The 144,179-nt window shown below is 43.8% G+C and overlaps 1 protein-coding gene across 2 annotated transcripts; it reads right to left on the bottom strand.

Annotated features, from left to right (window-relative positions):
• Window positions 1-40,386: 40,386 nt before the first annotated feature.
• On the bottom strand, window positions 40,387-135,047 carry LOC128136085 (polycomb group RING finger protein 3-like). 2 transcript variants are annotated; one of them, XM_052775191.1, is made up of 9 exons: window positions 135,004-135,047; window positions 94,873-94,990; window positions 76,047-76,143; window positions 73,374-73,429; window positions 72,247-72,357; window positions 71,382-71,470; window positions 68,888-69,025; window positions 62,793-62,873; window positions 40,387-44,517 (listed from the first exon to the last, which is right to left on the bottom strand). In XM_052775191.1, the coding sequence occupies exons 2-9, from the start codon at window positions 94,979-94,981 to the stop codon at window positions 44,470-44,472; spliced, it is 729 nt and encodes a 242-aa protein (XP_052631151.1). In that variant the 5' UTR covers window positions 94,982-94,990; window positions 135,004-135,047; the 3' UTR covers window positions 40,387-44,469. The 2 variants fall into 2 exon arrangements, with proteins under 2 accessions (XP_052631151.1, XP_052631150.1); XM_052775190.1 differs by lacking the exon at window positions 135,004-135,047 and adding an exon at window positions 103,727-104,001.
• Between the last annotated feature and the right edge of the window lie 9,132 nt (window positions 135,048-144,179).

Raw genomic sequence — 144,179 nt, 5'->3', positions numbered from 1 at the left:
TAGGCCTTGATGTTTGGAGGATGCTTTGTGTGCATTGCCAGCTTGGCAAGAATACTCAAGGTCCATCAGAGAGAAAAGAAACATTAAGGATAATTGGACCCAAGAATTGTAGGATGTGACTGATAAAAAGAAACATTCTGCTCCAGAAGGTGCCAAAGGGTGGATGACTGCCAAAGAAGCATGAACTGGGGGAAAGGTAAAGGTGGCAGGGGGAGATGGTGACCTCCGACTCAGTTCCAGGCTGGAAGAACTTGCCCCCCCCCACTTGTAAGGAGCATGCGTGCTGATCTACATAGCAAGCGAGGCTAATTTAAATATGGCTGGCCAATAGTAGATGGGATGGTGACTATAATTAGTTCTAGGAAATAGAATGAATATGTATAATCATTCCAGGAAATTTAATACATATGTATGTAACCGAGAGATATAAGCTTTGGCTGATGCAACATACGGTGGTGTCATGGTTTAACCCCAGCCAGCAACTAAGCACCACGCAGCCGCTCACTCGCTTCCCCCCCACCCAGTGGGATGGGGGAGAAAATCAGGAAAAAGAAGTAAAACTCATGGGTTGAGATAAGAACAGTTTAATAGAACAGAAAAGAAGAAATTAATAATAATAATGATAACACTAATAAAATGACAACAGTAAAAGGATTGGAATATACAAATGATGCACAGTGCAATTGCTCACCACCTGTCGATCGATGCCCAGTTAGTCCCCGAGTGGTGATCCCCCCAGTTTATATACTAGATGTGACGTCACATGGTATGGAATACCCCTTTGGCCAGTTTGGGTCAGCTGCCCTGGCTCTGTCCCCTCCCAACTTCTTGTGCCCCTCCAGCCTTCTTGCTTGCTGAGCAACAGAAGCTGAAAAATCCTTGACTTTAAACACTACTGAGCAACAACTGAAAACATCAGTGTTATCAACATTCTTCTCATACCTAACTCAAAAACATAGCACTGTGCCAGCTACTAGGAAGACAATTAACTATATCCCAGCCGAAACCAGGACAGGTGGACATGTTAGGTGGAATGACTCCCTGATGTCCCTGGCCGAATAAAATAATGCCTGCTCGTTAATGCTAAACCCAGCGTTAAGGAGTTTTATTTCTGATTTCGGTGACAGAACCAGGGGCTCGGCTGGGGCTCAGCCCCCAGTCCCCGTCAATCAGATGCCTCTGTACCGATCATTAGTAAATTGGCCTCAGGGTTACGGGCAGAAGGGGGAGACCAAGTATGTTTCCCCCTCCTCCCTGTTCCCTTCCATATCCCCGTCCTCTCGGGAAACCCCTTCTCCTGGAGGATGTTTGTGCTTGAGTAAATGCTGCTGCTAAAATAGCAGCCTTTTGCTTCTGATCTTTTAGTTTCTCCTTTTTTTTTTTTCCTAACTCTTCTCTGTTATTATACACCATATAAGCAATCTCAATCAGTTGAGATATTGTCATTCATTAACATGTTTGAATCAAATACTGCCAATTTGCATTTCTTTCTTGTTTCATAATCATTTTTAAAGCAAAGAACATATCCACATATGGGATTTGATTCCACTTATCTTGACTTCTAAAAAACAACATTAGCTGTAAAATGGTATTATAGTTCAAAGTTCCCATTTCTGGCCATTTTTCTTCATCATCTAATTTATACACCAGCCACCACTGAGTACAGTACTCTTTTAATTTCTGCCTTGTTAGGGGATCCCCACCAAACTTGTTCCAATGTTTCAAAATACAACCCAACGGGGAAGCTTTAATTATTCACCCTTCCTCAGAGGAAGATGAGTTTCCCATTTGTAAATATTCACCAATATAACCTAATACAACAATTTAAAACAACCAATAGTACCAAAAATACAAGTACACCAAACCAAACCAAACCCAACTCTCTACCTGCTCTGGTCGTCACCATACTAATGCAGGAGAGATAAAATACCTCCAACCAGCAGCTGCAATTAATTCACCAATTTGTACATTAAACAGATATGCTTTATAATATCAAAATAGCAATGTCTCTACCCCGGTTCCAATCGATCACTTACCACCCACCAGGGAATCGCAAGAGGAGTCCCCAGAAAAATCCTTCAGTGCACGCTGGAGTCTGGCTTGCAATTCCTCCAGCAGTAGCAAGCATTGATAGAAACCCGGTTTTAAAATCCCATCTGAGTCACCAAAACTGTTACCTGATCAGAAAGTAACTCCCAAAACACACAAAGTATGTTTAGAGAGGAGACATTGCTTTATTCTGCGCAGGGTGCAAGGTGGAAGATTTCCACAAATCGAGCACACCTGCTGAGGTTTTTCAGTCCATACTTATACACTACAGTTAAAGTACCATGCCTATCTAATACATATGTTCTGCCTAACTATTGCATATCCATTATGTTGAGCAAGCATGACCGTGTGGTTCTCTTGAGCAATCATCCCAGAGTCTTCTATGCCTGTGCGGGGGTCTCTGGTGGTTGTTTGGGGAAGAACACCCCCTACTCCTTTTGTCCTTTTATGGTCATGCATCATCTGAGGACACCAGGGTCTTTGTTTCTCTTTCCAACCCCTTGGAGGATGTATGGCCTTAACTAGCAAGCCTGTGACTCTTTAAGCATCCTCTACTGTAAGCAGAATCTTAAACTAGTTAAGCTTTACCTTGAGTACACATAATCTAAACAGTCCTTGAATAGCAAGCATACCACACTTCTCTTGTTTTAAGTTTTTTTTTTCTTTAAACTGTCACTGCCTTCTTATTTGTTAATCAGTCTTTTGAAGGCTTGAGGCAGCAGTACCATTCAGAATCTGTCATATCCCCTGATTTTATTTTTCTAATTCTGGCTAATTCATCTACTTGGTTCCAGTTTGTAGCTGGTTTATTGTCTTTGGCGTGAGCTTTCACCCATCCCATGGTGAACGGTGTCTTTATGGCTATGTTTAGTAATAGATGCCAATCCTCGGTTCTCCAAACTGGGGATCTATTTACTTCCCAATTTAGAGCTTCCCATTGGCAAAGCCATTCATTTGATGTGCGGAAACAGACTCCACAATCAGTGAGATTGTAAAGTAGGTATGTTTATTCAGTGCTGGGCAGCACGGGGGGTAGTCTCACCAAAATCATGCACGCCTGACTCGGCAGTTCGCTTCAAATTTATACAGTCAAGTGTTACATATACATGGAGTTTCGCAATACACCTATACATAGGCATGATCTATCCCTACTTCATATTAAAATTAGTTCCAAGAAGTCACAAGGCCGGTCTTGGCTGGTTTTTGGGGTCGACTGCTGCTTCTTATCAGGGACTATCTCCTGCCCCAGCCAGCCTCAACAATGCAAACGTTAAGCACCACTTCTCATCCCCTTGGGCCATGTCTACCTCTATTGAAATTTCTTTAACTTCATTATAAGCTAGATAATTATTAAACAGTTCTTATCTACATCCATATATCTACTATATCTACTAAGGTTCCTTTGGCTCCCCATTTCAGTCCCCCCTTTTCTAGAAAATAGTAAATTCTTTTACTATATCCAACTCTAGTACTTCTAATGCATTGTTTCCCTATCTAGCATTCTCTCAAAATATTTGTTGGACTCGAGTTTTCGTCGCAACTGATTCTTTTTCCATTCGCTGTAGGAATCTCCTGTGCTTTGGAAACACCATAAGCCGCATTGAATTGTTGTACAAAGGATTATGAGCAGAAAAATGATTACTATTGCTGTCACAAACAGTTGTTTTGGCCATGTTAAATTTGGCAACCAGGAAGTTAGTTTTTCCCATACCTCAGAAAATCCCCATGATGTGTCATCCATAGTGATAAGATGTAACTCCTTAGAAATTTCCCAAATCTTTTCAATATCTGTCTCTACTTGCTGTCTTTCATTTAAATAAGCACAACAGCTTTGATTTATAAGTACGCACAACCCCCCCTTCCTTTGCGGTTAACATATCTAATGCAAGGTGATTTTGTATCGTTATCTTTGCCAAGGAATCAATTTCGGCTTGTAATTTTCCTAGAGCGTCAGCAGTAGTATTGGCTAAAATCTCGACCACCACTGATACATTGACTATTGCTTTTTCCAATTCAGATACTCCAAGCATTGGGAAAAGCCATCGTACCACACTGTGGAATGTGGTGCCTCGTTCTATAAGAGGGTTAGAGGTTCTTTTAGTCCTCGTGTGGTGCCATGGGGATCGGAATATTCCCTGTAATTTTCCTAAGATAGGGAGTGTTTGTGGGATTATTATTCCCTCTGTGCATTCTCCCCACCAATCGATAGGTAAACTCTTATGTGCCTTCCTGTTTGCACAAAGGTACCAATGTCCGTCAGGGAGATTACAATTGGACGGCTCCCGAGGAGGAGGAAGATAACAACTCCCTGTTAGATTTCCCCATCCTGTATTAGCTGTCCCTGTAGAGTGTGATTCATTACATCGAAAGCAAGTTCCATTCAGTGTCCCAAGAAAACTAGAAGTGTTGGCATAATGGGGGCACATCATTACGGGGTCTCCCCCTCTGCCTCTTTCCATGTCTTTTAATCTCCAAGACCAATTGTATCGATCATTACATGTGGGGTCTCTGCTATCCAGATCAAGTTTATACTTCACTATAGTTCTGGAACCATTTCCATATAAACAAGTATAGTTGGCAGTTCTATTCAATAGTGTTTTAGTGCTGTTTGTTCTGAGGGGGACACCAATAAACGGGAAGGTTTCTCCTTGTCTGGGTATTAAGGTACACATCCAACAGCTTGATACATTAATATCCTTTGCTAGCTCCTGGTTATATCTGACAAACAGGTTTTCATCCCACGCCTTACACAGAGTCCCCACAACTCCCCATATTACCGCGTAAAAACTAAATGTCCATCGGGTTTTGTGGTGACTTTCCATGGAGTTTTGGGTGTCTTTTTCACTCTGGTGTGATGAATCCAAGCGTCCTGTTCCTTGATTCTGATTGCAGTAAAGGAGGTGAGTAGTACTTGGAATGGTCCTTCCCACTGTGGCTCCAGGGTTTTTTCTGTAAGAGACTTTACATATACATAATCCCCAGGTTGTATATTATGTACAGGTCCATCCAAACCTCTCCCTCGAGTCCCAGCCACATGCTTCCTGATTTTATTGAGCTGCTTACTCAATGCTACCATGTAAGAGGTCACAATCTCGTCCCCAGCTTGCACAGACACCCCTTTCTGTATTTCATAGGGTTGTCCATACAACATTTCAAAGGGGCTCAGTCCTTCCCTCGCCCTTGGTCTTGTTTGTATACGCAGAAGGGCTAAAGGGAGAGACTGAGGCCATGTCAGATTTGCTTCTTGTCCCAATTTCACAATTTGCTGTTTGATTAAAAGTGGTTCATTTTTTCCACTTGACCACTCGACTGGGGGTGATATGGAGTATGAAGCTGCCAATCTATACCCAAATGGCGGCTAATTTGTTGTACTATTTTTGAGACAAAATGTGGTCCTCTGTCAGAGGACATGGCTGCTGGAACCCCAAAACATGGTATTATCTCTTGCACCAGTATTTTAGTTACCTCCCGAGCTTTAGCTGTTGTTCTCGTTGGGAATGCTTCTGGCCAACCTGAGAAGGTATCAGTTAATACCAATAAATATCAATACCCCCCTTTTCTTGGAAGTTCTGTAAAATCAATTTGCCATTGTTGTCCAGGCCCATTGCCTTTTCCAATCTGGCCCATTTCTAGTTTGGGGGTATTTTTAGGATTAGTCTGAAGGCAAAGATCGCATTGTTGAGTCACCTGTCTCACCGTAGTATATAAATTTCTAGCCACAATTTCCATTATCAAATGTTTATACAGAGCCTCTGTCCCCCAATGTCTTTTCCTATGTTCCTCCCGTATCAAATGCCACAGTAAGCAAGAGGGAATGATTAGTTTTCCCTGTGGGGTATGAGCCCATCCATTTTCATTATATGACCCTTCTAAATCTGTAATAAGCTTCTCATCTTCCCTGGTATATTCTGGCTTACCTTTTAGGGAGATTTGTCTATCAGGAATTAAAGGCCCTTCTATTTTTACCTTTGTTTTGGCCACTTGTTTTGCCTCTCTGTCCGCCAGCTCATTCCCTCTTTCCAAATCTGAGCTCACTTTCTGGTGTGCCTTAATATGCATAATTGCTACTTTCTTAGGGAGCTGGACAGCTTCCAGTAACTTCAGAATTTCTTCTGCGTGTTTGATATTTTTCCCCTGGGAATTCAATAGTCCTCTCTCCTTCCAAATTGCTCCATGTGCGTGTACAACTCCAAAGGCATATTTTGAGTCTGTAGAAATGTTCACAACTTTGCCTTGGGCCAATTCCAGGGCGCGGGTTAGAGCAATTATTTCTGCCTTCTGTGTGGAAGTGTTCATGGGCAAAGCCCCTGATTCTATTACTTCTTGGCTGGTGGTGACGGCGTATCCCGCATGTCGATTACCATTTAGGACGTAACTGCTTCCGTCTGTGAACCAAGTTTCCCCGTTTTCCATGGGGCTGTCTTTCAGGTCTGGGCGACTGGCATATGTTGCTTTGATGGTTTCCAAACAGTCATGATGTACCGGTTCTCCTGTGTTCCCGCTGAGAAAAGAAGCTGGGTTGACAATGTTAGTGACTACAATCTCCACATCATCCTGCTCTACCAATATAGCTTGATATCTCAGGAATCTTTGCGGAGAGAGCCAATGTCCACCCTTTGCTTCCAGTACTGCTGATACTGTATGAGACACCAAAACAGTCATTTTCTGGCCCAGAGTAAACTTTCGGGCTTCCTGTATATTCAATATCACAGCCACAACTGCCCGCAGGCATCCAGGCCAACCTTTTGCAGTCGTGTCTAACTGCTTAGAGAGGTAGGCAACTGCCCGTCGATATGGACCCAGGTTTTGTGCTAATATTCCCAGGGCAATGCCCTGCTTCTCGTGGGAGTAAAGAAGAAACGGCTTACTCACATCTGGGAGTCCTAAGGCCGGGGCCAACATCAAAGCCTTTTTCAGTAGCTCAAAGGCTCGTTCGGTCTCCTTGTCCCACTCAAGGTGTTTCTGCTCAGTGGCTGTCAACACATACAGTGGTTTAACAAGCAATCCATAATTATAGATCCACAATCGGCACCACCCCGTCATTCCAAGAAAAGTCCGTAACTCTTTTACTGTCTGAGGTCTCCGAGTTTGGCATATTGCCTCTTTACGGGCCTGTCCCAAAGTTCTTTGTCCCGCACTAATTTCATAGCCCAAATAATTCACTTTGCGTTGCATTACCTGTGCCTTCTTCTTGGATACCCGGTACCCCTGGAGTCCCAGGAAATTCAGCAGACTCACCGTCCATATTATACAATCTTTCTCTGTCTTGGTGGCGATCAGGATATCATCCACATACTGCAACAGCTTCCCCTCCTCAGACGGGGTTTCCCAGGATTCTAAGTCTTTCGCAAGCTGATTGCCGAAAATGGTAGGACTATTCTTAAATCCTTGTGGCAACACCGTCCAAGTGAGCTGGGTCTTTTGACCACTCTTGGGGTTTTCCCATTCAAATGCAAATAATTTTTGGCTGGCTTCATGGAGAGGGAGGCAAAAGAAAGCATCCTTCAAAGCTAAAACAGTAAACCAAGTCAATTCAGGTGTTAATACGGTCAACAGGGTATATGGGTTCGCCACTACCGGGTAAAGATCTTCAGTTATCTTATTCACCACCCGTAAGTCTTGGACCACCCGATATGACCCATCGGGCTTCCGAACAGGTAATATGGGGGTACTGAATTCAGACTCACACTCTTTTAATAACTCCAACTGCAAAAATTTTTCTATCACCGGCCGAATTCCTTCTCTGTCTTCCTTCTTTAGGGGATATTGTTTAATTCTTACTGGCTTTTGGCCTTCCTTGATCCTAACTTCAACAGGTGGAGCACTTTTCGCTCTTCCAGGTGTATCGGTAGCCCATACCCCTGGGTACACTTGGTTTAAGATGTCCTTGTTAATGCTTCCTTCTAGGGGGAGACTGGTTAAGGTTAGGCTCAGTATTTGAATATATTGCTGATCTTTTACCTCCAGAGTAATTTCTCCCTTTTCGAATACAATTTTTGCTCCCAATTGTTCCAACAAGTCCCTTCCCAAAAGTGCCTTTGGGGAGTTGGGCATATATAAAAATTTATGAATGCCCCACTGTTTTCCTAATTTATATTCTAAAGGTTTACAAAAATATGCCTTTTCACTTTGGCCAGTCGCTCCTTTCACCATGACATAATCATCTCCCAGGGGCATCAAAGCTTGGTTCAGAACCGAGTATCTTGCCCCCGTATCTACCAAAAATTCTACCTCTTGTTGTGTTTTCCCTAGCTTAACTATAACTAGTGGATCCGCTAGGGTAGATTCCCCAGGTTCCCGTCAATCTCCCTTCACATGGGCTACCGTTCCTCCTCTTTGAGCCCTCTGATCCTCCTTCTTGTTCTTTGGGCATTCCTTTTTTCAATGACCAAATTTCTTACACAAAGCACATTGATCCTTGCCCAGTTGGGGCAAGTCTCGTCTAGGCCCTCTTCTTCTTTCTTCCTGGATAACAGCCATTAATTTCCTTTGCCCTTGCCTATATCCTTCTTCTCTGTTACTAAATACTCTCCATGCTTCATCCAACAATATTTCTTAATTCCTACACTCTGTAGGGTGCAATTTCTGAAGTTTGCACCTTATATCCCCTGTAGATTGACCCAAAAACAGGGAGACCAATTGTTGTACTCCTACCTCTGACCCAGGATCCAGCTGTGTGCTGCGGCGCATTACATCCCTCAATCGATCCAGGAATTCAGATGGAGACTCAGAAGGACTTTGTTTGACTGCATGTAAAGCTGACCAATTTATAGTTTTGGGGATTGCCCTCTCCATTCCTTTTGTAATCCACTCCTGATACCCCTGCAATCTTTCCATATGTGCAGATCTATTAACATCCCACTTTGGGTCTTGGAGAGGGAAATATTCCTTAATGTCCCCTCCTGTAATCTTATAATGATCTTCAGCTAGGTTCCCTGATGTTTTTAAGATCAGCTGTTTCTCTGTCTCAGTCATATATTCCAATAATAGCTGTATATCCTTCCAATCAGGGTTAAGCTGTTTTACAATAAATTGGAAATGCTTAGTTACACTTACCAGATCACTCCTATAATCTTTTGCAACCTTTTTCCATTCCCCTAGGTCAGCAGTAGAAAAGGGTACTTTGATTAACATCGTCCCACCATCCGGCCTCACCACCTCTCGGAGAGGTGCTTGTAAAGCTGTTGAGGTAGTTTTCTTCCTAGTACGGGAAGATACAGGGCTGTCCGGGGGGGTCGGAGCTCTATCCGAGTCTGCATCCTGTTCCTGTGGTCGAGGGGGAGGCTTATACAAATCAGTTAGATCTTGTTCTGGTACCTGATGAATTTTATTTGTCTTTGTACATCTTTGTCCAATATTATATGCCGAACAGCACCGCCTCAGTTTACCTCTAGGCTCCTTGTTGTTTTCTTGCTCAAGTGCAAGCACCATGGGGTCCTGTGGGGGTACCATTCCACAGTCCCTTTGCCACTCTGGATGGTTTCGGAGGGTGAAAAACATGTCTGCATATGAATCCTCATCCCATTTTCCTTCTCTCCTTAAAAACAGCATTAGTTATAATAGAGTATTATAATCTATTGACCCATTAAGTGGCCACTTAGCATCACCTTCTAACTTATACAACGGCCACCACTGATTGCAATATTTAATAAGGTTCTTTTTATTTTCCATACCTCCAGTCCCAACAATATCTTTCCAGTGGGCAATTACACAACCTAGAGGACTCTTCCTCAATATTCCCCCTTGATTGTTTCCCATTTGATAACTTCTTTTAATAAGCTTCCATGCAAATCGTTTCTTACACCTCTTTATAGTCTTCTCCCAGTTTTCCTCCCACACGTCCCGAATTTCCGGGATTAAATTTTCCTTTCCACACACCAATTTCACTATTTCGGCTACCTTTCCAACCACAAACAATCTCAACTGTGTACGTAGCCCGTCCCCTCTTATCCCAGGGAGTCCAAACCCAACACTCAGGGCATTCAATATTCCCTCCACAATCTATTCGCAACCTCTGTTTACACCACACACATTCCAGGACATATGAGGGCATACACTCATTTCCTGGATGTAAAAGACACCATTCAAATACCCACATTTATGTGATGCACCATACAGGGACTGACTTATACCAACACCACAAAATGATTAAGATAATCAAACTCAAACTTACAATTACAACGCTAACATATAAATTCAAGTTCCAAATCATCAGGGAGTCACACTTCGTTCGTCTCCGGCCGTAGCCCTTGTGGAGTTACGAAACTGTGGATCAGAACTCCACACATGCTCCGCAGCTGAGCTGCGTCTCTTTTACTCAAACATTCAATTCACAGTTTTAGACATTTACACATTAACAAGCACATATACACCTATAAATCTCAACATAACATTTCCACATACTCACACAAAATCTTTAACATTAAATTTCCAAACATTCACATCATACAATCATCGCTCCAGTTGACAACCTTTCAGCAGCTGCAAAAATGTACCAAGCGCAATTGCGAGGGGGTCCACTTACCCCAAAAACGTACCAAGCGCAATTGCGAGGGGGTGCGCTTACCCTTCTCCTGCCTCTTTTATACCAGTCATCGACAGGTCCGTCCTGGCTCCCGATACTGGGATGCAGCGGTCACCCCGGATTTGCTCGATCTACCCCCAAGATCGCTGGCGGCCGCTCTATCGGTCAGCAAATCCCCCCCTTGTTACCATACAGGGTACCCTCCTCCCATATGGGCACTACGCTGCACGCCAGACGTCTCTGCATGATTTACCAGCTGCCCCGGCCCGTACTTTTACAGGCTCCCTTTGTGAAACATACCGTTTGGTCCGCGGCTTCAGGAGGTTGTTGTCTGCTCCCGCGGTGAGCGGCTGGCAGCGGAGGCTCCTCCGAGGAAAGTGCTCGCGGCGCGCCTAGGGGCGTCCGCTCCGCAGTCGGTCCCTCAGCCGAGCAGAGAGTCTCCTGCCTGGCTCGCCAAACTGACGTGCGGAAACAGACTCCACAATCAGTGAGATTGTAAAGTAGGTATGTTTATTCAGCGCTGGGCAGCACGGGGGGTAGTCCCACCAAAGTCGTGCACGCCTGACTCGGCAGTTCGCTTCAAATTTATACAGTCAAGTGTTACATATACATGGAGTTTCGCAATACGCCTATACATAGGCATGATCTATCCCCGCTTCATATTAAAATTAGTTCCAAGAAGTCACAAGGCCGGTCTTGGCTGGTTTTTGGGGTCGACTGCTGCTTCTTATCAGGGACTATCTCCTGCCCCAGCCAGCCTCAACAATGCAAACGTTAAGCATCACTTCTCATCCTCTTGGGCCAACAATGCAAACATTAAGCATCACTTCTCATCCCCTTGGGCCAACAATGCAAACGTTAAGCACCACTTCTCATCCTCTTGGGCCATGTCTACCTCTATTGAAATTTCTTTAACTTCATTATAAGCTAGATAATTATTAAACAGTTCTTATCTACATCCATATATCTACTATATCTACTAAGGTTCCTTTGGCTCCCCGTTTCAGCTGGACCTATCTTCTTGCATTCTTCTGCTGACAAACATGTCAGGCCTCTTGAAAGAGTGAACCATTGCCATTCTGACCAATAGGGCAAAGTTTTCAGATCAGATAGAGCCCTTCGACAAGGTCCAAATGGTTCTTTGGACACTCAGTTCTTTAGTCCCATATGAAACTGAAGTTGAAATTACTTTAATAGATCAGTAATGTGGTAGGTTGTGACTACAGCTCCTAGCCAACTAAAATTTGCATATACCTTGCCCCCCACACCCATTACGTGCTGACATTGCACTTGTTTATTATGCGTTAGCATTGCACAGTGCCCTAATCATGGAGGTACAAGGCATGAACAGTAAAGCTTAGCTGAAGGAGAGAGAAACCTACAGGGTTAAGTAATATGGGTAACGCGAATGTCATCCTTTGCATCTTTTCCAGGCTGCATGCAGATCTATCTATCCATAGATTATAATTGCAAAGCCTAGGATGTTGGAATGCCAGCATTTGCCAAAATGAATAATGTCAAAAGATGGAAATAATTAAAAACATAGTTGCAATACTGTGATGAATCTGCTTTTGCACACTGCACAAAGCAGTGCATGTGATGGGTTAACCCTGGCTGGATGCCAGGTGCCCACCAGAGCCATTCTATCACTCCCCCTCCTTCTCAGCTGGACAGGGGAGAGAAAAAATATAACAAAGAGCTTGTGGGTCGAGATAAGGACATGAGAGATCACTCACCAATTACCGTCACAGGCAAAACAGACTCAGTTTGGGGAAAATTAACTTGATTTATTACAAATCAACCGGAGTAGGGTAATGAGAAATAAAACCAAATCTCAGAACACCTCCCCTCCACCCCTCCCTTCTTCCCGGGCACAACTTCACTCCCGGATTCTCTACCAACCCCCCAGCGGCACAGGGGGACAGGGATGGGGTTTACGGTCAGTTCATCACATGTTATTTTCTGCCGCTTCATCCTCCTCAGGGGCAGGACTCATCACACTCTTCCCCTGCTCCAGCGTGGGGTCCCACCCACGGGAGACAGTCCTCCACGAACTTCTCCAACGTGGGTCCTTCCCATGGGCTGCAGTTCTTCACGAACTGCTCCAGCATGGGTCCCTTCCACGGTGTGCAGTCCTTCAGGCACAGACTGCTCCAGCGTGGGCCCCCCACGGGGTCACAAGTCCTGCCAGAAAACCTGCTCCGTGGGCTCCTCTCTCCACAGATCCGCAGGTCCTGCCAGGAGCCTGCTCCAGCGCAGGGTTCCCACGGGGTCACAGCCTCCTTCGGGAACCCACCTGCTCCGGCGTGGGGTCCTCCACGGGCTGCAGGTGGATATCTGCTCCACCGTGGACCTCCATGGACTGCAGGGGGACAGCCTGCCTCACCATGGTCTTCACCACGGGCTGCAGGGGAATCTCTGCTCCGGCGCCTGGAGCATCTCCTCCCCCTCCTTCTTCACTGACCTTGGTGTCCGCAGGGTTGTTTCTCTTACATGTTCTCACTCCTCTCTCCGGCTGCCGTTTTCTGTCCTGCAACTTTTTCCTTCTTAAAAATGTTATCCCAGAGGCATTACCACTATCGCTGATTGGCTCGGCCTTGGCCGGCGGCGGGTCCGTCTTAGAGCCGGCTGGTATAGGCTTTTCTTGAACACAGGGGAAGCTTCCAGCAGCTTCTTACAGAAGCCACCCCTGTAACCCCCCCCGCTACCAAAACCTTGCCACACAAAACCAATACAAGTTGCAATACTGTGATGAATCTGCTTTTGCACACTGCACAAAGCAACTCAGAAAAGAGCTGTTCCAGTGGGTTTTGTCAACATCCTGACTAAGCCACAGCCATTTGCTAATGTTTAATTACAGCAATCAAATAATGATTACCCTCCTTTTATTTTTCCTTTAAAGAAGTTCTCAGTTCCCTTTAACCTCAAAGTGCACAGCATCCACCTACAGACCTGTGTTTTATCATTAATTTCTGTCTCTAGATTAACCCTAAAATCAAAATGTCTGCCCAATTTCCCCTCTGGACATTGGAAGCTTCAAAATCCTCCATTAAGATCAGAATTTGTTCAGCTTGGGAATTGCGCCTAATACAGATTTAAACCAGAAGTGGATACTGTGAGCTGCTAAATTCTTGGCTGGTCTTTCTACTTTATTTCAATTTTGAAATGTAATTTATACTTCCTTGTGTTATCACCAATTTGCCTATCACAGAATATGATATTCTATCACAAAAGAGACCAAGACCTTTGCTTCTTTGGGCTGAGCCAGAAAAACATGTTTCTCCCTTCTCCATCTCATCCTTTTCTACCTCCAGATATGGGATGGGAACATAGTCAAACAGGACTCATTAGGGTGATGGCAGATGAGACCCAGAAAGATAAGCTGTCATGTAAGAGGATTAAAACCTTTACAGGCCAAATGATGAAATATTTGCTAAAGTCCTCCTGTCAGGTCATCAATGAAAATATGTACTTATCTACCCCACCAACACTCTGCCTAAAACCACACTGAATCCAGTGGGGATTGTGCCAGTTCCTTTCCAGGGAAGAAAACTTGTTTGCTTGATTTTGTTAATAAAAGAAAAGCCGTTCCTTATGAATTTGGCAATAAGGATTTTTGAAGTTGCTAATGTGACGGAAAAAGACTTAACTGCAAGGTGATATAGAGAACAAACTGCTTATTGCTTAATGATTGTCTCTCTGTAACTTTACATACCAAGGACTGGTGTTTGTCAAGGATTAAGCCTGTCAGAGACTGGTACTTGGGAGTGATGAGCAAGAAGGAACCATGAGCGATCACAAAACTTAATTAAATGTTTGATGAATTTACGATCTTGTTAAGAAGGCACAAGTAGAGGCCTTGCCTGAATAGATAGGGCCGGAAAAGATAACTCCTGCCTTTGTTCTCGTCCTTGTAGATAATTTAGCTTAAACTAACCGTATGGTTCTATACTACTAATGAAAACTTAGATAATAAGAACACTAACAAGCACTGATGTATCAAAACATGTAAAGGACCATACTGCGCAGAATCACCTGAGGAGGGTCAAATAGCGGACAAGTGAGGAAGACTATGGAAGACCACCAGAGGACTCCTGAAGACCACCAGAGACCTTCAATGCGCCTGCGTAAAGGACATTTGCATATGCTAATAGTTTCCCAGAAAACTAATGAATATGTATAACATTTCTCGGAAATCTAGTGAATATGTATGTAGAACATGTACTTAACCTGCACAATTAGGCCCGACGGTGTGCACGATAGGTGGAACGATCCCCCGTGCATCCAGCGCTGCCAATAAAGAATACCTACTTAATAGTTAATCAAACTATTGAGTTAGTTTCTTTGAATCAATCTGGCGACCCAGATGGGACCTGCTCTGCTCAGCTGCAGGACCCGCTGAGAACAGGACTCCCTAGGGTACCCCCGGGATTTCCCGGAGGGACTCCTCGCCTCAATCGGATCACTGGGGGAGCAGACAAGGACACCATCTAAAGGAGTAAAGGTATTCTTTATTCTTTTATGTTTATTTTATTTTTGGGACCGGTCATTTGTAAAACTATCCATAAGTCATAAGACAAAAGTAAACTTATGCAGGATGGTGTATACCAGGTAGCTAGCACCCTTGGTATACATTTGGTGTGGTATATGTTTGGGTGCTTTTCTTTTGGTACACTCTGTATGCTTTTGTACACTTTGTGTGCTTTAGGTTTGGTACCCACTCATGTACTTTTGTTTATGTTTTGAATTTGATTTTGACGTTTTTGGTTACTGAATGTGGTAAACGGCTATTGGAACTGAATTACGGATATCGTTTGCGGATTTTGGTCTTTGGATTGCAAATTGAAACAACATAAGACAATTAAAACTGTGGATTGAATGTTTGAATGAATGAGATGCAGCTCAGCTGCAGAGCGTGTGTGTGGAGTTCTGATCCGCAGTTTCGTAACTCCACAAGGGGTACGGCCGGAGACGAATGAAGTGTGACTCACTGATGATTTGGAACTTGAATTTATGTGTTAGCATTGTAATTGTAAGTTTGAGTTTGATTATCTTAATCATTTTCTGGTGTTGGTGTAAGAAAGTCCCTGTATGGTGCATCGTATAAATGTGGGTATTTGAATGGTGTCTTTTACATCCAGGAAATGAGTGTATGCCCTCATATGTCCTGGAATGCATGTGGTGCAAACAGAGGTTGCAAATAGATTGTGGAGGGGATATTGAATGCTCTGAGTGTCGGGTTTGGACTCCCTGGGACAAGAGGGAACGGGCTACGTATACAGTTGAGATTGTTTGTGGTTGGAAAGATAAAAATCTAAACGAGTAATATGGGAGGTACACAAAGTGGTGGAATATTGAAAAAGAGCCCCTTAGGCTGTATTTTGGATCACTGGAAGGAGATAGGGGGACCGCCAGGTGGAAGTGTGGATAAGAAAACTTTAATAAAATATTGCAATCAGTGGTGGCCTTTATATAAGTTAGACGGTGATGAAAAATGGCCCTTGAATGGGACATTGAATTATAACACTTTGTTACAATTGATGTTGTTTTTGAGACAAGAAGGAAAATGGGATGAGGTGATGTATGCAGATATGTTTTTTCACTTTAAGAAATCGTTCAGAATGGCAGAAAGAATGTGGTATTAATTTGGCCCCACAAGATCCTCTTGTGTTAGCAATGGAAAAGGAGCAGAAAAGGACTACAGGGAAGATGAAGAGATGTTGTTTGGCATGTAGTATAGGACAAAGATGTGTAAAATTAAAGGAAACTGAGGAAAGAATAGAAGATTTTGTTTTTTCACCACCCTTACTACCTCCAACACCCGTAGAAGGTAATTTTACTGACGATACGGGTGCGAAAGAACCTGATGAAGGTACGAGCACGAGAGATTTAGGTTTTACTCCTATAACAGCTCGCACCCGGAGTAAGGTTGGTCCAATAATCCAGGCTCCCTTAAGACAGGCAGTAGGAGCTACCGGTCCTACGAGGATTAAAGTGCCATTTACGATGAATGATTTAGATTCATGGAGGGAAATGGTAAAAGGATATCGGGATGATCCTGAGGGAATTGCTAAAAGATTTGAGTTAATCGTTAAAAATCAAGATCCAGATTGGAGAGATATTGATTTGATGTTAGATGCCTTAACCAAAACTGAAAAGCAATTAATAATAAAGACTGCTCGGACTCAGGTCCAAATTCAAATAACTGCTGGGGTTTTACCCGGTACGGTAGATAATCACGTACCGAGAACAGACCCCAATTGGGACCCTAATGATGACAGTGATTACCGATTGTTGAAAAAATATCAAGAATGGATAAAGATCGGTATTGAAAATGCGATACCAAAAGCAGTTAATTGGTCAAGTCTGTATGCAGTAAAACAAGGTCAGACTGAAACTCCCACAGAGTTTCTTGATTGGTTAAGAGCAGCTATGTGGAAATTTACTACCTTAGATCCCTTATCTGAAGTAGGAAAACAACAGTTAGTCTCTTTGTTTCTAGGACAATCTTCAGAAGATATAAGGCGAAAGCTTCAGAAACTAAAAGAGCCTGAGATAAGGGACTTAGAGAAGTTGATAGAGGAAGCTTGGAGAACGTATCGAAACAGAGAGGGGGATGAGAGACGAAAATTGGGAAAAGCTATTGCTGCAGCTACTGTAGCTGCGCTGGGAAAGCAGGACAACTCCCTTTGTGGGAGGGGTCGGGGAATTGGAAGGAGGGGAGGCTCATGCCAGCCCCTAAGATCGGATCAATGTGCTTATTGTAAAGAAATAGGCCATTGGAAAGGACAATGTCCTAAGCTAAGTGGAGCACGAGCTGTTGTAGCCGATGTTACCCCTGGTCAATGAGGGGGACCGGGGGAATCCACCCTAGCGGATCCACTGGTTAAAGTTAAGCTAGGGAAAATAGAACGAGAGGTGGATTTTCTTGTAGATACGGGAGCGTCCTATTCAGTGTTAAATCAAAGGTTGATACCGGAGGATGAAGAGTTTGTGACTGTAGTGGGAGCTACTGGCCACCAGAAAAAGGCTTATTTCCTAAAACCGCTTAAATATAAATTGGGTAAACAAATAGGAATACACAAATTTCTGTATTTGCCTGGATCTCCAAAATCCTTTTTAGGCCGCGATTTGCTAGAACAATTGGAAGCAGAAATTGTTTTTGAAAAAGGAAAAATGGAATTAAAAATTAAGGAAGACCAGCTAATTAACATTTTAAGCCTGGCATTAATACAAGCTGAACCAAAATTTGAAGTACCTCCGGAAATTGTTGATCAAGTATATCCTGGAGTCTGGGCCTCTGAGGTTCCAGGAAAAGCTAAAAATGCAGCCCCTATAGTAATTAAGCTGAGACCAGGAGAAGAACCTGTCAAAGTTAAGCAATATCCCCTGAAAATAGATGATAGGAAGGGGATCAAGGAAATAATTGACAAGTTTCTACAATATGGACTATTGATTGAGTGTGAATCAGAATATAATACACCTATACTACCAATTAAAAAGGCAGACGGGAAAAGCTATAGGTTGGTCCAAGATCTGAGAGCCATAAATAAGATTACTGAAGATATACATCCAGTAGTCGCAAATCCATATACTTTGTTAACAAAACTAAAAGATAACCAAGTTTGGTTTACCGTGCTGGATTTGAAGGATGCCTTCTTCTGCCTGACCTTAGCCGCAGAAAGTCAGAATTTGCTTGCTTTTGAATGGGAGAATCCTGAATCCGGAAGAAGAACTCAGCTAACGTGGACAGTATTACCTCAAGGCTTTAAGAATAGCCCCACTATCTTTGGAAATCAATTGGCGAAAGAGCTTGAAACTTGGGTACCTCCAGACAATGAAGGAATCTTGTTACAATATGTGGATGATCTCTTAATAGCTACTGAAACCAGGGAAAGCTGTATTCGATGGACTGTGAATCTTCTTAATTTTTTGGGTTTAAGTGGATATCGAGTCTCTCAACAGAAAGCCCAGCTGGTTCGACAGCGTGTGACCTACCTGGGATTTGAAATCTTGGGAGGACAACGGGAGCTCGGGACCGAGCGAAAAGAAGCCATTTGCCGAACCCTGGAACCCCAAACGGTAAAAGAGCTGCGGACCTTTCTGGGAATGACAGGTTGGTGTCGCCTTTGGATATATAATTATGGATTATTGGTAAAGCCATTATATGAATTGATAAAGAGGGACCAGTCAAAAGTAACTTGGACTGGAGAAGCACGAAATGCATTTAAGCAACCCAAACGAGAACTAATGAGAGCTCCTGCTCTGGGACTGCCAGATATTTCAAAACCGTTTTGGCTGTTTTCTCATGAGAGACAAGGAATAGCTTTGGGAGTACTAGCACAAAGACTTGGTCCCTATAAATGAGCTGTAGCTTATTTCTCCAAACAACTGGATGAGGTAAGCAAAGGATGGCCTGGCTGCCTTCGAGCTGTTGCAGCAGTTGTTATCAATATTCAAGAGGCCCGAAAGTTTACCATGGGACAGAAAATAACGGTGTTAGTCTCCTATACAGTTTCAGCGGTTTTGGAACAAAAAGGAAGCCATTGGCTCTCACCCCAGAGATTCTTAAAGTACCAAGCAGTGTTAGTAGAATAAGATGATGTAGAAATTGTAGTTACTAACATTGTCAATCCAGCCTCTTTTCTTAGTGGAACTTTGGATGAACCAGTGACACATGACTGCATAGAAACAGTAGAAGCTATATATTCCAGTCGACCAGACCTCAAAGAAGAACCTCTGGAGGATGCTGAAAACTCCTGGTATACCGACGGGAGTAGCTTTATAAAACAGGGACAACGTAAAGCAGGATATGCAATCACAACCACCCAACAGGTAATTGAATCTAAGTCATTGCCTTCCGGAACTTCAGCCCAAAAGGCAGAGATAATTGCCCTTACCCGAGCATTGGAATTGGCAAAAGGGAAAAAGATAAACATTTGGACAGATTCTAAATATGCATTCGGAGTAGTTCACGCTCACGGTGCAATTTGGAAGGAACGAGGATTGCTAACTGCTCAAGGAAAGCAAATAAAACATGCAGAAGAAATCTTAAAATTATTAGAAGACATAAAGCAACCAGAAAAGGTAGCTATCATGCATTGTCGAGGACACCAAAAAGGAAACACAGATTCAGAAATTGGAAATCGACTAGCAGATTATGAGGCTAGGCGGGTGGCAGAAGAAGTGGAAGCAGAGTCATTATCCTTAATACCAGATAGTAAAATCCAAACTGTAAGTACAAATCAGAAACCAAATTATTCAAAGGAAGACCTAAAATTAATTGAAGATCTGGATGGTAAAGTAGAGTCAGATGGATGGGTTCATTTAGCAGATAATCGTGTAGTAATACCATCCAATTTAATATGGACAACAGTTTTAACTGAACATAATAAGACGCATTGGGGAGCGGATGCCCTATACAAAAGCTTAAATCAGAAATTAATAGGACGCAATCTGTATACAATGGTGAAACAAATATCTCAACAGTGTGAAATTTGTTTACGTAATAACCCTAATGTAGCGAATAAAGTTGGGGATAATTGGCAAAGGAAATTATCCAGGACAACAGTGGCAAATTGATTTTTCGGAACTCCCAAGAAAAGGGGGGTACCGATACTTGTTAGTCATGACTGACACATTTTCAGGCTGGCCAGAGGCTTTCCCCTGCCGAACAAACAAAGCAAGAGAAGTAACTAAGGTATTGTTGAATGAAATTATTCCTCGTTTCGGAATTCCAGCAACAATATCTTCCGATCGAGGTTCTCATTTTTGTGCCAAAGTAGTACAGCAGGTGAGCCAAGCTTTAAGGATAGACTGGCAGTTACATACCCCATATAGACCTCAAGCAAGTGGGCAAGTTGAAAAGATGAATCATTTAATTAAGCAACAGATAGCAAAAATTGGTCAGGAGACTAATTTAACTTGGCCCCAATCTCTTCCCCTGGCATTGCTTAGAATGAGAGTGAAACCAAAAACAAAGGAAAATTTAAGTCCCTTTGAAATATTGTATGGGAGACCATATCAATTTCAATTTACAGGAGAAGATTTAACCCAACTGGGTGCAGGGTATTTGTGTGACTACATGGTATCCCTCCAGAAGCAGTTGGAAAATATAGATAAACAAGTTTTAGGAACCAGGGCTAGAGGGTTAGATCAACCAATCCATCCCTTCAAACCGGGTGATTATGTATATGTAAAGATTTTTTCAGGACAACCTCTGGAGGAGAAATGGGACGGACCCTATCAAGTGTTGCTGACGACCTTCACCGCCATTAAGATCAAGGAACAGCCGGCCTGGATTCACTATTCCAGAGTAAAGAGAGCACCTGAGAGACCATGGACGGCCATCCCTACAGGACCCACAGGTCTGCGATTCTCCAGATCATGATGGTAACAGAGTTATTACTCGGTTCAAATGAAGCTCGATGGAACTTGAACTCACATTTTTCCTTGACACAAAATGTTTCCCAAATCCTGAACAGAACTGACTGTTGGATATGTACTCACATGCCAGAACATGGGGGAAAAGGAATCTCGCTAATTGGTATTCTGATACCAAGAAATCACTCCTGGACCACTCTTTGGGAAAGTACCACATGGTATACTGACAATGACGAAGTCCGGAAGTTAGAAATAACTAGTCCTGAGGCCCAGAAGCCTTATTGTATGTGTGTACAGAGATGTAATCCACCTAGAGGACTTGGAAAAATTGACTGTGTTAATGGGACGTATGTAGGGAATCATACAGTTTGTAACAAAACTATAGATATTGGAACTTCAACTTCTGTTAATACTACAGCATGGCCAGTGCCGGAAGGAAAAGGATGGTACTGGCTATGCAATGACACTGCCCGGAAAGTTTTACCAAAGAATTGGATGGGAACATGTACTTTGGGAGCAGTGGTTCCAAATATGACTATACACAGTTCTCCACCAAAAGGATGGGTGCGGACACACTTTCGAAAGATTAGACGAGATGTTGAGAATCCTTTAGTAAGGAGGCCTACTGCCTTTCATAGTTTTGTCCGATGGTTTCTTCCATGGTTGGGAGTGAATGAGTTAGAAAAAGCCATAGTTAACATTTCGGCAGTAATAAACCTTGAGAATAAAACAATTGATGCAATAAGAGCCCAACAATTAAAAATATCCAGTTTATCTCAAATTGTACAACAAAATAGAATGGCATTAGATCTATTATTGACCTCTCAGGGTGGAGTATGCACAGTTATAAATACGAGTTGTTGCATGTATATAGATCAAAGTGGAAGAATCTCCACCGACTTAGAAGAAATTTGGAAAGAGACCAAAATTTTACATGAGATAACAAAGGATGACCTCTCATGGGGATTTAAAGAATTGTGGGACAAACTAACATCCTGGCTGCCAAATTTTGGATGGCTAAAGCAAATTTTTATTATGGTTATAATTTTAATGACTTTAGGAATGATGGTCTGCATTATGCTTAAGTGTTTTGTGTGGTGTTGTCAGAGCACGGTAGAAAATTACGAAAGTTGGAAACGAAATAAAATCAGACATCAAGTAGAAACCGGAAAATACTTTACACGGTCTCTCGGAAGTAGTGGAATCCTATAGTTGCAAAAGAATTTGCAAAGGTTTAAAGAAAAGGGGGGATTGATATAGAGAATGAACTGCTTATTGCTTAATGATTGTCTCTCTGTAACTTTACATACCAAGGACTGGTGTTTGTCAAGGATTAAGCCTGTCAGAGACTGGTACTTGGGAGTGATGAGCAAGAAGGAACCATGAGCGATCACAAAACTTAATTAAATGTTTGATGAATTTACGATCTTGTTAAGAAGGCACAAGTAGAGGCCTTGCCTGAATAGATAGGGCCGGAAAAGATAACTCCTGCCTTTGTTCTCATCCTTGTAGATAATTTAGCTTAAACTAACCGTATGGTTCTATACTACTAATGAAAACTTAGATAATAAGAACACTAACAAGCACTGATGTATCAAAACATGTAAAGGACCATACTGCGCAGAATCGCCTGAGGAGGGTCAAATAGCGGACAAGTGAGGAAGACTATGGAAGACCACCAGAGACCTTCAATGCGCCTGCGTAAAGGACATTTGCATATGCTAATAGTTTCCCAGAAAACTAATGAATATGTATAACATTTCTCGGAAATCTAGTGAATATGTATGTAGAACATGTACTTAACCTGCACAATTAGGCCCGACGGTGTGCACGATAGGTGGAACGATCCCCCGTGCATCCAGCGCTGCCAATAAAGAATACCTACTTAATAGTTAATCAAACTATTGAGTTAGTTTCTTTGAATCAAAGGTTCAAGCAAATGATTTATTTGAACTTCACTTACAGACTTAACACGCCACTATTGCAGGTTTTACAGATACAATGGAGGAATGCACTATTGCAATTTTTTAAGGCGAGTAGTATACTATTACAACCACAAGCGATTCACAGACAACCACAAGCACACATGTGTTTACAAACTTAAAGCATAAACAATATTCACTTACCCCTCCAGGTAAGGGCTCTCAATCCCAGGGAAGCTACCTCAACATGGTGAAACTTGTTTGTGAACTATGAGCAGGACAATCCACACAGTTGCATTCTATTAAAAGACTGTTACACTGAATTTAGTCTGGGCTTTGTACTGGTTGCACTGGGGGGGAGGGCATGCAGCACACTGATCTAGTAGGTACCATGCTTTTTATGGGAGATAAGTGTTCCTCATGCAGTAACCATGTTGCTCTGATTTTTCTGCCTCTGTTTTCTTCCTGTATCCCTGTCTGCAATCTGAGAAACAGCACACCTGTGCTCATCTGCTCTCCTCCCCCACCCCCCAAGCAATGCTGTGGTGGGTTGACCTTGGCAGGCTGCCAGGTGCCCACCAAGCCACTTTAACACTCTCCCTCCATCAACAGGACAGAGGGAGAAAATACAATGAAAACAAAAGGTTGTGGGTCGAGATAAGGACAGGGAGATTACTTACCAATTACTGTCATGGGCAAAACAGACTTGACTTGGGGAAATTAATTTAATTTATTACCAATCAAACTAGAGTAGGGTAATGAGAAATAAAAACAAATCTTAAAACACCTTAGAATCATAGAATCATCTAGGTTGGAAAAGACCTTCAAGATCATCGAGTCCAACCATCAACCATGCCCACTAAACCACGTTATGGAGTACCCCATCTATGTGCTTTTTGAATACCTCCAGGGATGGTGACTCAACCACTTCCCTGGGCAGTCTATTCCAATGTCTGACAACCCTCTCAGTAAAGAAATTTTTCCTAATATCTAACCTAAATCTCCCTTGCCTCAACTTGAGGCCATTTCCTCTTGTCCTATCTCCAGACACCTGACAGAAGAGACCAACACCCACCTCACTACAACCCCCCTTCAGGTAGTTGTAGAGAGCGACAAGGTCTCCCCTCAGCCTCCTCTTCTCTAGACTAAACAGCCCCAGTTCCCTCAGCCACTCCTCATAAGACTTGTGCTCCAGGCCCCTCACCAACTTGGTTGCCCTTCTCTGGACACGCTCCAGCAACTCAATGTTTTTCTTATAGTGAGGGGCCCAAAACTGAACACAGTACTCAAGGTGCAGCCTCACCAGTGCCGAATACAGGGGAACAATCACTTCCCTGTTCCTGCTGGCCACACTATTTCTGATACAGGCTAGGATGCCTTTGGCCTTCTTGGCCACCTGGGCACACTGCTGGCTCATATTCAGCCACCTGTCAACCAGCATCCCCAGGTCTTTTTCTACTGGGCAGCTTTCCAGCCACTCTTCCCCAAGCCTGTAGCGCTGCATGGGGTTGCTGTGACCCAAGTGCAGGACCCGGCACTTGGCCTTGTTGAACTTCATACAATTGGCCTCAGCCCATCGATCCAGCCTGTCCAGATCTCTTTGTAGAGCCTCCCTACCCTCAAGCAGATTGACCCTGCCTCCCAACTTGGTGTCATCTGCAAACTTGCTGAGGGTGCACTCAATCCCCTCATCCAGATCATTGATAAAGATATTAAACAGAACTGGCCCCAATACTGAGCCCTGGGAAACCCCACTTGTGACCGGCTGCCAACTGGACTTAACTCCATTCACCACAACTCTTTGGGCCCAGCCATCCAGCCAGTTTTTCACCCAGTGAAGAGTACACTTATCCAGGCCACGAGATGCCAGCTTCTCAAGGAGTATGCCATGAGAGACAGTGTCAAAGGCCTTGCTGAAGTCAAGGTAGATAACATCGACAGCCTTTCCCTCATCCACTAGGCGGGTGACGTGGTCATAGAAGGAGATCAGGTTGGTCAAGCAGGACCTGCCTTTCGTAAACCCATGCTGACTGGGCCTGATCCCCTGCTTGTCCTGGACTTGCCATGTGAGTGCTCTCAAGACAAACCATTCCATAATCTTCCCCAGTACCGAGGTCAGGCTGACAGCTCTGTAGTTCCCTGGATCCTCCCTCGGACCCTTCTTGTAAATGGGAGTCACATTGGCAAGCCTCCAGTCCTCTGGGATCTCCCCTGTTGACCAGGATCGCTGATAGATGATAGAGAGTGGCTTGGCAAGGACCTCCGCCAGTTCCCTCAGTACTCTTGGATGGATCCCATCGGGTCCCATAGATTTGTGAATGTCCAGATGGCGTAGTAGGTCATTCACTGCTTCCTCCTGGATTAAGGGGGGTATATTCTGCTCTCTGTCCCTGCCTTCCAGCTCAGGGGGCAGAGTACCCTGAGGATAACTGGTCTCCCTATTAAAGACTGAGGCAAAGAAGGCATTAAGTACCTCAGCCTTTTCCTCATCTCTGGTGGCTACGTTCCCTTCTGTATCCATTAAAGGATAGATATTCTCCTTAGGATTTTTTTTTACTGTTAATATATTTGTAAAAACATTTTTTGTTGTCCCTTACAATAGTGGCCAGATTGAGTTCTAGCTGAGCTTTTGCCTTTCTAATTTCCTCTCTGTATGACCTAACAAGATCCCTGTACTCCTCCCAAGTTGCCCGCCCTTTCTTCCAGGGATGATAAACTCCTTTTTTTCTTGACTCCTAGCAGAAGCTCCCTGTTCAGCCAGGCTGGTTGTTTTCCTCGGCGGTTTGACTTGCGGCACATGGGAATAGCCTGGTCCTGAGCCATTAAGATTTCCTTCTTAAAGAATGTCCATCCCTCCTGGACCCCTTTGCCCTTCAGGACCGTCTCCCAAGGGACTCTCTCAACCAGTGCCTTGAAGAGGCCAAAGTTTGCCCTCCAGAAGTCCATAGTGGTGATTTTGCTGACCACCTTCTTTGCCTCACCAAGAATTCAGAATTCTATCATTTCATGGTCGCTAAGCCCAAGATGGCCTCCGCCCATCACACCTCCCACCAGTCCTTCTGTTTGTAAACAGTAGGTCTAGCAAGGCTCCTCCCCTGGTAGGCTCACCTACCAGCTGTGTCAGGAAGTTATCTTCCACACACTCCAGGAACCTCCTAGATTGTTTACTCACTGCTGTGTTGTATTTCCAGCAGACATGGGGGACTTCAACTTCCCTGACGAGAACAAGGGCACACGATTCTGAGACTACTGCCAGCTGCTTGTAGAATGATTCATCTGTCTCCTCAACTTGATTGGGTGGTCTATAACAGACTCCCAGCACAATATCAGCCTTATTGGCCTTCCCTCTCATCCTCACCCATAAGCACTCCACCTTGTCATCAGAATCGTGTAGCTCTGTACAATCAAAACATTCCCTAACATAGAGGGCCACCCCACCACCTCTTCTACCTTGCCTATCCCTTCTGAACAGCTTGTAGCCATCCATTGCAGCACTCCAGTCATGGGAGTCATCCCACCATGTTTCCGTGATGGCGACTAAGTCACATCTATCCTGCTGCACAATGGCTTCCAGCTCCTCCTGTTTATTGCCCATGCTGCGTGCATTGGCATAAATGCATTTGAGCTGGCCTATCGAATCCACCCCTAACATCAGCATGCTGCCCCCAGGCTCTTCTCTGGTGAGCCTAGTTTTATCCCTTACCCCCTTCAAACCTAGTTTAAAGCCCTCTCTATGAGCCCCGCCATCTCATGAGCGAGGATTCTTTTACCCCTTTGAGATAGCTGGATGCCATCTGTCGCTAGCAAGCCCGGTGCCATGTAAACCTCCCCATGATCAAAAAACCCCAAATTCCACCTATGGCACCAGCCTCTGAGCCACGTATTAACCAGGTGTGTTTTCCTGTTCCTTTCAGTATATTTCCCTGCCACTGAAGGGATTGAGGAAAACACTACCTGTGCTCCCAATCCTTCCACTAATCACCCCAGTGCCCTGAAGTCCCTTTTGATTGCCTTTGGATTTCTCCCTGCAATCTCATCACTGCCAACCTGCACAACCAGCAATGGGTAATAATCAGAGGTCTGAACCAGACCCGGGAGTTCCCTGGTAACGTCTTTTACCCAGGCCCCAGGGAGCAGCAGACTTCCCTGTGGGATGGGTCAGGTCTGCATATTGGGCCCTGTCCCCCTCAGAAGGGAGTCGCCTATGACAATTACCCTCCTTTTTCTTTTTTCAGAGGATGTGAGAATGCGTGGGGCTGCCCGACTGAGCCTAGGCACCTCCCTAGATAGGGCTTCATCTACACCTTGGTCTTCATTGACCTGGTCCTCAAGTTCCAGAGCCCCATACCTGTTGTGTAGGGGCAACTGGGAAGGTGAGGGAGACCGGGAGCAGATTCGCCTGCCTCCCCGAGCAGGGACCTGTATCCATTCCCCTCCATCTCTTAGGTCCCCTCCTGCCTGGTGGCAAGAGGTCAGGGGAACCTCCGCTTCTTGCGGAGCCTCCATCTGCTGCCTCTGCCTCAGGGATGGTAGGGTGTGGGCCCACCAATCTATCTATCTCCCTCTCACACTCCCTGATACTCCTCAACCTTTCCACTTCCTCCTTCAGCTCTACCACCAGGCTGAGCAGATCATCCACCTGGTCACACCTCACACAAGAGGTGCCCCCGCTGCCCTCCGTCATCAGTGATAGACTCAGGCACTCCCTGCAGCCAGAGACCTGGACAGCTGCACGTTTACATGGGACCTCTGTCTGCATTGCCACATTTTTCCTGACAATGGCTTTCACCCAAGTGGCAACCATACCTGGGTCTCCCTCCGGGCCGACGCCCACCGCTTGAGTAGCCTTCTCGAGCTTGGAAGAGGAAGGGCTGCGCCCTGCCTGCACGAACTGCCGCGCCACACCCCTGGTCACTGGTGCTCCTCAGGGCCGTTTAAATCTCCCGCGGTTGCCCCTGGCAACTCTCGGGAGAGCTGCCGGCTCTGGACGGGTCCCTCCGCTCTTCCCCGGGGCTCCTGGGCCTCGGGAAGCTCCCAGTCCACCTCCATCTAGCGCTTAGCCGCCGACTTACCGTTGCCACCGTTACCTTCCCCCCACCCATCCCTTCTTCCCAGGCTCAGCTTCATTCCCAACTCTTCTACCTCCTCCCCTGCCCCAAGTGGCACAGGAGGATGGGAAATGGGGGTTGCAGTCAGTTCATCATGCATTGTCTCTGGTGCTCCTTCTTCCTCATGCTCTTCCCCTGCTCCAGCGTGGGGTCCCACCTATTGGAGACAGTCCTTCATGACCTTCTGCAACATGGGTCCTTCCCACGGGCTGCAGTTCTTCACGAACTGCTCCAGCATGGGTCCTTTCCATGTGGTATAGTCCTTCAGGAACAGACTGCTCCAGCATGGGTCCCCCATAGGGTCACAGGTCCTGCCAGAAAACCTGCTCCTGTGTGGGCTCCTCTCCACAGGCCACACTTCCTGCCAGGTGTCTGCTCCTGCGTGGGCTATCCATGGGCCATAGCTTTCTTCAGGGCATATCCACCTGCTCCGGTGTGGGGTCCTCCATGGGCTGCAGGGTGGATATCTGCCCCACCATTAACCTCCATGGGCTGCAGGGGGACAGCCTGCCTCACCATGGTCTTCACCATGGGCTGCAGGGGAATCTCTGATCTGACACCTGGAACACCTCCTCCCCCTCCTTCTTCACTGACCTTGGTGTCTGTGATACCGAAAAGCCAGTCAAAGAAACTCTCTAAGACTCATTTTGGAGTTTTAGAAAGCAGGCATTCTTTATTGCAGCGCTGGATGCACAGGGGATAATTCCACCTAGCGTGCATACCACAGCTTTAGCACAAACAGGTTATATAGAATAACTAATTGCATATTAATCAGATTTGTGTACATATACATAAAAATGATTATAACTGATTATCACAGTACTGCCTACATCCGATCATGCGCAATGAAAGATCCATTTGAGTCGAAGGGCTGCTTTTACGACCACCGACCCATTTGAAGTTCTTATTGGCTGTCCTTGAAGTCTTTATTCTTGTCCTTGTTCTTTGATCTTGAAGTTTCAATCACATGTGGTCAGTTTCAACATTGTTCTCATCTAGCGTACAGGAACATCTAGTTATAAGAGCCAAGAACTGCCAAGCTTATGAGTAACTACCTCTAGTAGTTAATTGCTTGGCTATACTTTTGTCTATTGTTTCAATCATAGTGTTAGTATAAGATTTCTAATAATTATTTACCAAATCTCGCTTTTACAGTCATCTAGCAGCAAACCAGTTTCCACGGCTGGTACAAAATATTAAAACCATCAAAATATTTAGAGATACCATACAGAATGTATGGAAATATGCTATCAGTCTGCATGGTTGTTTTTCTCACATATTCTCATTTTTCTCTCCCAGCTGCTGCACAGTGTTTTGTTTCCCTTTCTTAAATATGTCATCACAGAGGCACTACCAATGTCACTGATTGGCTCAGCTTTGGTCAGAAGCAGGTCTGTCTTGGAGCTGACTGAAACTGGCTCTGTCTGACATGGGGGCAACCTTCTGGTATCTTCTCACAGAAGATCCCACTCAAGTTCTCCCTGCCCCCTCCTAACAAAACCTTTCCACATAAACCATATACAAATGCTTACTGGAAGCCAACTGTGCTGGTTTTGGCTGGGCTAGAGTTAATTTCTTCATAGTAGCTAGTTTGGGGCTATGTTTTGGATTTGTGCTGAAAACAGTGTTGATAATACAGGGATGTTTTAGTTATTGCTGAGCAGCGCTTACACAGGGTCAAGGCCTTTTCTGCCTCTCACACTGCCCCACCAGCAAGAAGGCTGGGGGTGCACAAGAAGTTGGGAGGGGACACAGCCGGGACAGCTGACCCCAACTGACCTAAGGGATATTCCATACCATATGATGTCATGCTCAGCAATAAAACTAGCGGGGGAGGTTGGCAGGGGGGCCACTGCTCAGGGACTGGCTGGGCATTGGTTGGTTGATGGTGAGCAATTGTTTTCATTTGCATCACTTGTCTTCCTTGGGTTTTATTTCTCTCTCTTTTTTATTTTCCTTTTCCTTACAATTTATTATTTATTTTATTTTATTTTATTTTTTTCAATTAATAAACTGTTTTTTCTCAACCCATGAGTTATCTCACTTTTACCCTTCTGATTCTCTCCCCCAACCCACCGGGGGGTGGGAGTGAGCGAGCAGCTGTGTGGTGCTTAGTTGCTGTCTGGGGTTAAACCACGACAGTCCTTTTTGCACCCAACGTGGGGCTCAAAGGGTTTGAGATAACAGCAGGTTTGATTGGAATGTGCTAGATCAAATTTATGGCTGTTATTGCTGTTTAGCTGTTAATTGACAGGCTCCTCTGCTTGCCATGGGGCTTGCTTACCTTACTGTATATTAGAGTCTAGTGCTTGTTAGTGGTTGCTTTTTGCTTCCGCTCCTTCCTGTACTGCTGTACTGCTTATCATCTTACTTTACTGTATCTGGGAACATTTTGGTAACAGCAATGGCGATGCGCCTGGACTGGCAGATGGCCAGGGGATCACTGCTGTTTCTGTACTGCTGTACTGGACAGGCTGGAACTCCAGTGTGAACTCAAGTCAAAGGGACTGTCACCTGTGAATGAGTCCATGCAGGAGCAGGACACCCTGAAGTGTCTATGACCATGGATAAGTGCATGCCAAAGCAGGTACACCTCAAAGCGTCTGTGGCTGTGGTTATGTCTGTGCCGCAGCAGGTATACCTCTGAAGGGATTGTGGCCCAAGGATAAGTCCATGCTGCAGCAGGTATACCTTGAAGCATCAGTGGCTGTGCATGAGGTCATGCTGGAGCACCTCCAAGTGTGTGGCCATCAATAAGCCCATGACAGAGCAGGTACACCCCTGGAGGGACTGCAGCCACAGGTAAGGCCATGTTAGAGCAGGTTTAGTTCTGAAGGGACTGTGGCTGTGGGTAAGGCCACGCTGGAACAGGGACATCTCTGAAGGGATTGTGGCCCATGGATAGGGCCACGCTGGAACAGGTGCACCTCAAAGCGACTGTGGCTGTGGATAAGTCTATGCCGCAGCAGGTATACCACTGAAGAGACTGTGGCTCATAGATAAGGCTCCACTTGGAGCAGGTACACCCCTAAGGGACTGCAGTCTGTGGATAAGTCCAAGCTGGAGCAGGGGCAAGGGGAGGAGTTCATTGCAATGTTAAACCCTATAACCTGCCCAAAGGGACCAGGGGTGGAGATTGCAATGGAAATACCTTTAAATTGTTATAAACTATGATTTGAGTTGCATGTTATAGAAATTACTATAGCAGGAACCAAAGGTTTTGGTAGCAGGGGGGGCTACAGGGGTGGCTTCTGTGAGAAGCTGCTAGAAGCTTCCCCTATGTCCGATAGAGCCAGTGCCAGATGGCTCCAAGACCTGCCGCTGGCCAAGACTGAGCCAATCAGCAACGGTGGTAGCACCTCTGCAATAACATGTTTAAGAAGGGGGAAAAAAGTTGCTGCGCAACAGCAGCTGGGAGAGAGGAGTGAGAATATGTGAAACAACTCTGCAGACATCAAGGTCAGGAGGTCATCAAGAAGGAGGGGAGGGAGGTGCTCCAGGTGCCAGAGCAGAGATTCCCCTGCAGCCTGTGGTGAAGACCATGGTGAGGCAGGTTGTCCCCCTGCAGCCCATGGAGGTCCACGGTGGAGCAGATATCCACCCGCAGCCCGTGGAAGACCCCACGCTGGAGCAGGCAGATGTGCCCTGAGGGAAGCTGCAGTCCATGGGAAGCCCGTGCTAGAGCAGGCTCCTGGCAGGACCTGTGACACCGTGGAGAGAGGAGCCCATGCTGAAGCAGGTTTGCAGGACTTGTGACCTCCGCAGGGGACCCACACTGGAGCAGTCTGTTCCTGAAGGACTGCACTCCATGGGAAGGACCCATGCTGGAGAAGTTCATGGAGGACTGTCTCCTGTGGGAGGGACCCCACACTGGAGCAAGGGAAGAGTGTGAGGAAGGAGTGACAATGTGTGATGAAGTGACTGCAACCCCCATTTCCCATCCCCCTGTGCTGCTCAGGGGGGGGAGGAGGTAGAGAATTCAGGAGTGAAGCTGTGCTTGGGAAGAAGGGAGGGGTGGGGGGAAGGTGTTTTAAGATTTGTTTTTATTTCTCATTACCCTACTCTGGTTTGGTAATAAATTAAATTAATTTCCCCAAGTTGAGTCTGTTTTGCCTGTGACGGTAATTGGTGAGTGATCTCCCTGTCCTTATCTCGATCCACAAGCCTTTCATTGTATTTTTCTCCCCCTGTCCAGTTGAGGAGGGGGAGTGATAGAGTGGCTTGGTGGGCACCCGGCATCCAGCCAGAGTCAACCCACCACATTACAAGAACAAATGATACAGCTTGCAGCTCCAAGCATTAGGTTGCATCTCAAGCAGTTATCCAGTTAACAGAGCTATGACCTCTTCTTCTGGAGAAAGCAAGCTACTGCTTGGAGAAAAGTTTGTCATACTCATTGATTTAGTACATATTACATAGTAGACATTTTCTAAATTTTTATAGAATCATAGAATCATAGAGTGGTTTGGGTTGGAAGGGACCTTTAAAGGTCATCTAATCCAACCCCCCTGCAATGAGCAGGGACATCTTCAACTAGATCAGGTTGCTCAAAGTCCTGTCCAACCTGACCTTGAATGTTTCCAGAGATGGGGCATCTATCACCTCTCTGGGCAACCTGTTCCAGTGTTTCACCACCCTCATTGTAAAAAATTTCTTCCTTACGTCTAGTTTGAATCTACCCTTTTTTAGTTTCAAACCATTACTCATAATGTATTCAAACTGTGTTGGACTTGGCTGTGGTCTGGAAAATACAGCCAACTGAATTTAAGTGAAGAAAACAGCTGATCAATGCTGAACCAGTTTCACTAATGTATTCCAAGTAGTTTTGCCAACTGGACTTATTACAGCATATCAGCTTCCTGCCATACCAAGAGTCTGCAAGAAAGTGGCGATGATGATGAAGGTGATGATGACGATGATGATAAGTTTTTGCTATGCTTTTCCTCTACTACTATACACTTTTCATCAGGACCTGCTCAAACTCCCTATTGGTTATTCACATTTATGCCACTATTAGCACTGATTGGCGCTTGCTTAATTAGGCACAAGTGTTTCATACTGATTGGTTGATAAGCTTTGTGCATGCATAGTAATGGACAATATTTATCAGATATTTAAATGACTATTATCTACACTTCATTATTCATTGTCTTTTCCCCTAATGTAAACTAAAAGCTACAAAACAAGGAGCAGGAAGAGGAAGGGGTGATTCTCACACCAGTAGCCTTCGCTTCCCATGAGAACCTGCCATAACAGTACTGGAGTGTGCAGGTGCAAGGACATAAGAACAACAGCATGAGAATAAGGGAGAAATACTGACACAGAGGTTCTGGAAAACACTGCCACAGCATCTTGAGTGAAAGAGTACAGATCTGCAAGTGGAAATCAGGCTACAGAACTGCAAATGGCAGGACCATAGCATTACACAGGTTACAGTACTGTGCAACAGAAGTATATATACATGCAAAAATACAGTCATTACACAGAACACACAAAGTACCACTCATGCTCTAATTCATGCCCAGCAATACAAAACCTCTACAGACATGATCATAGAACATACTGAAGAAAATTATCATGTGAAAGATGCCTTAGAGTGAATTTTCAGAAGGTGGAGCATGACTTAAATCTTGTAAGATATATCTACCAAAAAATACTCTTGTAAATTTTTCTCCCACTACATCCAACTCACCACTTGAGTTTCTCTAAGATAAAAGTAAATCAACAAGAATGTCTTATAGCAAAAAGAAAGAAAGAGCGAGCTAAGTAATACCTATTTTACAAGCTAAAGACAGAGGGTTTTTTTCATATCCAGGTACATAAAGAGTCAATCCAAGTGAACTTTTAACATGGATTGTATTATACCATTATATCCATTATACCCCTACTCAGAAGTGAAAGTGATTTAAACTTAAGTGAATAAAGGTCAATTTAATCCTGAGTAGTTGTCCACACAGGGACACTTCAAATTCACTTTAATCAATTTATATTGAGATATAATATGGATTTTTTTTCTGAATGTTCCTATCTCAAAAAACTCATAGCTATTGTACAAAAGGAGACATTTAGCTTGCAATTACTCTTTCTTATTGCAGAATAGCTTAAATACTCAAATCAGATTATAAATAGATGAAGTGCTAGCAGTTGGAATTTTTATCATGTTGAATGATCTCTAGAGAAAAATATAGTTTGTTGCTCGTTAACTGCAGAGACAGGTTTATGCTTTCAGGGCGCACTTACATGATTATTGCCAAAGCTGCTTGTGTGAGACTTGAGGAATTCCATGGGCAAGCTACAATTGCTTCTACTCCTCTGTGTGTGGTGGTTTAAGCACTGTGATTAGGCAACAAGAGGGGGTTTGCTCTGCTCCACCCCACAGTTCTGTTTAGATTTTCCATGATGTACAATTGAGTCTAGTTTAGAGGAATCATTTTAAGCTACCACAAAAGTAATGGAAATAAAAAATAAAAGGTCAAAGAAATATTTCTATGCAAAAAAAAGAGAAAATCTGAACTGCTACAAGTATAATATACACAGAATGATACAAAACATTAAATTGAAAAACAATTTTTACAACAGGATATTTTGCAAAGGTGACATTAATAATAAACATTGATAGTGCTGTCTTTAACCATTCCTGAAATGACATATACATGCAAGCCATTCCTACTGCAAACCCAAAGAGCTTCCTCTGGACATGACAGAGGATGTGGAAAAGGCCGAGGTACTGAATACCTTCTCCACCTTGGTCTTTACTAGTAAGATTTGCCCTCAGGAATCCCAGGTCCCTGAGACCAGTGGGAAAGTCTGGATCAAGGAAGACTTACCTTTGGTGGAGGAGGATCAAGTTAGGGAACACTGAAACAGACTGGACATACCCAAGTCTGTGGGACCTGATGGGATGCATTCACAAGTGCTGAGGGAGCCAGTCAATGTCATTGCAAGGCTATTCTCTATTATCTTCGAAAGATCTTGGTAATCAGAGAAGGTTCCTGAACACTGGAAGAAAACAAATGTCACTCTTCTCTTCAAGAAGGGAAAGAGGATCTGGGGAACTACAGGCTGGTCAGCCTCACCTCAGTCCCTGGGAAGCCAATGGAGCAACTAATCCTGGAAACCACTTCCAAACATTAAGGACGAGAAGGTTACTGGGAGTAGTCAACATGGATTTAGGAAGGGAAAATCATGCTTAACCAACCTGACAGATTTCTACAGTGAGATAATTGGCTAAGGTGGATGAGGAGTGAGCAGTAGATGTTTGTTTACCTTGACTTTAGCAAGGCTTCCAACATTGTCTCCCACAACATCCTCATAGAGAAGCTGATGAAGTACAGGCTAGATAAGTAGACAGTGAGGTGGACTGAAAACTGTCTCAACTGACAGACTCAAAGGGTTGCAACCAGTGGCATGAAGTCCATCTGGAAGCCAGTCACTAGTGATGTATCCCAGGGGTCATTACTGGGGCCAATCCTGTTTAACCTCTTCATTAATGATCTGGACAATGGGACTGAGTTCACCCTCAGCTAGTTTGCAGATGATACAAAACCAGAAAGAGTGGTTGATAGACCAGATGGTTGTGCTGCGATTCAGAGGGACCTGGACAAGCTGCAGAAATGGGCCAACAGGAACCTCATGGAGTTCAACAAAGGGAAATGCCAAGCCCTGCACTTGGGAAGGAACAATCCCATGCACCAGTAGATGCGATCCTTATCCTCTGCTCAGCACTGGTGAGGCCACATCTGTTGTGCTGTGTCCAATCCTGAAGCTCCCCAGTACAAGGACATGGGCATACTTGAGCAAGTCCAGCAAAAAGGACCACAAAATCGATTAAGGAATTGGAACATCTGACACATGAGGAGAGGCTGAGAGAACTGGGACTGTTCAGCCTAGAGAAGACAAGGCTCGGGGGGGGGATCTTATCAATGTGTGTTAATACCTGGTGGGAGGCAGTAAAGAAGATTGAGCCAGACTCCTCCAGTAGTGCTCAGTGACAGGACAAGAGGCAATGGGCACAAATTTAAATTCAAGAAATTCCACCTAAACATAAGAAAAACCTTTTTTATCATGAGGGTGATTGAACACTGGAACAGGTTGCCCAGGGAGCTTGTGGAGTCTCCATCCTCGGAGATATTCAAAACCTGACTAGACATGGTTCTGAGCAACCTCCTCTAGGTGACTGCTTTGAGAAGAGGGGAATTGGAATAGATGATCTCCAGCTGTCCCTTCCAACTTCAACCATTCTGTGAAGCATATGCCAATTAAGAATCCATAGCTTACACACTGTATATCATTATGTACTTCTGTCCAAACATGTTGGGTCACAGATAGCAGTTGTTTTACTCTCACTATTCCAGCATGGTACAGGAGTTGGAAAAAAGAAAATCTATAATTATACTACTATGAAACAGAACATTTCTAGCACTATTTTTTTCTGGATTCCTGAAATCCACTAAAAACAGCACAGTGGGAAAAAGCAAGCTGAACCTGACGTGTCACCAACTAGTTCACAGACAGATGAACAGCAGTAGAAAGGACAGGGGAAGTGTCAGAACCACTAATAATGAGAACATGTAAGATTTACAATTTGCAGTGTTAGCTCTGGTAGTAGAATTACTGCTAATGCTTATTCACTTTTAAATGACTATTTATAAATAAAGTGACCTTCCTCTGTTAGATCTCTCATGTCAGTATTTCAATGAACCAATCAGTGGCAATCTGTGGCATCTCCTTGGGATGATTATACATGGCTACTATTGGTGAAGACAATTGTGTGCAAGAACAAACCTCTGACTTTGAACCAATCCAAAACTCTTGACAATTCCTAACTTATTAGCAGGAAAAGAACCCTTCTGCATTCCTCAATACAAACAGTAATAGAATAGTCTGTAAATTCACAGTACTGTAGGAAGATGCTGCAAGATCACCCTCTCCCAAGCCCATCAGGGACAGCTATGCCCTCTTCCTCCCTATTCAAAAAAGAGAAAAGTCAAAATTTGGGTTGGTATGCTTTTCAATTTGACATGTGTCCAAAAGAGTGTCACGGTCCAGCCTACCCCTCTGCATCAGCATCATCAGATAAGAGTGAAACTTAAAGTAACATGTATAGGTAGGGTGTGATGGGTTAACCCTGGCTGGATGCCAGGTGCCCACCAGAGCCGTTCTATCACTCCCCCTCCTTCTCAACTGGACAGGGGAGAGAAAATATAACAAAGAGCTTGTGGGTCGAGATAAGGATAGGAGAGATCACTCACCAATTACCGTCACGGGCAAAACAGACTCAGTTTGGGGAAAATTAACTTGATTTATTACAAATCAACCGGAGTAGGGTAATGAGAAATAAAACCAAATCTCAGAACACCTCCCCTCCACCCCTCCCTTCTTCCCGGGCACAACTTCACTCCCGGATTCTCTACCAACCCCCCAGCGGCACAGGGGGACAGGGATGGGGTTTACGGTCAGTTCATCACATGTTATTTTCTGTCGCTTCATCCTCCTCAGGGGCAGGACTCATCACACTCTTCCCCTGCTCCAGCGTGGGGTCCCACCCACGGGAGACAGTCCTCCACGAACTTCTCCAACGTGGGTCCTTCCCACGGGCTGCAGTTCTTCACGAACTGCTCCAGCATGGGTCCTTTCCACGGTGTGCAGTCCTTCAGGCACAGACTGCTCCAGCGTGGGCCCCCCACGGGGTCACAAGTCCTGCCAGAAAACCTGCTCCGTGGGCTCCTCTCTCCACAGATCCGCAGGTCCTGCCAGGAGCCTGCTCCAGCGCAGGGTTCCCACGGGGTCACAGCCTCCTTCGGGAACCCACCTGCTCTGGCGTGGGGTCCTCCACGGGCTGCAGGTGGATATCTGCTCCACCGTGGACCTCCATGGACTGCAGGGGGACAGCCTGCCTCACCATGGTCTTCACCACGGGCTGCAGGGGAATCTCTGCTCCGGCGCCTGGAGCATCTCCTCCCCCTCCTTCTTCACTGACCTTGGTGTCCGCAGGGTTGTTTCTCTTACATGTTCTCACTCCTCTCTCCGGCTGCCGAATACCGCCGTCCCAACTTTTTTCCTTCTTAAAAATGTTATCCCAGAGGCGTTACCACTATCGCTGATTGGCTCGGCCTTGGCCGGCGGCGGGTCCGTCTTAGAGCCGGCTGGTATGGGCTCTCTCGAACACAGGGGAAGCTTCCAGCAGCTTCTTACAGAAGCCACCCCTGTAACCCCCCCCGCTACCAAAACCTTGCCACACAAAACCAATACAGAGGGCAAGTAGTTTTTCTGGATTTTAGTAAGGCTTTTGGTACTGTCCCTCACAGCATCCTTCTGGACAAGTTGTCCAACTGTGGGATGAGCAGGTACACGGTGAGCTGGGTGAAGAACTGGCTGAAGGGCACGGCTCAAAGGGTTGTAGGGAATGGGGCTACATCTGGCTGGCAGCCGGTCACCAGTGGTGTTCCTCAGGGTTCAATTCTAGGCCTAGTTCCATTTAATATATCTATCAATGATCTGGATGCAGGAGTTGAATGCATCATTAGCAAGTTTGCTGATGATACCAAACTGGGAGGTGCTGTTGACTCTCTTGAGGGGCAAGAGGCCTTGCAGAGGGATCTAGATAGATTGGGGCATTGGGCTACAATTAATGGGATTAAATTTAACAAGAACAAATGCTGGATTCTGCACCTGTGACAGAGTAACGCCAGGCACAAATATAGATTGGGAGAGGAGTGGCTGGAGAGCAGCCCTGCAGAAAGGGATCTGGGGGTGCTGGTTGAAAGTAGGCTCAATATGAGTCAGCAGTGTGCCCTGGCAGCCAGGAGGGCAAACCGCATCCTGGGGTGCATCAGACACAGCACAACCAGCTGGTCAAAAGAGGTGATTATCCTGCTGCATTTAGCCTTGGTGTGGCCTCACCTTGAATACTATGTGCAGTTCTATATTCTATTCTAAGTATATTTATACTCACAAATACATGAAAATGGTAAAGTACCTACTTCCTGTCCCCCCAACAGAAGACATGTTAATTAACTGATAGGCAATTATGGCCACAGATGGGAATAAAGATTGATTATAGAACCACGTATGTCATTCTTGTTCCAGTCACACTGTGTTTGTTTAAGAACATAAAGGACTAGCTTGCATAATATAGTATGGGGGTGGGGGGGAATGGAACGGAACAACTACCACCAGCCTGGCAGGATTTCAGTTAGCTTTTTTACTTTTATTAACAAGCATATAATATTATTTGGCAAAACACTGGATACAAGCATCACTATCGTAAAATCAAAACATTAAGCAATAATCCCAAAAGGCTTCTTCAGACCAAAACTAGCCACCAATATTACAAAAATCACACAGGAAACAGTATAAAAAAGTAATCTCTCAAGTGAAACCAAGTCAAAAATATTGTCTTACACTGTGATAGTTTCAGTATCTTTTTATTATGCCACATATCGAGGATAAAGGCTTAGTGATTGTACTGGTTTATTGTCCTTTAACCTTAATTTAATGTTGTTGCAGAAAAAGAACAAACTCTTTTTGTCCAATTAAATTACTTGGATAAAAGAACTTTATTAAACCAATGCATTTTAAGTTAAAAGATACAGAATCATCAGTCCGTCCTTCAAAAATTAGGACTCCATCCTGCAGACAGACATTTAAGCAATTTTGTCCACATGAATGATTCCACTGCTTTCAGTGGAACCATCTAGGTTAGTGATAAAGTTACCACTGTAAGAATTTGCAGAATTGGCTTTCAGCCCCTGTCTTGCAATCTGACCTCAGCAGATCATGGTGGCTTCAAAAGGTTTCCAAGAAGCCTTGAGGATCCATTCAAGTGGCTCAAACAACAACAGAGTTTTAAATTTGTGTATAGGTATATCAAACTCCATTGTAAAAATATGACTGTTGGCTTCCCACAAAAGGCAGGTACCTAGAGAGTGTCTATACATGATTACAGATTTTTATGAAAGCAGACATTAAAGTATTTTTCCATGCTGATGTTAGGCACCTTAATGCTCTCTCTGCGCCTTTAAAAGAGCCAGAAGTCAATACCTCTCAATTAAGTGAATCTTATGCAAAGATTCTAGTATGTCTGACATTTTTTCTTGTTATTGACTTCAGGCAGAAATACTGAAGCATAGATTGTATTAATATCTCCGGTGAAATGTCCAAACTGAATCAATTACCCAAGGAAATACAGAAACTAGATTTTTCTGTAAAATTTAGCCTTATGTACTAAATAAATTTCTTAAGTACTGTTGAGAAAACACATTTATTAAGATTAATGTGTTATTGTACAGACTAGTTGGCTCTTTCCGATTATACTTAACTCAATGGTAAGATTCATATAATTGATAAATAGGCTAGCTCTATAGTTCCATTTACCATCCAGTAGGAAAAAAAGTGAATCTCCTAAGACTAATTATGCTGTTATAACAACAGTAGAACCAAATAAGCTTTCAAAGGCTCATAGTCTATTGAAAAAAAATAGTACCATCATAAATGTAGTCTCATTTTTGCAGTCCCACATTCCCAGAGGTGACAGTGTTGTGTATATTATTGCACAACCAATAAAAATAAATATTCTCAAGTTAGATGACACGCAAAGATACCAGACATAACAATGGCACAAACCAATTTTGGATAGGCTGCATCTTTTGCATATTACTTCCACAATTCATATTGAAGTTTCTTGCTAGATCAACCATTTTAAAATATTGCTGATGGGTAGTTCTTGCACTTAAAGATTTTACAAGCCCATAAAATTCCAAACTTCATTATTAAAAAAACCCAACAAACCACAAATTAAAATCCCAAGCAAAAACCCACTGAATGTATATATGAAAACCCCCATCTACATTGCTTTTCAATTTAGAAGTAGGTGCTACATTTACAATTTAAACATATGCCTTATAAATGCATGTTTCTGACCCATTGCACAAAAGAAAAAGCAAAGCTCTTCAGCCACACATAGCAAAGACATACAAATAAAAGCCATTCAAACCTAATATAACAGGAAGAAGCTGTGAAAACTTTTACAGTTTTATATGCCTGCAAATAAAGCTGGACCTTTGAAACAAAAAATACTCGAATGATAAAATAAAACAGAATGCTTAATATAATAAATAATTTTTATAAAGTTAATTTTTCCAAGCTCCTAAATCTTATTTAAATTCAATATTATATATTTTCTGTGAATTATCTATTTTTAATGAAAACTATATCTAGTGAGACTCTGAGCCTGGGATAATTTAGTCTCATTGCTGCTGAGGATAATGCTACAAGATACCTTTTTACCGCAATTATTTACCAGTGTAAGCGGCTGTAAAAATTACTTCACAGTAATGCTATCTTCATTAAGATCAAAATAAATTAATCATGACCTTATCAGGATTCAAGAAATATCTATACTGAGCCCAACTTTCAGATTTAAAAGCTTAAAAAAAAAAAGAGAGAGAAGTCAGTATTGTTTTAGCCAATATAATCTTGACATTAAATCAACTGTTTCTTAAGCTTCAAAGAAGTAAAACGGAACTTTGACTCCAAGGCTTGCCTCTGACTTGAATTCAGTTGTAGTCTAGTCTTTCTATAAAGCTAGAAACCAAACAAATGGTGCATCCCATCCCTCCCCATGGGAAACAGCTTTTGTAATGAAGATGATAGCTATTGTGACATGATGTGAACAATAGGGTTGTGGTTGGTTTTGTTTGTTTGTTTGTTTTGTTTTTAAAAGCACTGCTGAGGTTTTATCAGGTTAAACACATAACAAAAGCAGTTACACACAATTATGAGCAATCACCAGCTATAGGTGTTAACACTAGCTACAGATGCATACATATATAAAGATTTAAATATATTGATATAGCACCGTAACAAATTCAAGTGATTCCAAAGGTAGTTACAAACTTGCAAACATATATTCTATACTATAGACTGTTAGAGCAAGATTTAGAACTGAATGGCAGAGAGCTTTCTGAATTTACATGTTTGTAACTGCTAACTTCTTTCAGTTGTAGAGCTACACAGGGAAACACTAAAATCCCAATAAACTTCAACAGCGCTGCATCAACATCTGATCTTGCAAAAAGGTTCCACAGTGTACATATACTGAGGTAGACCAATCACAAATATATTTATAAAACCCTTATACTGTAGCTGAAAAATTAATTAGGCATTTACATGGTCTATGGACTTGAGCTCCATGTCTGTGTCAGGTACATTAGGGGTGCCTGGAGGATGGGTGTTTATAACTATATTTGCATTCTCTGGAAGCCTTACCAACTGGAACCAGCCCCTGATTTACACTGGGAAGTATACAATGATAGCCAAAGAGTTCCAGAAAGGCCTATTATGTTAACTTACATATACATCCATATCACCTGCATTCACTATTCTGTGAAAAACTACCAAAAATAGAGACTAATTAGATCTCACCTGTCCTCTTCTGTCACTTCTATTAATGCTAAAAACAGATAAAAGCTAAATTGTAGGTAAGCGAGTCCAGAAACAGTACAGCAAAACAAGAGCAAACTTCTAATTCCATCACATGCACATTCTCTAAGCCCTGACATAAAGAAGTCCTGTCTAAACCAGTTCAAATTTAGTGGTCTCACATCATCATTTGCAGAGATGGCAGTACTCCACTGGCCTTACTGTGGCTCTCTTGACCATCCCCATAGTTCAGTAGACTTTTTCTTTCTCTTTGCATTTCTTTCATTTTCTTCACCATTCACCATCTATAGCCATAAATGACAACAAGGGCCCCATTTCCTGAGACAAACAAGTGAACTTAGAGCTTCCCTCTGGCAACAGCAGAACTAGGAAAAGAACTGAAAAGTTCAATTAAGAAAAAGCATGGGAGATGCGCAGAGCAATATGGTGCTTAGAAAACTCAAGAAGAGGCAGTAGGATTTAGAATACTTGAATAAGCCTCTTATGAGATCAACCTCCTATTATCAAGTAATGTTAAGCAATGCTTTCTTGCAAAGTAGGGGAGCACAGCTGGAAGAAGCAGGACAGTGCTAACAGGCATACTGATTTTCCTAGCCATCGACATTTTATGAAAGAATAAAGTGTTTGATATAACTGCCATTTTCAGCTGACAGGAAAACTCGAAGAGTTAAAAAATATTGGCAGCCTCCAGCTGCCAATAATACTGCTTATCTTCTTTTCAGTTATTTAAGACCCCATGTCAGACACACTCACATCCATGCTATATATAATGTTATGCAGCATACAGCTTGCAGAAGTCACTTTCAACTACTACCACATTTTTATGAAGCTGACTATTTTAAAAACCCTTTCAATCAGTGTAGTCAACACTGCTAAGCACTACTGAAGGTGGATTCTCTAAGATGCTTGCTTGTCTGTACACAGACACACATACATGTATGGTAGTTTGCATCTCTTGGGCCTTGACACAAGCAAAATTATCAGTTAAGGCCAGACGGTGCCCCTGTAATCTAATCTGACCTCAAAGATAAATAGTAATTGAGCTATAAACAGCTATGATTTCATATAGAAAACAGTAAAAGAAACACAGAATTGGTTTACAGTTAACTGAAGAATTTTTAGCTAGTGAAATGGAAACTTGTGCAACATCAACAAAAGGTGCCCAACAGCCATAGTTTTTAACAGCTAATGAAATAGCAAATACTCCCTAAAGTAAAATTCGATTTTTGCAAGCCCCAATTATATGACATATTTGCTTTAAAAAAATTTCACAAGTTCAGCACTTATGAGTATTTGTTATGATTGGATGTAATTTATGCCATGGCAAAATATTAAGGCATATTTAAAAAAATCAAGTGAACTCACTTCAAATCAACATGCAAAGGGGGGATATTAAAACATTACTGAAATACAAAATAAAGAACAAACATTGTGCAAAACTAATGAAGTAATTGGATATCCAGGCTTTTAGGAAGTTTTTAATGCAGCATAATAAATATCACCAGTCACTGTATATCATTAGGTATGTTCAATGCTCTATAGAATGGCTTGATTAAAGCTGACATAATTGGGCATATTACATAAAACAAGAACACCTCAGAAAAACATACTGAAACAATTTGTAAATTTTAAAGACAAAAAAATAAGTAAATGTAGTAATTTGGTGTTAAAAGCAACATTTTAAATCTCTCCCACACCATTTTAACTTATTTTTGTGTAACTACAAATAGATGAATCAGGCTGAGCTCCATGGAACTGCGAAGTGTTTTCACTACCTGTAAACTCAGTGCTGGTAGAATCCTGTTGAGTTGTGATTTATTTCATTTGTACAAAAATAAATATATATATATATATTTTTTTTTGTCCAAAAATCCATGTAGCACATCCCTAGAAATATTCAGAAGGACAGTCTGCTATAGAAGCACTACAATGTTCCAAAATGATTCTGCTGGTTCGTTTCACATGAGAGTTAAGTGCTGCACTAAGGTACCAGATGATAGTCTCTGCAAAAAAAACTGTCCAGAAGGACAATAAAGTTCTCCTACAGCAAGTCCATTTTGGGTCTGTAATGTAGCAGTAGAGGTGCTTTCTGCAAGACAGAATCATCAGACATGTTAAGGGGCAAAACCAAAGTGAATTCATATACTTTAAAATTAAACTTATCTGTTTCATAAATTAAAGCTTAGAGAGACTATCAGAGTAGCTATATTCAAAAATTTCACCAAGATACCCCACCTATGGAGCCCCCCTCAAAAGAATCCTTCAACTTTTGTCTCAGTAATTGATCATCCTAAAAGTAGCTAACACTAGGTCTGACCATCTAGAATAGAACCTGTTCCTAGCAGGAGCCAATCACAGACCCTTAGGGAAGGGCATAAGAACAGGGCAAGTAAATAGCAATAGTCTCCAGAATGCTCCCCAATCTCAAACAATTCAGGAATTTCCTAAGCCAGATGTAGAACCTTGTATTAATAGTCCTCAGCCAATAATTCTTCTGTGAATTTACCCATTGCTTTTTTAAAGCTATGTAAACTTTTAACATCTACAACATCCTGCAATACGGAGTTCTACAGTTCAAGTTTACACAACATAAAGAATGGTCATAAAAGCCTCTTCTGCATGAATTTGTGTGAATTGGCTCTTTAGGTACTTATGTGTGTGGATGGAGCAATAGTTACCTGAAAAGAGCAGGCCAAAGAGAGGAAAAGTACATGCTGAGAATCACAGAATGACTGAGGTTGGAAGGGACACCTGGAGGTCATCTGGTCCAACCCCCCCCGCTCAAGCATGGTCACCTAGAGCCACTTGCCCAGGACTATGTCCAGATGGCTTCTGAATATCTCCAAGGAGGGAGACTCCACAATATCCCTGGACAACCCCTTCCATTGCTCAGTCACCCTCACAGTCAAAAAGTGTTTCCTGATGTTCAGACAGAACCTCCTGTGCTTCCATTTGTGCCCATTGCCTCTTGTCCTGTCACTGGGCACCACTGAAAAGAGCCTGGCTCTGTCCTCTTTGCACCCTCCCTTCAGGTATTTATATACGTTGATGAGCCCTGAGCCTTCTCTTCTCTAGGCTAAACAGTCCCAGCTCTCTAAGCCTTTCCTCATAGGAGAGATGCTCTAGTCCCTTAATCATCTTCATGGCCCTATGCTGGACTCTCTCCAGTATGTCCATGTCTCTCTTGTACTGGGGAGCCCAGAACTGGACACAGGACTCCAGGTATGGCCTCACCAGTGCTGAGTAGAGGGGAAGGATCACCTCCCTCGACCTACCGGCAATACTTTGCCTGATGCATCCCAGGATACCATCAGCCTTCTGTGCAGCAAGGGCACATTGCTGGCTCTTGTTCAACCTGGTGTCCACCAGGACCCCAGGTCCTTTTCTGCCAAGCTGCTTTCCAGCTGGGTGGCCCCAAGCATACATTGGTGCATGGGGTTGTTCTTCCCCAGGTGCAGGACTTGGCCTTTCCCCTTGTTGAACTTCATGAGGCTCTTCATGAACTTCTTGAACTTCATGAAGATAGTGTGTGAAAGTCTCCCAAGGACCAATAAGCTCCTGAAACTAGCAGTCCTGTTGAACCCACAAGACCTGATAAACGCAAAACACCAAGGGTCTGCTTAAGGCCAAGGCCATAAGCAAACACTGGCATTAATAATGGGTTGCAGAACTCAGACCACATCCAAGAAAGTGGGGGCTGCTATATGTAGATGAAAACTATAGGATTATATATACACCTGAATAGACAAGGGGCCACTGAGGGACTTTCTGAACACATACCTGGAAGCCACTAGCATGTCAGTATGACCCTCTACTTAGTAGACAGATGGGGCTGGCCTCCCTAATGTTGCTCCAATCCAATAATTACAAGCATATGTGCACAAGTGAATTATGTTAACTATTCACACAGTACAAATACTTATCTACTGGATGGAGTTAGTTTTCTTCATAGCAGCTCTTATGGTGCTATGGTTTGGATTTGTGACCAAAACAGTGTTGATAACATGTCCATGTTTTAGTTATTGCTGAACAGTGCTTGCGTAGCATCGAGGCCGCCTGTTTCTCACACTGCTCCATCAGCAAGTAGGCTGGGGGTGCACAAGAAGTTGGGAGGGGACTCAATAAAAGCTGTGGGAAAGAAGGAGGAAGGGGGGGGGATGTTTGGACCATTATGCATGAGGAAGCCCTGCTTTCCTGGAAATGGCTAAACAGCTGCCTGCCTACAGGAAGTAGTGAATGAATTCCTTATTTTGCTCTGCTTGCACACACAGCTTTGCTTTACCCACTAAACTGTCTTTATCTCAACCAACAATTTTTCTTCCTTTTACCCTTCCAATTCTCTCCCCCATCCCACTGGGAGGGAGCGAGCAAGTGGCTGTGTGGTGCTTAGCTGCCTACTGGGGTTAAACCACAAAACACAGAATTCTTCCAAGCAGGTCCCTGAACAGACCAAAGCCTGCTCTCCTGAAGTCCAGGGATGTGATACTGCCATTTACCTTGTTCCTTTCTTTCAACACAGACCCTGGCTGCCCCCTCCCTCATTGCACCTGCAGATTCAGCCTCTTGTATCTCTAGGGTCTTAAAGAAAATCCTATCAATCTCCTTTTCATCACCTTTGATACCCTGCAGTCTGCTGGCCTCCTCCTTGTTATTTCACAACAGAGATTCTCCACCAACACACATCTTCTGCAGACAAGGACACCATCTCCTCCTACTCCAGCCTTAGCAAGAAGCCCCAGGCACTCACTGCAGCCAAAGGCCTGGAGAGATAGAATCATAGAATCTGTTAGGTTGGAAAAGACCTTTAAGATCATCCAGTCCAACCATTAACCTAACACTGCCAAGTCCACCACTAAAACATGTCCCTAAGCGCCACGTCTACATGTCTTTCAAATACCTCCAGGGATGGTGACTCAACCACTTCCCTGGGCAGCCTGTTCCAATTCTTGATAACACTTTCGGTAAAGAAATTTTTCCTAATGTCCAATCTAAACCTCCCCTGGCACAACTTGAGGCCATTTCCTCTTCTCCTATCACTTGTTACTTGGGAGAAGAGACAGACACCCAGCTCGCTACAACTTCCTTTCAGGTAGTTGTAGAGAGCGATAAGGTCTCCACTCAGCCTCCTTTTCTCCAGACTAAACAACCCCAATTCCCTCAGCTGCTCCTCATAAGACTTGTTCTCTAGACCCTTCACCAGCTTCATTGCTCTTCTCTGGACACACTCAAGCACCTCAATGCCTTTCTTATAGTGAGGGGCCCAAAACTGAACACAGTATTCCAGGTGTGGTCTCACCAGTGCCAAGTACAAAGGGACAATCATTACCCTAGTCCTGCTGGCCACACTATTTCTGATACAGGCCAGGATGCTGTTGGCCTTCTCGGCCATGTGGGCACACTGCCAGCTCATATTCAGACGGCTGTTGACCAACACTCCCAGGTCCTTTTCTGCCAGGCAGCATTCCAGCCACTCTTCCCCAAGCCTGTAGCACTGCATGGGATTGTTGTGACCCAAGTGCAGGACCCAGCACTTAGCCATGTTGAATTGCATACAACTGGCCTCGGCCCCATTGATCCAGCCTGTCCAGATCCCTCTGTAGAGCCTTCCTTCCCTCAAGCAGATCAACCCTCCCTCCCAACTTGGTGTCGTCTGCAAACTTACTGAGGGTGCACTCGATCCCCTCATCCAGATCATTGATAAAGATATTAAACAGAACTGGCCCCAATACTGAGCCCTGGGGAACCCCACTTGTGACCGGCCGCCAACTGGACTTAACTCCATTCACCACAACTCTTTGGGCCCAGCCATCCAGCCAGTTTTTCACCCAGTGAAGAGTACGCCCATCCAAACCATAAGCAGCCAGTTTCTCCAGGAGAATGCTGCAGGAAACAGTGTCAAAGGCTTTACTGAAGTCTGAGTAGACAACATCCACAGCCTTTCCCTCATCCACTAAGCGGGTCACCTTGTCATAGAAGGAGATCAGGTTCGTCAAGCAGGACCTGTCTTTCATAAACCCATGCTGACTGGGCCTGACCGCCTGGTTGTCCTGTACGTGCCCATGTGATGGCGCTCAAGATGATCTGCTCCATAACCTTCCCCAGCACGGAGGTCAGACTGACAGGCCTGTAGTTCCCCAGATCCTATGTGGAGGTCATGGAAGGTACAGCTCCTGTCTGCTGGCTGATTAAAGAATAGTCTAGATTTAAATGTTAAGATATAATAAACAATCTAAATATACACTCTGTAATCTTAAAGGATCCTGGAACAGGCCGAACAGAATGTGGAACGTTGTTTGTGGGAGTGCATGAAAGGGATGGGCTGGAAAACCGCCCAGAATATGGTAAGAATGTGCCAAAGCGAGTAGCTTTGGGGAGTGCGTGTGAGTGAATGTGACTGAAGACAGTCACGAGTTGAACAAACAACACCTGTTTGGCTGTATGCCCTTAGTTCTTTCCAGATCCTTGTTGAAACATATATGTCTGATCCTTTTGTGAAATAAACAGAATCTTGTACAGATAGCTTGAGTGGTTAATCCAGTTGCTGCAATCCTCCTTCCGGCCCTTCTTGTAGATGGGTATCACATGTGCTAACCTCCAGTCCACTGGGACCTCCCCAGTTAGCCAGGACTGCTGATAAATGATTGCAAGTGGCTTGGTGAGCACTTTCGCCAGCTCCCTCAGTACCCTTGGGTAGATCCCATCCGGCCCCATAGACTTGTGTGTGTCTAAGAGGTGCAGCAGGTCACTAACCATTTCCCCTTGGCTTCATTCTGCTCCCCGTCCCTGTCTTCCAGCTCAGGGGGCTGGGTACCCTGAGAACAACTGGTCTTACTATTAAAGACTGAGGCAAAGAAGGCATTAAGTACCTCAGCCTTTTCCTCAACCTTTGTCACTATGATTCCCCCTGCATCCAGTATAGGATGGAGATTCTCCTTAGCCCTCCTTTTGTTGCTAATATATTTATAGAAACTTTTTTTATTGTCTTTTACCACAGTAGCCAGATTAAGTTCTAGTTGGGCTTTGGCCCTTCTCATTTTCTCCCTGTATAACGTCATGACATCCTTGTAGTCCTCCTGAGTTGCCTGCCCCTTTTTTAAAGGTCATAAACTCTCTTTTTTTCCCTGAGTTCCAGTCAAAGCTCTCTGTTCAGCCAGGCCAGTCTTCTTCCCTGCTGGCTCATCTTTCAGCACATGGGGACGGCCTGCCCCTGCGCCTTTAAGATTTCCTTCTTGAAGAATGTTCCAGCCTTCCTGGGCTCCTTTGCCCTTCAGGACTGCCTCCCAAGGGACTCTCTCAACCAGTGTCCTGAACAGGCCAAAGTCTGCCTTCCAGAAGTCCAAGGTAGCAGTTCTGCTAACCCCCCTCCTTACTTCTCTGAGAATTGAAAACTCTATCATTTCGTGATTGCTATGCCCAAGACAGCCTCCAACCATCACATCACCCACAAGTCCTTCTCTGTTCGCAAACAACAGGTGCAGTGAGGCGCCTTCCCTAGTTGGCTCCCTCACCAGCTGTGTCAGGAAGTTATCGTCCACACACTCCAGGAACCTCCTAGACTGTTTCTTCTCTGCTGTATTGTATTTCCAGCAGTCATCTGGTAAGTTGAAGTCCCCCACGAGAACAAGGGCACACGATCGTGAGACTTCTCCCAGCTGCTTATAGAATATTTCATCTGTCTCTTCATCCTGGTTGGATGGTCTATAACAGACTCCCACCATGATATCTGCCTTGTTGGCCTTTCCCCTGATTCTTACCCATAAACACTTGACCCTTTCATCACCATCTTCAAGCTCTAAACACAGTGAAAACACTCCCTAACATACAGGGCTACCCCACCTCCTCTCCTTCCTTGCCTATCCCTTCTGAAGAGTTTATAGCCATCCATTGCAGCACTCCAGTTGCGTGAGTCAACCCACCATGTTTCCGTGATTGCAACTATATCATAATTTTCCAGCTGCACAGTGGCTTCCAGCTCCTCCTGTTTGTTGCCTATGCTGTGTGCATTGGTGTAGATGCACTTCAGTTAGGCTATTGATGCTGCCACCTTTTTTGGGGGAGAAGCCCTAATTCCTACATGACTGTTCTCAGGTGCTTCTGTGGTTTCTAACACATCAATAACCCTTGTGTCTTTGCTGCCACGGGGATCTCCATCACCTGCCTCTATGGAGATAGCTAAGGTGCTGCGTGCATTAGTACAGAGATATTTCATATATGATCCAGTGTGCTCAGCACATCGTAGAGCAGACTGAAGGACCTTGCTAGCACGCCATCCCTCAAACACTGGCATGCCGCCCCCAGGCTTATCACTAGCCAGCCTGGTTTTATCCCTTTCCCCCTTCAAATCTAGTTTAAATATTTTTCAATGAGCCCTGATAACTCTTGCACAAAGATCCTTTTCCCCCTTTGAGAAAGGTGTACCCCATCTGTTGCCAGCAGGCCTGGTGTCATGTAGACTGACCCATGATCAAAAAACCCAAAATTCTGCTGGTGACACCAGGCTCGGAGCCAGGTATTGATCTGCTGGCTCTTCCTGTTTCTTCCCTCATCGTTCCCTGCAACTGGAAGGATAGAGGAGAACACTACTCATGCTCCTGATCCCTTAACTGGTTGTCCCAAGGCCCTGAAGTCTCTTTTGATTGCCCTTGGACTTCTTATTGCAACTTCATCACTGCCTACCTGAAAATTCAATAATGGATAATAATCCAAGGGCCGTACCAGGGTAGGAAGTTTCCTCATCACATCTGTAACCTGGGCCTCAGGGAGGCAGCAGACTTCCCTAAGAAGTTGGTCTGGCCAGCAAATTGGACCTTCTGTTCCCCTCAGAAGAGAGTCTCCTATGACAATAACTCGTTTATTTTTTTTTCTTTATGGAAGCGGTTTTGACACAGTGCATAGGCTGACTTAACCTTGGCGACATCTCCAACCTAGATGAACCACCATCCTCATCATTGTTCAGTTCTACTTGCAGAGCCTCGTACCTATTATGCAAGGGCACCTAGGAAGGTGAGGTAGTCATGGAGGAGATGCGCCTGCTGTGCCGGGCAGGAACTTGTTGCCATTGCCCCCTATCCTTTAAGTCACTGTGTTCTGCTGGCTGGAGAGAGGATAGGGAATCCTCCATATCATGTGTCCTGTCTGCCTGACAGGCCTGTCCCAGGGAAGGTAAGGTGTGGTTCCAGTAGTCTCTCTCTCTCTCTCAGACTCCCTGCTGCTCCTCAACCTACTCACCTCCTCCTGGAGCTCTGTCACTAAGCTGAGTTCCTCTACCTGGGCACACCTCTCACAGGTGTGCTTACTACTGCCATCCGGTACTGGCATAAGAGTAGGGCACACCCTGCAACCTAACACATGGGTAGCAGCATGTTCCCATAGGAGGTCTGTCTGAGAAGCTGTGTCAGTCGTGGTGGGTGCAGAGTTTAGAGAGGCCATGGCCTTCTGCCGAGTGGATACCATCGCTCCCTGGTCAAGCTGGCAGAGCTTCAGCACCCTTCCTGCATGCCTTTCCACACGAACTGCTGTGCAAACTGCCACATCACCCCCTTGCTGACGCACTATGCCCTGTTTGCCTTGCATCTTCCTCTGGAGCTGAGTCTAAGTCAAGACCTCTGATATTCCAGTGATAGTTGCTCTAGTTAGTGCTGGGAACCATGCCCCAAAGCACATCATTACTGTTGCTGAGCACACATAATCTACCCTCAGCAGAGTTTCTAGCCAATTTCTGCATACCCTACCATAACAAATGTTATACCTGCTCACTACTTCTATTAGTGCTAGGCCCAGCAGTTCTATAGGCCTCTCCCTAGCACCTGCTGAAAGTGCTCCTTGTGTAGTGGTTTTGGTCTGGATAGAGATAAATTTCTTCATAGTAGCTTGTATGAGGCTATGTTTTGAATTTGTGATGAAAACAGGATGTTTTAGCTATTGCTGAGCAGTGCTTCCACAGAGTCAAGGTGTTTTCTGCTTCTCATACTGCCCCATCAGCGAGTAGGCTGGGGATGCACAAGAAGTTGGGAGGGGACACAGCTGGGACAGCTGATCCCAACTGACCAAAGGGATATTCCATACCATATGACATTGTGCTCAGCAATAAAACAGGGTGGGTGGAGGTTGGTGGGGGCTGCCATTGCTCAGGGACTGGCTGGGCATCAGTTGGTTGGTGGTGAGCAATTGCTTTCTTTTGCATCATTTGTTTTTCTTGGTTTGGGGGGGGTGTCCCTCTCTCTTTGTGGTTTCCCCCCCCTCCTTTTTTTAATTATTAAACTGTCTTTATCTCAACTCACGAGTTTTCACACTTTTACCCTTTTGATTCTCTCCCCCATCCCACTGTGGGGGGGAGTGAGGGAGTGGCTGTGTGGTGCTTAGCTGCTGGCTGGGTTAAACCATGACACCTTGTCATCAGAGGTATCTTATCAGGATGGGTTGAAACTTTTTCCTCTAAAAGGAACACAGCCTCTGTAACTGTAAAACTTCCATTTAAGGAAATTATCTGTAGGTATGGAACACCCTCAAAGAAAGGATCAGATAAGGAGGGACTTCTATAAGTGAAAGAACTCAAGCCTTAATGAGTAACCTGGGAATTAAACAAAGACTGCATACATCTTACCACCCACAATCATCCAGAATGGTAGAAATAATGAATCAGATTGTAAAAATAGTCTAAAGAAAACTGTAGGACAATACCCAAAACAATGGGCTGGAAAATTACCCTTGATATTAGTAGCTTTAAGGAACAGTGACAGATTAAGTACTGGTTTAAAACTGTACCATATAACATTTGCGTAGCCCTTGCTTTGGTGACGCCACACAAGACCCTAAGGGCCTTATCATCCCTGATGATCTGAGCTCTTGGTTGAACCTGGCTATGATCTCCGGGTCTGCCTTGCTTGGGTACTGTAGGGCCGGGGTCTGGCTGGCAAGACCTGGCCCCACTAGCTGTTATTTGTGCACAGCTTCGCCATTCCTGTAGGGAGTAGCTGGCCCTAAATGCTCCCTGACATATAAATGGATTCATGTTTCTCAGATCTCTCCCTACAGGGGAAAATACGTGTGGAATCAATCAGGGATTTGTCTCCCATAAAAGCCTCACAGAAAAACTAATGAGGTAGGAACGAGCTAAGTGGACAGAAAAATGACTGAACTGCCAGACTCAAAGGGTTGTAATCAGCAGCATGAAATCCAGCTGGAGGCCAGTCATGAGTGGTGTACACCAGGGGTTGATATTGTTGATGAAGAGTTCTTACTTCAGCTACAGGAATCCTCATGCTCACTGGCCCTGATCCTGCTGGGGGACTTCAATCACCCTGACATCTGCTGGAAAATCAGCACAGCAAGGTGTAAGCAGCCCAGTAGACTCTTGGTGTGCGTCAAGGATAATTTCTTAACCCAGGTAATAGACAGCCTGACCAGAGGAGAAGGGTTACTGGACCTCTTGCTCACCAACACAGATGAACTAATTAGGGAGGTCAAGACTGGTGGCAGCCTGGGCTGCAGTGATCATGCTCTGGTGGGATTCACAATCTTGAGGGATATGGGCCAGGTGAAGAGTACAGTCAGGACCCTGAATTTTAGGAGAGCAAACTTTCAGTTGTTTAAGGAACTAGTGGATGGGACACCCTGGGTAGATGCCCTCAGAGACAAAGGAACTGAACAGAGCTGGCAGCTCCTTAAGGACATTTTTCTTAGAGCACAAGAACTATCAATTCCCATGTGTAAGAAAACGGGCGAGGAAAGCAGGAGACTGGCATGACTCAGTAAGAAACTTCTAGTCAAACTAAAGTGTAAGAAGGAAATGCATAGGCAGTTGAACCAGGGACACGTATCCTGGGAAGAACATAGGGACGCTGCCCGGATGCGTAGGGATGGGAACAGGAAAGCTAAGGCACAGCTGGAGCTGAATTTGGTGAGGGATGCAAAGAATAATAAGAAGGGCTTCTACAGGTACATTGGCCATAAAAGGAAGATTAAAGAAAATGTACACCCCCTGATAAATAAGACATGGGAACTAGTGACAACCGACATGGAGAAGGCTGAGGTACTCAACAATTTTTTTGCCTCAGTTTTCAATGGTAATCTCTCTTCCCACATCTCTCAAGCCCCTGAACCTCAAGGCAGGGACTGGGGAAATGAAGTCCCTCCCTTAGTAGAAGAAGAGCAGGATCGAGACCACCTGAGGAACCTGAACATACACAAGTCCATGGCACCTGACAAGATGCACCCCAGGGTCCTGAGGGAACTGGCTGATGTAGTTGCTAAGCCACTCTCCATCATATTTCAAAAGACATGGTAGCCAGGCGAAGTCCCCAGTGACTGGAAAAAGGGAAACATCACACCCATTTTTAAAAAGGGTAAAAAACAATGACCCTGGGAACTACTGACTAGTCAGCCTCACCTCTGTGCCTCATAAGATCATGGAACAGATCCTCCTGGAAGGCGTGTCAAACATGTGGAAGGCAGGGAGGTGATTAGAGTCAGCCATCATGGCTTCACCAAGGGCAAATCATGCCTGACTAATCTGGTGGCCTTCTATGATGGAGGGACTGCATTGGTGGACAAGGGAAGAGCTACAGATATCATCTACGTGGACTTCTGTAAGGCCTTTGATACAGTCCCCCACAACATTCTGGCCTCGAAATTGGAGAGATATGGGTTTGATGGATGGACTGTTAGGTGGATAAGGAACTGGCTGGCTGGCCACGTCTGAAGAGTTTCAGTCAATGGCTCAATGTCCAAATGGAAACCAATAACGAGCGGTGTCCCTTGAGGGTCCGTACTGGGACCAATACTGATTAATATCTTCATCAGTAACATAGACAGTGGGATTGAGTGCACCCTCAGCAAGTTTACAGATGACGCCAAGCTGAATGGTGCAGTTGATTTCCTAGAGGGAAGGGATGCCATCCAGAGGGACCTTGACAGGCTTGAGAAGTGGGCCCATGAGAACCTCAAGAAGTTCAAGAAGGCCAAGTACAAGGTCCTGCGCCTGGGTCAGGGCAATCCCTAATTTCAGTAAAGACTGAGGGCCGAATGGATTGAGGGCAGCCCTGCAGAGAAGGACTGGGGGATACCGGTGGATGAAAAATTGCACATGAGTCAGCAATGTGTGCTTGCAGCCCAGAAAGCCAATCGTATCCTGGGCTGCATGAAAAGAAGCGTGGCTATCAGGTCGAGAGAGGTGATTCTACTCCGCTCTCACGAGACCCCACCTGGAGTATTGCATCCAGCTCTGGGGTCCCCAGCACAAGAAAGACATGGACCTGTTAGGGCGGGTCCAGAGGAGGGCAACGAAAATGATCAGAGGGCTGGAACACCTCTCCTCTGAAGAAAGGCTGAAAGAGTTGGGATTGTTCAGCCTGGAGAAGAGAAGGCTCCAGGGACACCTTATTGCGGCCTTTCAATATATAGAGGGGGCTTATAAGAAAGATGGAGAAAGACTTTTTACCAGGGCCTGTAGTGACAGGACAAGAGGCAACAGTTTTAAACTGAAAGAGAGTAGATTTAAATTTGATATAAGGAAGAAATTCTTTATGATGATGGTGAGACACTGTGTCGTGGTTTAACCCCAGCCAGCAACTAAACACCACGCAGCCACTCACTCACTCCCCCCCCACCCAGTGGGATGGGGGAGAAAATCAGGAAAAGAAGCAAAACCTGTGGGTTGAGATAAGAATGGTTTAATAGAACAGAAAAGAAGAAACTAATAATGATAATGATAACATTAATAAAATGACAACAGCAATAATGAAAGGATTGGAATGTACAAATGATGCACAGTGCAATTGCTCACCACTCGCGATCGACACCCAGCTAGTCCCTGAGCGGCCATTCCCCGCCCCCACTTCCCAGTTCCTATGCTAGATGGGACGTCACATGGTATGGAATACCCTGTTGGCCACTTTGGGTCGGGTGCCCTGGCTGTGTCCTGTGCCAACTTCTTGTGCCCCTCCAGCTTTTTCGCTGGCTGGGCATGAGAAGCTGAAAAATCCTTGACATTAGTCTAAACACTACTTAGCAACAACTGAAAACATCAGTGTTATCAACATTCTTCTCATACTGAACTCAAAACATAGCACCGTACCAGCTACTAGGAAGACAATTAACTCTATCCCAGCTGAAACTAGGACACACTGGAACAGGTTGCCCAGAGAAGTTGTGGATGCCCCCTCCCTGGAAGTGTTCAAGGTCAGGTTGGATGGGGCTTTGAGCAACCTGATCTAGTGAAAGATGTCCCTGCTCATGGCAGGGGGATTGGACTAGATAATCTTTAAAGGTCCCTTCCAACCCATACCATTCTACAATTCTGTTTCTATACTGGGGCCAATACTGTTTAACATCTTCCTTAATGACTTGAGCAATGGGGCAGAGTGCATCCTCAGCAAGTTTCCAGATGATACAAAACCAGAAGGAGTAGTTGATACTCTTGATGGTTTTGCTGTCACTTAGAAGGACTTTGACAGACTGCAGAAATGGGCTGACAGGAACCTCATGAACTTAAGCAAAGGAAAATGCCAAGCCCTGCACCTGGGCAGGAATAACCCCAGGCACCAGTAGAGGCTGGGGGCTGACAGACTGGAAAGCAGCTTTGCAGAAAAGGACCTGGGGGTCCTGTTGGACATCAAGTTCAACATGAGCCAGCAATGCACCCTTGCAGCAAACAAGGCAAACAGTATCCTGAGCTGAATTAGGAAAAGTGTTGCCAGCAGGTTGAGGGAGGTTGTTATTGCCCTCTGCTCAGCACTGGTGAGAGACCACATCTGGAGTCTTGTGTCCCCAGCACAAGAAGGACATGGACATACTGGAGAGAGTCCATAAAGGGTTCATTAAGGTATTGGAATCTCTGGCATTTGAGAAGAGGCTGAGAGAGCTGGGATTGGTTAACCTGGAGAATAGAAGGCTCAGGGGGGGATCTTATCAATGTGTACAAATACCTGATGGGGGGCAGTAAAGACGATGGAGCCAGACTCTTTTCAGTGGTATCCAGTGAAAGGATCAATTGGCACAAATTGAAATACAAGAAATTCCATTTAAATGTAAAAAAACTTTTTTACTGTAATGGTGACTGAGCACTGGATCAGGTTGCCTAGAGAGGTAGACTCTGAGGCAAGACCAAGGAGTAAGATATGCAGCCTGCCAGAAGAACCTAATTCAGTAGCAGTTAGTAGACTTGAGCTATAGTGAGTGGTACACATCAGTGCCTATCATACTCAGAGAGATTTCCTGAAATTGCAGGAATCCTTAACTTGGCTCTACACCCTATAGTAATAGTTTGTTTGTTTGTTTTTATAAATTGTGTTAATCAAAGACATTTAGCAAATCAGGTATTGACTATACACTGTCATGAAGAACTGTCAGACCTTTACGGATTATCATGAGGCAAGACCTGATAGAAGAAAGTGAATGCCTCCAAGAAGAGTCTCTGCTCAGTCCTGATTAGGAGCCTTGAGCCATAGGAGAGTTTGCAGTATCCTTGTTGGACTCATTGAGCAATAACCTGTGATTCATGGACTACCAAAGGAGAGGGATAGAAGTGACCTTGTAGCCCAGGAAACATGGCATTGCTGTTGCTATCAAGGACACAAATTCGATATAGGCCTCACTTGTCATATTTTGCTTGTTGCAGCTTTATTTTTGTCTGTTTAACTGGAGTAGCCAGTAATGCTTACAATAAAGTTTTGCATGGCTGGATAGCTAATCTGTGACCTAACCCGTCTTTGTCTTGCTTAGCTTGGTCTAACTATTTACTGTAATAACAACAGTTTAAGACAACTGAATTAAGACTCCTTTTAGAACTCTAACAGATTTAAGTGTTACAGCTCAGGATTTGGGTCCACCCAGGCTGGGGGATCACAGTTAAAGCTTTGGAAAAATGCTCTGTATTGGGTCTGGCTGAGATGGAGTTAATTCTCCCCATAGCAGCCCTTGTAGTGCTGTGCTCTGCATTGGTAGCTAGAAAGGTGTTGATAACACACCAGTGTTTTGGCTACTGCTGAGCAGTGCTGGCACAGCATCAAGGCTGTCTCTCCAACATTTTTGCCCCCCCTCAACGGCAGGCTTGGGCTGGGCAAGATCTTGGGAGGGGACATAACCAGGACAGCTGACCTAAACTAACCAAACAGATATTCCATACCAGATGACGTCAGCTCAGATATAAAAGCTAAGTAAAAGGAGATGGAAGGGGGGCATTTTCATCTTCCAGAGCAACCACTACACGTACTGAAGCCCTGCTTCCCAGGAAGTGGCCAGACATCGCCTGCTGATGGGAAGTAGAGAATAACATCATTTGTTTTTCTTTGCTTTCGCGCACGACCTTTGCTTTCACTTTATTAAACTGTCCTTATCTTGACCCACAAGCCTTTTGTTATATTTTCTCTCCCCTGTCCAGCTGAGGAGGGGGAGTGATAGAGTGGCTTTGGTGGGCACCTGGCACCCAGCCAGGGTCAACCTACCACATGCTCAAAAGTTATAACAACCTTACAGACTTGGTAGTTTTGTTTACAGGATAATACTCAAAGAAACAATTTGAATAGAAGCATCCAGACTTAGTGACAGAATTGTTGATTTCAGTAATGTTCTTTTAAGCAAATGTGTAAATATAAAAGGAATTTGGGAGAGGTATCAAAGAAGAAAGGAAAGAGAAAGAAAGGTTAGAAACAGAGGGGAAACGGAATACTAACAGTACTTAAAGGCTGAGAGAATTGTGAGTTATACATGTATATATCAAGGTCTGAAAGAGGATAATATATAATGAATAGTGAAATATGGTTGAACCAGAATAGAAGTAGCACTGAAGTGAGATATTTATCTATGCCAGGTATTGGAGGTTACTTATATCTAATAATCAGAACTTAATCACTAAACCCAGCATTTCTGTAAGAGCAAAAAAAGAAACAGAATGGTAGAAGTCTATATATGAATGTGACGACTGATTATGTGAACAACTCTGTGTAATTTCTCCTCTGCTATTTCTCCTTCTCTTCTCCCCCAACTATTTAGTTGCCTGTGTTCCGAGGATCCAAAGCCCAGCTCTGATGCTACACAGCTACATAATCTTGGGACACATATTTGAGAATATCACTAAGTTATGAGAGAACCTGTAAGAAGATAAAAAGGGCAAAAGCTGAGAGGCTAGCTGAGAACTTTGGGTCAGATCAAGCCACTAATATCAACAGTGAAAGCTAGATGAAAATAGTGCGATTGTTACAATCGTGTGTTAACTTTTTCAGTAGTGACCAGGAATATCACTATTCATGTACTGGGGCTATATTAGGTGACAATTATATTAGGATACCTAACAAGATACTGTAAAATGTACATGTTTCATAGAATTGGGAAAGATCTACTGTAAATGTAATCTTATTCATGATAAAAGAGAACATATTGGTTAACTAAACAATTATATGAGGAACGAGAAACATTTCATCATTGTCACATGTTATGAGGAGATATTAGGTAAAAAGTTTTAAGGGATAAGGCTTAAGGAAATATTAGTATATCTCTTAAGACACCCTGTTGTATGGTTAATCACATTTGAATGGATAGTTTTATTAATTGTGAAAATCATCAAATAGTATAGAATCAAAATGTTTATGCTTATAATGATTATACAGCTAATGAAACATTCTGCGATTATGTAAACTGAATGAAAATTGACAATACCATAAGTTTAACTTACTTAGGTATCAACAGGGAGAGAAGTGTCATAAAGGACTGTTTGAACACCTACCTAGAAGCCACTGGCATGTCAGTATGACACTCTGCTTCTGAGTACACAGCTGGGGTTGGTCTCCCTGCTGTTTCTCCAACTGGGTAACTATGAGTGTGTAAGGGAATAAATGAATATACTGTATAAAGTTATCTGCTATTAATAATAGCCTGATGAAGTTTGCCGATGATACCAAACTGAGTGGGGAAGTGAACACTTCGGAAGGGAGAGCCACCCTGCAGGAAGACCTGGATAGGCTGGAAGAGTGGGCTAACAAGAACCTTATGAAGTTCAACAAAGAAAGACAAACGTAAGGTCTTGCACCTGCAAAAACATAATCCAGGAGTGCAGCAAAGGCTGGGTTCTACCTGGCTGGGGAGCAGCTCTGTAGAAAGGGACCTGGGGGTCCTGGTGGACAACAAGCTCAATATGAGTGAACAGCGTGCTGCTGTGGCAAAGCAAGCCAACAGGATGCTGGGTTGCATCAACAAGGGCATCACCAGCAGAGATAAAGAAGTCATTATCCCACTCTACTCAGCGCTTGTCAGGCCACACCTGGAATACTGTGTTCAGTTTTGGTCCCCGCTATACAAAAAAGATGTGGACAGGCTGGAGAGGGTCCAGAGAAAGGCCACAAAGGTGATCAAAGGACTGGGAAGCCTGCCATATGAGGAAAGGCTGAGAGAACTGGGTTTGTTCAGCCTTGAGAAAAGAAGGCTTAGGGGAGACCTTATCACCATGTTCCAGTATTTAAAGGGTGGCTACAAAGAAGATGGAGACTTCCTTTTTACAAGGAGTCACATGGAACAGATGAGGGGTAATAGGTACAAGTTACTCCTGGGGAGATTCCGATTGGACACAAGAGGAAAATTTTTCACAATGAGAACAATCAGCCATTGGAATAATCTCCCCAGGGAAGTGGTGGATTCCCCAACATTGGACACTTTTAAGATTCGGCTGGACAGGGTGCAGGGCCATCTTGACTAGATTGTGCTTTTGCCAAGAAAAGTTGGACCAGATGATCCTTGAGGTCCCTTCCAACCTGGTATTCTATGATTCTATGATTTATAAAAACTGTTATTAATGAATATTGGTTGTGTTCTGCGTCTCCCCCAACTCAATCCCTTATCAGGGTAAATGGAATTTACAACAAAATCACTTTCTTTTGTTCATTCTAAACCTCATACCTATGAGTTTCACTTGATACCCTTCATCTCTTTCACCGAATAAGACAGTTTACAGTTGCTGCCTTTTCCATGCCACTCATGGCTCTACAAATCTTCATGATACAGGTAAATAGTGGATTTATACAGAGGCACAGCAGTGCTCTTGTTTAGCTCTCTATTCTTTTCCTAATGATTTCTAGCATTTCATTTGGGTTTTTCTTGGACCATTACTGAGCTGATATCTTTATGTCTAACCCCAAAACCTGATTTCTGTTTGATGGCAGACAACTCAGAGCCCACCATTTTTATATATAAAGTTCAGATACATGTTTTCCCCAGCATGCATCTCTACATTTACCCATATTGAACTTTAGGTGCCATTTTATCACCCAGTCATCCAGTACTGTAAAGGCCTCCTGCAACCTTTCATCACCAACATTTATCTTTACTGTCTTGAATAACTTTATTGGTGCCAGTGTCACCTCACTATTTAACCTCTTTTCCAGGTCACGAATGTGTCATAACTGACCACAATCTCCTACCTTCTCTTTCCCAATCTGAAATTAATTATTTCTTCATAGACAGATAAAAATTGCCTACCTATTCTCATTCATCCCTTCTATTTATGCATTCAAAGGTATTACATCTTTCTACCACAGTATTATCCTGGGAGCTTGTGTTGTGTTGCATGTCCATTATGAACACTAACCCCTCTTCAAAGTTGTCACTCCCAAACTGCACATACCCTGATTCTCTGGATGTGACTTGTATCCTAGATGTTCAACTTGACATTTCATGATACTTACAGCCATTTTATTTGGGTGGCCATAAATAACCAGTGATAATTTATGCTCAATATGAATCCCCCATCATTTACTGTTCAGCTCTAAGTTTTGTTGTGTGGGGTTTTGGTTTTGTTTTGTTTAAAGAAACTAACATCAGTAACCCAGAGACCCACTCAGCTGCTTTCCCCAGCCTTTTTATGCATACTAAATATTGCTATAAGTCTCTTGAACTGAAGTGGGGAGCAAAGTCAATTCATTCGCCTCCTTTAATGAGTATATTCAGCCTCTTTCTTCCAAACTACAGAATACAAATGTATTGAATATTGGTCTCTTCTGCATTGTAATCAGTTTCACAATCTACACAGAGTAATATTAGTTGTATCTGACTGACATGGCTGAGAAAAATGTCCCTCTCAATGGTTTCAGCCTCCTTTACCTTATACATTTTTAATTACTACCAAATTGATATCTGCCATCAACTTCCCCTTTTCCTTATTAGCATATTTTACATTTTCCCCCATTTTTCTCTTTTGAATTAAGAAAAATATCTATTTTTAAAGATATTTTATTAGACATTTAAAAATATATATTTTAACCATTTTGAAGTTATTGCAGTATAGACCTGCATGATGTATGCTTTATGAACTTCGTTCTTTAGTCAGCTAATGATTTACATGGAACATGAAAATTTTGATGAAAAGCAGTTGTGTCATACCTTAAATCTCCATCTAGTAACAACTACAAACTTGAGTGTGTGGTCCTTGCCAAGAATCTCTTCATTGCATAATATATCCAGCTGATGTAAAAAGAAGAAATAATTAATTCACTGAGACACAGAATGTGGCTTTGAAACAATACACTTCAGATAAGGCCCAATAAAAAGATCAAAGAAACAGAACTCAATTCTCATATAAAGACAGCTTTGTCCTTTGACATGCTATGAAAATTCTTTACACAGTACCCAGCAAGTAACTTTCTACTTTGAAAATACATTTTTAAAAGGCTACTCCCCACTTATACATCAGCATTTAGGGCTTTTTTTGCAGACACTTTATATTTGTTTTTACTTTTCTATGTCAACTTTGAAAGATCTTGATATTGGAAACAGCAAGGGTATGGACTCATAAGCCAATGTGAGATCATGTGATCAGCCATCAGCTGAATTGCAATAGATGATCATGCACATGATCTTAGCCTATTTGACTGCAAGGTGACATGTACTGAAAGGGTAAGTCACCATGAAAGTGACATATGCTAATGGTACTTTACCACAACCTGAGAAAGCTAAGAATGTGTATGCAGTCCACTAACATGGCTTAGCTGACAGACAATAACTCAAATCAGGATTTGTCTATAGCAATCAACCAAGTGTTCACATCCTTAGGGCCTTTCTCCTCAAACATATTTTTCACTGGACATACCAATACACTGTTTCCACAAAAACGCCATGTGCCCTTAAAGGGGGAGGGAGGACTTGTGAAAAAAGTACTGTTGAATGAACATTCTTATGTTTCAATAAGAGCCAAGTAGGTTGTAAAAACCAAAAGATTGCTGCAGTGGAATAGTGAGTTTAAACACAAAAGCAAAAGGTGCAATTAGTAAGAAAGCAATCCAGGTTTCTGAAAGGTGTTAGGAATTTTTACACAGATGCTAGATGGGCCAAACATAGGTGACATACAGCTGGATCTACTACTCATCAAAAAGGAAGAACTTTCTGGGGACATGATAATCAATGGCAGCCTTGGTTGTAGCAACCATTGTCCTGGTTTCAGCTGGGATAGAGTTAATTGTCTTCCTAGTAGCTGGTACAGTGCTATGTTTTGAGTTCAGTATGAGAAGAATGTTGATAACACTGATGTTTTCAGTTGTTGCTAAGTAGTGTTTAGACTTAAGTCAAGGATTTTTCAGCTTCTCATGCCCAGCCAGCAAGAAGGCTGGAGGGGAACAAGAAGTTGGGAGGGGACACAGCCAGGGCAGCTGACCCAAAGTGGCCAACGGGGTATTCCATACCATGTGACGTCACATCTAGTATAGGAACTGGGGGGGTGGGGGCGGGGGGATCGCCGCTCAGGGACTAGCTGGGTGTCGGTCGGCGGGTGGTGAGCAATTGCACTGCGCATCATTTGTACATTTCAATCCTTTTATTATTGCTGTTGTCATTTTATTAATGTTATCATTATCATTATTAGTTTCTTCTTTTCTGTTCTATTAAACCGTTCTTATCTCAACCCACAAGTTTTACTTCTTTTCCCGATTTTCTTCCCCATCCCACTGGGTGGGGGGGAGTGAGTGAGTGGCTGCGTGGTGCTTAGTTGCTGGCTGGGGTTAAACCACGACAACTATGAAATAGTGAAGTTCAAGATCCTGAAGGGAGCGAGGAAATCAAGTAGCAGAGTACAGATCCTGGGCTTCAGTAGAGCAGAAATTTGCTTTTTCAGGAAGGTGGTAAGTAAGATCCTATGAGAGGCAGCTCTGAAGGGAAAAGGAGCTCAAGAGATGACAAGTCTTTAAGGACAACGTCCTCCAAGCACAAGAACAGTCCGTCCCAATACTCAGAAAAATGAGTAGATGTATCAGGAGACCAGCTTGGCTAAACAGGGAGCTCATGAGAAAAAGGACATATACAGGAGGTGGAAGTGAGGACAGGCTACAAAGGAGGAATATAGAAACATTGCCTGGGTATACAGGGATGGTTTGGGGAAAGCCAAAGCTCAGCTGGAGCTGAAACTGGCAAGGGACATCAAGGGCAACAAGAAGAACTTCTACTGCTACATTATCAATAAAAGAATAAACAAGGAAAATGTGAGCCCACTGCTGCATGGGGTGGACAATTTAGTGACAGTGTCTGCAGATAAGGTTGAGGTATTCAGTGCTTTCTTTGCCTTGGTTTTCACCAACAAGGTCTCCCAGGCCTTTTTGTGCCTAGAGACAGGGTTCAAGGAAGAGACGAACTGCCAGTAGCAGAGAATCGAGTCAGGGATCTATTGAGAAATCTCAACCCATACTAGTCCATGGAACCAGATGGGATGCATCCAAGGATGCCACAAGATTTTGCCAATGTCATTGCGAGGCCACACTAGCATCACTGAAAGGTCACAGAGATCAGGGAACCTGATGGTTCCCAATGACTGGAGAAATGTTGTACCCATCTTCAAAAAGGGCAAGAAGGACTATCTAGGGTACTAGAGGCCAGTCAGCCTCACTTTGGTGATCCCTGGGAAAGTTGTGAAGTGAGTCCTCTTGGAAGCCATTTCTGGGCACATAAAGGCAAAGGTAAATCCATGCTGGCTATTCCCAATCACCAAGGGAAAAAAATCACGCTTGACCAACCTGATTGCCTTCTTTAATGAAATGACTAGATCCATGATGAGGAGAGAGAGTGGATGTTGTCAACCTTGACTTAAGCAAGGCTTTCAGCACCATCTTGCACAGCATCCTTGTATCCAAATTGGGACATTATGATCTGGATGGGTGGACTACCTGATGGGTGAAAACCCAGGTGGATTGTTAGGCTCGGACGTTAGTGGTTAATGGGTTGTACTCTACACAGAGGCCAGTGACATGCAGAGTATTGCAGGGGTCTATCCTGGGACCTGTGATGTTGAATGTCTTTATCACTGACCTGGAAGAAGAGACAGAATCCACCTGATCAAGCTTGTGGATGACACCAAATTGGGGGAGTGCAGCTGACACACTTGAGGACAGGGCTGCCATTCAGAGGGACCTAGACAGGCTAGAAGGATAGGCTGACAAGAATCTCATGAAATTCAATAATAATGGCAAAGTCATGAGACGTTACAAGCTGGGTAGCAGCTCTGCTGAAAAGGACCTGGGGGTCCTGGTTGAAAGCAAGTTGAACATGAGTCAGCAGTGTGCTCTGGCAGTGATGAAGCCTAACAGGATACTGGGGTGTATCAACAGAAGCACAGCCAGTAAACTGAAGGAAGTCATCGGAACAATGTCCAAGTGGAAACCAGTAATGAGTGGCGTCTCTTGAGGGTCTGTACTGGGACCAATACTATTTAATATCTTCATCAACGACACAGAGAGTGGGATTGAGTGCACCCTGTTGTGGTTTAATCCCAGCCAGCAACTAAGCACCACACAGCTGCTAACTCACTTCCCCCCCACCCAGTGGGATGGGGGAGAGAATCAGGAAAAAAAAAGTAAAACTTGTGGGTTGAGATAAGAACAGTTTAATAGAACAGAAAGGAAGAAACTAATAATGATAATAATAACAATAATAAAATTACAATAATAATAAAAGGATTGGAATAAACAAAACAAGTGATGCACAATGCAATTGCTCACCACTCACCGACCAATGCCCAGTTAGTTCCTGAGCAGCGATCCCGCCAGGCCAACTCCCCCCAGTTTATATACTAGGCATGACGTCACATGGTACGGAATACCCTGTTGGCCAGTTTGGGTCAGCTGTCCTGGCTGTGTCCCCTCCCAACTTCTTGTGCCCCTCCAGCTTTCTTGCTGGCTGGGCATAAGAAGCTGAAAAATCCTTGACTTAGCCTAAACATTACTTAGCAACAACTGAAAACATCAGTGTGTTATCAACGTTCTTCTCATACTGAATCCAAGACATAACACTATACCAGGTACTAGGAAGAAAATTAACTCTATCCCAGCCAAAACCAGGACAACCCTCAGCAGGTTTGCAGACAACACCAAGCTGAGTGGTGCAGTTAATTCCCTAGAGGGAAGGGATGCCATCCAGAGGGACCTTGACAGGCTCGAGGAGTGGGACCATGTGAACCTCATGAAGTTCAACAAGGCCAAGTGCAGGGTCCTGCACCTATGTCAGGGCAATCCCCAATATCAGTACAGACTGGGGGATGAAGGGATTGAGAGCAGCCCTGCAGAGAAGGATTTGATGATATACTGGGGGATGAAAAATTGGATATGAGCCGGCAATGTGCGCTTGCAACCCAGAAAGTCAATCGTATCCTGGGCTACATCAAAAGAAACGTGACTATCAGGTCGAGAGAGGTCATTCTCACCCTCTACTTTGCTCTTGTGAGACCCCACCTGGAGTATTGCATCCAGCTCTGGGGTCCCCAGCACAAGAAAGACATGGACCTGTTAGAGCGGGTCCAGAGGAGGGCAACGAAAATGATCAGAGGGCTGGAACACCTCTCCTCTGAAGAAAGGCTGAAAGAGTTGGGGTTGTTCAGCCTGGAGAAGAGAAGGCTCCAGGTAGACCTTATTGCGGCCCTTCAATATATAAAGGGGGCTTATAAGAAAGATGGAGAAAGACTTTTTACCAGGGCCTGTAGTGACAGGACAAGAGGCAACAGTTTTAAACTGAAAGAGAGTAGATTTAAATTTGATATAAGGAAGAAATTCTTTATGATGAGGATGGTGAGACACTGGAACAGGTTGCCCAGAGAAGTTGTGGATGCCCCCTCCCTGGAAGTGTTCAAGGTCAGGTTGGATGGGGCTTTGAGCAACCTGATCTAGTGAAAGATGTCCCTGCTCATGGCAGGGGATTGGACTAGATAATCTTTAAAGGTCCCTTCCAACCTTCCATTTTATGATTCTATGATTCTAAGTGATTATTCCCCTTTACTCAGCACTCACTAGACCACATCTGGAATGCTGCATCCAGTTTTGGCCCCTCCAGTAGAAGAAAAAAGTTGATCAACTTGAGCAAGTTCAGCAGAGGGTCACCAAGATGGTCAGGGTGCTTGAACACAGGCCTATAATGAGAGGTTGAGGGAACTGGGACTATTTATCTTAGAGAAGAGAAAGCTTAAAGGGGATGTAGTTACAGCCTTCCAATTCCTTAAGAGAAGCCTATAGAGAAGATGGAGCTAGGCTATTTACTGAGGTGCATGGTGGGAGAATGAGAGACAGTGGTCATCAATGGAAACAGAGGAAGTTCTGAATGGATATAAGGAGAAAAAAAATCTCCTTAAGGATAATTAAGCACCAGAACAAGTTGCCCAAAGAGGTCATGGCATCACCATCCTTGGAAGTTTTCAAGATTGAGAGATGGCAGTTTGAGCGTCAGACTGGATGGAGGGGGACTGTGACTAATACCAACAAAGAGGGAACAGAGGCTGTGTTTTCACATGCCTGCCATTATGTGTTCTAGTTTTAGAATCTGAAATGACAGAACTTGCAGAGGATAGAAAAGCCTCTTTCTTCCCTTACCCTCCACCATGATTTCTTCCCACGAATAGTCCAATTATGTACTCCCTGCAGGGAAGGTGGCACCAGCTGATACTACACAAGGCTGAGTTTCACTCAGAATAGAGAAGCAGAAGAAAGTATATGTGCTGCTTTCCATTAAATCAGTCTTTCAGTAGCGTCCAAGTGTTATAATCCATTCTCTGCACTGAGTGAAAAATCTCTGCTAGGACAGCGTATCCCTTCATTTAAGGCCACCAAACAAAGCATCTTGCAGGAGTCAATTTTAACACAGGTGGAAAACACATAACCAAGCCTTTTGGTATGTTTTAAAACTGGTCATGGAACAACACACTGAGCTGCACTGCCAACTCTGTATAAAGCCAAGAACCAGTAAGAGCTACATGTCCATTGTATTGGAGGGGGAGAAAAAAAGGGAAGATGACCAGCATCCTTAAATTAAAAGGGCGGGAGGTAAATTTGGAGAAAAACCTATTTGTCTGCATTCAGTTCCTCAACTTAAATAGCCATTTTCTGTTCCTTTATATTAGGAAATAGTGTGTGCTTCAGTTTTTTAAAAAATCTGGTTGGAAGGAAAGACACTGTTTTGAAAATAATCCATAAGACTTTCATTTGCAAAATCATTTTTAAACATTAAAACATTACCTCATTAAAAGAAGAAAGGTTAAGTTTTTTAGCAATGAACTTCTTTAGATGCAAGACTGTTGCTTGTGCTGAGCAGCGGATCCACTTTCGTTTCAGTCCACGTAATTTGCTGCTATTGCATTCCAAGCAGATGCTTACCTTCAGGAAAAAGCACACACAGTCAGGGCTAGTTGACAATTTTCTGCAGTTCCCATTATGCATTTCACATGCAGCATTTATTAGTCCAACAAAAAGGTGAAAATGTAGAATACCAGTATTCTTTAAAGCAAAATGCATGCAGTGTCATTAAAAAAAGGTTGTCTAGTATTTTGTCAGCTTACTGTTAAGCATCATTCAACTCAAAAGGGACCTGGACAAAAGTTCAAGGCAGAATTTTAGGGCTGCCTTGTTCCAGAGCTTTATTCTAACTGCAGAGGTTACAACTAGTTCAGAAGAAGCCTAGGTTGAGGCCGAAGCGAGATATCTAATATGAAAACCTGTCAGGACCCTGAGCTCATTCCTCTCCCCCCTTGGGGTTTGGTTGCCTGAGCTCAGGGCCAATTTTGATAAACAGCTGTATGACCATGAAACTTTTGTGAAGAAAGAGCTGTTTGAGAAAAAGCCTGAAGAATTTTCAGTGTGAGCTCACTCTGCTCCACTTAGCAGCATCATTTAAGCTGAAGCTCCCTCCCTTGGTTGGTGCCCCTGCATGAGCTACATTGCAGCCATGCCCATGCCTGGCTTAGACCCTGACCCACAGATTAGACTTCCTGGCTTGACCTTGGACCTGTCTCATCACTATGGACTTGGCTTGGCGATCACTGGACTGTGTATGACCTTGGTTACTGTCATCTCTGGACCTGACTTCAACTTGCTGATTTCACTTTCTGGCTTAACCTTGGACCTGCCTCATCACTAAAGATTTACCTGGTGATCACTGGACTGTGGCTGAATCTGGTCACTGTCACCAGAGCTGCTATGCTCTCCTTATTCAGGTATTGTGGGACTGCACCCTTTGTTGGTGAAGTCAGTGCCCTCTCTGCCTTGCTGTCACTCTTGGCTCTTGGCTTGCCTGCCCCTATGGAGCAGCAGCCTGCCCTTGCTGCTCCCTGACAAAACCATTATCACTTTTTAATGACTGTTTCTAGTCTAACCTCTGAACCCAGTAACATAGTTTAATATTTAAGGCATATTTTAAAATAATATTTTGAACTTTAAAATTTACTGATGCAGATGATGTAACAAATTGTCCTGGTTTCGGCTGGGATAGAGTTAATTTTCTTCCTAGTACCTGGTATAGTGTTATGTCTTGGATTCAGTATGAGAAGAACGTTGATAACACACTGATGTTTTCAGTTGTTGCTAAGTAATGTTTAGGCTAAAAGTCAAGGATTTTTCAGCTTCTTATGCCCAGCCAGCAAGAAAGCTGGAGGGGCACAAGAAGTTGGGAGGGGACACAGCCAGGACAGCTGACCCAAACTGGCCAACGGGGTATTCCATACCATGTGACGTCATGCCTAGTATATAAACTGGGGGGAGTTGGCCTGGGGGGATCGCTGCTCGGGAACTAACTGGGCATTGGTCGGTGAGTGGTGAGCAATTGCATTGTGCATCGCTTGTTTTGTTTATTCCAATCCTTTTATTATTATTGTAATTTTATTATTGTTATTATTATCATTATTAGTTTCTTCCTTTCTGTTCTATTAAACTGTTCTTATCTCAACCCACGAGTTTTACTTTTTTTTCCTGATTCTCTCCCCCATCCCACTGGGTGGGGGGGAGTGAGCAAGCGGCTGTATGGTGCTTAGTTGCTGGCTGGGGTTAAACCACGACACAAATTTTTGAAGTTCAAAAGATTATATGGGAAGAAATGGCCTTTTGATCTCTGTGCTTCAATTCCCTCTTCTTTTCTCAATCATCTATTTTCTTTATTTAGTCTAAGCTCTTTAGGATAAGTTTTATCCTGTACACTTAAATGATCTGGTACAAAGCACAATCCATCTGAAAACTACCATTGCACTATCATCAAATGGAAAATTAATCCAAATTTAATTTACTTTAGACACAGTTAGCAGGGAAACATGAAGTTTCATAGTCAAACAGGTTTTGTGTTTAAAACTTGACACAAATACTAAGTAAAAAAAGACTTTTCATTCTAATTATTGAAACATATTCAGTCCTGATGCACCGGAGTGGCATGGAAGTAGACTCTCAGATAAAGGGCCCAAATGACTTGAAATCTAGTTGAGATGAAAGCCAACACAGAGTTTAGCCAATATTCAGGAAACTCAGAAATAGTTATAACTATCAAACCTTAATGAAATTCTCAAAACCAAATTTCTCCACAGCTACCTAAATAAAAAAGATGAAGCTCAAGTTCACACAAAAGCATGGGAGAACACTGTACCTTGTCTCTGTCAGAGGGAAAAGTTTATCAAAGAAAAATAATCATTTAAAGATAAAGTGGAAATACAAAATAAAACTAAGAAATGCCCTATATCAGAAGTTAGCCCACCTGTTCATCACTTCGATGATAGTCATTATCTTCTTCCTGTTTTTCTTCAGAAGTTTCTTTGTTTGAATTTTCATCTGGTTTAGTTTCACCTTTCAGAAGAAAGCAGAGCATTACAATAATTAAATTAGACATATCAGATGACAGGTAATCCGGAAACGAAGTCAAGACTATAAGAGCAACTGTGTTTTTTTTGTTTGGGTTTATTTTTTTAAGTAATATTAGGCTTGTCAGAGCATGATCAGCTTCTCTTCTAATCAGGAAAAAAGTTGGAAAGCAGCTTTATTCTTGGTAGCAGAGATGTGGACACTAACCCAAAGCCTCCCAGAAAATCAGTTCAAGACACCTTGCTACAAATTTGTCAGGGCTCATTCACTATTCTGTAAAACTGATGTGCTCTCCTGACAGTCACAAATTCGAGAATTCTTTTGCCCTTGGATAAATACACACACTCACATACATTTTAAGTATAACCACCACAGCATTTCTATCACAAAATTACACTTAACATCAGCAGTTTCTGAAGTTAATGCAATTCAGGACTGGGATAAAAAGTAACCTTCTCTTATCATAGAGTTCCCACATAAATACTACTGAAGATCTTCACCAGGAACAGATAACAGCCAGCTAAAAGAACACATTCTATAAACAGGTGTGATACAAAACAATACTGCACGTAGATGGTGAGTTCAAAGTGGTAAGTTCTTGTATATAGTCCAATATATAAGCACAAGCAAGCCTTGTACAATTATACAATTATGAGTGCTAATAAATATTAGCTAGACACCTACCTCTGACAGATCCTTTCAGCAGCTTAATGGCAGTCTGCGCCCCCACCCCAAGACAGAATAAATGTAAGACCATTTACCATTGCGATGTGAATCTAGATGTTGCTTTGCAGAGCATGTCTCCCCTTTGATGTCCCCTGGTACTTCCATACCCAGTTTGTGATAGAACTCCCTTTGCTTTTTCATTTCCGCTGTTTAAAATTGTAAATATTAGTTATGTAATAATGTTCTAGCACAATATTTATCAAGATATTCCAAAACCCTCCTCTGTTCTGTAACAGAAGCTTGTCAGGCAGGAATTGGTATTAGCACTTTTTGCTACTTCTCTGCTCTTGCTGCCATAATCGAGTTACCCCAGATCTTATTCTTGAGAGGCAAAATACTACCAAGTCATTTGCAGAGCTATTATTACACCGTTCTGTTATTACATATAAAATAAATTTTAAATATTATACCATACTTTGTGGTTTTTCCCCTTCAATATTTCTGTCAAAATATTGGTTTTGAATTTTTATCAGTATTTCTAATTTTCAATATCCTAGAAACAATTTTAAAATAATCTCTTTACCTAAACTTGTTTATAAATGTCTGATAATGTCTTCACTTGACAGCTTAATTGGATTGAAATATTCTACTTAAATAAAAGTAGCAACACACCACTGAAAAATAATACTGAACAATTACTATAAAGCATTCCTTTAGTTCAACAGATTCATTATCAAAGTAGATTATAAGAACACAAATGCAAAGGTACCTGCTAGCAAAGGATTTAAGTACATCTTAGGAGAAGAAAAATTCACTGAAACTACAAGTTATGCTACATTAGTATTCTACCTCTGAGAACTCTGCAAAGCTGTCAAAAAAGACATGAATATGTACACAGTTTATTAAAGAAGAATGTATGCAAATTATAGAATGCCAACATGAAAAAGTTGTAGTGCTATTTAGGTTTACATAATGTTACTTTTCCCTGAAATAACACCAGCATTTTCATTTCTGAAGTTTTTTCAGTAACACTGCTAGTACAAGTCTAAAATTAAAAAAAGCACTGAAGTACAGAGGAAAAGTAGTGCTAGAACTGGAACAAGTGAAGATGGTATTTTTCATCCCCTCATGAACATTTACCTCACTTCCTCCTTTTGTTAATGTAAAGGAACTATGTGTAAATCTAATATTCAGTAAAAATAGGTCATACCGGAAAACTTACCTTCTTGGAGGCCTGGCACAAGTTTATAAACAATATCTTGCATTGTTCTATCATGACTAGCAGGAAAAAAAAAGAAAAAATGAAGGTTTAAACTAGCTATCTTGATTCAAAACATTTCTCTTAAAGAGATTCAGTATTAAATTGACTCTACAAACCTCTAAAGTCTTGTAAGAAATAAAAATATTTATCTTGGATAACTGAAATATCAAACATGAGATAACAGTAACAAGAAAGGAATGCAGATAAGGTTCAGGCTAAGACAAGAGCTGACAAAAGTTTAACAGAAATGCTAGGAAGGATGCTAGGAAGGATGGTCTTTATGATGCAAAGGATGGCATCCTGTGAGAGATGCCATATACCTGCATGTGTATCAGTAACATAACTCTCAAAATTCCTTGCCAATTTTGACAAAAGCATTTTTTTATTTTCTGTTTCTAGACACTAGAAACTTTTCTGTTTCTAGAAACTAGACTGTTTCTTATCCCTTTTAATTAATCTCTTGTGTTGCTAGGTTGTTTAGTTAACCATACTGGGCTTTTTAAAAAACATGAGGAAAAAAGCCTATAGGGGGAAAAAAGAAGAGAACAAAGGAAAGAAAATTTGCATTTGCTCTTATAATCCAGCATTTCACCCAAGAGCAACATCATGTAGCTCAGAATCCCATCTAGCTAAAAAGGGTGGAACAAAAAAAGACAGACTGATCCAGCACATATGGAAGGAAATGGTGGGGAAGCAGGACTGGTTAAGATTCTAAACACTCATGTTTTCAACCAAAGTTTAACTACAAGCTACCATTTCCTGGATTACTCTAAAACAAGTCATTGCCTGAAAGGACCAGAACATTATTACCCTGACTTCCAAACTATAAATAAAATCTAATACAAGCTAAAATGTCAGCCTCAGCTGCTACCAGGGCATTAACCCCAGAAGAGTTTACAATACCAAACTCCAGCTTTGACTCTCAGGTTAGGATTTTTAAATGTCATTTACAGATTGCAGGAACATCTCCAAAAACATTTCAATCCAAATGAATGATTTTAGCCACCAGCATGAGAGCAGAGGTGAGAATTTAACAGCATTCTTAATGATTAAATATAAGATGTGTTTGTTTTACTTATTCCCTAGATGGATGGGGATGAATTAGATCACAGATTCTTGTAACTAAGGCATAATACAAAGTTCCTCCTTATTAATTCTCTGTTGAATAAACCACAGACTTCCAAAAGCAGGTTGGACAAAGGCTATCTGTTTCGATCTTTAAGGGGCAGTATTTTGTAACTAGCTCAGGAAAATACTTCTCTAGGAGGGCATCTTCATTTTTTAAAGCAGTAGAGCAAAGAACCTAGACTGAAGAAGGGGATCAATTTTTAAAAAGACATAATACTGTGCATTCAGTGTCCACAAACAACCGTCAAATCTACTTCTAACTGCTCAATTTGAGGCTATGTTCCCAGGCCTCTCTTAGCATTGAAAACAGACTTCTGAACCAATACACAGATGTATTCCTGTAGCTTTACAGAGGACAACCATGTTGTCTTAAGTGCCATTTGTTTCTTCTTGCCTACTGGCATGGATTTGTCATTACTGTTTTGTCATATTTCAAAATACACTCTAGCACAGTCTCTACATCATTCTCGGAAGGTATAGGAAAAACTCCTGAAGGGGACTCAGTTTTAAGCAATTCAGAAAGTTTTTATAGGACATGCACAACTCTCAGTGAAAGTGGAGAAAGAATCAAATTCATTTTCTATAGCTACTTCTTCAAAAGCTGCACTAGAACTGAGACGTGCACATTCGAAGCAGTGCCACAAACGAAAACAAACTTTGCATGAAGGTAGACAAGAGTCTAGACAACATGCAGCAGCTATTGTGAACACACTGTCTCAATACATTTCTATCATTGAAAGTTGCTGTGGTACAAATCTCTAGTGCAGATCTGGCCAAGTCAGATGGTATAAACATTTGACTAATACCTTTGAAATTTTTAAAATGAGAGGAAACTGTTGAAGAAAAAGAAAGGTAATGTACAAATAAACAGAAAATACACTGAAAAAGAAGGAAATTATGATACAACACCCAGTTCATTTTAGGTCACACAGTAAGGGAGGCCTATATGGGAATGGCACAAATCTTTCACTGTTCCATTCAAGATGTTGAAGCCACTACTCTAACTTTTCTGCTACCAACTTTCTCATCTGCACCTATGAACTAAACAGTTCTTTGAAAGGCTAAATCAACAATAATGCTGTGTATTTGCAAAGTCTTTGAACACACCCTCTCAGTCACTGAAAACCACTGTCCAACTGCCAGTCATTGTTCTGAAGATTTAATACAAGTGTAATTCATGTGTGCAACCTCTATGATCCAGGCATACAAAACAGGAAGTGACTAAATCTCATTAAACTTTACTCAGTAATTAAACAATAAAGTCTATTGTGTTTGTCCAATTCAAGAGAAAAGGATTTGCTTCAAAAGAATTGCAAATTCACAGCAAAATTCAATACCCTACCTCTTTGATATAAATCTTCTATCTTCTAATCAATCTTCTTTATATATATTTAAAATATTGATAAGCAAATAAAAAAATGTAGAGAGAAACTGTGCTGTATTTGAGAGGTTTGTATAGCCCAGAGAGTAACTAGTTGTGCTTTTCCTTTCATACTGCACACTTACCCAATATACTGTAATGGATGGCTCTGGTGTATAACAATCCGACATGTTGGACAGGTATTGTTTTCCTCCAAATATTTCACCAAGCAGCTTCTACAAACTAATAACAAGAACATTAATAATTAAAAAGAAATAAAACAAAATGCAGTTTGAAGAAACTTGTGAGGTTGCCAGGGTATCTGAGTGGGTTTCTGACACCCTTGGGCTGTGCCTGTGGAGGGACCAGCCGGCAGGGGACAGGTCTTGCGAGAGGGGCGGGCAAGAGTTGGGTGGTGCTGGCAATCCCCATGGCCAGTTCAAACCCCGGGAAGCCGCATATAACCAGCCCCTTGGGAGCGCTAGCAAACAAGAGTGTGGCATCGGTAGGGAGTGGTAACAGATAGGAGGAGCTGGAAGCCACCGTGCAGCTAGAAAGCTACGATCTAATCACTGTCACTGAAATGTGGTGGGACGAATCGGACAACTGGAGTGCTGCAATCGATGGCTATAAACTGTTCAGAAGGGACAGGCAAGGAAAGAGGGGTGGGGGGGTTTCCCTCTATGAAAAAAAAAGGATTGACTGCTAAGAGCTGTCTTTGAAAAGTAGCAAAGAACAGGTTGAGAGCTTATGGGTTAAAATTAGGGGCCAAGCCAACAAAGGAAACATTGTGGCTGGTGTTTACTACAGGCTGCCCAAACAAGGGGAGGCCGTGGACAAAGTGTTCTTACTTCAGCTACAGGAATCCTCATGCTCACTGGCCCTGATCCTGCTGGGGGACTTCAATCACCCTGACATCTGCTGGAAAATCAGCACAGCAAGGTGTAAGCAGCACAGCAAGGTGTAAGCAGCCCAGTAGACTCTTGGTGTGCGTCAAGGATAATTTCTTAACCCAGGTAATAGACAGCCTGACCAGAGGAGAAGGGTTACTGGACCTCTTGCTCACCAACACAGATGAACTAATTAGGGAGGTCAAGACTGGTGGCAGCCTGGGCTGCAGTGATCATGCTCTGGTGGGATTCACAGTCTTGAGGGATATGGGCCAGGTGAAGAGTACAGTCAGGACCCTGAATTTTAGGAGAGCAAACTTTCAGTTGTTTAAGGAACTAGTGGATGGGACACCCTGGGTAGATGCCCTCAGGGACAAAGGAACTGAACAGAGCTGGCAGCTCCTTAAGGACATTTTTCTTAGAGCACAAGAACTATCAATTCCCATGTGTAAGAAAACGGGCGAGGAAAGCAGGAGACTGGCATGACTCAGTAAGAAACTTCTAGTCAAACTAAAGTGTAAGAAGGAAATGCATAGGCAGTTGAACCAGGGACACATATCCTGGGAAGAACATAGGGACGCTGCCCGGATGCGTAGGGATGGGAACAGGAAAGCTAAGGCACAGCTGGAGCTGAATTTGGTGAGGGATGCAAAGAATAATAAGAAGGGCTTCTACAGGTACATTGGCCATAAAAGGAAGATTAAAGAAAATGTACACCCCCTGATAAATAAGACATGGGAACTAGTGACAACCGACATGGAGAAGGCTGAGGTACTCAACAATTTTTTTGCCTCAGTTTTCAATGGTAATCTCTCTTCCCACATCTCTCAAGCCCCTGAACCTCAAGGCAGGGACTGGGGAAATGAAGTCCCTCCCTTAGTAGAAGAAGAGCAGGATCGAGACCACCTGAGGAACCTGAACATACACAAGTCCATGGCACCTGACAAGATGCACCCCAGGGTCCTGAGGGAACTGGCTGATGTAGTTGCTAAGCCACTCTCCATCATATTTCAAAAGACATGGTAGCCAGGCGAAGTCCCCAGTGACTGGAAAAAGGGAAACATCACACCCATTTTTAAAAAGGGTAAAAAACAATGACCCTGGGAACTACTGACTAGTCAGCCTCACCTCTGTGCCTCATAAGATCATGGAACAGATCCTCCTGGAAGGCGTGTCAAACATGTGGAAGGCAGGGAGGTGATTAGAGTCAGCCATCATGGCTTCACCAAGGGCAAATCATGCCTGACTAATCTGGTGGCCTTCTATGATGGAGGGACTGCATTGGTGGACAAGGGAAGAGCTACAGATATCATCTACGTGGACTTCTGTAAGGCCTTTGATACAGTCCCCCACAACATTCTGGCCTCGAAATTGGAGAGATATGGGTTTGATGGATGGACTGTTAGGTGGATAAGGAACTGGCTGGCTGGCCACGTCTGAAGAGTTTCAGTCAATGGCTCAATGTCCAAATGGAAACCAATAACGAGCGGTGTCCCTCGAGGGTCCGTACTGGGACCAATACTATTTAATATCTTCATCAACAACATAATGCGATTGAGCATACCCTCAGAAAGTTTGCAGACAACGCTGTGGTGGTGCTGTGAGAGACTGAAAGAGTTAATGTCTCAAACATTGTGGTGGGACAAGTTCTGCTTAAAGACAAACCCTGCACAGCAAGGAACCAGGGTGAAAAGCCCATCAGCTCAGACATCAGCAACAGGAGGGGGAGGGCATGTTGGAGAGTGCCCAGCTCCCTGGTCTGATAAGCTGTTCTGATACAAAGATCAAACAATGGCCACTTCTGCAGGGAAGGAGAAGTCACTCCACAAAGGACCCCCAAGCCCAAAGGCTCACAAACTGCTCATTAACCTGACAAGTTCAGGTGCCCGCCCAAAGGAGGGGCAAGGATGATAAAAGGACACAAACTGAAGCCCTGGGTGTGCAAGCCCATCGGAACTGGACCCCTCAGCTGACTGAACCAATGCTGGACCCAGGATCGGTGAAATCTTTCTCTCTTCCTTTTTCTCTCTCTGTCTTCTTCTCTCTTTCCTTTTCCTTTTCCACAATCCCTACACCTCATCCGTTTCAAGATATAAACCATTGACCAAGTCTGAGACTAAGAGTGGATCCAGCCGCCCCTGGGCCCTTCTCTGAGGAGGAGTCTGGAAAGCAAGGGGGTCTGCTCTGAAGCTCGTGACTCAACGGGAGGGATCTCCTTATTCCCTGAATCGATTGATAGCATATTTCCATACATTCTGTATGGTATGTCTAAATATTTTGATGGTTTTAATATTTTGTACCAGCCGTGGAAACTGGTTTGCTGCTAGGTGACTGTAAAAGTGAGATTTGGTAAAGAATGATTAGAAATCTTATACTAACACTATGATTGAAACAATAGACAAAAATATAGCCAAGCAATTAACTACTAGAGGTAGTATAAGATTTGATTAAATATTGTAATCATTGGTGGCCTCTGTATAAACCTGATGAAGGGGAAAAGTGGCCTGTGAATGGGACACTAAATTATAACACCATGTTACAACTTATGTTGTTTTTGAGATGTGAGCAGAAATGGGATGAAGTTATGTATTGTGATTTGTTCTTTACCTTAAAGAATCATCCCGAGTGGCAAAAGGATTGTGGAATTAATATGCCACCCAGCAATCCTTTTATGCTATCTTTGGAAAAAGAGAAAAACAAAAAAAGGTGATAATAAGCTCAAAAGGTGTTGTTCTGCATGTAGTATTGGGCAAAGATTTTTAAAGTTATATGAGCAAGAACAAGAGGATGATACTGAAATGATAATTGGATCTCAAAGGGCCCCACCTAGAACTGCTCCCAGAAATAGTGATGAAAGAGAGCCCATGAATAGTCCTGTCGCAGGGCGAACAAGAGCTAAACAGAGGGAAGTTATTCAAGCTCCTCTTCGTCAGGCGCTTAGGACTGAGGGTGTGGCAACTATTAAAGTACCCTTTTCTATTGTGGATTTAAATGGAAAATAGCAGCTGGGATCTATCGGGAAAACCCTGATCAAACAGCCCACGCTTTTGAAACAATGATTCAGACTCAGGATCCTGATTGGAAAGACATACAAGTAATAATGGATGTACTTTTTGATAGTGCAGAAAGAGAAACGATCCGGAGAGCTGCTAAAACCCAGGTAGAAGCACAAGTACCTTCTGGAGTATTACAAGGAACAGTGGAACAAAATTTTCCATCTACTGATCCCAGATGGGATCCTAATAATTTGGCTCAGAGAAGACTGCTAGATCAATATCAAAAATGGGTTCTATTTGGAATTAGAACTGCTATGCATAAGGCGATTAACATGTCTAAATTATATGAAATTAAACAAGATAGAAAAGAGTCTCCCACTGAATTTCTGAGTAGATTAAAAGATGCTGCTAAGAAATATACTAATCTGGATCCTGAGTCTGAAGAAGGAAAATCTCAATTGGCTCCTTTATTTATAGGACAATCCTCTGATGATATCAGAAGGAAATTACAAAAATTACAAGGAGCAGATTCTCGAGATTGGGGAAGATTATTAGAAGTTGCTTGGGTGGTATATAGAAATAGAGATGAATTACAGAGTAAAATGAATGCAAGGTCAGTAGCTGCTCTGGAAGCAGGAGCTGGCATGGGACAAGGCAGAGGAGTTATTCCTCGAGGAAGGGGATGTGGTCGAGGAATGGGACGAGGGAGAGGAACTGGATTGGGGTCACCAGTGGGATTAAACCAGCCCCTGGGACCGAATCAGTGTGCATACTGTAAACAAGAAGGACACTGGAAAGGGGAATGTCCCCTGAGACCTACAAGGTCACAAGTGATCCCAATTTCAACCGCGCAACCTCAGCAAGTTCCCCCTTTCTTGGGAAAGTTGAGTGAAAGTATCTGACGGGGACCAGAGGGGAGTCTCCCAGCAGAACCTCTGGTTACAGCTAACCTGGGAGAACAGAAAATTGAATTTTTAGTTGACACTGGAGCCACCTTTTCGGTTTTAAACACCTTAGAGGGGGAGTTCAGTTCTGAAGAAATTAGTGTTGTTGGTGCGACAGGTGATCGAGAGGCTAGACCCTTCTTTAAACCTTTGGCAATGAAATTAGGAAAGCAATGGGTCACTCATCAGTTTCTGTATTTGCCAAATTCTCCTAAACCCCTGTTAGGGAGAGACCTACTTGAGAAATTGGAAGCAGAAATTAAATTTAAAAATGGTGAGATTAAAATTTTAATTCCAGAAACTAAACATATCGAAGCAGTGGCTTTGTTGTTACAGGATGGTCACTGAAAGCAGAGGATCATACCAGTCGAAGTAAATAATGCTGTAATTCCAAAAGAGCAGAGCCTGTGAGAATTGATTTAAAGCCAGGATCGAGTCTGGTAAGAATTAAACAATACCCCCTAAAACTGGAAAGTCGGAAAGGGTTAATACCGATAATACAAAAATTTCTAAAGTACAAATTGTTAATAGAATGTGAATCCAAATGTAACACCCCAACCTTGCCTGTTAAAAAGGCTAATGGAAAAGATTACAGGCTGGTTCAAGACCTCAGAGCGATAAATCAAATAGTACAAGATATTCATCTGGTAGTAGCAAATCCTTATACTTTGTTAACAACCCTAACAGAGAAACAAGAATGGTTCACAGTGTTAGACTGAAAAGATGCCTTTTTCTGTATTCCCTTGGATCCCAATAGTCAAGAGCTTTTTGCTTTTGAATGGGAAAATCCTGAGACTGGGAGAAAAACACAATATACATGGACAGTCTTGCCTCAAGGCTTTAAGAATAGTCCTACTATTTTTGGAAATCAATTGGCATGAGAATTAGAGATTTGGAAGAAAGACAATAATCAAGGAATCTTGTTGCAATATGTGGATGATCTGTTAATTGCAGCTGAGATGGAAGAACAATGCACAAAGTTAACTATTAGCCTTTTGAACTTTTTGGGAATCAGTCAATATCAAGTGTCAAAAGAAAAAGCCCAAATAACCCAGAGAGAAGTAACCTATTTGGGTTTTGAAATCCTGAAAGGACAGAGACAATTAGGAACTCAGAGGAAGGAGGCAATTTGTCATCTCCCTGAGCCTCAGACTCAAAAAGAATTGCGAGCCTTTCTGGGAATGGTTGGGTGGTGTCGCCTGTGGATTGCAAATTATGGCTTGCTGGTCCGACCTTTATACGAGCAGCTCAAAACCTCAAACAATGGATTTATAGATTGGACTGATGCCGGGAAAGCTGCTTTCAAAGAACTAAAACAGGCTCTAATGGAGGCACCAGCCCTAGGCCTGCCAGATCTCACAAAGACATTTGAACTCTTTACTCATGAAAGAAAAGGTATAGCTCTGGATGTCCTGGCCCAATATCTGGGACCAAGTCGGCGAGCTGTGGCCTACTTCTTGAAGCAATTAGACAATGTGAGTCTGGGGTGGCCTGGTTGTCTGAAAGCCATCACTGCAACTGTGCTATTGATCCAAGAAGCTCGTAAGTTCACCCTAGGACAAAGAATTACAGTGTACGTTCCCCACATGGTAATCACTGTGCTAGAACAGAAAGGGGGGCATTGGTTATCCCCTAGTAGAATGCTGAAATACCAAGTGGTGTTGCTGGAGCAAGATGATGTTTACTTAAAAACTACTACCATCGTTAACCCTGCTGTGTTTTTAACAACTGATCAAGTTGAAGGAGAACTGGAACATGACTGCCTGCAGACAATTGAAGAAGTCTACTCCAGCCGACTGTATGTCCGAGATGCGCCACTGGAAGAAACAGATTGGGAACTATATGCTGACGGAAGCAGTTTCATCCGTGAAGGAAAACATCTATCAGGATATGCGGTAACCACTACTGAGAAGGTAATTGAATCACGAGCTTTGCCCTCGAATGTATCTGCCCAAAAGGCTGAATTGATTGATAGCTCTTACTCGAGCACTGGAACTAAGTCAAGGAAAGCAAGTCAACATTTGGACAGACTCAAAGTATGCTTTTGGAGTAGTACATGCACATGGAGCAGTATGGAAAGAAAGAGGACTGTTATCTGCACAAGGAATCACCATTCAGCATGCAGAACAAATACTGAAATTGTTAGAAGCCATTCAAAAGCCAACAGCAGTCGCGATAATGCACTGTAAAGCACATCAGTCAGGTAGGACTGTCCCTGAAACAGGTAACTGATTGGCTGATAGAGCTGCTAAAGAGGCTGCAGAAAAAGGCATCCTAGCACTAGTTCCAGAGAAAAGTGTAAATTTGCCTAAAGAAGCTCCAAATTATAATGAAAAAGATGAAGAATTAATTATTAAATTGCAGGCTAACAAAAATGAAACAGGACGGGCTGTAACACCAACAGGTTAAGAGTCCCACCTGCAATAATGAGAGAAATTGCCCAGGCTGAACATAACAAAGTACATTGGGGAACAGAAAACCTTGTTAAACATTTACAAAAGTGTATTTTGAATAGAGATCTGACAAAAATTATTCGAATAATTACAAGCAGATGTGAAATCTGTATACACAATAATCCCAAAACCAATAATAAAATCACTTTTGGAATTGTGAAACAAGGAAATTCTCCAGGAAAATATTGGCAAATTGATTTTACAGAATTGCTTCAAAAAGAGGGATATTGATATGTCTTAGTTCTAGTTGATACCTTTACTGGGTAGCCTGAAGCTTTCCCTTGTTGCACCAACAAAGCAAGAGAAGTAGTTATCATCATTGTTATAATCTGTGTCGCTTTTAGCTGTCTTAAATGAGCTGTGACATGATCCATGTTCAAGTGAGACTTCTAAAAGAATTAGTACTCTCAAACAGAAAGGGGGGAATTGATAGCATATGTCCATACATTCTGTATGGTATCTCTAAATATTTTGATGGTTTTAATACTTTGTACCAGCCGTGGAAACTGGTTTGCTGCTAGGTGACTGTAAAAGTGAGATTTGGTAAATAATTATTAGAAATCTTATACTAACACTATGATTGAAACAATAGACAAAAGTATAGCCAAGCAATTAACTAGTAGAGGCAGTTACTCATAAATTTGGCAGTTCTTGGCTCTTATGACTAGATGTTCCTGTACGCTAGATGAGAACAATGTTGAAACTGACCACGTGATTGAAACTGCGTTAAGCTTCAAGATCAAAGAACAAGGACAAGAATAAAGACTTCAAGGACAGCCAACAAGAACTTCAAATGGGTCGGTGGTCGTAAAAGCAGCCCTTTGACTCAAATGGATCCTTCATTGTGCATGATCGGATGTAGGCAGTACTATGATAATCAGTTGCAATCATTTTTATGTATATGTATACTAATCTGATTAATATGCAATTAGTTATTCTATATAACCTGTTTGTGCTAAAGCTGTGGTATGCACGCTAGGTGGAATTATCCCCCGTGCATCCAGCGCTGCAATAAAGAATGCCTGCTTTCTAAAACTCCAAAATGAGTCTTAGAGAGTTTCTTCGACCGGCTTTTCAGTATCACAATGTATATGGTTACCACAGGTTACCTGGTTTACTGAGGTAGTTTCAAGACATAAACCATTGACCAAGTCTGAGACTAAGAGTGGATCCTGCCGCCCCTAGACCCTTCTCTGAGGAGGAGTCTGGAAAGCAAGGAGGTCTGCTCTGAACCTCGTGACTCAACGGGATGGATCTCCTTATTCCCTGAATTGATGTATATGGTTACCCTGGGTTACGTGGTTTACAGAAGTAGTCTTATGCCAATTCCTGTTGTGAGAAACCCTGCCACTGATTTCTATTTATTTTTAAAATAAAACCCTATCACTGATTACTTACAAAAACATGGAATTAGTCCGTCCCAAATTTTCTGTTGAATGGGCTTGTGATAACTGGCATAATTGGACATCCGTGGAAGAACAACTAAAGTCAGCCAGAGGCCATATAAAGGATGGAAAAGGAAAGGGAATCATTTGCAAAATGTTAAGCACCTGCTTAGAAGCAGCCTATCAGTTTAGGATTAAAAGAGAAAAAGACCTAAAGGAAGAAATGGAAGGCAGAAAAACAACTGAATTACTACTGTCCTTGAAAACTGAGCAGCTGCAGAAACAGTTAAAGGAAGAAAAAGAGAAAAAACAAAAGTTGGAAGAAAGGGTCGAAATGATGCTTATGCAAGCTCCCCACCCCCCTGACATTGCGCAAATTAGAAAACTAATTGTATCCCCTGAAGAATGGGATGGAAACATATGGGGCGACCCTGATAATGACTATGTGAAACAAGATAATCCTCTATATCCTCCATTACCTTTAAACCCCCCTGAATATGAGGCCAGGCCCATCATAAAAACAGAGGAAACCACTGGACCTCGGGGTGGAGCAGGGGACTGTACCCGAAAAACAACCCCATTCGATCCAATTCAAATGGCCAATTTACAAGAATGCTACGGCCGTAAACCAGGCGAAACTGAAACTGAATACCTATGGCGAGTGTGTCTAACTGGGGGACATAGAATCTTACTCAATGGAGATGAAGCCAATGGATTTTGGGGCCCTGGTGTCTTTTTAAATGCTGGACCTGAACCCCCAGACAATCCCCACTCGATAACAAGTAGAGTGGCATACTGGGCTGGTGGAATAGATGTTTTAGAGAGAGGAGAGCCTCTATTAATACCCATCAAATCCTTGAATGAGCTCTCTACAGCTATTACAAAAGCTGCCTGTATCCAGGCCATGCATGAACGCAGCCCTCTTAATGTTCCCATATCAGCAATTGTGGATCCTGACGTGCTAAAGCCTTTAATCAAGGGAGCCCCTGCTATGCTTAAACCCTACCTCATTGCAAAAAGAGATGAAATTAGGAGACACACAGACTTTAATGCCCTTTTGGCCATAAGAGAAGCCACTGATGATGAGGAAGAGGCCCTAGTGCAAAGAAATCTCCCTACCTGGGCTACATTAATGCATGACATCATAAATCATGGGCAAGAAATGGGATGATCTATCAGATGAAACCAAAAAGACAAGTCGTAATGTTAGGCAACTTAAACAATCAACCCGAGATAACCCCCCAGTACAGGAACCCACTGATCACCAATCCAAAACTCAGAAGTAGAGAGAATTATACAACCAAGCATTGTCACTAGGTATCCCTAGAATTGTAATTCAAGGACAGCGTGCCACTTCAAAAAAATATTGATGACACTCGGAAAGGAAATATTCCAAATACTCAGACACCTACTCCTCCTCCGTGAGGGAGTAATAACCCTTTTTCTCCCAAAGGTTCGGAAACAAAAAACTAGTAACGCCCAGACGACGATTGGGTTTGTCGGTCCGGCAAGTACAATCTTATCAATGGATGGATAACAATGGCCCATACATTTTGATCCCAGTTGGTCCTAAACAGCAATTAGTAAAATTCCTAATAGATACAGGAGCACAAATTTCAATCTTAACACAACATGATGCTGAGAAGGTGGGTGTACGACCTGGACAGCAAAGAGTTAAAATCACTGCAGTAAACAGAGCCAGTGTTCTGTGCCAAACTGCAAAAGTAAATTTATGGCTCCCGGGCGAGAAGCATATGTTATCTACACGCTTTGCTATCAAGAATCACAATGAAAATATTTTAGGCTTAGATGTTTTGAACGGCCCAACCTGGCACCTGCCGGATGGTAGTGTGTTGTCATTTGGTTCAAACCCCAACCCTGACAAAAAGCAGGAGGCTACAGTGCGTGTACTCTGCACAGCCCCTGCACTTCCTGATTCAAAGATCACTAATGTGCCACAATACCCGATTTCTGCTGCAGCACGAAACGGAATTTCAGAAGTAATCACAGATTTAGAGAAAAGACAAATTATCTCTAGAACTCATTCCCCATATAATTCACCTGTCTGGCCAGTCCCTAAACCGGATGGGAGGTGGCGCTTAACAATTGATTATTGGCACTTGAATGCCAATACAGCCCCGTTAACAGCTGCTGTACCAAACATTGCAAACTTAACAGCTACTTTGCAAGCAGCTGCATACCCGTGGATGGCAACATTAGATGTGAAAGACATGTTCTTCCTGGTCCCCTTGCAAGAAAAAGACAAAGAGAAATTTGCTTTCACCTGGGAAGGTGTACAATACACTTTTAACAGACTCCCCCAGGGGTATAAACATTCTCCCACAATTGCTCATGCTGCGCTTGCTGAACTTTTACAAACAGTCTCATTCCCCAAGATGTGAAACTATACCAATATATAGAGATATCCTGATTGGGGGTACTTCCCCTGAGACAGCGGGGGAAGCAGCAGCAGCAGTGCGACAGGCACTACACAGAGCAGAGGTTGAGATCCCTCCTGAGAAATGTCAAGGACCTGGCAGAGAGGTAAAATTTTTAGGTACTTGGTGGATTGCAGGTAGTGCAGCAATTCCACCGGACACCCTAAGTAAAACAGAACAGTTACAAATACCGCAATCTAGGAAAGAACAACAACAACTCATGGGTACTTTGGGGTACAGGAGAAAACATGTACCTGGATTTTCTATCATTGCTCGCCCGCTTTACTCACTTTTATGGAAAGGAAAATCATGGCAATGGAACTCGGAACACAAAGAGACAGTTAAAACCTTAATACAGGAATTAAAAACATATCAGTCACTGGGACCAATTCACCCCCATGATCCTATTATAGTGGAATGGGGTTTTGCAGAACATGGTACTTATTGCAGTCTATTTCAAACTGATCTTGATGGACCAAAGAGACCTTTATTATTCAGCTCAACTGCATTTAAAGAAACAGAACAGAGGGACTCCGAGTGGGAAAAGAGACTTTTGTCTCTAACCCAAGCAATCAAACAAGTTGAGAAAATACATCAGGGACAACCTGTTCAGACTAGAGGACCATTTAATCTGCTAGATACAATCCTGAAAGGAACTGCTCCCCCAGAAGCAATTGCACAGAAACCCACCATCAGGAAATGGTATGCCTACCTGGTGGGAGTAGCAGATGAAATGCAATTGACTGAAGGACATACGAAGATTTCCAAATTACAAATGCCTATAAACAACAACCCGCAAGCACTAAAACAGCCATTTAAACCTTCACCAATTCTAGATGCACCCCCCCTTCACTGAGGAAACACCTACTGAAGGCATTTGGCTCACCAATGCCTCAGCAAAAAGAATAAATGATAAATGGCATTATAAGGCTGCTGCATTAGAAATTAACACCGACTGACAAGTAACTGAAGAAGGTGAAGGTAGTGTACAAGTAGGAGAACTAAGGGCAGTTGTTTTAGCAGCCCAGAATGGAGCAAAGGTTAGCTATGTCGACTCCTATGCCGTGTGGGCTGGAGCCAAACAATGGCTTTGCCAATGGGAAGCCCTTAATTGGGAAGTAAATGGGTCCCCAGTTTGGAGAACCGAGGATTGGCAACTATTACTAAACATAGACAGGAAAACACCATTCACGATGGGATGGGTGAAAGCTCACGCCAAAGACAATAAACCAGCCACAAACTGGAACCAACAAGTAGATGAATTAGTCAGAACTAGAAAAATAAAATTAAAGAATACAATAGATTCAGAATGGTAACGATTAGGGGAATGGCTACATCAAAAATTAGGGGGGACAGGTCAAGAAGCACTTTATTTCACAGCCCAAAGTTGAGGTTGGCCCCTAAACAGGAAAACATGTGAAACCATTCTTACAGAATGTCCCCAATGTAAATTGAAATTGCAAGCAGATCACACTGCTAAAGCACCACCTCTACACATCAATGAAAGGAAAGCTTTGTGGTCTGCATGGCAAATTGATTATATCAGGCCATTCAGACCTTCTGCAGGATATCAATATATCCTCACAGGAGTGGAAGTAGTCTCTGGCTTGCTTACAGCAACTAAACGCCAGAGAGCAGATGGACGAAATACAGTACGTGGGCTACCATGTTGGTTCTCAGATGTACCTACTCCAGATGTAATCCAGAGTGATAATGGCTCACACTTTTCATGTAAAGAGGTGCAAGAGTGGGCAAAACAGGAAGGAATTCAATGGGTATTTCACACCCCCTATTATCCTCAATCAAATGGGATAGTAGAAAGAGCCAATGGCCTGCTGAAAAAGAGCCTTAAGCCACATGAGGCCAAGTGGGACACTTGACGTTCCAAAGTACTTCATCAATTAAATAATCGGTATGGGCCCACTGGGAGCCCTGTGAGCAGAGCATTCTTTGCAACATCTGAATCCAATGCTCCCCCTTCTGATGAAAGAAAATGTCCTACAACATTGCAACCTGGACAACCTGTTATGGTGAATCTGCCACAGATTGGAATTGTACCTATGACTAACTAAACCTTGTGGCCCACTTGCTTGGGAAGCTACTGATAACAGTGGTGCAAAAGATAGAATCAGTGCTAGGTGGATTTATCCTACATCATAAAGGGGTAACCCGTTCGGCCTTCCCCACCAAAACTTTTTTTTCTTTTCTTTTTCAGGAGAAAATGGATCTGTATCGATGGCAACAATGACTATGGCGGTTTATCCCCAGATTAATCTCAGTTTTTCTCTTAATTGCGATAAGTACAATTCCTTTGGTCCAGACACAAGACCTTTGGGACCATGCACTACTAAATTATACTGGAAACATTGGAATGACACCAGAAAATAAGGCAAACCTGAACCTTGCTACCTTGGTGATACTTGGAGATGAGGCATATCTAAAAGATACATGGAAATGGGAGACATTAGACATAAAAGGACTTAGGATATCTCACAATAGTAACAACATTCAACAAATACTATCACTTCAGGCCTTTACCAGGAGACGAAATAAAAATAGGGTTTCGGGCAATCAATGGGTCTACCCATGAAAAACACACAGAAATCAAAATATACTACACTAATTTTTCTAAACCAAAAAACAATGAGAAATCTTGCCATAAGATCTCAGAACCAGACTGCTGGTACAATTTCACTTTCACACAACCTGTACTCACACTTTGCTTCTGGGGTAAACATGGTGTGGAATTATTATTTGATTTTATGATTAGCGAATGCGACTTATGGACCTCGTGTACGACGGGGTGGCCGTGGACTGATGCATACATACTTTTTGACACACCTACGCCCAATCTAAATTTATCTGTGACAACACTACACAATAACATCACCTTTTGCAGGCATGAATGGATGATTAAAGACAAAAATGAAAATCGACAAATTCCGTCTTTGAAAGGAACTAAGGGAGATACCATTTCAATAGGATGCCAAATTGAAGATCACACTAGATGTATGACATCAACTTTATACATCATTGTAAACTACACCGAGGGAAGACACAACATACATACCTGTCTTTTTAAACATGAATGTTGGTATATTTTTACTATATCTCATACAGCACACATAATGTGTTTGTGGACAGACTTCAACTCATTCTGACCTAAGCCTTCAATTCAGGATTGAAATCGAACAACTGAATTTACCAACTCAGCCCCCCATCAAACTATCTCCTCACATTCATAATACTAGACCCTACATTATTAAAAACATAGGACAACAAAGAAAGAGTGTTATTTAACCCATCATGGTCTCTCAAACGAGTGGAACTATCAGTGCAGGCTGATATCTCTGCAATTAAACCTACCTGCTCACCATTCCTGAATATATCCTATACAGGATGGTTAGCATGGTTACGTGGACAGATTCTCACCTCTCCAAAACGATCAAGGAGAGATGTAACAGGCATCCTGGGAACAGGACTAGGAGTATTAAACAGCATAGACGCTGAAGTGTTAGCAAACAAAATACACTTGGCAACCAGCAATTTACAAAATCTAGAACACCCATTACGATCTTCTTTGACGGCATTAAGAACTAGTCAATGGCTTTTGGCTGATATATTACCTAAGTGGGAAAGAAATAATGAAAAAGACCACCAGCTAATTACCGATGCATTAGGCACTACCCAAAATAATGTTTCTCTAGCTCTTAGTTGTATCCAAGCCCAATTGTGGATACAATCAACTGTGGCAGCAATTATAAGGGAAGATGATGAGGGCACCTTACCCACTGAGATTGGAAAGGTAATTTGGGATAATGCAACTAAATTTGAAAGAGAATTCCAGTCTTGGTGGCATCTAATCAATTTCACTTATGACCATACTGACAGTAAAGCCACAGCTTTTGTTCTGACAATACGTAATGCTTTGGTATACACACCATATGCCCAATCATTGCGCTGGAATTAAATCACCATGGAACTATACTCTATCCCATGGAACATAGAGTATGGGCCCAACAAAATGGAAACAAATGGCAAACTATCGATATGGATGTATGCGTTATATGGGAAGACCAGGGATTAATTTGCAAAACTAATACCATTAAGGCCCAAGACAATGTTTCCAGTATAATTTAGTAGTGCATGGTCCCAAAGGTCTTATGTATGTCTCTTACTGTCTTTATGCACGCATGTGTACTAACTTGAATAGTCTATAGTAAGTTATAGCAAGTATTTTATAAGTTATTAAGTATGTTATAGCAAGTATATTATAAGTTAATACTTTCAAATTTATACTTAAATTACTGTCATGATTTTTATTCAACTGTGAATGAATTTTAGGCTGCTATTATACTCATAATCCCTTTAGATATAAACCGTTGCCCAAGTCTGGGACTAGGAGTCGATCCAGCCGCACCTAGACTCTGACTGTGGCAGTACATCCCACCCCCCCCATCCTGCCAGCAGGAAACGAAACTTCTCCAGGAAGGGAGAAGGGGAAGGAAACCCTGGAGGCTGCAGGTTGAAATTTGAACTGGCCAATCGAGATGCGCCAGGTACACCGAGGTGACCCTCCTAGCCAATAGAATTAAATGACCACAGGTCAGATTCGACAGGGGTATAAACGGGATCCCGCCGGAGGACATGTTGGCAGTCCTCCTCGGAGGAGCGGGTCTGCAGTCGGGGACTCCCCCTCGGGTCGGGGCACCGCCCGAGGTAACTCCTCGAGGGAGAGAGCCCTCAGCTTTTAGGTGAGTGATATGCGCATTTTGAGCCATCACTTTAAATCTTGGGGATTCTTAAATCAGCCATGTAGTATTAATTCTCTTTACATCACTGAGCCTGTGGTTTTATAAAATGTTACCGGACTTCTAACTACCTTTTGCTGAAGAATAAATCTGAGTTTTAACACCTGTTGGATTTGGTTAGTCGTGCATCCGTAACACCGACAGGAGTTTAGAAAGCAAGGGGGTCTTCTCTGAACCTTGTGACTCAACGGGAGGGTCTCCCTTACCCTTTCCCACATTTCCTTTTACCCTATTATGTTTTTGGTCCCTATATACATAAGTTTAGTTTGATTCTGATTTAATTTTCCTGTGTGCATTTCATCTATGTACTAAGTAATAGAGTGAACTTTGCCAGCAATTTCTGTGAAGTCGCACTTTTATGCAAATATCTATTAAATCATTTTCCTATTGCTAATACAATTGGAGGTGATTCTTTAAGCGATCCGAACCACTCTCTCATTTTTAAATTCCCCCCGTGACAAACACCAAGCTGAGTGGTGCGTTTGATTCCCTAGAGGGAAGGGATGCCATCCAGAGGAACCTTGACAGGCTTGAGGAGTGGGACCGTGTGAACCTCATGAAGTTCAACAAGGCCAAGTGCAGGGTCCTGCACCTATGTCAGGGCAATCCCCAATATCAGTACAGACTGGAGGCCAAATGGATTGAGGGCAGCCCTGCAGAGAAGGACTTGGGGATATACTGGTGGATGAAAAACTGGACATGAGCTGGCAATGCACGCTTTCAGCCCAGAAAGCTAATTGTATCCTGGGCTGCATCAAAAGAAGCGTGGCCAGCAGGCCGAGGGAGATCATTCTCGCTCTCTACTCTCCTCTCACGAGACCCCACCTGGAGTATTGCGTCTAGCTCTGGGGTCCCCAGCACAAGAAAGACATGGACCTGTTAGAGCAGGTCCAGAGGAGGGCAATGAAAATGATCAGAGGGCTGGAACACCTCTCCTCTGAAGAAAGGCGGAGAGAGTTGGGGTTGTTCAGCCTGGAGAAGAGAACATTTTTCATGACTGCTCTCAATTCAGAGAAGTGATGCATTGTAGCTATGGTAAGAAAATTATATCTAATTGGAGTCTTCCTAACAAAACACGCTTAAATTTGGAACACGGTCCCATTTTCCAAAGTTACTAGAATAGCATTTCAAATAGGTCCGTAGCATATTTACTTGTACTGTTCAGCTTTCACAAAGGATTTTACGGACACTGCATGCCATTAAGATACCTAGCCAATTTGCTGTTTATCATGGATGCATATAGAAGAAAAATGTGTTATGATAATAAACCTTTGGCAAAAGAGTAATTTCTTTTTCCTCAAGTCAGGTGCTTTGAATCATTTTATTCAAATGCAATTTATGTTTTCATTTTCACAAAATACACTACAATTAGACTTCAGTCAGAAAATTAAATGAGGAAAGGTCTTTAGTATACAGAGAAAAACTGTTAAAATGGATACTACAGAGCAGCATGCTTTTGGAACTGTTTCTAAGTCTATACACAACCATATATTTGATTCAAAGAAAAACAATTCCCTTATTTTAACCAGTACTACTGTTTTTTCACCACTAATAATACATTACAGTATTAAGTGTTTTCCTGACCTGAAGTTCTAAATGAACTCCAGCTCAAACTTCAGAAATTAAAAAAGCTCAAGTTACCTAAATTATATATATTTTTTTATTATTAAAAAAGGTTAAACATCTTTTCCTTAAATGGTGATTCCTTTAATCTTAGGCAACCTTACAACAGCCCTTATGGTATAAGGCAAGAGAACTGTAGCTGTAGTGCCATCTACCTCTCAGACATGACGGTACGTTTGAATAAACACCAGTTAAAGCCAAAAAAGTCATTACATTTGCTTTGCTTATATACTGTATTTACATATTTAAGATGAAATTACTGTTGCTGGTAGAGGTTATTATTGGACCAATCCTAGTAATTTTGCCCACTAAGCCCAGATCTTGCATAACAGTCTGCTCCAGTGGTATATACTAGCAGATCCAGTTGCAAGGATGAGGCCATAACCTCTTTGAACCAAGTAAACAGAAGAACCAAACCCATCTTCTAAAACCACTAACTTCTCACTTGCAATCAGTAGATCCTCCAGTTTTGAATAAGGAGATACCAACCCCTCCTAAACTAAACTCAGCACAGGTCAACTCAGTTTGTCACAAACAAACTAAAAAGGTACAAATGAAGAAACAGTGGGAAAACTCACTTTTGCTATAGCTGTTCTTTAAAAAGCTGCTCCCCACCCTTCCACCCACAATATGAGGCTATGTCTCCCCTCAGAATTAATACCATAAGTCTAAGGATGAAACCAAAAGCAACAAAACTTTCTGAAAACATAAATTTATAATAAGGGATATTCCAGAAGATACCCTATAGGTTTGCTCTAAAAATGCATTCCTGAGAAATGGTATGGCCTATGTGAACTGAGCACACCTGCTTGCAGTGCATGTTTCAGGGTTGCAAATAAGTAAATAAATAAATACATACATTTTAGAACAATGAAAAAGTGACCCTCTAGCAAGACTAATTTTAATAGTTAATGGCAGCATTACAGAATTTGGGACAAAACAAAGCAAAAGCCTAGATTAGGGTTCTAAATGCTTTACTCCAAACAGAACACCAAGGAACTTGAGATTTGGAGCACATGGAGAAGGGACTCAAGAATGAGCTAAAAAAGGAATGGGAAGAAAAACAAGAAAAGCAAATACATTAAAGCTGATGAACAGCATCTAGAAATCAAATGTAGTGGAAAAAATTATCTCTGGCAAATCTGAAACATCATATCATCTCTATAAAGCATGCCACATTTCTTCTAGTATTCAGCAGAAAAACTACATTCCTAAACATATACATTACCATTTACTATATATGGTTTCAAGTTTGTTCTCCTTATTTGCCTCACAAAACAATATATTTTTGTTGAAAAATTATAAGTGCATAGAAAAGCTTACATTATTCTGGCTGATACACAGTAAAACTTCAACTAAAACTGTTAAAACATCTAGCACATCAAGTAAAAAACCAATTTTAGCTTACTCACAGCATTATATTCCTACTTACAAGTATGTAAGCATTCTGTTACAGTGGTGGCATCAATCAGGTATCCGTTGCATAAATGACAGGTTATATGGACATTAATGTCCCAAAGCTTAATCTTTCTAGTCATCATCTTTGGTATCTGTAAAAAAAAAAAATAAATCACCCACACATTACATAGCAACTCAGATGTACTGATGAGGTAAAAGTAGTTTTGGAATAAATGAGTAACTATAATTCACCTTAAAGATATGCTTATGTAGATAGCTTCAGGCTCTTGTATACTTATGCATATATTTTGAGTGAGTACTAAACTTTTAAAAGATGATAAAAATGAATGGTGAAATAATTGAAATCTACACTATTTTACATGTCAAGGTTTCAGAGTGGAAGAGTCCTAGTACATTATTAACACTGACCAAGTGTGGTGGGTTAGCCTTGATTAACTGCCAAACTCCCACCCAGCTGCTTGCTCACTCCCCCTACTCAGCAGAACAGGGAGAGAAAGTAGGAAGAACAGGAACGAGAAAGCTTGTGGTTCGAGATAAAAACAGGGAGATTGCTTACCAATTATGGTCACAGGCAAAGCAGACTTGATGAAAATTAATTAATTAATTTATTGCCAACTAAAATAAAAATGTAATTACTAAGTTGGGTAGTGGGAAACAAAAAGACAAACATTAAACAAACACCTTTCCTCCCCCCCTTTCCCATGCCCAGCTTCACTCCAGACTCCTCCACACACACCCCCAAGCTGCACAGGGGGGATGGGTGTGAGGGGTTACAGTGAGTACATAGTGGTTTCTCTCTGCTGCTTCTTCCTTCTCACGCTTTTCCTCTGGTCTGTTGTGGGTTCTCCAAGGGCAGCAGTTTCTTTAGGAATATCCATCTACTCTGGCATGGATCCTCCACAGGCTGCAGGGAATATCTGCTCCAGCACCATGGAGCACCTCCTCCTCCTCCTTTCTCTGACCTTGATGTTGCCTCTGTTGTTTCTCACACTTTTTGTTCCCTCCTCCTCCTCTCTCTGTCCAGTGTTTTCTGCCCTTTCTTAAATATGTTTTCACAGAGGTGCCACAAACTTTGCTGATGGCCTCAGCTTTGGCCTGTGGTGGGTCCATTGCCAAGCTATGTCCAGCACTGGGCAGTCCCTGACCTCTTCCCAGAGGCCACACCCCTGCAGCCTGCACCCCCTTGCCACTTACATCCAATATACCAAGGGATGCAGATTTAAGACCAAATCCTATTTTACTCATCCAAGTAATTTCAGTCAAGCTAGTAATTAAGACATCTGAAAGTGAAGAGAGATGATCCTCCTGTAATTGGCAAAGTGCAAAATCAAAAGGAATAGGTGTAAAAGGAACTAGGCCTTAAGCCTTATTGTTTCTAAGACTATTCAGGAACTAGGCCTTAAGCCTTATTGGTTTTAAGACTATTCATATTAGACATATAACTAATGATTAGAAATTGTTTTAGATATGATTAATAGAATGCAGGTGCTTATAAAACAATATGCATAAGCTGCTTATTAAGCCTATGTGTCTCCCCCTCCATGGCTGGCTTGAAACCCAGTCAAGCTGAATCAACAGAAGAAGGATCATACATCTTAGACCTAAGACATGGGAGTAAGTGATTAACTTTAGAACAAGATAAATTAATAGAATAGCCTGAGTGATTTTCAGAAATTCAAAGGTAATCTTTGCTGCATAAGAAGATAAGTGATTGTGGTGACCCAAGACCTTCTGCCTACGACCACTAACTTCAGAAGAACCGGGACACGGGAATTGATGAGATAAATTGATGAATGATAACGACATGGGAACAGAGATCGACTGGAAAATTACAAAGACTTTGGACTGGGACAATGGGTGGTAAAAAGGTATATAAGATTGAGAAATTTTTGGAAGGTTGCCATTCACTGCGGCGGTGGCCCAGCTCTGAGTTGTTAATAAAGCAAACCTAGAGAAACCCACGTTTGAAAATTCTTTAACAATAGGTCTGATTTGACAAATTTGGGTTAACCACACTAAGTGTCAGCCTCACATCTCTTATGGTTAGAGCATGATTTTGAATCCATATCTGAAAAAGGGAGCTGAAAAGTAAAATAAACCAGTTTTCTTAAATGTTAAAAATCAAATTAGTGGTAAACTAAGCATAAAGAACTGTCCCATCAGTATAGCTACACCCTGTTGTACTAAGGAATGTGAAATACAGAGCTTCTCCCCCCTTCCCAAATTAAAGGATGCTACAATCACCATTAAAAGGAAGGCATTCAGAATTTAAAAATTAAATAGCTTTTTTTTTTTTTTTTTTTGCAACATTGCTCATCACTGGTAGAGTAACCAGAAACAGACTACAAAATGCATGCTTTAAATAACGAATATACTGCTACCTTTTAAATATATATTATCTTTCTGCCTATGGAATCTCAAAAAGAAGAGTAACAAAAATTTAAAAAAAATTAAAAAGTCACTTCAAACTGTGCTAGGAAACTAAGTAACCTTTAACTCTCAAACATATAATTCTCATAAATATACAGCCAAGGATTAAGATTCAAGCTTCCTAAACTTTCCCTTCCCCTAATTGCAATTGAATAGTTACATTTATACCCTGTTTATCCTCAGAATATATGCAACATTTTTCATTCCTTTTGTTTAAAATACAAGAGAGGATAAATTACCCAGGAAGCAGATACATTCTGATCCCCCAAAAAAACCCTTATGTGGGTAGTTTTAAATATGATAAAGAAACTGCCTGCTTATACATATATATTGAAATAAAAATTGCACTGGTAGCATTAGATTTAATTAAAACAGGAGATTACACTGGTTTACAATCTGTTACATTTGTTTCCCACACTGCAGATTACCAGATTACACTCTGTTACCAGGATAACCTTGCTCTCCAGTAGACTGACTGAGTAGGCATGGCTCACAAATACTTGTTTTAACTGAGTTTGTTTTGGAATACATTTCAGAATTTGAATAGTGGAAGATTTTTCACAGTATGCAAAGCTTCAGACAGGAATATGACAAGATGGTAGCCTGAACCCTACGTTTGTTAAACATAGAAAAGGATTAAGGCAAATAGACTAAGTGGTAAACTAAGCATAAAGAACTATCAGAAGCTAAACTTTCAAAAACTAATGTGAAAGATATCATCATTGAAAAAGGTAATTACATTCCATTATAAACTACTGAAGTGCATTTTCTCTCAAGCACTGTAAAATCTACACTGTATGATATATAAGAGTAACTGAAGACTTTTAGGTCTTAGGGATAAGTAGTAAAAGATACAAACCCCAAATTTGTTTTATGGTGTTTGAGATTTCATTAACCTAGTAACTAGCTGTCAAAGAATGAAAACATGATTTGTTTGCACAGTATATCCAGATAGATCAGAACCTATACCAGGGAACTCGATTACTTCTTTTCTAAACCTTATTTTATAGCTAAGTTTCCATGCAACTGAAGAGCAGCCACATATTTAGCAGTTTCAAATAGCAAATGACATCTCCGATTTAAAAAACTGTATGAACTACACACATTTCTATAGCACAGGAGAACAGCTATTTATGGCCATTCTTCAGAAATATTTAGGAGATGGCTTAAACTGTTGTTTGAACCACTAGCCAAATAGGAAGTGAACCCTTCTGAAGGCAATGGAAAGCATAATTTTTAACAGGTAAAAATAGTTAGGAAGGCTAAAAGTACACCTAAAATGGCAAACACCCAGGCACAAAAATTAAATATAACTCTAGTTATTTGACTAGGTAGGAATTCAGCCAAAACTGTGGGTGTACATAGATTACCAAGGAGTGAATCCAAGCATTAACCAGGATGAGAAGCTAAAGGTATTATGGTAAAAACTGAAATAAAGAAATAATTTCTCCTCTGGAGAACATTGGATATTTTTTTCCCCCACTATAATGTAGTCAAGCAATGCCAAACAAGGCACCAACCAGTAAGAGCTCAGGTAAGACAAAATAAGATGCGAAATAACTATAGAATAAAGAAAAAAAAAAAGCTACAAAATAGGTAGCCTAATTAAAGCCATTTTTTATCAGAGAAACAGAGGATAGCAAAGATAATACACACATCTAGACAAACATCCATTTAATGAATGGGAAATAAAAATCAGATTTTTTTGGTAAAGGAAAAATATACATCTAGTAGACTTCCCTGATTATACCTAAGCAGCAAATAAACCTGGTGACAGTTTTATAGAACTTGCAAGAAGCACACCAGAAAACTCAGTAGTTGTTTAAAGAACACACTGGAATCTATTAGCAGGAAGTAGAGGTACAGAGGCAACTTTTTCCAGGGTATTAGTCACTTCAACTTCAAAACAAGATGCAAGGCACAATAAGAGGTTTCTCCAGAAGGCCTGACCCATACTGCCAACATGCAGCTGTTAAAACAAGAGAACAGATTCACTACACATGCAGAGGTCCTGACATACAAGTTCCAGCACAAAATGAATCTCTGGCAGGCAATGAAATTTTGAAGGTTCATAAGTTCTCAGCATCAGATTTCAGTTTAGCCTGCATCTTGTGGGCTTGAGCCATACACAACTCAAGCTACACATTGTCCTTTGCTCACAGAAGGGTCAAAGAATTGGGATACATCAGCATTTTTAAAGACAGCTAAGCCATAATAGTGAAATGCCTTAAAATGCTATATTAGAAGAAGGAATGCCAGATATACTTGTAATTATTTAGAAAGACAAGAAGAAGCTAGCAGCAAAATAGTACATTATGAAGATGTCAGTTTGATTAGACTAGAGATACTGACTGACCTAGACCTTGGAGACAAACTGATGTGCTTCCCAACATGCTTTTTTTAATCTGCAAAGTGAACATTGATTTATCATATAAAATACTCTTAAATTATCATTATCCTTTCTCTTTAAAGTAACATCTGAAATAGGAAGTTCTGAGCCAACCATGAGGCAATTCCCATTTGAGTTGAGATGGTTTTTTTAGAGGGAAAAAGAGAAAATAATTATTTAAAAACCCACAAACTACTGTGGTGGGTTAACCTTGGCTAGCCATCAGGTGCCCACGGAGCCGCTATCTTACTCCACCTCCTCAACAGGACAGGGGGAGAAAATACGATGAAAAAGCTCATGGGTCAAGATAAGGACAGGGAGATCACTCAGCAATTATCATCATGGGCAAAACAGACTCGACTTGGGGAAATTAATTTAATTTATTGCCAATTAATAACAGAGTAGGATAGTGAGAAATAAGAAAAAAACTAAAACCACCTTTCTCCCATCCCCCCTTTTTCCCAGGTCTACCTCCTCCCATCTGTCCTGAGCAGCACAGGGGGATGGAGAAAGGTGGCTGCGGTCGGTTCATAACGCTTCATCTCTGCTGCTCCTTCCTACTCAAGCTCTTCCTCTGGTCCAGCGTGGGTCCCCCACAGGGCACAGTTCCTGCCAGGAGCCTGCTCCAGCGTGGAGTCCTCCATGGGCTACAGGGTGGATATCTGCTCCACCGTGGACCTCCATGGGCTGAAGGGGAACAACCTGCATCACCATGGTCTTCACCACAGGCTGCAGGGGAATCTCTGCTTTGGTGCCTGGAGCACCTCCTCCCCCTCCTTCTTCACTGACCTTGGTGTCTGCAGGGTTGTTTCTCTCACTCCTCTCTCTCAAAGCTGCTGTGCAGCGTTTTTTTTACCCTTTCTTAAATATGTTATCACAGAGGCGCCACCAGCTTCACTGACTGGCTCAGCTTTGGCCAATGGTGGGTCTGCCTTGGAGCCATCTGAAACTGTCTCTGTCTGACATGGGGGCAGTTCCTGATCTCTTCTCACAGAGGCCACCCCTGTAGCCCCCCTGCTACCAAAACCTTGCCACGTGAACCCAGTACAACTCCTGAGATACATAAAGAAGAAATGAGAGGACTCAAATTACCACCTTAAATGAGAAATTAAAATTAAGAAGAGCAAACAATTAATAAATCCTTAAGAAAAATTTATTTAGGGATTTCTCAGATCTGTTCTGTATCACATAAGAGGAAAGTCCATATTACAAACTGAATTAGATCATCTCCCATTAACTAATTTTTAATTCTAACTAATTTTACTGAGATGGGAGTTAACTTTCTTCATAGCAGCCTACGTGTTGCTGTGCTTTGTATTTGTAGCTAAAACAGTGTTGATAACACACCAGTGTTTTGGGTATTGCTAAATGGTGCTTGCACAGTGTAAAGACTTTCTCTCTTCCTCCCCTCACACACACATACACAGGGAGTAGGCTGGGGGTGGGCAAGAGGTTGGGAGGGGACATAGCCAAGACAGCTGACCCCAACTGACCAAAGGGATATTCCATACCATATGACATCATACTCAGCAATAAATGTTCAGGGAAAGGAGGAGGAATTGGGGACATTCGTGGTTATGGCATTTGTTTTCCCAAGCAACCTTTATGTGTGCTGAGGCCCTGCTTCCCAGGAAGTGGCTAGATATCTGCCTGCTGATGGGAAGTAGCGAATTAATTCCTCTGCTTTGCTTGCGCACACAGCTTTGGCTTTCCTTATTAGACTGTTATTATCTTGATCCCTCTATTTTCTCCCTGTCCTGTGGGAGAGGGGACTGAGCAAGAGGTTGGGTGGGTGTTGACCAGGGTCAACCCACCACACTAATATATTTAAGAAAGTTAAACACTGATGATTCAAGATACAAACCTACAATACTTAGGAAGAAACTCCCCATGTGAGTAGATGTTTAACACACGATTTCTTGCACATTCCTGTATGGCATCTGTTAACATCTATCACCTCAGACAGGGTACTGGGTTAGTTGAACCACAGGTCTGTTCTGATGAGAAAGTACCAGCTCTCTATGCCCTACCACCCAACAAATGTTCAAGTCATTTACATCATATAAAATAAACCAGATTTTATAAAATCACCACAAATGTATTTTTCCTGTAACCATACACACACTCAGAAGTATAATGTTGTAGGGGAAAAGCTTTTGAATTATGTCTAATTAAAAGATTAGAAGCAAACAGAGCAAATACAAGAATTACTTGCTATTACTGTTGGAAATATTTTGACACATCCTTTATTGGATGCAGAGGGGAACATTGCCACCAGAGATGAGGAAAAGGCTGAGGTACTTAATACCTTCTTTGCCTCAGACTTTAATAGTTAGACCAGTTATCCTCAGGGTACTCTGCCCCCTGAGCTGGAAGGCAAGGATGGAGAGCAGAATATACCCCCCATAATCCAGAAGGAAATAGTGAGTGACCTACTATGCCATCTGGACACTCACAAATCTATGGGACCAGAAGGGATCCATCCGAGAGTACTGAGGGAGCTGGTGGAGGAGCTTGCCAAGCCACTCTCCATCATTTATCAGCAACCCTGGTCAACGGGGGAGATCCCAGACGACTGGAGGCTTGCCAATGTGATGCCCATTTACAAGAAGGGTCAGAGGGAGGATCCGGGGAACTACAGGCCTGTCAGCTTGACCTCGGTACCGGGGAAGATTATGGAACAGTTCATCTTGAGTGCGCTCACATGGCAAGTGCAGGACAAGCAGGGGATCAGGCCCAGTCAGCATGGGTTCATGAAAGGCAGGTCCTGCTTGACCAACCTTCTATGCTTGACCTCCTTCTATGACCAGGTGACCCACCTAGTGGATGAGGGAAAGGCTGTGGATGTTATCTACCTGGACTTAGTAAGGCCTTTGACACTGTCTTTCACGGCATACTCCTTGAGAAGCTGGCAGCTCATGGCTTAGACAAGTGTACTCTTCACTGGGTGAAAAACTGGCTGGATGGACGAGCCCAGAGGGTTGTGGTGAATGGAGTTAAATCCAGTTGGCGGCCGGTCACAAGTGGTGTTCCCCAGGGCTCAGTTTTGGGGCCAGTTCTCTTTTATATCTTTATCAATGATCTGGATGAGGGGATCGAGTGAACCCTCAGTAAGTTTGCAGACAACACCAAGTTGGGAGGGAGGGTTGATCTGCTTCAGGGTAGGAAGGCTCTACAGAGGGATCTGGACAAGCTGGATCAATGGGCCGAGGCCAGTTGTATGAGGTTCAACAAGGGTAAGTGCCGGGTCCTGCACTTGGGTCACAGCAACCCCATGCAGCGCTACAGGCTTGGGGAAGAGTGGCTGGAAAGCTGCCCAGTAGAAAAAGACCTGGGGATGCTGGTTGACAGCTGGCTGAATATGAGCCAGCAGTGTGCCCAGGTGGCCAAGAAGGCCAATCGCATCCTGGCCTGTATCAGAAATAGTGTGGCCAGCAGGAACAGGGAAGTGATTGTTCCCCTGTATTCGGCACTGGTGAGGCCGCACCTTGAGTACTGTGTTCAGTTTTGGGCCCCTCACTACAGGAAAGACATTGAGCTTCTGGAACGTGTCCAGAGAAGGGCAATGAAGCTGGTGAGGGGCCTGGAGCACAAGTCTTATGAGGAGTGGCTGAGGGAACTGGGGTTGTTTAGTCTGGAGAAAAGGAGGCTGAGTGGAGACCTTATAGCTCTCTACAACTACCTGAAAGGAGGTTGTAGTGAGGTGGGTGCTGGTCTCTTCTGTCAGGTGTCTGGAGATAGGACAAGAGGAAATGGCCTCAAGTTGCGGCAAGGGAGGTTTAGGTTGGATAATAGGAAAAATTTCTTTACTGAAAGGGTTGTCAGGCATTGGAACAGGCTGCCCAGGGAAGTGGTTGAGTTGCCATTCCTGGAGGTATTCAAAAAGCGTGTAGACAAGGCACTTCAGAACATGGTTTAGTGAGCATGGTTGATGGTTGGACTCGATGATCTTGAAGGTCTTTTCCAACCTAAATGATTCTATGATTCTAAAGGCATACCAAAAATAACCCCCAAAACTTTAGTGTTAAGCAATCTTAATTTCACTTACACAATTATGAATACACTCCCAGACTTGTGTTTATGTTTGCTGAAAGTTATTTCTGTGTCGTGGTTTCAGCCCAGCCGGTAACAAAGCACCACGAAGCTGCTCGCTCACTCCTCTGCCCCTGGCCCTGTTGGGATGAGGAGAAAATATAAAGAAAAGCTCGTGGGTCGAGATAAGGACTGGGAGGGATCACTCCCCACTTATGGTCACGGGCAAAAGACAGGCTCAACTTGGGGAAGAAACAAAATCAATTTAATTTACTACAAATCAAAACAAAACAAGGATATTAGGAAGTAAAACCAAATCTTAAAACACCTTCCCCCCACCCCTCCCTCCTTCCCAGCTCAACTCCACTCCCGGTTCTCTCTACCTCCACCCCCCAGCGGCACAGGGGGGCAGGGGGTGGAGGTTGGGGTCAGCTCGCCACACATTGTCTCTGCTGCTCCTTCCTCCTCAGGGGGAGGACTCCTCACACTCGTCCCCTGCTCCACCGTGGGGTCCCTCCCACAGGAGACAGTCCTTCACAAACTTCTCCAACATGAGTCCTTTCCGTGGGCTGCAGTCCTTCACAAACTTCTCTGGTATGGGTCCTTTCTGCGGGCCGATCTTCAGGCACAGGCTGCTCTAGCGTGGGCTTTCCCATGGAGTCACGGCCATCTTCGAGGGCATCCAACTGCTCCGACATGGGGTCCTCCACGGGCTGCAGGTGGGCATCTGCTCCACTGTTCACCTCCATGGGCTGCAAGGGGGACAGCCTGCTGTCTCACCATGGGCTGCAGGGGCATCACCTCCTCCGGCGCACCTCCTCCCCCTCCTTCTTCACTGACCTTGGTATCTGCATAGGTGTTTCTCTCACATTCCAATCTCCTCTCCCACTGCAGGTTCCCCTTCTTAAATATGTTATCCCAGAGGCGCTACCACCATCGCTGATTGGGTCGGCCTTGGCCAAGAGGCTCCATCTTGGAGCTGGGGAAGCTTCTAGCAGCTTCTCACAGGAGCCACCCCTGCAGCCCCTCCCCCTCTACCAAAAACCCTGCCACACAAACCCAAAACACTATGTTACCAATAGTGAATTCAACATTTATTGAAGTCTAAGATTTTACATTTGTCTAAATAGTTTATAAATTCCATGTGAAATATTGTTAGTTTTGTGATTATCAGTCAAGTAAACAAAATAGTTAATCCTTCTTCTACTGATGGGTTTCTATAAAAGCATCAAGACAGATTTATGTTCAGACAGTTTCAATAGTCTTTAAAAAGTTTCAGCATCTGTCTTTAGTGCCTAGCTAACAGTCTCAAAGGCCTAAATTAACCCAGCATTCACATCTATCACAAAGAGTGGAATAAAACCAAACTTCAAGCACTTCAGAGATCTGCTTGGAAGAATCCCATGGGATATGGCCCTGGAGAGAAGATTGGTCCAGGAGAGCTGGTTTATATTCGAGGATCATATTCTCCAAACTCAAGAAAGCTCCATTCCAACACGTAGAAAAGCAAGGAAAGGTGGCAGGAGGCCTGCATGGATGAGCAAGGAGCTCCTGACTGAACTCAGACATAAAAAGGAAGTGTACAAGAGGCAGAAGCAGGGCCAGGGTACTCAGGATGAGTATAGAGATTGTAGGGTGCAAGAAGACTTTGTTATGGTAACCCAGGATAGTTTGCCTTCCCCATCCAAGTATGTAGAGGCCCAAGTACATCTTATTGTCACAGTAACCTGGGATAGTTTGCTTCCCCCCTCATCTGCACATATCCTTGCACGGGTACCAACATGAAGGCCAGCTGTGAATCTCAGAATTTGGACAACAGCACCTGCATTACATCAGTGAGTTTGCTAATGAGCAAAACAGGACATTGCATATGTATCATATGTTAATCAGTGCAAGTTTTATTATTCCCCCCTGTGGTGCTTTCCCTTGAGCTTCAGTCCTGAGCAGGGTTCCACTGCGTCAGGTCCCCATTTGATTAGTGTCAATGTGCCAGGGCTCCCACCATGGTAACACTACGCTTTCATTAAAGATAAAACTTTCACTTGCTGAGTGTTGTGCCTTGTCCCTGAGGGATCCGCATCTGCTTTTCGCTCATAACACTTGGCGCAGTTGGCAGGATCCATCAGGTATGATGCCACTTTGGTCAAAAGCGGGAGAGGCAGGGAAGCTTGAGCTATCCCTGTGGTGCATACCAGGATGGCACCTGACAGAGCAATGGGGTTCAGTTGCATGAATGGTGGCAGGCTGGTCAGCTCTGGCAGACTGGCTGGAGTTGCAAAAAGCAGCTGAAGTAACACCACAGCAAGTTGAGGCGATGTTAACTCAGCTGCGCCTGGGCCACCGGCCAGGGGTGGAGAGGAAAGCGGTGGGTGAAGCATTGTGGTTGTTCCTCATTGTGCTCCATGCCCTGGATGAGATCTTACATCTATGTAGGATGCTCTCAGTTAAGGAGCAAGAATGTCGGGATTCGGTGGACGCATGAAGTATAGTCGGAATGGACACAGCAGTTAACACATGCTTGTGTTAGCAGCCAGAGTAGCAAACAGAAAGTGAGCGAAGGTCAGAAAAGGGCCAGTCTCTGTGTCACAGGTACAGGCTGTATAGCAACAGCCGCTTGGGATCCAGAGTCCTGGGATGAAAATATTTGGAGTTCCTCCTCGTCGGAAGGGTGGTCTGAAGGTAATTCTATGCGAGGTACTAACAATCGTCAGATGTGGCCCGTCTGTGAAATGCGCATGGAAGGCGGAAGGATGCAGCCCGAAGTGTGGCGGACATTTAAAACAGCAGAATTACAAGACCTTGTTAACACTTTCAAACAGACTCCTGGGGAGGGACTATTGGAATGGCTCATATGGGTGTGGGATAATACAGGGAATACTGTGCTCCTCCTTCGCAATGAGCTATGGCAAATGGGAGTTTGCAGATACAGCATGCATTGCAGGAGATTCAGGGAATACAGAACAACAGTGGTCAAGACATTGAGGCTCCTTCTTTGTATCGATGGTTGCTGGCTGTGGCTGATACAGTATATCTGTCTACTGGAGAGCTAGCAGCCACTGTTCAACCATGGCAAACAATCCCCAAGGGTGTAAATGCTCTATGGCAGTTGAGGATGGCTCACATGGTAGTGTTGGGATGTGCCAAGGCTCCTGATGATGTCCAAGTCACAAAACTGATTAAGACAATATTCCTTAGGTTGGCCCCCACAAAATTAGAAGTGCCATTAATGGCAATTGTAATGGCCATCAATGAACGGGTGGGAGAACTGGTGGGGGCACTGATGCAGTTGGATTCTGTATTGAGTACAAGAGCAGTGTGAGCAGCAAAAGGGAAGAGAACGATAGGGGAACCTGGCCAGGCTGGACAGGAGAAGGGAAAAGTGATGCGGAATACAATATGGGCTGAACTTATATGGGCAGGGGTGCCCCGGGAAGAAATTAATGGATTACCAACTCCAGAGTTATATAAACATTGGTTACAATTGTCAGCAGGGCAGTGTAGCGCACCACCGATCATAAAGGGCAAGGGGGGCTGCGAGAAATGCCGCGATGTCACCCACTCCTGCAGTGCCCAGTGCCCTGGTCAAATGGTCCCTGCCGCCAGCATGGGATTGACTTATAGGCAGGCCCTCCACAGCGGGAGCGGTGACAATGAGCGAGGGGGACCAACACCCCTTTCTTCTGATTACAGTTCAGTGGCCACGGGGAGGAACGCAGCATGTACTGGCCTTGTTGGACACAAGGGCGGAAGTAACTATTTTGCATTCACCTTTTCAGGACTTGCAGGGATGGACAGTCCTGGTACAAGGATTGGGAGGGATGGAGACTGCGGCTCGAGTTGTAACAGTAAAATTGACATTAGGTAAAGCACCCCTATTTAAAGCTACAGTGCTTGCGGCTCCAATTGGTGAATATATATTGGGAATGGATGTGCTGTGTGGCTGTCAGGTCGATACACAGTACAGACTTTTTGCATTCGGGCACCCCTGATATATTTGGGTGTTTTGAGCTGCAGAGACGATTTTGCGGGGTCATCCAAAGTGGGACCCGGTGAACTTGCCGATCCCGATCCAACCTGTGTCATTGCATCAATACCGCATTCTGGGGAGTTAAGAAGAAATTCAAAAGAGTATCGCTGCTTTACAGCAAGCTGGCATTGCGCAAACAGCATTGAGCCCGTTTAATAGTCCCATCTGGCCAGTGAAGAAGACAGACGGAACATGGCGTATGACAGTCGATTACCATGCTCTGAACTGGGTAACCCCAGAACTCACAGCAATAGTGCCAGATATAGTAACATTGGTAGAGCGCATAACCACTGCTGCTCAGCTGTGGCACGCTGTAATCGATCTGGCAAACACATTCTTTTCTATTGATATTCACCCTGACAGTCAGAATCCATTTGCTTTTACTTGGCAGGCATGGCAATATAAATTTACCATGTTGCCACAGGGGTACAAGCATTCTCCAACCATTTTCCATTTGTTAGTGCAGGCAGATTTAGAGTGAATTGCCCTTCTTCATGGAGTCTAATGCTACCATTATATCAACGACATAACGGTGTCAGGACCAGATGAAAAGGTAGTTCAAGAAGTGCTGGATATTACATTGGCAGTGCTACAGGAGCAAGGATGGGTGGTGAAGCCAAAGAAAATCCAAGGGCCCACAGGAAGTGTTGTGTACCTTGGTGTGCTCTGGGTAGGTGCCAAAAGGTGAATTCCTCTGAAAGTGCAACATATCGTACAAGCATTTCCCACATCAGCAGCTAAGGCACAGTTACAGAGTTTTTTAGGTTTGTTAGGGTTCTGGTGGGCCTTTATCCCACACCTGGCATTCTTAATGAGACCCTTGCAGGAACTGGTATGAAAAGCAGCACCATGGCAGTGGCGCCCTCGCCACCAACAAGCTTTTGATCTATGTAAGGAAGCTGTGGTGGAGCATGCGCGTTTGGTTTCACCTGAGAAAGAGCGACCTTTTGATTAGAGGTTACTACTGTTGGAGATGTTGCATCTTGGGGCCTGTGGCAACAGGTGGCACTGCAACGCAAAGAGCCTATTGTGTTCTGGTCGCGGACATTGTGAGGAGCAGAAGGCGGTTATACGCCCCTGGAAAAACAGATTCTAGCAGTAGTTTGGGCACTGCAAGACACTGACCGTATTACGGGGCCCTCGCCTGTGACTGTTTGAATGCCCATTCCCTTGGCCGGCTGGGTTACAGATGAATCAGATCGAGTTCATACAGGGGTAGCACAGGCCGCCACCCATTTTAAATGGAAACACTATCTGCAACAACGCCTGCATATGGGCAGGCCAACCATTTCAACCCCACACGCGCTTTTGTTAGAGGCTATCACCTTTCAACATGAGCCATCTTTATAAGACAATCTGCCTGCAATTGGGCCACTGGCTGCCCCATCCCCCGTGGCGGAAGCACCACCAGTTGACAATGTTCCAACAGAACACCAACATGCAGTTTGGTTTACTGAGGAGTCAGAAAGCTACACCCCTACAGGACCTCGTCAGTGGTGCACACTAGTGTATGCCACATATAAGGAAAAGTTGCATATGCATGGGGGGGAGAATTCTAGTCAATGGGCTGAACTGCATGCAGCAACTCTTGGAATAGAAGAGGCCACTGGAGAAGTTTTCTTATATACTGATAGCTGGGTGGCCTATTGTGAGACACTGAAAGAGTTAATGTCTCAAACATTGTGGTGGGGCAAGTTCTGCTTAAAGACGAACTCTGCATAACAATGAACCCTGCACAGCAAGGAACCACAGGTGAAAAGCAGCCACTGAGCACCCATCAGCACAGACATCAGCAACAGGAAGGGAGGGCATGCCAGAGGGTGCTGCAGCTCCCTGTTCTGATAAGCTCTTCTGATACAAAGATCAAACAATGGTCATGTCTGCAGGGAAGAAGTTACTCCCCAAATGACCCCCAAGCCCAAAGGCCCGAAGGTTACACCTAATTAGCCTAATGAGTGCCCACCTGAAGGAGGGGCAAGGATGATAAAAGGACACAAACTGAAGCCCCAGGTGCGTGCGCCCACTGGAACTGGACCCCTCGGCTGACTGAACCAACGCTGGACCCAGGACTGGTGAAATCTTTCTCTCTTCCTTTTTCTCTCTCTGTCTTGTTCTTTCTTTCTTTTTCCTTTTCCATAACCCCTACACCTCATCCCTTTAAGACATAAAACCGTTGACCAAGTCTGGGACTAAGAGTAGATCCAGCCACCCCTAGGCCCTTCTCTGAGGAGGAGTCTAGAAAGCAAGGGGGTCTGCTCTGAAGCTTGTGACTCAACGGGAGGGATCTCCTTATTCCCTGAATTGATGTATATGGTTACCATGGGTTACACAGTTTACTGAGGTAGTCTCATGCCAATAACTGTTGGGAGAAACCATGCCACCTACTGTTATACCTCCCAACTTCAGTTTGCTTCTGTCATGAATAAAATCTTTAACTGATCACTTGGTGTCGTTTCACCTTAATTTAGCCTGAGGGAATTCCAAATTCAACATGACTCCCTAGTCTGTCCAGTCCGGGTTATGACACCTATAAAGGTCTACAAACTTAGAATCATAGAATCATAGAATCATAGAATCATTTCGGTTGGAAAAGACCTTCAAGATCATTGAGTCCAACCATTAACCATTCCCCCTAAACCATGCCCTGGAGTACCCTGTCCACTCGCTTTTTGAATACCTCCAGGGATGGTATAACTTGGATAACATCCTGGGAAGCAGCTAACTGGCAAATAGCAGGTCATCCCTTGTGGGGTGCTGTGTGAGTCAGCACAGGCAGGACACAGGAACAACCACAAAACCACAGATGAAATGCAAAGAGTAAATTTATTTTCATTACCTCGCCAACCAGGGGCTCCCCAAAGCAGCACCTGGGCAGAGGCACACAAGCGGGAATGCAGGCACTGCAGAGCTCAGTCCTTGCTAGAGGATCACCGAACCTGATGTTTTTGCCTGTTTATCAAGGATTCACGCAGACATAGTTTACCACTGTGCTTTGATCTTTCCCACAGCAGGGCAGGAATCTCAAGCATGTTCAATAGTGTGCCTCTAAGTCTATCACAGGCCTGTGTTATCTAAACACAGATGTTCTACTTGTCCAACACACAAGGCTAAACAACAATTAGCATGATATATGTGTTTTTCTACACTTTGGCTGCAAGTCACTTGAGTGTGTTTACAATCTTCCTCACCAATCTTCGATTATTTTCCCACAGGTGCTGACCTATGGCAGCAGGTACTTGAGCTTGCGAGACGCTTTCCCTTGTGTCACGACCCAGACTGGACAGACCAGGGAGTCGTATTTAATTCGAAATTCCCTCGGGCTAAATTAAGGTGAAAGGACACCAAACGATCAGTTAAAGATTTTATTCATGACAGAAGCAAACTGAACTGGGGAGGCGTGGTAGTAGGTGGCAGGGTTTCTCACAACAGGAATTGGCATAAGACTACTTCTGTAAACCGTGTAACCCAGGGTAACCACATATACATCAATTCAGGGAATAAGGAGATCCCTCCCGTTGAGTCACGAGCTTCAGAGCAGACCCCCTTGCTTTCCAGACTCCTCCTCAGAGAAGGGCCTAGGGGTGGCTGGATCCACTCTTAGTGTCAGACTTGGTCAACGGTTTATGTCTTGAAACGGATGAGGTGTAGGGATTGTGGAAAAGGAAAAGGAAAGAGAGAAGACAGAGAGAGAAAAAGGAAGAGAGAAAGATTTCACCGGTCCCGGGTCCAGCATTGGTTCAGTCAGCCGAGGGGTCCAGTCAGCCGAGGGGTCCAGTTCCGGTGGGTTTGCGCAACCGGGGCTTCAGTTTGTGTCCTTTTATCATCCTTGCCCCTCCTTTGGGCAGGCACCTGAACTCGTCAGGTTAATGAGCAGTTTGTGAGCCTTTGGGCTTGGGGGTCATTTGTGGAGTAACTTCTCCTTCCCTGCAGAAGTGGCCATTGTTTGATCTTTGTATCAGAACAGGGAGCTGGGCACCCTCCAGCATGCCCTCCCCCTCCTGTTGCTGATGTCTGAGCTGATGGGCTTTTCACCTTGGTTCCTTGCTGTGCAGGGTTTGTCTTTAAGCAGAACTTGCCCCACCACAATGTTTGAGACATTAACTCTTTCAGTCTCTCACACCTTGTCAGTCCGACATGTAGACGCACACATGAAGAATAATACACTGGAAGCTCAGTTAAACGCAGCAGCTGATACCATGGTGAGTACTCATATAAGCGTACAGGTGGCTGTTTTACATAAGGCCGCAGGCCATCGCGGTGCCTGTGCTACATGGCTTCATGGCTTAAGCAAAGGTATAGACATTCCTTTGATGGCCTATCACGCTGCATGAGCTAATTGTGCCATTTGTACTCAGCTTGCTCTGGTTGTGTTATCACACAGATGATGATGTGGCAAATTGACTACATTGGTCCTCTCCTGCCTTTCAGAACATATTTTTATCTCTTGACTGCAGTAGACGCATATAGGGGAATACTGGTAGCTTTTCCTAGTACAAGGGCAGATGCAGCTGCCACTATTGCTGCCCTCAACCAATTATGTACACATTATGGCATACCAGTGAGTATCCAGAGTGATCAAGGAACCCATTATACTGCACAGTGAGTCCAAGATTGGGCCAATGATGTGGGTTATGATGGTTATATCACCTACCATATACCCCAACAGCAAATGGTCTGATAGAGCATATGAATGGCCTCTTAAAGGACCAAATACGAAAACTGACAGCTACCCACACACTGAAGGGGTGGGGGGAGGTGCTGCAACAGACAGTGTTCTACCTGAATAATCGTCATGTTGGGAGAACAACACTCTATGAGCATTTGCAAGATGTACCTGATCACGCCATAACTATTTGTATACAGCAAGACCTGATGGGACAACTGTGGATGGATGGCACATCACTTCAGCTGCTCACAGGGCAAGCAGGAAATCTTGCCCCCGCCACTACTGCTATCCCATAGGCAACAGGTGGGAACCTACATAGCACACCAAATACCATTCTTGCACTGACATCACCGATCGTGGACCTGCAGTAGAGTCCAACTTTATGGCAACTGGAAGAGCTACTGTTAGCAGCCCTCCATTGCTGCAGTTGTGGTGATAATGAAATATCTTGGGCAGTAGGGCAACATTTATTAAGCGTTTCTGCTTTGTTACCCAAAACAGGTCGAGTTATCCTTATCGAACCATAATCTGCTGGTGTACCACTCATCAGTGCCTGGAACACAGCAGTCCCTGTAGCTATCCTCGGGGATGGGCAAGGGTTAGTGCTATTCTCCCTCATAAAGGAGAAAATGTGTTGTGTGTGTCTACCAGCAGGTTAACTTGGTGAGCACTATGAATAGCGGAGTTTTGCTCCCTGTTGTTCTGTTGGGAAGCACCATTGCAGATCAATGGGTACCATGCAGCGAAGACACTACAAACGTATGGGTATTGTTAGCACACACAGCTTTAAGTGCATCAACCTTCTGTTTACCTCACACTGTAGCTGTGGAGGATCTGATGGAGACATGTTTTTTAGGAATCGGTACACCACTGAACGTTTTGCGGAATTATACTCTATTGAAAAGTTTCCAAATACATGCGACTTGCTAACCTATATGATATGGGTACTGTCATTTCCCAGTTAGATTATAGCACCTATGCTTTTCACATTGCTAAGGTTACCCCTGCAGAAGCTTGTGTAATTTTTGTTAATGCCGCTAAATCCCGAGTAATTTAAACAATGCTGCTGCAAAGGTGTTCTCCAAAACTGCATGGCCATGGATTATCTATTACTTTGACATGGCCACCGCTGTAGCGAGCTTGATGGTATGTGCTGTTTCAACATTAGCAAAGACAGTGATATTATTGAAAAAGAACTTAAACAATTTCAGTGGCTGGCTCAGGGTATTCATCAAATGCAGGGAGATCAGTGGTTGTGGTCATGGCTGGGATCCCTCCGAAGCTGGGCTGCACATCTAGTGCAGGGTGGTTTCCTTTAATTCTGGGATGTGTTGCACTGTACTTTGGTATTACCTGTGGAATTAAGTTGTGGTTTTTAGGACTCCATCGAACTCAGCAAGAGCTACACTATGCGGACTCAGAAGATACCTCATAACTCATCGTGAAGGAGGTGCGGGGAGGAGTGTAGGGCACGAGAAGACTTTGTTACGGTAACCCAGGATAATTTGCCTCCCCCATCTGAGTATGTAAAGTCCCAAGCACATCTTATCTTGTTACGGTAACCTGGGATAGTTTGCTTCCCCCCAATCTGCACATACCCTTGCACAGGTGCCAATGTGAAGGCCAGCTGTGGATCTTGGAATTCAGACAACAGCACCTGCATTACATCAGTGAGTTTGCTAACAAGCAAAACAGGTGCATTGGGTTTGTGTGGCAAGGTTTTGGTAGTGGGGGGCTGCAGGGGTGGCTTCTATGAGAAGCTGCTAGAAGCTTCCCCTATGTCTGATAGAGCAATGCCAGCTGGCTCCAAGATGGACCCGCCGCTGGTCAAGGCTGAGCCCATCAGCAATGGTGGTAGCACCTCTAGGATAACATATTTAAGAAGGGGAAAAAGTTGCTGCACAACAGAAACTGCAGAACACTAACTTCAGAAGAACCAGGACAGGACAATAAGAATCAGTTGAGACAGGAAAATGTATTGGACTTTTGAAACCACTGGAGAATAGAGAACTGAGAGTTCATGGAAGAACACCTAGAACTTCTTTTGACAAATCATCAATTGCATGTTGTTTTGTAAAGTCTTATATATATAGAAGGCATTTTTGAGTTATCTTTTGCCATTCACTGTGGTGGTGGCCCAACTCTGAGTTGTTAATAAAGCAAACCTAGCAAAACCCACATTTGAAAATTCTTTAACACTTTGGTGACGTATGGTTAGCACGTTACGTGGTTTACTGACGTAGTTTTGTGCCAATTCTTGTTGTGAGCGAAGAAAAGTTGAGTTTTGTGAGTTAAGGGATCCCTGGTGTCGTTTCACTTTAATCGTGACCTGGGAATCAGCAAACCTGAGTCGTCGTCCTGAGAAATTGGGACGTGACAGGAGGTTGAGGGAGGTGATCCTTCCTCTCTCTTCAGCACTGGTGAGGTCACATCTGGAGTACTGTGTCCAGTTCTGGGCTCCTCAATACAAGAAAGATATGGACTTACTGAAGCAAGTCCAGTACAGGGCTACTAAGCTGATTAAGGGACTGGAGCATCTTTCATATGAGGACAGGCCAAGAGAGCAGGGACTCTTCAGCCTGGAGAAGAGAAGGCTCAAAGGGGATCTTATCAATGTGTGTTAATACCTTATGGGAGAGAATGAAGATGAGGGAGCCAGACTCTTCTCAGTAGTACCCAGTGATAAGACAAGAAGCAATTGGCACAAATTTAAACATGTGAAATTCTGACTGAACAGAAGAAAAGACTTTTTTTTTTTACTGTGAGGGTAGTTGTATTGGGCTTGTGTGGCAAGGTTTTGGTAGCAGGGGGGTTACAGGGGTGGCTTCTGTGAGAAGCTGCTGGAAGGTTCCCCTATCTCCGACAGAGCCAATACCAGCCAGCTCTAAGATGGACCCGCCACTGGCCAAGGCCAAGCCAATCAGCGGCAGTGGTAGTGCCTCTGTGATAACATATTTAAGAAGGGAAAAAGTTGTGGGACACACAGAAATGGCAGCCAGAGAGAGGAGTGAGAACATGTAAGAAAGAGAAACAACCCTGCAGACACCAAGGTCAGTGAAGAAGGAGGGGGAGGAGGTGCTCCAGGTGCTGGAGCAGAATCCCCTGCAGCCCGTGGTGAAGACCATGGTGAGGCAGGCTGTCCCCCTGCAGCCCATGGAGGTCCACGGTGTGTTGCGGACACATATGTAGCTAACGGTCGCAAAAGTATTCCAGACGCCTTTAGAAGGCCTTGAACAGAATAAACAAGAAGACAAAAAAAAAAAAGAAAGATGCCAATTAGAAGAACACAGGTGCACATTCCAAGATAAAGGGAACTTGGCACGAAGAACCTCAATTCGGCAGTTTATCTTAACCAATTAGACTGAGACAAGTTTCGCATGTTTTAGTTAGTATAACCAATTGTGTCCTATGTTTAGGCGCGTGTACAGAGTTAGTATAACCAATTGTGTCCTATGTTTATGCGTGTGGACAGAGATAGTATAACCAATTATATTTTAGCTTTTGGCGCGTGGACAGCTGATGTTTAGCTTGACAAGGTATATAAGCACGCTATTTGGGCAATAAAGGGAGAACAACTTTAACCGTATCGGTGTCCGGTTGTTACTCGGGTCACGTCTCCAGATGGTTCCCTGCTACAAGTGGCGCCCGAACAGGGACCGACAGCTTGCTGAAACCTCCAAAGCATCGCAGAGCAGCGATACCGGGAGGCTGGATCCGACAGCTTGCTGGAACCTCCAAAGCATCACAGAACAGTGATACCAGGAGGCTGGATCCGACAGCTTGCTGAAACCTCCAAAGCATCGCAGAACAGTGATACCGGGAGGCTGGGGACGTGAGAAGCAGAGGTGGGCATGAGCCGAAAATAAAGCGTCGGAGCCTGGAGTTCGCACAGCTGAGCGACCCTCTGCAAAGGTAAGAACCGTCATGGAAGATGAGGCGGCGGTTCGGCTCCTCGCAAGTATCCTCTCTATGAGAGGGCTCAAGGCAGATATTAAAGGGAATTCAAGCCCTTGTTAAGTGGGCCTGGGAGAAGGGACGGTGCCAGTCAGCTCCGCTTTTCTTCAGCCCACAAGAATGGCGAGAGGTCGGGGGAGGAGATGGGGTCCACGCTTTCCAAAGAAGAAGAAGCAGTAGTTAAGCTCCTCCGACATATACTCTCAAAGAGAGGCATAAAATATGATGAAGCTTGTTTAAAGCGGCTTTTACAATGGAGCAAGGACAGAAACCTTTTAATTAGTGTGGGTACAGCTTTTGAGCTTAGTACCTGGGAAGCTATCGGAACCTCCCTATGGGATGAAATTAGTGATGGGTCTAAAGAAGTTAAAGGTCTTGCAACTTTATGAAAAGTAATTAAGACAACTCTGCAAGAAATGAAAGCAGATCGTAAAGCGGCTGCGTCTGCTTTTGCTGCTCTCTCTCCCACCACAAGCAAAGGGGAAACACAGGGAGAAAAACATAATGCAGCGAGAGAGACTTTTGGCTTCCCTGGAGCTTGTCCGCCTGCTTCTGTGCCCTTGAATTCTGCTCCACTCCCTGGGACTGCCGATATTAATCAGCTATCTGACAGTTCCCAAGCCTCCCTAACCGTACGCTTAAAGGAAACCCTACAGAATCAGGAAGCAAGTAAAAATCTGCCTACGAGAAAACAGCCCCCAGATATCACCGCTCAACATGAACAAATTATACCTAGCATATACCCTCCGTTGCCTCTGTCTACGCCTGGGTCGCCTCAAGAGCATGAAGAGGGGCCGGAGCTCACTTTGCAGCAGTTGCAGTCAGTAATAGAAAAGCTGGCACAGCTGGAGGCTGCTGTGAAGCGAGAAAAACTGCCAGCCGTATCCTTTGATGCACCCTTCCCCCCCCCACACCCTCTTCCTCCTCCCCCTCCTTCAAACCCTTTTTTACCTCTGTCCCCTCCTTGTCCTACACCTATACCTCTGCCTTCTCCACCTCCCAGGGAACCGATCCCCACCTTTCCAGAAACAACGGACCCCCAGAATAAATGGCGGGGAATTATTTGTGATGCCTTAATTGAGGGAGAAATCACAGCAGCTCCCACAGCGTTTCCGGTTATTGCTGGGGCTGGGGGTGGACCTAATCAATGGGTTCCATTTGATTGGAAAATCATAAAAGAAACAAAGGTTGCAATTGCTCAGTATGGTTTAAAATCTCCTTTTACGCAGGCAGTTTTGTCCCATATATTTTCTGGGTCAACCTTAACTCCACATGACTCGTTGTTGTCGCTGTCACAAGTTTTATTTTTTCCATAGGTGGCAGGAACTCTGCGATGATGCAGATGCAGGAAATAGGGGACGTCAACAAAATGATCCCTTATTTCAATGTGCTGCTCAAATGCTGATGGGTTCTGGACCATTTTCAAACGCCGCTTGGCAAGCTCAATTTGATACTCAAGTTTTAATGCAATCACAGGAATTGGCATTTAAAGCTCTCCAAAGCATACCCGAGCAAGGAAAGGTTTCTCCTTCCTATGTTAATATTCGGCAGGGAGAATCTGAACCATTTGCTCAGTTTATAGACAGACTGCATACCGCATTGGAATCTCACGCAGATCTTGATAGTAACATGAAGGTTAAGTTGCTTGATCAGTTGGCATTTGAAAATGCAAATGCGAAAACAAAGCAAGTATTGTGCACGTTACCTCGAGGTGTTACTGTTAGTGAGATGTTAGAAGCTTGCGACCGTTTGGGTGAACAAGGGAAAGCTGCTCTTTTTGCTTCTGCATTTGCCACAGCAGTGCGACCTCTGCTACAAACAAAATGCGGGGAAAGGTCAGGAGGCGCAATGTAAAGTTTATGGTAAGGTCTCTGGTGAAACACAATGCGATCGATGTGGGAAAAGAGGCCACATGACTAAAGAATGTAAATCAAAGTACCATGTCAGCGGCAGGGTTTTGGGAAACTCCCAACTGAGTGCGAGATCCCCGCGCGCTACAACACAAATACAGGGTGTCTGGACAGCATCCCCTCCACCACAGCAGGAAGTGCCGGAGTGGACGTGGCAACAGCAGTAGAAGTAACTTTGTTGGACACAAAGGTGCATTGCATTCCATCAAACATGAAAGGACCTCTTGGTCATGGATTATGTGTGATATTGTTGGGGCGATCTTCAACATCTCGACAGGGGATTTTTGTCTTACCAGGAGTAATTGATGCTGATTACACTGGTGTGATCATGATCATGGTTGTTGTGGTTTAACCCCAGCCAGCAACTAATCACCACGCAGCCGCTCACTCACTCCCCCTCACCCAGTGGGATGGGGGAGAAAATCGGGAAAAGAAGCAAAACCCGTGGGTTGAGATAAGAACGGTTTAATAGAACAGAAAAGAAGAAACTAATAATGATAATGATAACACCAATAAAATGACAACAGCAATAATGAAAGGATTGGAATGTACAAATGATGCGCAGTGCAATTGCTCACCACCCGCCGACCGACACCCAGCCAGACCCCGAGCGGCGAATCCCTGCCCCCCCACTTCCCTGTTCCTATACTGGATGGGACGTCACATGGTATGGAATACACCGTTGGCCAGTTTGGGTCAGGTGCCCTGGCTGTGTCCTGTGCCAACTTCTTGTGCCCCTCCAGCTTTCTCGCTGGCTGGGCATGAGAAGCTGAAAAATCCTTGACATTAGTCTAAACACTACTGAGCAACAACTGAAAACATCAGTGTTATCAACATTCTTCGCTCTGAACTCAAAACATAGCACTGTACCAGCTACTAGGAAGACAGTTAACTCTATCCCAGCTGAAACCAGGACAGTATCCACCCCTTATTCTATACCATTGACGTCATGCACAGTTCCCATACCTTTAGTTACATCCTGATCAATCATCACCTTTCCATTCCTTTAAGACATATGAGCAATGATATATATATATGTATACACACACAGAGATATCATTCCTTTAGTTCATGGGTCATGTTCATAAAATGTTCATTGAGTTCATTTAGTTTCCGACTCTGGGCTCCATCTGTCATACCAGTCTTTCTGGGCAGGAGGGATGGTGCAAAGTCCTCTCAGTCGGCAGAGCAGAATGGGGCTTCAGTGCAGTGTGACAAGCAGGTGACATTTGGCGCAGCAGGAGGATGGTGTGCACCGTTGGATTGTTGCATGCTGGAGTCAATTCTGGTTCCATCACTACTGCGCTTTGCTCAGTTTTATCACAGTTCTTTTCTTGCTTGATCTAAGTGATTCTTACTATAGTACTATGGATATAGCACATAATTATAGTAAGGATAACATACAGTAGCAGGGTTATATAGCAACTAATATACAGTTTAATTCTGGCTGTTCTCACCTAAAATTAAATCCCCTTGAGGCACACATCGGACTTCCCCATCTTTTCGCATCACCCACCAAGTGCACCCAGGCCCTTGAGCAAAAGCAATCCCACGAATGGGTTTACCTTTGCCTGAGGCAGGAGTAACCCAGACTGTCTTCCCTAACATATTTTTTATGTGCACTACAGGGACTTTATCCCCTTCTACAGTATGTAAAAATTCTGAGTGGGCAGGGCCACCCCGATTGGCAGATCCTCTGGTGTTGACTAACCAGGTGGCTTTTGCTAAATGTGTATCCCAATGTTTGAAGGTTCCACCCCCCATTGCTCTCAATGCAGTCTTTAACAGTCCATTGTATCGCTCAATTTTCCCAGAGGCTGGTGCATGATAGGGGATATGATACACGCACTCAATGCCATGCTCTTTGGCCCAGGTGTCTATGAGGTTGTTTCAGAAATGAGTCCCGTTGTCTGACTCAATTCGTTCTGGGGTGCCATGTCGCCAAAAGACTTGCTTTTCTAGGCCCAGGATAGTGTTCCGGGCGGTGGCATGGGGCACAGAATATGTTTCCAGCCACCCAGTGGTTGCTTCCACCATCGTGAGCACATAGCGCTTGCCTTGGCGAGTTTGTGGGAGTGTGATATAGTCAATCTGCCAGGCTTCTCCATATTTATATTTCAGCCATCGCCCTCCATACCAAAGGGGCTTTAACCGCTTGGCTTGCTTAATTGCAGCACATGTTTCACATTCATGGATAACCTGTGCAATAGTGTCCATGGTCAAGTCCACCCCTCGGTCACGAGCCCATCTATATGTTGCATCTCTTCCCTGATGGCCTGAAGCATCATGGGCCCACTGAGCCATAAAAAGCTCACCCTTATGTTGCCAGTCCAGGTCCACCTGAGACACTTCAATCTTGGCAGCCTGATCCACCTGTTGGTTGTTTTGATGTTCTTCAGTGGCCTGACTCTTGGGTATGTGAGCATCTACATGACGTACTTTTACAACCAGATTCTCTAGCCGGGATGCAATATCTTGCCACAGTGCGGCAGCCCAGATGGGTTTACCTCTGCGCTGCCAGTTGCTCTGCTTCCATTGCTGTAGCCACCCCCACAGGGCATTTGCCACCATCCATGAGTCAGTATAGAGATAGAGCACTGGCCACTTTTCTCTTTCAGCAATGTCTAACACTAGCTGGATGGCTTTCACCTCTGCAAACTGACTCGATTCACCTTCTCCTTCAGCAGTTTCTGCAACTTGTCGTGTAGGACTCCATACGGCAGCTTTCCACCTCTGATGCTTTCCCACGATGCGACAGGATCCGTCAGTGAACAGGGCATATTGCCTCTCATTTTCTGGCAGTTTATTATACAGCGGGGCCTATTCAGCACGTGCCACCTCCTCCTCTGGCGACATTCCAAAATCTTTGCCTTCTGGCCAGTCCGTGATCACTTCCAAAATTCCTGGGCAACTGGGGTTTCCTATGCAAGCCCGTTGTGTGATCAGTGCAATCCACTTACTCCACGTGGCATCAGTTGCGTGATGTGTAGAGGAGACCCTCCCTTTGAACATCCAGCCCAGCACTGGCAGTCGGGGTGCTAAGAGGAGCTGTGTTTCAGTACCAACAACTTCTGAGGCAGCTTGAACTCCTTCATATGCTGCCAATATCTCTTTTTCAGTTGGAGTATAGCAAGCTTCGGATCCCCGATATCCTCGACTCCAAAACCCCAGGGGTCGGCCTCGGGTCTCCCCAGGTGCTTTCTGCCAGAGGCTCCAGGTAGGGCCATTCTCCCCAGCTGCAGTGTAGAGCACATTTTTAACATCTTGTCCTGTCCGGACTGGCCCAAGGGCTACTGCGTGAACAATCTCCTGTTTAATTTGTTCAAAGGCTTGTTGTTGCTCAGGGCCCCATTGAAAATCATTCTTCTTTCGGGTCACTTGATAGAGAGGGCTTACAATCAGACTGTAATTTGGAATATGCATTCTCCAAAACCCCACGACACCTAAGAAGGCCTGTGTTTCCTTTTTATTAGTTGGTGGAGACATAGCTGCTATTTTGTTAATCACATCCATTGGGATCTGACGACGCCCGTCTTGCCATTTTATTCCTAAAAACTGGATCTCCTGTGCAGGTCCCTTGACCTTACTTTCTTTTATGGCAAAACCGGCTTTCAGAAGGATTAGGATTATTTTCTTCCCTTTCTCAAAGACTTCTTCTGCTGTGTTGCCCCATACGATGATGTCGTCAATGTATTGCAGGTGTTCCAGAGCTTCACCTTTTTCCAGTGCAGTCTGGATTAGTCCATGGCAAATGGTGGGGCTGTGTTTCCACCCCTGGGGCAATTGATTCCAAGTGTACTGGACACCCCTCCAAGTAAAGGCAAATTGTGGACGACACTCTGCTGCCAGAGGGATTGAGAAAAATGCATTAGCAATGTCAATTGTAGCATACCACTTGGCTGCCTTTGACTCTAGTTCGTATTGAAGTTCTAGCATATCTGGAACGGCAGCACTCAGCGGTGGCGTAACTTCATTCAGGCCGCGATAGTCAACTGTTAGTCTCCACTCCCCATTAGACTTTCGCATGGGCCATATGGGACTATTAAAAGGTGAGCGAGTTTTGCTGATCACTCCTTGGCTCTCCAGTTGGCGAATCAACTTGTGGATGGGAATCAGAGAGTCTCGGTTGGTGCGATATTGCCGCCGGTGCACCGTCGTGGTAGCAATTGGTACTTGTTGTTCTTCAACCCTCAGCAACCCCACAATCGAAGGGTCTTGAGAGAGACCAGGCAGGGTAGACAGCTGTTCCGTGCCCTCCGTCTCCAAGGCAGCTATACCAAAAGCCCATCGATACCCCTTTGGGTCCTTAAAATACCCTCTCCTGAGATAGTCTATGCCAAGGATGCACGGGGCCTCTGGACCAGTCACAATGGGGTGCTTCTGCCATTCATTCCCAGTTAGGCTTACTTCAGCTTCCAATACAGTTAACTCTTGGGATCCCCCTGTCACACCAGAAATAGAAATGGGTTCTGCCCCTTCATAACTTGATGGCATTAAAGTACACTGTGCGCCGGTGTCTACTAGAGCCTTATACTCCTGTGGGTCTAACGTGCCAGGCCATCGAATCCACACAGTCCAATAGACCCGGTTATCCCTTTCCTCCACCTGGCTGGAGGCAGGGCCCCTCTAATTCTGGTCAGAGTATCCAGTATTCACTTCTCGTAAAATTGGCTCAGAAGTCCCTTCAAGAGGATCAGAAATAAGATCAGCCCTTCTACTCTGTTTGGAAACCGGAGCGGCATTTTTCCTGGTAGAATCCCCTTTTGTGGTGTTTTTTCCTCGCAGCTCACGTACCCGTGCATTTAGGACCGAGGTAGGTTTTCCATCCCATTTCCTCATGTCCTCTCCATGATCACATAAGTAAAACCACAGGGCACCTCGCGGTGTGTACCTTCTATATTCTCTCTCTTGGGCAGAGGAGCGCTCACTCCTAATAGCTGAGACATTGGTCCTTACAGGTGGGCAACAGGACATCTCCTCTTTGAATTGCTGGAAATCCTCGGACAGCTTCTCCACAGCCGAAATGCAGGCTTGTAGGGAGGAGGAGAGATTTTCTTCGTATTGACGGAGTTGGCGAGCCACTTCATCCACTGTCGGTGCCTCTTCGTCTTTCCAGGTCATTATTGCCAGTGAGTTGGCATAGGACGATGGTGCGCTCCGTACAAACTTCCGCCACATGGGTCGTGTGCATTGGACTTCGTCTGGATCTTTGGGTAATTGTGGGTTGTCCGGATCATGATGAATTGTCTCTAGCACAGCTAATTCCCTCAGATATTGGATACCTTTTTCCATGGTTGTCCACTTGCTTGATTGACATATAACAACTTCCTTAAAGGGGTACCTTTCCTTCACACTTGACAGGAGTCGCCTCCAGAGGCTGATGGCTTGTGTCCCTCTTCCAATTGCCTTGTCAATGCCACCTTCCCTGGCAAGCGATCCCAGCTGCTTGGCTTCCCTACCTTCTAATTCCAAGCTATTAGCCCCATTGTCCCAGCATCGGAGGAGCCAGGTGATAATATGCTCACCTATACGGCGGCCAAAATCTTTTCGCATATCCCGCAGCTCACTCAAGGATAGGGACCGGGTGATTACCTCTGGTTCTGCCTCTTCCTCCTGTTCCCGTGATGACCCTGGTTCGCCTTCATCCTTCGCTAAGCGAACTGATTTTTTTGTATATTTCTTTTTCTGTATGGGGGCAACTGATACTGGTGCAGGTTGGTCCGCTGGTTCAGTTGCAGTACCGCTCGCCGGGTCTTGGATAACCGCAGTGTCTGTTGCCAAGGTTTGGGTAGCTGCTGTGCTCGTTGCTGGGGCTGGAGGGACCTCAGTGCCCGTTGCCGAGGTTTGGGTAGCTGCCGTGCTCATTGCCGAGGCTGGAGGGGCTGCAGTGCCTGTCGCTGAGGTTTGGGTAGCCGCAGTGCTCGTCACCGGGACTGGAGGGGTCGCAGTGCCCGTTGCCGAGGTTTGAGTGACCGCAGTGCTCATCGTTTTGTTGTTAGGTCCAGAGACCTTCTCTTCCCCTTGAGGGTACTGAGTGGTGTCGAACAGGGCTCGATAGGCATGGGCCAGGCCCCAGCACGTTGCAGTAATTTGTATCTCTCTGGAGCTGCCGGGGTGACAGCATACCTTTTCCAAATATTTTACTAGTTCTTCTGGATTCTGCACTTGTTCAGGGGTGAATTTCCAAAACACTGGAGGTGCCCACTTTTCTAGGTACTTGCCCATACTACCCCACACACCCTGCCACTCATAATTATCCAGCCTTGGGGCAGATCTCTGGGTGATTTTCTTAAATAGTTGTTTAACCTTAAACGAGAGCTGAACCACATTCAGAAGCATGCTAATTCCTAGCAGTAGGGCTAGGACCGTGCTGGTCCCAACATCCCAAGAGTATTCAAATTTTTCAAAATTCTCAAACACCATTGTAACTGGACTGAAGGAGAAAGGAGAGGGGAAGAAAGGTATCCCACCCATAGACTGGTTTTCCAAGGAGGAAAGGTAAATGGTATAATTATTAATAGTTTCCCACAGATGGCTTCCACAGTATAAAGGTGACAATGCTGGGTGCAAGTACCGGATTAATCCCACAGCCGACGACTTTATCATACCATAAACCAGTGTTATACAATACATCAAAGCGAAAACCTTAATCCACCTCCCACAGATGATAAGCAGCAGAAGAGGGACTACATACAGCAAGCGAGGTGATACATAACAGAACTTTAAAAACGAGAGCAACAACTCTAAGAACACATAAATCAACATAATGACCAGCGACTATTAGACCGATATAATGAATGCTTATAACAAATTTGTTTTAACAAGCTCTGGTCAGGTTTGTCGTTATCTCAACCCTTCGTGCCCCACGTTGGGCACCAAAAAGGACTGTCGTGGTTTAACCCCAGCCAGCAACTAAACACCACGCAGCCGCTCACTCACTCCCCCTCACCCAGTGGGATGGGGGAGAAAATCGGGAAAAGAAGCAGAACCCGTGGGTTGAGATAAGAACGGTTTAATAGAACAGAAAAGAAGAAACTAATAATGATAATGATAACACCAATAAAATGACAACAGCAATAATGAAAGGATTGGAATGTACAAATGATGCGCAGTGCAATTGCTCACCACCCGCCGACCGACACCCAGCCAGACCCCGAGCGGCGAATCCCTGCCCCCCCACTTCCCCGTTCCTATACTGGATGGGACGTCACATGGTATGGAATACACCGTTGGCCAGTTTGGGTCAGGTGCCCTGGCTGTGTCCTGTGCCAACTTCTTGTGCCCCTCCAGCTTTCTCACTGGCTGGGCATGAGAAGCTGAAAAATCCTTGACATTAGTCTAAACACTACTGAGCAACAACTGAAAACATCAGTGTTATCAACATTCTTCGCTCTGAACTCAAAACATAGCACTGTACCAGCTACTAGGAAGACAGTTAACTCTATCCCAGCTGAAACCAGGACAATGGTCCAAACAATAACGCCACCCGTGAATATTGCGAAAGGTGCACGCATAGCGCAGTTAGTTCCGTTTGAATCCCGAGTACCAAAATCTGGCAAACTTTTGCGAGGAGATGCAAGATTTGGATCCTCTGGTTCACCTGCAGTGCTATTGGCCTTAAATATTCAAAAGTCAAAACCAGAGGAGACAGTGAGAATTATGGGACCAAAAAACAAAACCATTGTTTTAAAAATGATCATTGATACGCGAGCAGATGTTACCGTAATTCCCAGAAGTAAATGGCCTAATGAATGGCAGCTAATACACACCACTGAAGAGATTTATGGAATTGGTGGGATGCAATCCACTAGTGCGAGCAAAGAGCATTTAAATTTCTGTTTTTCTGACGGCTCTGAGGTGAAAACACGACCATACGTTTTGAACGTTCCCATCGCATTGATTGGGCGAGACATCTTGAGTCAACTGGGTGAGAGGCTGACAACTCAGGGTTTTTAATCGCGGCCATTGAAGGACTGCCAATCCTAAAACTGAGATGGAAAACTGAAACACCGGTATGGGTTGATCAATGGCCGCTCAATGCAGGAAAGCTGTCCAAGATTCAAGAGTTAGTACAAGAGCAGCTAGAGGCAGGACATATAGTTCCCTCTACTAGCCCATGGAATAGCCCAATTTTTACCATCCCAAAGAAAAATGGGAAATGGCGTTTGTTGCACGATCTGCATGCGATCAGTGCAGTAGTGCATGATATGGGAGCCTTACAACCTGGATTGCCCTCCCCGGTAATGATTCCAGTACATTGGAACATTTTGATTATTGATCTGAAAGATTGTTTTTTTTTTACTATACCGTTACATCCTGAAGATCAAGAGAAGATTGCTTTTACAGTACCATCAATAAATAAGGCAGAGCCTGCACGACGGTATCAATGGACAGTTTTACCACAGGGAATGAAAAACTCTCCTACCATGTGTCAACATTTTGTTGCTTGGGCTTTGAAACCAATCAGAGAAAGATTTGCTCAATTTCTGATCTATCACTATATGAATGATATATTGAAGGCAGGGAAAAAATCACGGAAAGCAGCTTGTGTGTGGCAGGAGGATGGGAAATGGCAGACGCACGTGCTGCAAGGAGACGGGCAAGATAGCCTGCAGACCTTAGAGCTCAAGGCGGTCTGTTGGACCGTCTTAAAATGGATTGATGAACCTTTGAATGTGGTGTCTGATTCGTTGTATGTCATCGGAGTAGTGCGCCGCATAGAGGACGCCCTACTGAAGCGTACTGCCAACCCTCGGCTAGGAAGTTTGTTTCAAGAATTGCTGCGCGGCATTAACACAAGGCAACATCAGTATTGTGTCATCCACATTAGAAGTCATATGTGGGACGTTGGCCTAGGGGAAGGAAACGCCAGAGCAGATGCTGCAGTCAGTTGGATCACACACGTGCCTCCCTTGAATCAGTTTGAACAGGCATGGAATAGTCATGCAAACTTTCATCAGAATGCCCGTGCGTTGCGAAAACAATTTAGACTTACACATGTGGAGGCCCAAGGAATTGTTCGAGCATGCCCCCAGTGCAGCCGTCATGGCCCAGGCCTCGGTTTGGGAGTCAATCCAAAAGGCTTGTGAGCCCTTGAACTGTGGCAGATGGACGTTACCCATGTAACAGAATTTGGGCGTCTGAAATATGTGCATGTTACAGTTGATACATTTTCAAAATTCATTTGGGCCACTGCTTTACCTGGAGAGCGAGCTCTTCATGTAAAGAAGCATCTCACAGCTTGTTTTGCTGTTATGGGGGTCCCAGAACATATTAAGACAGACAATGGCCCAGCTTACACAAGTCAGAGCGTTTCTCGATTTTTGGCTACTTGGGGGGTAAAACACAGCACTGGACTCCCGCATTCTCCAACTGGTCAAGCTATTATTGAAAGAACACACAGAGTACTAAAGGACTATCTTGCCAAGCAAAAGGCTACAGAGGAATTAGACCCTGTACAGCGACTACACAAGGCTCTTTTTACTTTGAATTATCTGTGCTTAACGGAAGGCAGGGAGGAGCTGCCTGTGGTCATACATCATACAACAGGTGAAGGACCATTGTGGGTACCAGCGCGATTTACCCGAGCTGCACGACAACCGAGAGAAGCCGACAAGAACGAAGAAGACATCTGTGCCTCAGCAAGTTAGCGGCCCTGCTGGCCTTTTAGACAGTGTGTGTGAAGTTTGAGAGAAATATACCTTGTAATATTAAGATGAGCACTAATCAAAAGATTGGCAATCGTTTGAGCCCAAAAGGGTACCATTTGTGTATAACAAGTCTGTTCCTACAGTGGGTGACGAGCGTCATAGCCATACATCGCATTAACCCTCAGGTAAACATGTGGGTCACATGGGCAAATGAGACGGGACAGCACTCTTTTTGTTTGGCAATGGCATCAGCTGCAGATCCATTTCGCACTTGTTTAATTGGAATACCCCAATTTAATGCAGAGGATTTTAAGAGTCATAACACTGGAAACTGTAGCAAAAGTAAGTCAGTAGCACAGTGTGCTGCGCAATTAATTAATATGGCAAACGTCTCGTTGCCCTGGGACCCGCAAGAGCTAGATCTGCTGGGATCAATGCCCATTGACAACTCTACCAAAAACGTAACACAAACTTGTTTTGTATTTGGAAGTTTGTTATTTGCTGGCACAAACATGTATAAACCTCAGAGTTGGTCTCAGTGGACCAATGTAACAAGCCGCTCTACGATATATGGCTATATGAATGCAGGAGATTTTTGTGGTACCAGCCGCACCGAAAGTCAAAAACAAGGCCTTGGCGCCTTAGGAGCAGAGACAAGAGACAGTAAGCAATCTATATGGGTAAACAATACTGCTAAAGCCTTACCCCCTGGAGTGTTTTTAATTTGTGGCGACCGAGCTTGGCAAGGCCTGCCAAAAAATGTAATAGGAGGACCGTGCTATTTAGGTAAGCTCACCTTATTTGCACCTACCATTAGGACTTGGAGGAACCTTACAAGAAACCACCCTCGGAGCAAGCGAGCAATAACGCAGTTGACTCCCGAGTGCAATGATAATGTGGAACTTTTGGGAACACCTGCAAGGGTAGTGTTGTCTCTCCTCCTCCCGGGTGGTGCAGCAGGGAACGCTTTGAACAATTTAAATAAGCTTGCTTGTTGGACGCAAAAGCAGTTTAACACAACTGCTGATGTAATCACGCAATTATTAGCTGATCAGAGTAGCTTGCGCCATGCTGTTTTACAAAATAGAGCTGCCATTGATTTTTTGTTATTAGCCCAAGGACATGGCTGTGAAGATTTTGAAGGAATGTGTTGTATGAACTTGACTGATCATTCTGAATCCATTCACAAGGCACTGTCGCTGATGAAGCAACGCATGTCTCATATTACAGTGTCAACATCTCCATTTGACGAGTGGCTAGCCAGCTTGGGCCTTGGTGGATGGCTGGGAAACTTATTTAAGGAAGGAGTTCGTTTGATTGTTTATGGATTGATATTTGTTTTAGCAGCATGTATATGTGTGTCATGCATAAAAAAGGGTTTAGAAAAGATAGTAAGTCAGGCCTGGCTTGTCCAAAAAACAAAAAGGGGGAATTGTGGGAGATTTCATGGAAAATGGGGGACATTTCTTTGAGCCTGATTATTTGGAGTTAGCATAAGTAGGCCGCAGTTAGCATGAGTGGGCCAGAGTACGTGACAGCTGCAGTATGAACGGACTTTGAACCACCAGAAAAACAATGGACATGAGGAACTTGGACAGTGGAGCAATTAATAAACAAGATAACAGAACTGCAGAGGCAAGAAGGAGCTGCAAGAGCTTTAACGCAATTAAGAAAGCTGTCATTTCGGCTTAGAGCATTTAGCTGCGGGATGGGGATTTAGGAGTTGGTTTGTATCTTTGTTAAAAATCGGGGTTTCTTTTATTCTTGTGTATTTTATTAGGTATAATGTTGCTTTTACTGTGTTTAATTAATTGTGTTCATAGATCTTGTAGGTTACCTTGATCAACGTGAAGGGTCAAGATTCTTTGTGCATTGCAACCGCATCACAAAGCCCATGAACCAGTAGACAGGGTGGCTATGACTCGTGCAGCGCGCCTGGCCAGCAAGCGTATGCGTCATAGGCTCCCCATGTTGCAACCGAGGCGGATTTTGGCACCCGCTGGCCACGTGTGCTGAAATCCGTTCCTCTGCAAATGTATAAATACCGGGATTTTCCGAAGAGCATCAGGCTGGTGTATGGCAAGGCCATCGTTGCCTACGTGGGGATGCCCACATAAAGCTGGCACCTACTGATTGCTGGGCTGAGTTTGCGGCGCAAGACGGCACAACAATGTATGGATGGTCCATCTTCCTCACAGTCCTCAGTTGGATGTAGTCACGGATACTGCCGCAAGCCAAAGAAAACATCTGGATGACCCTGGCTGACGTGACCGGACAAGATTGCTTATGCCTCCGTACAGCAGCACCAAGCAATCCCTTTTTCACAGGTTTAATAGGGGGTTCCACTGGCATCAACGAAGTTTAAGAACTTATTGATGGAAACAATTGATGAAAAAACAAAAAAGGGGGAATTGTTGCGGACACATATGTAGCTAACGGTCGCAAAAGTATTCCAGATGCCTTTAGAAGGCCTTGAACAGAATAAACAAGAAGACAAAAAAAGAAAGATGCCAATTAGAAGAACACAGGTGCACATTCCAAGATAAAGGGAACTTGGCACGAAGAACCTCAATTCGGCAGTTTATCTTAACCAATTAGGCTGAGACAAGTTTCGCATGTTTTAGTTAGTATAACCAATTGTGTCCTATGTTTATGCGCGTGGACAGAGATAGTATAACCAATTATATTTTAGCTTTTGGCGCGTGGACAGCTGATGTTTAGCTTGACAAGGTATATAAGCACGCTATTTGGGCAATAAAGGGAGAACAACTTTAACCGTATCGGTGTCCGGTTGTTACTCGGCTCACGTCTCCAGATGGTTCCCTGCTACAACGGTGGAGCAGATATCCACCTGCAGCCCATGGAGGACCCCACGTGAGAGCAGGTGGGTGCCAAAAGGAGGCTGTGACCCCATGGGAAGCCCGCACTGGAGCAGGTTCCTGGCAGGACCTGCGGATCTGTGGAGTGAGGAGCCCACGGAGCAGGTTTTCTGGCAGGACTTGTGACCCCGTGGGGGACCCACGCTGGAGCAGTGTGCTCCTGAACAACTGCACCCTGTGGAAGGGACCCATGCTGGAGCAGTTTGTGAAGAACTGTAGCCCGTGGGAAGGACCCACATTGGAGAAATTTGTGGAGGACTGTCTCCCTTGGGAGGGACCCCACGCTGGAGCAGGGGAAGAATGTGATGAGTCCTGCCCCCGAGGAGGATGAAGCAGCAGAGATAACGTGTGATGAACTGACCGTAAACCCCATTCCCCATCCCCCTGCGCCACTGGAGGGGGTAGGTAGAGAATCCGGGAGTGAAGCTGTGCCTGGGAAGAAGGGAGAGGTGGAGGGAAGTTGTTTTGAGATTTGGTTTTATTTCTCATTACCCTACTCTAGTTGATTGGTAATAAATTGAGTTAATTTTCCCCAAGTTGAGTCTGTTTTGCCCGTGACGGTAATTGGTGAGTGATCTCTCCTGTCCTTGTCTCGACCCACGAGCCCTTTGTTATACTTTCTCTCCCCTGTCCAGCTGAGGAGGGGGAGTGATAGAATGGCTTTGGTGGGTACCTGGCATCCAGCCAGGGTCAACCCACCACAGTAGTCAAACACTGGCACAAGTTGCCCAGAGAGTTTATGGAGTCTCCATCCTTGGAGATATTCAAAACCAAACTGGACACAGTCCTGGGCAACCTTCTCTAGTTGACCCTGCTTGAGGACTAGATGATTTCATGAGGTCCCATCCAACCTAAATGATATTGTGAAAAGCATGTTTACCAGCAGCTAAATTTTTCTGGACAATTCCACTTGAAGTAACATTCTTTTGCTCAGACTACTGACATTTTCTGCACAGGTAATTAACCTGATATGTGGCAGATAAGGACCAGCACTATATAGCAAGCTAATACAAGGTCCAAAAAAAGCTTAGATTAGGAAGACTGAGATTAGCCATCTTGCTTTAACTAACCCTATTCTCTAGGCAAATCCAAGCTTTCCTCTTAATTCCTTCTACAATATTATCTTTCCAAAAAAGGTATGAGATAGAAGGTAATACACCCCCCACCCCCATTTTGGAATGCAGGCAACAGGCTCTGTAAAAATCCCATCTTCCTACCTCTTAATCAGCAAGCACCTTGTCCAAAAGGAAGCCAAAAGTGAATTTGAAAACTTTTTCCAGAGCAAGTAATCCAATCTAATTTTGAATTTAAAAAGGAAAAAGAAATACCTCTGAATAGTAAATACATATTTCCAGTATACATAAGTTGTAAGGTGGCTTGTAACATTCAAACACAACTTATTATGCCTTCCAATAGTTCAAACAATAACTGTAACTGAGGGAAGTCCTATGGCCATTGTTAAACAAGAGATGGATTTGGAACAAATTATCCCATCCCTCCTGACTCTATAATCCATTAACCTAGTGCCCAGATTCTTACCTGCATTCAAGTTTAAATGCATTTTGTTCCAAATAAATAGGAAGTGCCCATGTAAAGCTCAGTCTATTTAAAATTGCAAAACAGATGAAATCACAGTGTTCACCCCTATTAAGCAGGGAATCAAATAATACCTCATGCATTGGTCTATTCAAGTGATATGACAGACAAATTTCTTATCCTTTGGACTGTTTTCAAGCTGCACTGAGTACTTGAGGAAAACAATATCTGGCCATAATTACATAGAAATCAACTCTACTTAATTAAGATAGCATGATCACAGCATTTAAACCTTGTTGCTTTTACAACTAGCAGAAAAAGATTAGCGGTGAAAGTAGCTGTAGCTTTAAGTTACAAGAAGAGAGTATAAGTTTACCTTTGCAAAGCATCACCTAGACTAAAGTCTTCTTGCATCAAATTCTTACTCTTAATTTAAAAAACCCCCCACATCTCCAAATTCAGCCTTCTGGATTAGAGACTGATTTATAAACTCACTAGAGTACACTGGAGTTAATATGGGAAATACACACCTATATATTAACTAAAGATGTTTTTAGCTTGGCTTCCTTGAGTAACAATGCTTATGTGAATAGTCAGTGCATAGAAGATGCATGCCCAAGAACTTCTGAATCTTTCATATGATTGCAGTCGAGTTCACAGGCAGAAATCTCATAGATATTTATGTTCTTAAATAAAAGCAAACAGCCAAGGAGGAGGGACCAGGACTTGAACATTTGCAATTTTACCCTCAGCTTTTGAATGTCTATTTTCCACAGTTGAACACAGCAAACCTTCAGCTGCCACCAAACCTCTATCCAAAATATTGTTTTGTAGTGATTGGTGGAGAGTTACAGAAAAATCTTAGCATAACTTGTTGTTATGGGTTTGTGTGGCGGGTTTTTTTTTTGGTAGCGGGGGAGGGGGCCGCAGGGGTGGCTCCTGTGAGAAGCTGCTAGAAGCTCCCCCAGCTCCAAGTCGGACCCGCCTCTGGCCCAGGCTGACCCAATCAGTGACGGTGGTAGTGCCTCTGGGATAACATATTTAAGAAGGGGAACCTGCAGTGAGTAGGGGGATTGGAATGTGAGAGGAACACCTATGCAGATACCAAGGTCAGTGAAGAAGGAGGGGGAGGAGGGGTGCCTGAGGAAGTTGATGCCCCTGCAGCCCGTGGTGAGACGGGAGGTTGTCCCCCTGCAGCCCATGGAGGTGAACAGTGGAGCGGAGGCTCCCAAAGATGGCCATGACTCCATGGGAAAGCCAGCGCTGGAGCAGTTTGTGACTGAAGATCAGCCTGCAGAAAGGACCCACACCATGGAAGTTCGGGAAGAACTGAAGCCCATGGAAAGGACCCACGCCAGGGAAGTTCGTGAGGAACTGCAGCCCGCAGAAAGGACCCACGCCAGGGAAGTTCGTGAAGGACTGCAGCCCGCAGAAAGGACTCATGTTGGAGAAGTTTGTGAAGGACTGTCTCCTGTGGGAGGGACCCCACGGTGGAGCAGGGGACGAGTGTGAGAAGTCCTCTCCCTGAGGAGGAAGGAGCAGCAGAGACAATATGTAAGAAAGTGTAAGAAAGCAGGAAACATGAAATGTGAGAAATCAGCCCTTTGCAGGTTAGATCACTCGTTAGGACTCTTGCAAACAGAGCTTAGAAGCCAGTGAAACAAGCAGTTCTGTGATGAGCTGAAGAGCTGTTTTTAACCCAAAAAAGAAGTACTTTTCACTAGGAAACATTCTTTAAACAGAACCAAAAAATCCACATTGTGACTACTTGAAGAAATAGGAGACCTTCTAAAGTTTCAGAGACCTGACTCAATCCTGAAGAGAAGGAAAAGTTTTATTTTGAAAAATTAGAAAAATGAGAGTACTAAAAAGATTGAATGAGACCTAGCTTTCTGTGAGAATGAGAAAAAGGCTATTTTTCTAAAATCTGTTCCAAATTGTAAGAAAGGGAAGAGATTCCCTACAATTTCTTGAATGAATCCTGAAATTGGTAAGGGAAGAACTAGCAAATTTAATTTCTAGGAGAGTGCTTTTGCTAGCAGCTGTAAAGCACTGAATTATTCAGCCACAACATATCAACACTGGAGAGAAGTAAAAGAGGCAGACCTCTGAATAGATGGAACATGAAAACCAAAACAAAAAACAATCAAATCCAAATATCCAGCCAATATGCCAAAATGACTGTTTGAACAGAGACTAGTATTTCTTCTTTTTGGTTCTAAATAATGTTATGTTATACCACACTGAGGCTAGGAACAGTATCGGTGCCTGATAGCCCAAGTATTCAACCAAGGGATGGAGTAGAGGAAACTACAAAAGTATTTGGAGTACACTCCCAATTTAAAGAAAATCCACAACAGGAGAGGGTGGAAGGGGGGTAGGCATGTGTCAGTCAAGTATCCTCATTCATGCTATACTTTCTCTACTAAGGTAATGTCTTGTTAAAATTATCAACCAGAAGGGTTAGCAGTATATTACAGACCTCTTCAGTAAAGTTATGCCACTAACAAAACAGGTTTGAAGAAGCAGCTTTCAGAGATTCCAGCAAAGAAAACTTATTAGAGTAGACTCACAGAAACAGAGGACAAGCAAAGAGACCCCTCCTCAAAGGAGTGGCTTTATCATTAGCATATATGCCAGTCAGGAATATTTTGGGCTACATGAGACATACCTCTTAAAACTGCATTTCTTTTCAGTCTGCCATCCAGAGACCTGAAAAGACAGAAAAATAATCTGAACGTTAGCATCCAAAACTCCTTAAAATCCAGCCACCACATAGAAATCTTAACCTACTAAGCTCACCTAACACTACCTACATGTATTAATTCAAAACAACTCAAAGGAAAAAGAACCATTCATTTTTTATAAAGAAAAAAAAAGGAAAGCCTGCCAGAATTAGAAGAAAAAGGAACTTCAAGAAACACCCATATAACATCCTCTATGAAAGGACAAGCTTACCACAGAAAAGTAAAAACAGCCCCAAATTCAAGCAGTCCTGATACCATGTGGTGGCAAAAATACCAAAAAAATCAATTATTTGCTGTACTGGGTCTGGATGGGATGGAGTTAATTTTCTTCATAGCAGCCTGTATGGTGCTAACCACCAGCATAAAGGGGATTGCCCAGGACTTCAGTTGGCTGGCACCTGCAATCCCTCCAAAGCTGCCTCTGACAATCACAATACGCACAGTGTCATCCACAGACAGCTTGGAGCCCACCATGCGTAGCAGAGCTTATTCAGGAGGAAGAGAGCTATGGCAGCGCAGTGCTGTTTTGGATTTGTGACCAAAAAACAGTGTTGATAACACACCAATGTTTTAGCTATTGCTGAATAGTGCTTACACAGCGTCAAGGCCTTCTCCATTTCTCACTCTGCCCCACAACGCATAGGTTGGGATGTGCAAGAAATTGGGAGGGGACTGCCCTGGTTTCGTTAAACCATGACAGGGACACAACCAGAACAGCTGACCTGAACTGACCAAAGGGATATTCCATGCCATATAACATCATGCAGCAGCAATAAAATCAGAGGGGAGGGGGATTTTGGGTAAGTAGCCATTGCTCAGGGACTGTCTGAGCATCGGTCTACTTGTAGGAGGTGGTGAGTGACTGCCTTTGCATTGTCTTTTTTTTTTTTCATTTTTTCTTTCTTCTTCCTCTTTCCTTAGCTTATTATATTATCTTTATCTCAAAGCATGAGTTTTCTTGCTTTTGCTCTTCTGTTCTCTCCCCTGTCCTGCTGGTGGGGGGAAGTGAGCAAGTGGCTGTGTGGTGCTTAGCTGCTAGCTTGGGTCAACCCACCACATCTGCACAAATGAGAATGACAGAAGAAAATGACTGGTCTGATAAAAAGATTTGGGTTTGAAGAGCAAGCAGTATTATTCTCAAAATCTATTTTAAAGTATCTGCTCTCCATTTCACTGAATTTTCAAAAAATTTTCAGATGGAAATCTGTCATATCTCCAAAATCTTCATATATTTTCCAACATAAAAGGAAAAAATATTTTTCCATCACTTTCCAAACAGAGGATAATCACATGAACATTTTAGCTTGACAAAAGAAGGCAATTTTTTTAAAGTTAATTCACACAGGAAATATCCAGATGTTATAAAGACAATGAATACTGCTTCTTTATCTTCCTCCATCAAAATCAAAGGCATAGCCTGCAATTATTAATTTTGCTTTTATATTGCTTAAGGAAATGATAAACACTATGGTACAATGATACTTCATGACAGCAATAGGTGAAAACCAGAATGCAATGCAACTGAACAATCTCTCAGCACCTCCTTTGGGTACTTTTTTTTACCGCATTCAGAGAACAAAGAAATGTTAAACACTGCCACACTGAAAGCAAAGTAGAGTGGCATTAAATGCCTTTGTGTTGGTACCAACAACAAAAAAAATCACACAGAGAATAGAAAATCCCTTGGCTGTAGAGGAGAATGGACTTGAGGATGCATCTGCTGCAACAGAATTCATTCCTTAAGCAAAAAAATGTCCTAATTTATATTGCGGTTGAAGAAACTGAATTACAGGTTTACCACCAGAGCATTCTGAAAACACATCACAACACAAGTTTATGATCAATGAAGATGTTTTCTAAGACAAGCCCAGGGGTCTCTCTGTCCCAAGCCAATGGATGTGGCTGCTGCTTTCCTGTTTGCAGGTTCAACCAGTAACAAGGCTGAATGTGTATCCCAGAGATGCATGCGTGCACACATACTCTCACAGAGGACACTAACATGGCCAGCTACACAAACTGCCACAGATAGGGTGCTGCCTTTAACAATACCCACACATAACACTACCAGAACTCACATAAAACATAAGTACAGCTAGCCAAGTTTCCCTCCTCCTCTCTGGTTGATCAGGATTTAAGTTCACTAGTGAAAACACATGTACCCTCACTCTCTAGATTCACAAGCACACATACATTCAGAAACCCCTCAAATATCAGCACAGCCCCTCTGTCCATCTAATATCCATGCCCAGATCCTGAGCCCTCTTACCCACTATATGGGTCTCCTACTTGCCAGCTAGTCTAGTTTGATACTTGCTAGCAAACAGGTGCATGCACTCACACACTCATTTTACAGGCACCCCCACACTCTCAGATCCCTCCAATATCGGCACTGGCCCTTTGTCAGTCTGATACTCCTGCCGAGATCCTGGGCCTCCTCCTTAAGGGCTAGTCCAGCTTGAAGTTTGCTAGCAAATTACAGAGACACATGCACAACAGGTTAGGGTAAAATACAAACATTCCAACCCCCCCTAGTAGCTGGCACCTAGACACATGAGCCCTGTGACCTGCCATCCCCACCTCAGCTGCTGATGCTGTGACCCTCACTCACTTTACTCACCCTGGTCTCCCCAGTAGCTGGCACCCAGGACACAAATGGGCCCTATGACCCACAGTCCCGGTCCAGTGGCTGATACCAAGACCCTCACCCACTCCAGTTGCTGGCACTGAGACTCCCACTTGCTCTAGTTGCTGGCACCACAGGCCCAGGGGTGCATACACCCCCGGTCTGACTCCAATTGCTGGCCCCATATTCACTCATATCCATCCCCCCCAATAGCTGGCAGCCAGACACATGCTCCTTAGATCCATGGCCCCTCCAACTACTGATGTTGAGACCCTCACTCACTCCAGCCACCTAAAAGGAGAACAATAAGTTCAAACTTACTTGGAGCAAGGAAGTTTTGCTGGAATTAATAAAATGCCTCAAAATTAAAAGGATTTTTTTCTTCAAAATAAATTTTTAAAATATTCAAAGCTTTGACAAAATTCTTCCTGCTATGTTTAATAAAATAAACTAGCTAGAAACACCTTTATTGTTGAATAGAAAGAAATAGTTCAATATTTACATTTTCTTTAATAAGTGAAGTTATGATTAGCAGCATGCATAGCCTCTCTATGAGAGAGTTAATCTATTTGTGAAGGCATTAGATTTTTCATTATTACAGCCATTTCTCAAATAGTCATATCTGAGCAGTACTCTTAAATCATTTTTCCCATATGCGGGAAGCTATCAGCAGAGGGCGTCACAAACTAAATAGAGCAGGTAAACAGGTTAATGAATTAATTTTCATCAAGTGGAAAGAAATACCTACGATCCCATCTCAGTAAGAAAGGCCTGACAACAAAGGGCATAATAGAATAGCTGTTTTAATAAGATAGAATAAAAAGAGGAATATTGATAGCAAGTAACACTTATGTCCCTTCAGATGCTGGGAAACCTGCTTTCATGCAGCATTGGGCAGACCCCAGATGGATTTTTCCCACGGCATGCTGTGCGGATCCTGTCCATAGAGTGGTTCCTGCTCCTTCCCATGCCATGGTGCCTTTTATTTTGTGTAAAAAACAGAACTATATATATTCTTCTGACAATTTGGAATGTTATCTCTGTGATAACATCCACCAGCGCACAGCACAGGCCGGCACGGGGCATTCCAGCAGATTCCCTTGCAGCATCTACTCATGCTAACCTATGGGCTTTTCAAGCTTTAAGTACAAGGCCCAATAGAGCAAACATGGCCTGCTCAAGATCACTAACTCCTTGAATACAACGTCTTCTGCAAAGCTCCCAATACAGGCACTCAGTGCCTTTTTTTTTAATCAGTTTTCACAGGTAAGGTCTGCCCTCAGGCCTCCCAAGTCCCTTAGCCTAGTGGCAGAATCTGAGGGAGTGAAGCATTACCCACAGTAGGGGAAGAAAGAATTAGGGAACACTTAAATTGGACACACACACGCGCCCATAGAAACAGCTGGGATGTATTGAAGGGCACTGAGGGAGCTGTCCCACATTGTTTCGAGGTCACAGTCTACCATCTTTGAAAGGTCATGGTAATTGGATTGGTTCCTGATGACTGGAAAAAGGCAAAGGTCGCACCCATCTTCAAGAAGGACAACAAGGAGGATCCAGGGAACTACAGGTCAGTTAGCCTCACTTCAGTCCCTGAGAAGGTTATGTAGCAAATCCTCCTGGAAGCCATGTCCAGTTACATTAAGGACAATAACGTGATTGGGAACAGCCAGCAGGGATTTACCAAAGGCAAACTGTGCTTGACCAACCTGATAGCTTTCTACAATGACATGATGGGTTGTGTGGACAAGGGGAGAGCAGTGAATATTGCTTACCTTGACTTTAGCAAGGCTTTTGAAATGATCTCTCATAGTATCCTTGTACTGAAATTGGTGAGGTATGGACTGGGTAAGTGGACCAGAAAGCAGGAAGAAAATTGGTTGGACCACCAAGCTCAAAGGGTTGTGATCAGTGGTAGAAAGTCCAATTGACAGCCTGTATTGGGTTTGCATGGCAAGGTTTTGGTAGCAGGGGTGGCTTCTGTGAAAATGATAGTTCTTGTGAAAAGAATGGGTGAAAAAGAAGGTTGTCCCTCAATTATTAAAAGTATTAACTGTATCTCCTAATAAAATAAAGAGGGCCAGAGACTTGAAAAGCACTCTTGTCCTTCCAATGAGAAACCCTTGTACCTTCTAGGTTAGCTACTAATAGCATTTTCTGCATATATATATATATATATATATGTATTTAAACAGTAGTATCATTAATCTTAGAGCTGTCTGAGTGTGAGTTAACTGTGTATTTAAATTGTTTTTCTTTTGCAGTAGCAATGTTTTACTCATTTGTTAATCTTATATGTTTATACATGAATACAGATGTCTTGTTACTCACTAACTTTCTCTAAAAGCATTCTGTTTAAGATCTGTATGTTGAAAAAAATACAAGCAGAAGCAGAAAAAAGCTAGAAACTTGAGATAGATGAGAATGGACAGTGTGTCAGTCACTGAAGGGGGTTACTAAACTGAGACCTTTGTTCAGAACCAGTGCAGCACACCTACTATAGATACTGAGTTAGCACTATAAAACTGAGTGCAGGCAACTGGTAAAGAATGGTTGCTTATGAGCCTGCCATTCATAACATTTTGATAGAACTTCTTGTTCTTTCAGACAATAGAATCATAGAATCATAGAATCATTTTGGTTGGAAAAGACCTTCAAGATCATCAAGTCCAACCATTAACCATGCCCCCTAAACCATGCCCTGGAGTACCCTGTCCACTCGCTTTTTGAATACCTCCAGGGATGGTGACTCAACCACTTCCCTGGGCAGCCCATTCCAATGTTTGACAACCTTCTCAGTAAAAAAATTTTTCCTAATATCTAACCTAAATCTCCCTTGCCTCAACTTGAGGCCATTTCCTCTTGTCCTATCTCCAGACACCTGACAGAAGAGACCAACACCCACCTCACTACAACCCCCTTTCAGGTAGTTGTAGAGAGCGATAAGGTCTCCCCTCAGCCTCCTCTTTTCTAGACTGAACAACCCCAGATCCCTCAGCCGCTCCTCATAAGACTTGTGCTCCAGGCCCCTCACCAACTTGGTTGCCCTTCTCTGGACATGCTCTAGCAGCTCAATGTCTTTCCTGTAGTGAGGGGCCCAAAACTGAACACAGTACTCGAGGTGCGGCCTCACCAGTGCCGAGTACAGGGGAACAACCACCTCCCTGTTCCTGCTGGCCACACTGTTCCTGATACAGGCCAGGATGCGATTGGCCTTCTTGGCCACCTGGGCACACTGCTGGCTCATATTCAGCCATCTGTCAACCAGCACGCCCAGGTCTTTCTCTGCCGGGCAGCTTTCCAGCCACTCTTCCCCAAGCCTGTAGTGCTGCATGGGGTTGCCGTGACCGAAGTGCAGGACCCGGCACTTGGCCTTGTTAAACTTCATACAATTGGCCTCAGCCCATCGATCCAGCTTGTCCAGATCTCTTTGTAGAGCCTCCCTACCCTCAAGCAGATTGACCCTGCCTCCCAACTTGGTGTCGTCTGCAAACTTGCTGAGGGTGCACTCGATCCCCTCATCCAAATCATCAATAAAGATATTAAACAGAACAGGGCCCAACACCGAGCCCTGGGGAACACCACTTGTGACCCGCCGCCAACTGGATTTCACCCCATAGTGCCTCATTATTTCAAATACCTATTATATGCCACTAGTCTCATCTGAGATGTTTATCTTTGGTTGATTTCCATAAACCATTATCCAATTTTTAATTTACAGAAACTGAACACAGATTCCATGTTGAGATCTCCATATCTACCTTCACAGACTCTTCCCTTCCTTCCTGTAGTGATCCTGACTGGAAGACCATTGTACATTGAGGAGTTAGTGATCCACATGGCAAGGTTTTGGTAGCAGGGGGGCTACAAGGGTGGCTTCTATGAGAAGCTGCTAGAAGCTTCCCCTATGTCTGATAGAGCCAATGCCAGCCGGCTCCAAGACGGACCTGCCGCCGGCCAAGGCCAAGCCAATCAGCGATAGTGGTAGCGCCTCTGTGATAACATATTTAAGAAGGGGAAAAAGTTGCTGTGCAACAGAAACTGCATCCGGAGAGAGGAGTGAGAATATGTGAGAGAAACAACTCTGCAGACACCAAGGTCAGTGAAGAAGGAGGGGGAGGATGTGCTCCAGGCGCTGGAGCAGAGATTCCCCACGGTGAGACAGGCTGTCCCCCTGCAGCCCATGGAGGTTAAGGGTGGATGCCCGAAGGAGGCTGTGACCCCGTGGGAAGCCTACACTGGAGCAGGCTCCTGGGAGGACCTGTGGACCCATGGAGAGAGGAGCCCACGGAGCAGGTTTTCTGGCAGGACTTGTGACCCCATGGAAGGGACCCATGCTGGTGCAGTTCGTGAAGAACTGCAGCCTGTGGGAAGGACCCACGTTGGAGAAGTTCGTGGAGGACTGTCTCCTGTGGGAGGGGCCCCACACTGGAGCAGGGGAAGAGTGTAAGGAGTCCTCCCCCTGAGGAGGGAGTGATGAACTGACCACAACCCCCATTCCCCATGTCCCCCTGCACCGCTGGAGGGGAGGAGGTAGAGAAAATCAGGAGTAAAGTTCTGCCCGGGAAGGGAGGGGTGGGGGGAAGGTGTTTTAAGATTTAGTTTTTATTTCTCATTATCCTACTGTGATTTGATTGGTAATAAATTAATTTTCCCCAAAGTCAAGTCTGTTTTGCATGTGATGGTAATTGGTGAATGAGCTGTCCCTCTCCTTATCTTGACCCATGAACCTTTCGTTATATTTTCTCTCCCCTGTCCAGTTGAGGAGGGGGAGTGATAGAGCGGCTTTGGTGGGCACCTGGTGTCCAGCCAGGGTCAACCCACCACACAGCCTGTTACTAGTGATATCCTTCAGGGATCAATATCAAGGCCAAAACTGTTCAACATCTGATGTGGTTTAAGCCCAGCCAGCAACTAAGCACCACGAGGCCGCTCGCTCACTCACTCCTCCCCGCCCCCTCCGGTGGGATGAGGAAGGAGAATCAGAAAGGAGAGAGGGGAAAAAAAAAAAATAAAAATAGAACCTCGTGGGTTATGTCCTGGTTTCGGATGGGATAGATTTAATTGTCTTCCTAGTAGCTGGTACGGTGCTACTACGTTTTAGGTTCAGTATGAGAAGAATGTTGATAACACTGATGTTTTCAGTTGTTGCTGTGGACACATATTTAGCTAACGGTCGCAAAAGCATTCCAGATGCCTTTAGAAGACCTTGAAAAGAATAAACAAGAAGACAAAAAAAGAAAGATGCCAATTAGAAGAACACAGGTGCACATTCCAAGATAAAGGGAACTTGGCACAAAGAACCTCAATTCGGCAGTTTATCTTGACCAATTAGGCTGAGACAAGTTTCGCATGTTTTAGTTAGTATAACCAATTGTGTCCTATGTTTATGCGCATGTACAGAGTTAGTATAACCAATTATATCTTATGTTTATGCGCGTGTACAGTGACGATATAACCAATCATATTTAATGTTTGTGCGCGTGTACAGTGACTTTGCAGAATATGTGACTATAAGTATGTGTGTGTTTTAGCAATAAAGCCTCGTCTGCTGTCTGCTCTCAAGATTACAGGCGTCCGTCTACTTCAATCTCCTCAGTTGCTAAGTAATGTTTAGTCTAAAGTCAAGGATTTTTCAGCTTCTCATGCCCAGCCAGCAAGAAGGCTGGAGGGGCACAGGAAGTTGGGAGGGGACACAGCCAGAGCAGCTGACCCAAAGTGGCCAACGGGGTATTCCATACCATGTGACGTCATATCTAGTATATAAACTGGGGGGGAGTGGGGCTGGGAGGGATCTCCGCTCAGGAACTAATTGAGCTGCCTTCCTGCCCTTTGGGCCCAGCCTTTCTGCTGAAACTGATAATGAAGGCATGAGGAAGCATCTGGGTTTGGGGTTTTTTTTTGGATAGAGATACTGGTCTGAAACAGCAGTCCAGCAGTTGGACTTAGATCATCCATTTATTTCTACTTTAGCTCTTTAACAGCTGCTCAGCAAAGATTCAGTAATTATTGAACTAAATTAGATTCATGCTGGCAATTCCGGCTCAGTTTCAAGCTTTGACTCTAGAGTGATTATCATTTGTTTTACTTGCATTTTGTACTCAACAGAAAATGCAGAAAATGTTCAGTGTGCGGCAAACATTTTTTTTTACTTATATAAACAAGGAGACATTTCCTTCTGCAGACTTAAAGATGCATTTTCAGGTTAAGATTAAAACAAGTCTGTAGAATGCAATTGTTTAAAAAATCAGGAGTTAGTCTGATGATTGTGCTTGAGGAATTAGTATTATTTTTGGTGCTTATAAAGCATTCATTGCTGTTTTAAAACCAAATATTTGGGATCTGTGTTATAGTATTAGTTAGATAACTTCCGTATTTTAAAAATGCCAAAAGCAAGTTATCCTTGGAATAGGGTCTTGGCCTACTGAACAGACATAACTCAGATAGTTAGGCTAAAGTAGGAGGCCCACAGTTTGA

This window comes from Harpia harpyja, chromosome W (genome assembly GCF_026419915.1).
Source record: "Harpia harpyja isolate bHarHar1 chromosome W, bHarHar1 primary haplotype, whole genome shotgun sequence".
NCBI classification, from domain to species: Eukaryota; Metazoa; Chordata; class Aves; order Accipitriformes; family Accipitridae; genus Harpia; species Harpia harpyja.
The sequence above is the reverse complement of the archived record's forward strand: the minus strand, read 5'-3'. Positions and strand labels throughout refer to the sequence as shown.

Excerpts from the sequence above, each read along its gene's own strand:
- LOC128136085 (XM_052775191.1), bottom strand. The coding sequence starts at position 94,981 with ATGATGACTAGAAAGATTAAGCTTTGGGACATTAATGTCCATATAACC. Across the intron at positions 76,144-94,872 it reads AACAGAATGCTTACATACTT|TTTGTAGAAGCTGCTTGGTG; the intron begins GTAAGTAGGAAT and ends TCTTGTTATTAG. Across the intron at positions 71,471-72,246 it reads TCTAGATTCACATCGCAATG|GTGAAACTAAACCAGATGAA; the intron begins GTAAATGGTCTT and ends TTCTTCTGAAAG.